This window comes from Phalacrocorax aristotelis, chromosome 3 (assembly GCF_949628215.1).
Source record: "Phalacrocorax aristotelis chromosome 3, bGulAri2.1, whole genome shotgun sequence".
Taxonomy (NCBI): domain Eukaryota; kingdom Metazoa; phylum Chordata; class Aves; order Suliformes; family Phalacrocoracidae; genus Phalacrocorax; species Phalacrocorax aristotelis.
The window spans coordinates 97899578-98043756 of NC_134278.1; the positions used below are offsets into that span (position 1 = coordinate 97899578).

The window sequence follows — 144179 nt, forward strand, 5'->3', positions numbered from 1 at the left end:
ACGTATGGAATTCTTTGTGAATAATTCATGCTCTTTAAGATCAGAAGCACTGAAACAATAAAAAGGTGGGGAATTCTTCTGGGATGTGCCAGTTTAGAAACAAAGCGGAATTCTTGCTACATGTAAATGCAGCTGAAACAGGATGGTTGTAACATTAGGGAAAAAAAAGTCTTCACTAAAAAGTCTGTAGCAATATAGATGATCTCTTCTTCAGAAAGTAAATTATTCATTTTGTCCTTGATCAATTCCAGTTAACATGTTTTTTTGGCTCACAACTCTTTCTCTACAACATAAAAGTGACTCACGGGGGAAAAGAAAAGTCACGCTTGGGGAAAAAAGCATCAAGAAAACCCTGCCACAATGTAGCATTCTCCATCTTATGCCCCTACCAGGCATCTCTGATTAAATAACCCTTTCAATGTCTTTGGCACTAACAAGTTATTTAAATTTTCCTTGCCTCTCTCAGTATATTGCTCTACTTACTTTTCTACCAGGTTAGACACAAAATTGAAATGAAAAAGGAAAAGGAATATTGGAATGTGCTTTTGATTTGGGGCAGTGGAACAGCAGCAGGTGTAGCGTGAGCTGTCCAGTAAAGCCTGGGAGGGATGGGTGACAGCTCTGTCACCTCATGCAAACTTCCGTATGCTCCCTTGTGTGAGCCTGCACCAGCGCACTAATGTAGGTATAGATAGAGTCTGTAGTCTTGCAGTCCAAACTGAAGTCAAAGGGAATCTGCTGGTGCTTAAAAATCGATTCTTCTTGTTTGAAGAACTGTGACTTTGTGGCACATAAGAATTGTCCCCTGCCTACTTACTGCAAGGTATGCTGAGCAGCTTGCCTCTACAGGGGAGCCCCCATCAATGGACAGCCTTACAGCTTTCTTCCATTTGTCACATTCTAGCAACACTTTCTGTTTTCTCCATTACAAGGAATGCATGAAGCAAAATGTTCTCCAGAATTGATATTTCTGGCTGTTTTTCATGGTGCTTTGGTGCATTCTGGATCATCTGTGGCTTCCTTTCATCTCACATTTTTAACTTCTCTGAAAATTAGATGCAAACTGTTTATGTTCAGTATCCAGTAAGTGAAATACTTTTGTAAATGTACAAGCTGAGTCCTGCTTCCCATACGTATGCTGGATATTAGCATACCGCCTATTGTTCCCAGGGATGAACAGGACAGGCCACCTTTGGCTGCACTGATGACTCACAGACAAAGCATGATGTGTCCAGTTACACCCTAATGCCAGGACACTTTCACTACCTAGGTTATAAAACGACACTTGGCTGAGAAGCCAAATGGAACAGAAATGTGTCAGTCTTTTAAAATATTGCTTTACCACCTGTTTGTTACTTTTTCCAAACATACATAAGTAAAAATATCGTTTGGCGGTGAGGTTCAGACAAATTAAACTCTCTGAACACTAAGCCATTTTTGGAACCACCGCAGCATGCCCTGCACCACTTTGTCTCCATTTTACATGCATGCAGAGAAGGTCAAGCAGTGAATTAGCAGACAGCTTTGATGGTGCCAAAGACAACAACCTGCTTCAATATATTATTGAATAATAGACTGTAAATTATGTAAGCACTGAAATGCCAAGCAGCAAACAACATTTCAACTGCTAAATAGAACCACCAAATTCATTAGAAACTGCTAACCCCAATGATGTATTTGAGGTGTCTTTACATTAACTCTTTGCCACCATCTTTCCTTTTCTTTCTACCTCTCTATCAAATGTGTTCAGATTTTTGATCACGTTCCCTCATTATGTGATTGTCCAACAAGCCCTGTCTTCAGCATGCAGAAACTGTGTTTTGATTCATGTTCAGACCAACTCCATAAGCTGACAGATGATTAAGGCAGCTCTGCAGGGGCACCACATTGGTGCAAAAATGTTGAGTATGCAAAGCTCAGGAGTAAAATGCCCCAAAATGGAGCTGGCAACATGGAGGTTTGGTCCTTTTTGTGCTGCTTAGCTCCAGACTTTGCATAAGCAGATGATGGAGAGGTGACAAAGCCAGAGGCTGTGCACACATCAGTGTACTACATTCAGAAACAGAGATCCTGCAGCCTCTGGGAGATGGGAACCTCAGCTGGACAGGGCTTTGAGCATCTGGGGTAGTGAGAGGGACTCAAAGGAGACGGAAACAAAAAAAACCTTGAAGATGTAAAAGGCAGATCTTGTTAGAAATTAAACTATGATTTTTTAATAGAGAAACATCAAAGTAAATAAGATAGAAATTTTAAAAGTTTTATAAACAGTTCTTCCATGCCCTATGCCCTTACCAATTGATCTGTATTTCTAGGTTTGGTTTCTGTCACATTATAAATGGCAGCAAACTCTGCCCAGCCTCTTCTGTCCCCTCTGGAGCTGGACTGGTTGCTTTGCATCTCCTGCTTCTGCCTCTGCATGTGCTGCAGGCCTCCAGCCCTGGGCTGTGCTGCTTCTCTGTTGCTGCTGCCAGACCCTGCATGGTCGTAGCCTCCTCTCCTGAAGATTTTCCCCAGGGAAGACATATCTCTCCTCCATTCAAAGGTCTCTTCAAGTCCTGTCTCCTTACAAGACCATAAAACATAATTGAAGTCTAGACAGATGCTCACCAACCAATGTGCTGTTTAGTCTGTACCAGCTTTTTGCTGATATCTCCCACCAGCAGTGACGTTGCTTGTGGTATCTGGCATGCTTTCATGTAAATGAGCCAGCTTGTGGCATTGGATATTATAGTCCTAGGAAAAATAAGTGTAATCCTATGCAACACAATTTAATGCGGTACCCTTAGGAGGATGTGCAGCTGTACTGTACTGTAATTTCTTATTCCCCGTGGCAGGTTTTGAGCACCTTGGTATTAGGGAGCAAAACTATCTCATTAGTAAGACCTTGATGTATCCACGTCAAAAGAGTCTTCTAGAAACTGAAGCACCCTTAGAAAGGGTATGATTTTAGATGCAAACTTGTTTTTTACAGAGTTTCCCAGAGACTGTGGCCAGATAGTGTTCTACTGATACAGTTGTTAGACACAAAGGCAAGGAGTGCCACATACGCAAAATACCATCATCATTTATTGACAAGATACCTCACAGACCCAATGGACTAAGTAAATTAGGCTAAAACAAAATAAAACAAAAAACACCCCAAAGTAGATATTAATGAACAGAAATCCATAGTCTAACACAGTAGTTGGTCCCTGTTTAGGCTTTGCAAATGGTCCATAGCAGGACCCAGGGGCTATTGCAGATCTCTATAAGGAAATGTAGTAGTTCATATACTGTTTTATACAGACTGCTATCAGTATATTATTTTGCAGAATAACTAAAATTCAGTGAACCATTATCAAAGGGTAAAAAACATAAAGTTAAATACATCAGAAGTCTGAATCAAGGCATTTGTCTCTGAACTTTTTACTTGCAAAGCCCTTTTCTTTCAGGGAATTCTGCTGTTCCTAAAAACATCTCTCCTTTTCATGACGCTATATAGGTTTTAGGACAAACTAGTTCTGCCAAAAAAAAAAAAAATCATACTTTTTACATTTTATATCGTTATCTCACTGAACAGAGAAATTTGTTGAAGCCTCCAAAGCAAAGACAATTAGCAAATCAATTTCTTTACTAGTCTGAAAAAAAAAGAAACCATCAAAAGAGCAGGCCATGTCCTGTGGTACTGTATTTCTGTAAGAGAATGTAGGGCAGGGGGCACATATAATGATGTATTTCATAGCTGGAATTTGCTCTGAAGATTTCTATGCTTGTGATAATTTGTTAGTAATATTCCTTAAGGCAGGGCTGTAGTTGTTCCACATCTTAGTTCAGGTGGTCTTGCTTCCTTCTTCTGCAAGCAAACTTGAAGTGAATGGTCAGAGAAACATCTTTTTTCCCGTGTTTACTCCATGCACCAAGAGACTAGAGGTGGTCTTTCAGCTGTAGGTGCTCAAAAGTAGATTAGCTTAACAAAGAAGGAGGAAAAAAAAAAATACTTTAATGTCCCTTGTCAGTAGAAGCCCCTAACCAAGGAATACTCTCAATCAAGTATCCAAGTTTAAGCAAGAGTTGTCATTTTGATATGCATGAAACAATTCAAATGCATAAAATTAGACATGTACTTGGCAAGCAATGACTTCAGCTCTTAGTAATGAACCACCGTCCTTACATGAATCAGGAGGCAGTAGGGATATATGACTCAAGAGCTAACTAGTAGAAAGTTTCTCCCATTTCTAGAATTATCAGTACTGGCATATTTCAGTGCTATAACTTCTATATTAGACAATGAGTATGTCAGGGAGAAAACATAAGAGATTAACGTAAATAAAGTATTCCATTTTATATAGCAGAAGGTTCTCAGCTATTGTAGAAAGCTAGTTCTCTTTAAGTTAGGATTGGCCATTTTAGGGTCTCATATGCCTGAAACTGGTGACAATGTTCATATCAAGGATCCACCATTCTGTATCCAGGAGTGGTCATAAATGGGCACCTAAAGAACAGGAAGAGCAGGCAAACTTTACATCATACCTTCCCCTAATATTCTCTCTATCTCCAACTTCATACAACTCTAGGGATTTCCTACATCTCATTCCTTATCCATTTAGCAAAACTAAATTGTCTCTTCCAGGTAATCACCCAATCTTTCCTTCAATCAGTGTCCACTTTTGCACCCACAATATGCTTTAAGAAGGAATTACACAGGTCTGTTATCTATTGTGTTAAAAACCAGCTCTCCTGGCTTCGTTTGATGCCCCTTAGTTCTTGGAATAAAAGAGATGGTAAAAAAGTTGATTCCCATCCATCACTTCCATGCCACTCCTTTTTTTGTAGACTTGTACCAAATTCTTCTAAAAGTCAATTCTTTTTTCAAGCCTCTTCACTTTGACCCCTGTGTTGTAGCTAGTTTTTTATCCGGGTCAGAATTGTCCTGTTTCTCCCACAGCTATTTGAATTCCTTAAAACCCTTTGATAAAGGACTTTACCAAAAGACTTTTGGAAATACAAATAGACTATACAACTGGATCCCCTTTTTTTCAAGGATCTGTAAGGCAGGATTTCCCTCGCAGTTCCTCACAGCTCTGGCATTTTTACATGCTCTGTAGCTGCATCCTTTATTACAGTTTCTGCTAATATGCCCAGTGTTGCCATCACGATTACAGGCCTGCAATTCCCCAGATCTCCCTGGGACCTTTTCTTAAGGGTTGACATTACACCCATTCTTTAGATTGGAGGATGTTTTAAGTGGTTAATACACTTATATTTTGCCATTAGTAACTCAACTTCTTGACTCCTGAGTTCTCTTAGCCCTCCTGGGTGACTGCCGTGTGGTTTTTGTAATAGGTTACTGCTCATCTGGAGCTGAGGTTAACCAGTGCAATTGTATTATTTGCACTCACTGCCTCTCTGATTTCTCTCAGCACAGAGCAGTCACTGTCACCATCCTCATAGGGCAGTCAGTAATAGAGATGCTTCCTCAGGGATATCCTTAGTACTAGAGGGTCCATGGATGTGGCCCAGAGTGACCATTTCCCCCTCTGCCTGTTCTAATGAAGTCTCTGGAGCTAGACATCCTCTACAAGTCTCTCCCTATCCTCTTCCTGGGAAGAAGTATTTAAACATGTATGGAAGGAAAGCTGAATGCTGGACATTCCTCTACATCAGGCCTGCCCCTGTGCCAAAGGTTCCCTTTGAAGGTGGCATCTGGCTTCAGAATTACACTGAGCTGAGAAGCCAAGTACTGTTGGGACTGTGGGATCTATTGTGTCAAGCTTTTTGCAGAATGGAGTGGATTCAGGGTTTTGTATCTGATAAATGTTTGAATTTTTTTTAAATGAATCTGGCGCTCTAATCTCATCATGAGATCTGAAGACTAAGTGGGAGCAAGCAGTGTTTACTCCTCTGCCTTGTCCTGCTGCCAGAAATGTGCCACATTGCCCTCCAACAGATCAGTTGGAGACAAAGAAGAAGAAAAGGGATGAAACAGCTATTTACAGACGCAAGGCTTAACTTTGGTGCTGTCACCTTCATACACGGCAGAAATGTCACCTTCTCTTACACACATTGGAGAATGCTCCCTACGACAGCTGTGGTCTGTCAGCGATGAAAGCCAGAGTTTGTAGTAGGATGTGAAAGTGTGAATATTGGCCGTGATGAGCCTTGGGAACTTTTTCCTGCTGGAGCTGGCGTGCTTTCTGCCCAGAAGCTGGATGACTTTCTGGTGCTCTGTCAGCTGATGCTAGCTTTAGATTTGGCCAGGTACCCTGTCTGAAGGGTACATTTGGGCTGGATTTCTGTTTCCCCCAAAACTGTGACTTTATAGACCTTTATAGTGGCTCATGTGTCTTGATAGTTATTAATAATTTTTCTTTAGGCATAGGCATGCCTCCTGTTACGCTGGTTCAGCAGGGTTGCATAACAACCGTGTAGAGGCTAAAGATTTTAATTTCTTAAAGAGTTTTTTCCCCCTGAGAGGCTTTTTTAGTCATTTTCTTCCTCATTCAAAATTCAATCCTCTTCCCACAGTTCAGCGTCACTGCTAACATTTGGTAAAATCACTCCTATAATGAATTTGAATTGAGATATATTAGGGTGACCAGTGGCTTAATGGCTCAACTGTAACTACTCCTTGAATCAGCTCCTGGGTAATAAGCAACGTAAGAATAGCTCCTCATCTTGTGTGCTGCACTACCTGAAGTTCCTGCAGGCAATCATTATTACGTGCTACTTCCATACACTGTTTGGCTAGATAATGCCTTGCAATTAGGCCTTAAGAGCAAGCAAGGGAAAGCTCTCCATAAAAGCTGATTATATTAGAGCCCAGCAGCACATCCACACCACCATTCTCCAAGATTTGTTGCCTTTTTGATGCCTCACTGTTGCTGCTCTGATCCAGAGGCAAGCTATTTATCCAGACTGCTGCAGGCCAAATCTTCAGCAGTGGTGCTCTGGCATAGCTGCACTGAAGTCAAGGGAAATATCTCCTGGCTCCTTCTCACTTATATCCCTTCATATTCCATAATGTTAGTTGTATCCTATTGGTATTTTTCTGTTTCTTTTACTGTCACATTCATCTTCAACGGGTACAAATAGCACATCAACATTAACTTAGTGGATCCATTGCTGGAGTCACGTCTGCTTTATGGTTTTTGCATAGATGATGAAATGTTTCCAGGGACCATGGGAGATAACACAAAAACAGAAAACCTTGAGAGTCTGGTGAACGTCAATACAGTTGGGTAATAAATCTTCCCTAACACTTATAGTTTCACTGCTATACATGGAAGGAATGGACAGCTCAAATTGGTCTGAACAGTAGCCCCACATCCTGAGTGCATGGAAACTGCTTTGCTCATGCAGAGCAGTAAACAAGTGTATCTGGTTCTTGAGGACAGGATTGCAAGCCCAGGTTTAGCAGATTATGCTGGGGTGGGCAACCTTTAACAACTGGGGAAGAAAGGAGATTTTCAGCCTTACTGCATTCTGTAAGAGGGCATCCATTTGTGGCCAGGAGCCTCCTTTTCAATTCCCAAAGTTGCTGTGGTTTGGAAAGGTACAAAGCAATTTTCTTTTGCTTTGCTTTCAAATGAGCAACAGTAATCTCCCTGAGGCTGGGAATGTGGCGCTCTCTCTTCAAGGGCACACCACACAGTATTTTGCAAGCAGGGCAAGGTCACTTTACCCACATGCCAGGCAAATCAGGAGTTATATGAGCAGGATTGGTTAGCATTGAGCGTGAACTAATGAGTCCTAACGAGGTTTCTGCTCAGCTTGGAGCACATGCAGAACAGGCTTGTAAAAGACCATGTAGATACTTCTTAAGAGACACAGTACAAAATATCACCTGTGAGCTCTTTGGTCTAGCAGCACTTTGGACTTCACCTGCGCTAGCAATAACTAGCCAAGGTGTGGCCTTCATCACTTGGTTTGGCAGGGTTTAATAGTTTGTGCTTTGTCTTTGCTGTCCATCTTAAAAACAGTAGACAAAGTTGATCATGAAGGGTAAAATAGTCTTACAGCCTTCCACAGGCAGTTTGGGTTATTATGCCTAAATTGTTGTCAGCTTATTCCAAAAGGTACCTATTTTTTCACAACAGACAAATGTAACACAATAGGATGTGTAATTTGTTGATAAATTATATCATGCTAAACCATGTCATGTGAGTCAAAAATATAAGGAAAATTCTAGTAGCAGTAAGAAAAATGAAATATATTGGTGGAGTATGGCTTTTCTTTCTGCTTTGACTTTACTGTGTTCAGTAGATTTAAACCTTTTTTGGATATCTTAGGTTTTTCTCCTCTAACCCATCAGTGAACCCTATTCCAGCATTGTCACAAGGGTGGTAGAAGCCAGAAAAGCCTTTATGAGTGGAAGACGTAATCTGTCAGGGTGTGCAAGTGGACAGGCTAACAGAAATCTGTTAGCATTTTTTTCCTCTACACAGGTCAGGTTCTTCTGGTACACTGACCAGGTTTCAATGTCAGTAGCTATACATCTGTTGGTACTTTAACTGTGGCTTGTAAAATTTGTTTGAAACCTTTGAATAACAAGTAAGTTCCATGTAAATATCAGGTGTGATAGAGTTTTAGAGACAAGGGGAAGTTGAGGTGTTGACTGGGATGTGAGGGGAAATGTCAGTGTATCTCTGTCCTTCCCCAGGCTTACCCTGATGGATGCCAGTGAGTTCCTCAGGGCACAGGCAGAAGCACTGCTTCTTCATTGCCAGGTCACAGCTGGATGTGCAGAGAATCACAGTGCAGATGACAAATGTGGCTCTGGGTGGGACAGGGGAGGTCTGGGTTTGCAGTGTGGAGCCCTGAAGAACAGCTTCCTGGCTTGAGCACATCCCTGTGGGGTCACACTTGTATTGTGCAGACCTGCGCCTCCCAGGGACATGCCTCTGGGGATCTCTGCTCTGCACCCTGGCGGATCAGTCCACCACCAGGCTGTGGATGTGCCAATAGTTTCCCTGATGCTTAACCAGCGGCATCTGTAAAATGATGCTAGAGGTCTTTGTGCTACAGAAGGGAGGAAAAAATATGTGTTAGAATTGCAAGGCACTTTGATAACATGGTAATGAGGATATAAAGTACCTGAGAGAGATGGAAAACCCTCCTTTTCATCATCTGCAGAATCTCATTAGTCTACCTGCCATTGCTTTCTTTGCCTTAAGAGCAATGGCAGGACCTTACTTTTCTCCTCCTTTTGGAGAGAGCTGTGACTGACTTGCTCCCTGTGTGCAGAGAGCACTTGCAGGCAGATCAAGAATCGAAGGCTCCTATCTGTCACCTTCCATGCAATAACCAGTTTCCTGGCAGAAAAAGTATCAAAAGAAAACTCTTCCAAGGAGGAATATATCACTGGACAGTCCTTTAGCACCAATCCAGCTTGCTGAAGCAACTAGAAGCTGCTCCTTTTTTATTTTGCCAAGACTCCAGTTGCATAAAGACTTAGACATGCTCAGCTTTGCTTTCAATGCTCATTTGCTTACATTAAGTATATGTGTAATTTTTCGTTATTTTGTATGCTGAGGTGCAGATTCTGGATTTTTTTAGTCATGTTTGGCAGAACCTTGTTCCATAAATAATCTTCTTAACTTAAGGGGATTTGTTTGTGGCAAATAGTCCTGTTCAGCAGCAGCTGAGGAGTCCCAGTGGGAAAAGCAGGGAAGAGTGAAAGGGGAAAATGTCTGTCTAAGATCAGGTCAATATTTAGGTTTTAATGTAGTTCTATATCAGTCACTGAATGCAGTAAAATAATTTTTTTAATTTGGTGTAAAAGCTTCAGCAAGAATAGGAAAAACCTTGGATGTCCTTCTAGGGATACTTTAAAACAAAGGTGCAATATTCTTTTTCAATGTATAGTGTTAAAAAAGGACTCAGTGACTCTTTGGTTCCTAATTATTACCTCAGGCATCTTATTTAGCCTACCTGTCATGAAGGTAAGAAGTATACAACACACTGTAACTCTTGCAAAGTAATTGGGTCAGTTTTTTAGACATCTTCTATCAATATTAATAACCTGCACTAATTGCACATTGCACTGCTTTCATTTTTTTCTCCTTTTTCTTCAACCTGCTACAGGGATTAGATAGCCATTTGCATCTTCTTTAGAGGCCTTAACAAATGTTAATTTGTCATTCTTACAGTTTTTAAAAATTATTTATTAAGTGTCAGAATGAAACTAATTTCCTAGAAGGATATTTAGTGTCTTTCATGTATCAATCAGGGCTAAGCTCTTCCTTTTCTCATGCAGAGATGGTTTCTCCTAAGCTGTATGAGGTCAAGAAAAGAGAAGATACAGTTTTACGCATTGCAGAGTACCCTGAAAATAAAGACATAAAAGTAGGAAGTTAAGTGACCTATGGTATGCACCTCTTTAATGTATTACAATGCCTGAAATGCTCATCCAATCTGAATTAATTTCAGCAAACTTAGTTGTTCTGGCCAATCAACAGGTTGTTAGCACCTTCTATGGGCAGTTTGTAAGTACTAGAGGAGTTAAGCAAGTCTTCCTTTTACAGATATCTCTGTACTTCAATTTTTGACATTCCTCATGTATGCTCTGCCAAGCTGCTCTCTTTCTTTAATAGGAGATACTAATTACGTGACATGTTGTGGAGGCATCATTAGAGTAAAGTTTCTTTAATTCATTTTATTTCATAATAAATTGTACTTGAAAGTATTAATGAACTCTTGAATTTCAATGAATACAAAGTTTAGGTTTGCTGCTAAACTGCATAGCTTCCTGGATGGCAGGCTCGTGAACTTGGAAATGGTAGACAAGAAGCATTGACAGCCTATTTTTTCATGCTGATGAACATTTCTCCTTTATTTATGGATTAAAGACTAATAGCTGAGTAGTATATTGTAACCATGCTCAAAAGCAACTGGCAGTGAAAGTTTGAGGAATAGCGTGAATAGTCAGACTCTATTTTAAACATCCTAGGGAGATTTTTTTCTGAGCCATCAGTAAAATGACAGAAGAATTCAGGTGGAAAAGGGACCTCAGGAGGTCTCTGGTCCCACCTCCTGCTCAAAGTGAGATCACCTCTGAGGTCAGATTGGGCTGCCTGGGGGTTTATTCAGTCTGGTCTTTTAAACCTCCATGGAGGGAGACAGCACCACCTCTCTAGCAACCTGTGCTACTGCTTGACTGTCCTCAAGGTGAAAAGTTGTCTCCTTGTAGCCAGCCTGAATGTCTCTTGTTACCACTCATGCCTGTTGTCGCTTGTTCCTCCACCCTCCACCTCTGCAATGAGCCTGGGTCCACATCTTGATACCTTCCTTATAGGCTCTGGGGGCTGCTCTTATGTCCCCACAGGCCATCCCTTCCCCAGGCTGAACAAGCCCTGGTCTCACAGCTTCACTTCACAGGGCAAGAGCTCCTGCCCTGACCATCTTGGTGGCCTTCCCTGAACTCCCCCCAGTTAAATGATGTCTTTATTTTACTGACAGTCACAGACTGGATGTAATACTGTCGATGTGGTCTAATAAGTGCTGAGTAAAGGGGTGTAATCGCTTCTCAATCTACTGGCAGAGCTTTTCCCGGCCAGGCAGTACCCAGCCTGTATCGCTCCAAGGGGTTTGTCCTCCCCAGGTCTGGGGCTTTGCATTTGTCCCTGTTAGATTTCATGAGGTTCTCCTCATGCTAATGTGAACAATGGATGGTTATTGTTGTCCATAGGCAGGTCTACCTGACGCTACAGTTAGGCAAGGTTTCTCTTGCTTCACATCTCTGGCCTTCAGATATGTTTTGCTGGCTGGGAAAGGCATCAGGGAAGAATATATGGTGCAAAGCACTGTTCTAGGCAGGCTTCAGTGTCTCTCATGCATTATTTTGGTCTAGTCAAACCCTCTCATGGACATTGCAAAGAAAAAGTACTTCTATAACTATGCTTCTACAGACATGTGACAGAAACCTAGCAGATGGGTTTCATCTTTTATTATCAACTGGGGATGAACAGACCCGAACCTGGGGAGAGGTACTAGATGGGGTGGCAAAGACTATCCTCTTGACTTCAGTGTTGTCTCCTGTATATGTTTCCCATGGCCCCAAAATGCATGAGGTGCTTATATCCTCAGATTGCCTCTGTAAAATCATATAGAGGAAGAGTTGGGTGGGACCTTGACAGCCATCAAAGACACAAAAATGTTGGGGCAGAGTGAAATAAAGTCAGTCATAATTCCCCTGCTCCCCTAGATTGTACACAAGCACATGTTTACTGCTGAGAAGTGTCAGCAAAAGCTTTAGAAGTGTCCGAGGCCCTTCCATGCCCAGCAGTGTCTTTCCCTAGTTAAACAGATAGGCAGGGCAATTTACATCAGATGCTAATCAGGTTTGAATGGGCGGGTGGGAAGCAAGAGAGACAGTGCAGTCAGCTATTGTTGCATTAAACACAATGCCATGCGGCATGCTGCTCTGTGGCCTGCAGAAGTGCTATTTAATAAGGGAACTAATCACAGCCAAGTTTTGAAGTCACAGAAAACCTGCGTGAGCATAATTCCATACAGTTTCTAATACTTTCCTTATACCAGTGTTTTCTCGAGTGAATGCACTCCCTCTAGTGGATAGTTTACTATCTCTGTTCCACTCTTTTTTTAGTTAAGGTTGCATGCAAGCAGCTGGCTAAAAGAACTGAGAGAGCAATAAGCTACTGCTTTTATTAGGCTACTTTAATGTTTTATGTTCTCAACACTGAGGGCACAGATGAAGTCTGGCCATTCAAATGTATTTAAAAATAATCCCCATTCATTGAAAAAAGCTGAAGCTAAAAACCAAAATCTGTTCAGAAAGACTATTTCTGGAAAGAAGCCTAAAACATTATCTTTTTATCTGGTAAATGGTCTATTGGCCTCAGTGATCTGCTGTTTTAAAACCCAAGCTGGTCATTCACAAAAGGTAAATCAATCATGTGTCAAACACTTTCTTATTAACCTCAGGTATCTGTGACGTCTCACAATGCAAACTTTTCTGGGTAGAATACACTTTCTGAGATCATGGCATGGTAGCCAGGCTGATAGATGCTATTGCTGCCTGTAAAGAACCTATGTGCTGGGAATCATCAAAAGAGTGAGAAATCTCCACTCTTTGAAGAATAAACTTCTTTTGGACGTCATCTGACATGGTTCATATGTCATCTGTTCATACAGGTGATTTATTTGCCTAGGTATTTTTATAGAATACTTATGGTTAAGCAAAGCCAGTGTTACAGTGATATTCAATAATTAGCACTATTCTGAGGCTGGGAAACGTCAACAGAAAGTATTTACTTAATTAGCTGTCATGTTGTGTTTCAAAAGAGAGAAACACAAGCAGAAACTGCTGCAAACTTTCTTGCCTGTAGGCTGATACACTCCAACACCTGGTAAGCTTCCTGCCTTATATAAAAGAGCTGTTCTCACATCTCCCTTTAGATGCTGAGCTGACCGTGTCTGCACTGTGGTAGAAGGACTTGGAGTCATTTCAGTATATTCGGAGCACGTTTAGTGAGGGCAAGAGGGAGAGAGCTGAGTGATTTCATTTTCCTTCCCACTGTATCCCCCTCAATCCAGGTGAGAGTGTGGCCCAGGACAGGTACCGTTGTTTGGTCAGAGGGTGGGATCTGAAAAACCGCTCAGTTCCTCCGGCTCAGTGCTTGCAGAATTAGACCAATGCTAATTTTAGAGGCCAATGGTAACTTTAGAGGCCAGTCCTATCAATGAGACTCCTTTACTACTGTCTTAAAAAAGATCCCTTCGTGACCATATAACCTTAAATTGTCTATCCCAGAAGCTGTCTAATTACATAATCTGTATTATCATCTTTGAGTTTCTGTCATAATTCACTTAATTGCATTTCTGTTGCTACAGTGCTTCAATTTGGGGAAGTTTCTGTTTCCTTACTAAGGAAAAGAGTTTACACTCTCAAGACCAATTTGCCAGCTGGATCATAGTTCTTCTGCAAAGGGATGCAAAGATAAGGCTCTTCTAAATATCTGAAAGCACCATCAGCTCTGCATTTATTCTTTCAACAGTACGTATCTCAGTGACAGTACATCATAGCCAGCCACCTCCATGAGACGGCTCCTTGCTCCTAGCACATGATGCTCTGAAGGTGGCAGAATGCAAAGCTGGGGCAGGTCTACGGAGGCATGAGTTTGTCCCCTGCATTGTTTTGAACCAGCTACTGAGGAAAAAGTGGGAAACCCTGTGATGGCACAAAGACGTGAGGCACATTTATGACTAGCTTTAAGTAGCTCTCACAGATCCCCTGCAACAGGTCCTTTGGGTTTTCAGGCATGGTGGTAGCTTCAACCTGGTGCTCAAGAAGGGTGCAACCTCCCAGAAAGAGACCAGGAGGTTTCTTGGTGTTTTTTTTTTCCCCTCCTTGACACAGATTTTCTTCCTGAGAGGAGACAGTTGTGCTCCTGAACTGGTGACGCAGAGGTTAAGAGAGGATCATCAGCTGATTAATCCATCCAGGGGACTGTAGTGATGTGGTTGTGTGTCATTTGGCAGTCATGAACAGCGATCAGGAGAGAGGTTCCCAGTTCACAGAATTAATAGACACCAGAGTCTATTCTTCAAGACCTTAGATCATATATATAAAACAACTTGGAAATCCTTTTGAATCTCCATCTATCTTCATAGTTTTAGTGTGGTCCTGAGTAAGTGTTTGCCCTAATATGAATGAAATGTCAGTTTTGTTTTACGTAATACTCTGATCTTATTGAATTTAATGATATTTCCCTAAAAGTTTTAACTCTATAGTATTTCAAGGGAATCTTGGGGCTTTTGTTTTTTCTATTATTTAATAATTGGCATCTCGCTCTTAACAGTTGTAAATGAAAGAGGAGGATGTACTGTGTACATGCACAGGAGGATGCACAGGTGTACTGTGCTGATAAAATGTCCTCACCAAACAAAAACAGGAAGGAGCCAACCTCCCTCCAATTTTTCTTCATTATGCTCATGGCTAGCTGCTAGGTCTGACCTGAGATTTTAAAACATCTATGTTTTACTAGTTGTGTTAAGAACTTGCTATAGTTTTGAAAGTCACTAATAATTGGAAAGATCTCTTGTAGTCTAAGAGATATTTTTTAATCTCCTGACCTTTGCGTATAGAAGAATTGTTACTATCATCTGAAACAAATTTTGTAGTTTGATAAATGAAACCCAGAGTTAATCAAATTGCAGTGTCTTCATATTTGTGCAAATTATTTTGACATTCAGAAAATGCTACTTCTTTTTAAACTATGTCACAAATATTACTATCCATTTCATCAGTATAACATGACAATTTATATTGATGTATTTCAGGATTAAGAGATATGATTTACATTCATTTGTAACCAAATGTTCTTGTGCCATATATATTCCTCAGGCTTTACTTCTTCCTTTTGAGGTGGTTTGGGTTTTTTTCAGCCTACTTTCTGTTTACAGCTGTAGAAACTAGAGACTTGCTATTGAAAAGACAAAAACAGAAAAGCCTCAAACGACTTGTCGTCTTAGTATTTGTTTAAATCCTGCAGCATCTAGTTAGTCCAACTTGCACTGGCCTAAAGCAATGTTTTACTGTATGGGAATTTCTTTGACCACAGGACTTATCTCTGCATTTTCGTCCCACTGAGTACAAAGGAAAGTAAAGTTGGAAGTCATTTCATAAAATCTTTTAGGTCTAAGATCTTTTAAAGTAAAGAAAAAAAAATATATATGTGAAAAAAGTCAGTAATATATTAGAAAACCTTTTTTCTGGCAGTCATTGTCATTCTCATTAAATTTAATCAACAACTTAGCAAAACGAACACTGTTTTACATATACAACTAAATGAATACTTTTACAATTCATTACAAGCCTACCATTGTTAGAAAGCAATTGTAATGATTTTTTTTAACCTTTTTAATGTAAATATCACTGTTCTCATCTTAAGTAGGTTTAAGTGAGTGGGGAAAAATAACAAATATTTGGTGAGATTTGGTAAAATTAGGGTAACTCTTAGGGTAATTTAAAGAATCAGTTGAATTAGTTTTGAAAATTATAATTAGCTCCTTGCAGAAAGGATGCCTATTTTAAAGGTGAGAATGGTAGAATCTTTCAGCCATCACACTTCAGAGAAAAGATGCTGTCTTGTGTCTCATTACATTTGTTTATGCTTTTTGATTATGGCAGAAGAAAAAAAATACAATTAAAAAAAAACCAACCCCAACCTAACATCTGCTTTTAACAAGATTAAAATCCCTCTGAACAATGTGAAAGATTGAACGTGAGTCAAGTTCAGCAGAATTACTCATGACAATCCAGCTCCAGTACTTAAAATGCACGACTTAAAAGATCTGTGTGTCTGAAACAGTTATTTACAGTGTAAAAGAAAAGAAAAAGAAAGAAACAAACAAAACAAAAAAAAAACCCACCAAATGAAAAACTCAAAACCAAAAAAACCCCCACCTTTGTAACTCAGAATTCTCATTTCAGGTGTCTTGTAGACAAACCCTGGTTCCAGACGGTAGCCTGGTGCAGCATGACTGAGTGCCAGGAAAGACTTAGCAAGGTCCCTTCCCCAGGGATTAATATTTGTAACAAGAAAGATATTTTAACTCAGTCAAAAAATAAACAAAACAAATAAGGATTCAAAGATGAGATTCAACATCCAGGCCTTATGATGGTATTCTTGAAGCTGTTTTCCACCTGTTGTGTCACAAATATCCATTCTGTAGATTTCTGGCTTTTTTTCCAGATGATAAAATCAGCTTACCTGTCCCCAGGAACTACTGGGATTGTGGCATTTTCTCCTGTTTGGGTTCCTATAAAGATGCCAAGGAAAAGAGATGAAGCAGCAAGAGCATGAAGGATAATCACAGCTGAAAATCAAGGTGTATTATTTAGCTCTGGCTTTAGGACTGTATAGCTTTTAACCTATCAAATAAATAATACACCCTATAAAATATAAAAATAACACATTTATTTTGGCTAGGAGCAACACAAAAGCAGGGACTTTTAAATCTATGAAGGGGAGCATAAATAGTGCCTCTCCTTCAGGGGCAAAAGCACGTGGGCTGTAGGAAGTAAAAATGCTTTGTTGTCCCTTGGTTTTACCAAACAAGACATGCAAAATAGAGTAGCTGAGAAAGAAGGACTCTTTCCCAGTACAGATACCCAGTGCATCAAAAGCACCCTGTTTAGTTCAGCTGGGGCCCATGATTTCAACACCACTTAAAATATAAAATACTTTTGTCATGCAAAATCATCATTGCTTCTTTCCAACCCTGCTCTAAGGTCATAAAGGATCTGGGGCCATGAACCAAAACTTGCTGAGAAGTCATTCCCCAAGAGCCACGTGGTTCCTCCCAGATTTTAGGGCGGATCTTCCATCCAGACAGTTGGGGTGGGAGGTCTCTGTGTTCCTCCCTTTGAGAGGAAGGAGACAGGCACAGATGTGAAGGCAGAGATGACTCCAGTCCTCACCTGTTTCCTGGTTTTCCTGGCAGGCTGCTTGGGATGCCAGCACCATGCCTGCCGCTGCGTGGGCAGGGTCTACATTTGTCAGGAGAGCAAGGTAGCCCAGGTTCCCCGGGACATCCCCATCAACACCACCGAACTGTAAGTAGGGAGAGGGAATGGTTGCAAGCAGCAGCCTTGTTGCCGGCTTTCAAAACAAAGTACTGCTTGGCAAGCCAAGGGTCGGGTTTGTAGGGAGTCGCTCAGGAGACTTTAAGCCAGCTGTTTGGAAAGCACAGCCCTTCCTCCAACACTCGCTTAATTACATCTTCAAGCTCCTCTCCATTACTCTGATCGTGCTCATTTTAAGATCTGTGTTAAGAAACTATATGGTATGTTGTAATGCAAAGTGCAGACTAAATTTTAAACAATCTTCTTTGGTGCTGTGACAGTAATTTGAAGCATAAAGCCTAAGCTTTCTTTACAGCTTGCTTTAGCGTTGTCGAAACATGTAGTGCAACTTGCCTGCCCCAAACAACTTGATGATAAGCTTTAGTGTTTGTACTGCGGGAGCTTTCCAAAGGTTTGTGCTTGTTTACCAAGAAGCAACTTAATGTTTTCTTTTTGAAATCACAAAGGCATTATAGAAAGGACTCTGACAAACATTCAGAAAGCAATCCTCCTCTATCAGAGGAGCAGCACGACTGCAGTTGGAGTGAGTGAACCACATAAAATACTGTACTGCTTTACTCAAGGAACAGTTTTATCTATCTTAAAGCTTCTCTTTGTTTTCCATAAAGTAATGTGAGCAATACTGTATGACAGCTGTTTTCTGTGTTAGTAGCACAGGCAAGCAAGAGAGCTTACGCAATGGTGAGTATGTAACTATGCAAATGACTGTTTTAATTTTAATATTTTCTTTAAGGAAGTTATATCATCCTTCCCTACACCTACAGCATCTGACATGGTTAGGACCTACAGCAAAAATTAAAGGAGTAGTTCTGGATAAACCCTTTGATTATTAGATGGAGTGGCAAGTTTGGAGGAAGGATACAAGGAAGAATGATATGTCACTAGTTGGAAAAATATACCCCTATGCCAATTTTACACACCACAATATACCTGTGGTTTCTATTCCACAGTTTTCCTAGGGCAAAAGTTATGTTTCATTCAGAAGGAGAAGATGTTATGTTCACTGAATAGGTAGACCACGGTGAAAACTTGAGAAAAATGCCTGAATTAACCACAGAAGGTCAGTAAAAGTTTAAATCATTCTCTCAACTAGAGGGAAATATAAGACACCTGTGACTTATGTCATCTAAATCCTAAATGAACCATGCTCCAGGCATACACCGGTAATTTTGTTTAATTTTGCTTTGATTCTTTCTTTAGATTACACAGTTACGGTCTGCCTTCTAGGGATTAAGCAAAAGCAGTTCATAATTATTTCTGCAAAGAAGTCAAGTTTTATATCACCAAAAAGCACCTGTTAGTAAAATGGGATTTGTTTGCAGCAGATCCTTGTTAACTTCTCAAGGGTTTGTTGAGGATCCCAATTTGTGGGTTCATCAGCATGAATGTGTATTCTCTGAATCAGGTTTACTACAATGTTCGTGTCACCAAAAACAGTGAGTGAAACCTTTCTTCTGGCAGCATCATAAAATACTGGAGTTAGAATGTCTCGACTCTCTTCTCTCTTACACCAGCTTTTAGTTCTGTGGGAGAGAATTCTGGTTCCATTAAATCAGTACAGACCTGGAATAGATTTCAGCATGGCTTGGGAATTTGTCCAAGAAAACCCGGTAGAGTTGCTTTGAATAAAGCCAGATACAATAGCTGAAGAGCTATTAAGTGACACATAAACCTTAGATTTTTCCTTCAAGGTCAAAGGCGGATTCTAGAAAGGTGCCTTCCTACGCATCTGTCTGCTGAGTGCCCAGTGGGGTGGTTCGGGTGACTAAAATAGACTTTGCTGCTCCAGCTGTTGTTGCCAATGCACTGTTGATAACAGAAAAAGCTTGCTTTATATTCCTTCAGAAAGCTTCTATGAGTCAAAAGAGTTTTGAAAACAGTGTAGCCACTTAAGTGTAGATGGCCATGGCGTCTAAGGACCCTGTATAGGACACAAGCATAGACTTCTTGCTAAGCACATCTCCAGCAAGGTGCCTTTTTCACTTAAGAGCTCATTCAGGGAGTGCTGGATGAAGTCTATTTTCATTTGATATAAAGGAGGAGGTTCTCTTCAGTACATTTGGAGCTTTTCACCTTCTTCTTCGTGGTCTTGATAGCTTTCCTAAGCTTTCCTAGTGTCCTTTCCTAGTGCCTTTTAGTTGTTGAATAACATGCTGGTGAAAGCTTTGGAGAGAGAGAACAGGAGCCTGATAAGCCTCAAGCACTTCTCCTGTTGCTGTGTGTTTCTATTACACTACAGCTGTTTCTTAAGCTGGGACACTGGTGTGTGGCAGCCAGCTCTGTTACTTGGTAAGAAAACTCAGGCAGGATAACAGTAAAAATATTGTCCTCTGCACATTGCCATGGCTGATTTTTTTAAATTATTATTTTTTAATTTTTTGAGAGATGGCCACTGTCACATGCTGAAGTGGTGGGTTTCTTTGTAGTTGGTTTCCAACAGTGTGAGCTTATGCTCCACAGTGAACATGAGCTCTGCAGCATGGTATGAGAGCTGGTGTTTTTCTCCTGGTTGGATTAGCATCCGCTTTAGCAAGGGTGTTGCAGAGGGGAAGGCTGGCAGTATCTTACAATGAGGGATTTCGGTTTGTACTGGCCATGTGGAGACAGCAGGGATCAGAAGCCACAGGTTTTCATTACTCTTCTCACTGCTGCATCTACTTTTTCACTTACAGGACAAAATCTCATGAGAAGACAGTTACAGCTTGGTTTGTGTGTTGCTCCTTTGCAAGCACTCTGCAGCTGGCGTGCTCCAGCTGTCTGCAGGGGAAGCTGTGGTTATTAGCTGTTTTGCTTTATAACCTTTGCCTGGAAGAGGAGTTGGATAGAAGTATTCTTGGCATTTTTTATACATACCAAAATACCTGTAAGAAATGTAAATGGCTATGCCTTACAACTCTGGAGGTAATTAATGAGAAATCAGTGGCTGAAAGTTCAGGTGGGAAACAGGTGTATTTGCATCAAAGTATTAACTATTAACTTCCCCGCAGAGTGAAAGAGGGGGAGCAACTCAGTAGTCACCTAAGGCAGTTTACTCCTTGCAGATTTAAAACAGTTTTAAAATCCAGTGTCAAGCTTTGTAATCCAGCCTTAGCATTCACTAAGATTTCATATATTCATTAGAGATCTTGCTTTGAGAAAGTAATGCAAACAAAAATAACTTGTTCTCAGAATAGAAGGGATCCTTTTTAACATTTAGCAAACTATTTTAAGCAGAAACATGTGAGTATCAATTAGAATACAACTAGGAAAGCCAGGAAAAGCTTATTCATTCTCTTAGATCACTCTTCCTTGCTTTTGGATTTCTCATCTTAACAGTGCTTGAAAACACTCTTGCAGCATCCCAGGGAAATAGAGAGCTCTACCTCAGCAGCTCGGTGCAACCATTTGGGCAGTAGACTACACCTCTGATTTAACAAAATAAAGCAATAGTACAAGTAAGCTTAAGAAGGGAGGTGAAAACGGCTCCTTGGTCCAATTCTACTTGCAGTCCTGCAGTTATGTGAAAGAAGTCGATATCAGCATTTTAGCTGCATCCTGTAACTAATGCTGTGATAAAAATGTATCAGGAAATCAAATTTGTTGTATTTGTTATAAAAAGAAACTGCCTCCAACTCAGTTTCTTTTCTAATTTTTTCCTGCTCCTAAACTTTGCTCCCCTGATGATTAGCCATCCTTAGCTGGCATACAAGTGAAGCAGCCCACAGCAGCATGTAGGTTCTCACCAGTTGGTACCTTCTGCCTGACTGTTTCTACACTGTGGAGATGACATAAGAAACATCTCTTGAGAATGAAAGCTCCTCAGTGAAAGCTTGCAAACTTGGATGTGTGACTCAGCTAATTAAAAGGAATTGTTTAACATGTTAGCATGCCAGAGGCTTCAGCAGGAGATTGGTGCCAGTTTTAGAAAGGAGCAACTGAGACAACTGAAATAATTTACAACAGAGGGGGTCCATCATTTGGCACCCATCTGTCAAAGTGTTATCTAAGAGAGAGGGAAACTGCAGGTAAAATAATTAAGGTCTAGGCTTGATCACATGGTGTTTTATATTTTAAAGTCCATTCTCTGGCTTCACTAACCAGTTTAGCCATTGTCAGAGCGGTTTAGAGGTAAGTTATGTAGAGTGTTTTCTCTCAAACATCTGCAAACAGTAGGGGTTTTTACTTGCTCTCTGCATAGCTGTTTTTGTACAATTGCTCAAGGATATTTATTTTAGACTATCAAGTCAAGGCTGAGTAGATGTCTGACCACTAAAACAGTGGCTGCCTTGAAATAGCAAGTTCTGTGTCATGTACTGAGTCAGATGATGTTCCCTGTGACAGAAGCTGCAAATTATGTGAACAGTAGCTGCCACACTGTTATTGACAGCTGCAATTAGGAATTTTTTATGCTTTCACACTTAAAGTTTAAACTACATTGAAACCTGCAAACAACTATACTTCTTGCTCTGGTGTTTATACTGGGGGACTGACCTTAATCTAAGAAAGGCAGGGTGTGGAGAGAATAAAATAAGCTAATAAAATGAGGACCCATGAAGATTTCAAGTCCCCGTGTTATGGTGGCTAATCATATAGTTAATCAATAAACCCACATATTAATAGAAGAGGATGAGAATATTTGCACATCCAAGCATACTGAAAGTATATTACCTGCTATTTAAAGCTTTTTCTTTTTTTCTTTCCCCTTTTTTTTATATTTAAACCAGCTTTGCTTCCATTAGGGTAGAAAGAAGTCTCCAGGTAGTGCTACATTGCTCTCTTCCCAAATTCATGATCAGTTCATACTTTGAAGCAGAAAGCACCTACAGAGGTTGCTGTACAACCACTGGCTCTATATGGTGGAGGGGACCAATGCTTATAGTGGACACTATATTTGACATTTTCATTGGGAAGATAAAAAGAAATAGGCAGACCATAAAAAAGAAAAAAGAAAAATAAGAAAGTGACACTAAAGAAGGATAATAAACCCTGCAGGGTAGATCCTCAGCTACTATAAATTGCCAAGTACATATCTATATAAAAACATCCAGTTTCCAAAGCTTCAGGAGCTTTTCAACGTGAGGAGGTATGCTGCACACAATAGGAGTTGCTTTGCAGTGCAGTACTCCCTGCTGGTTTACTTGTGATATTATGGTGATAAATACATAACGCTTGGCTTCCACCTGACTTAGAAGACTACAGCTTGGTGCATACATGAGAGACATATGATCCAGTCTAAAAATGTATAGATGTGTGCATATATATCTAATGTATCTTTGAAATGCATGTGCATTCACTTAAAATTTAATGGCAAGTGTACAACTTGTGAAATCACTAAGCTTTTTCCAGGAAGACACAGTGAAAGGCAACCCTGGATTCTGTTTGCCTGTGGCATTGCAAGGGTACCAAGGTCTATGCCAGCTGATGCCCTTCACTGGGGTCAGCTACCGAGAGATTCTCCCAACGTGTAAGTTCTGGCGCGTCCAGCAGCCTCTGTCTCTCAGACACACACACAAAAAAGAGGGCCCATGACACGTCTCCACACATCTGATATCAGGCAAAATGGGTTCCTGGGGATAGCCAGCTCCACATCCCAAAATAAAGCCTCTCTGTTAGACATTTTAGGTATATTCTGCTTCACTTCCTACAGAGAATCAAAGCTTGCCTATTGAATGAGATTATCATCTATGTTTTTTCTAAAGTGTTTCAGAGATTAAACTAGTCATTTGTAGGTGTTACATTTTCTTGTCTCAGATATGGTGTCTTCATTTTGGGTGTCTCCCTATTCAAATCTTGTTTCATATAATTATAACCTAGGAGAGTTTGACAGTAATGTTATTCATGAGATGCGAGGTGGTAAATACCAAGGTTTAGCATAGAGGCACAGCAAGAGAGAAAAGTCCTGGTAAGATCAGAAAGAAGTAGTTTTAAACTAAAATGTGATTAAAAATGGAGAAATTGGTAAGCCTAGGGACATTACAGAGTAGGATGGAGGTCTATCTTTTATTTCTCCAACAAGAACATGAATCACAAAACAGATTTGAGGAATCATGAATGCACTGGTGTCATGCAGCAGTTAATTTCCTTTGCTCTGAATGGTATGCGACCCTAAACTCTTCAACAGTAAGGATGATTTCCTAGCTTCATTTACTCCCCTTACTACAGCTTCTCACAACCCATCAGTTTTCACTGTACAGAATTAAAGTGCTCTATTATAGACTTTGTTGCATTCTCTTTTCTAATATTAAAATGTATTAGCTTCATCTCTCATCCCACCCAGGGAGGCCAAGATTCTTTGGCCCAGGGAATCCTATTGATACACAGATGTGACTATTGCTAGCTGGGAGAGCAGAGCATAGCCAGAACTCTAGGAGAAAGTTCTGAAGAGTGCTTTTACAAGTTTGAAAGACATTAAAGTGCTTTTGCATTTCTGTTGCAGTTGTTTAGCTTTGCTGAGTTGCCCTCCCATCCTTTACACAGGGATCTTAGGGTATTTATATATGAGGGATATGCAGAAAGGTATGTGTATATGTGTGCCCCTTATGCTCTGACTCAGCAGGGTACAAGCTGCTATACTTTAAGAGGCACAAAGCCAGGACAATTCATCTGTTATCCCTAGTTCTGCATTGGTCCATGCAATATACTTTCATCTCACTCAGGTTTATAAATGACAGCTTGGGAATTTGAGTCAATAATTTTCTGCATCTGGCCCTTAGCAAAGTCATATCAGGATTGCAGTCCTGAAGAATAAAGCTTATTTTCTCCCTCAAACCCAGGCTATGTTTTTTAAATAAAGAAATCTTAAAAATAAATTTAAAAAAAGGCTTCTCAGATCATTGCTCTTCCCAGCAGCATTTCTGAGATGTAATGGAGAAGAGATCTCCAGTGGAAGATGTCTTTAAAAGCTCCAAATTGAATTCTTCTAGAAGAATTCACTATCACACACCAAATGTGTTGCCTGATAAGCCAGCAGGAGAGTGTCTTCTGTGCAGCTCAAGGGTTTCCTTCACAGGTGCCGGGGGTGTTTCACTGGGCTGGTGTGTCACTGAAAATACTGGGTATGTGCTTAACACGGGTGAAGAAAAGAGGGTGGATAAGGAATACCACAAGAACAGAGAGAACAGTTGCATAGAAGAGAGATGCCAAGCAAATACAGATCCCAAAGGGGGATAGCTGCTCTAAGCGCCAGCAGTACGTATGCAGGAGGGAGTCCTGCAAAGCCAAACTGAATTATCTAGCATAGCAAAGAAAAATAAACAAACCTGTTAGACGCCAAGCTGAGGAGCAAAAGTAATCCATGCAAAGTTCAACATGCTTCACTCTCTTCTAACTTGACTGCTTTTTAGTTAGTTCTGCTTAACTTTCCTAAGTCTCCTTGTACAGGCAAGCAAAAAGATAATTGGGTTAGGTTCACAGTTTATTTAAATTGTCATAGCTTCATTAACTTCAGTGGAAAGAACTAAGTTCATTTTCACTGTCTGGCGGTGGGGACGCCACGGGTTGTTCATTTTGGCATCAGCTGACTGGTAATTAATATGTGTGTGTGTTTAGTAAACAAGATATTTTGGGCATAAAAGACAGGTATTATTTTTCATAGCAGTCTATTAGTTTTACACAGCAAGGGGCAAGCACTTTGGCAGAAAAAGTCACTTTTCTTTGTTTAAGATCTTGACCTTTTCAGACAAAACCTGTAAATTATTTCACACTCTTTGCCTGTAGTTTGATTTGACTGCTCTTATTAGCAGTGAAATTTAAGTCATTAAAATGAAGCTTATTTCAAATTATAGGTCTGAGTCAAGCCTGGATTTCATATAAGAGTATAGAGAATTATTTCTTCTAATTGTCTTGCATACACTGTCATAAGGAGTCTGATTTCTGGCTTTACTCAGGTACAGCTTCCTTCATTTTGGGAGTCTAGGGTCAGGAAAGCTTGTGATTTTTTTGCTTTTGCTTCATGTTTTCCCCCAGACACCCTTAGGTGTTCCAGGACCTCAGCCTGGAAGGTATGGATGCTTCTTATCTCCTATTACCTTATCAAGCCACTCAGATATATTTGTTCCTGGGTAGCTAGAGAATTTGCAGACTGTTATTGTATGCAGAGGGAGGTATGTTTCTGGGTGAAATGAAAACAGTCTTCAGCCCAACTCAGTATGAAACAGTCTTTGCTTTTCATAAGTATATTGAGCTTTCTGAGCCTTTTTGCCTGGATTAGCTAAATAATGCTATATCCTTGAATGTAACATATTCAGAACTTACTATAGACAAGACAACCTTGACTTGAAATATGTACCTACTGGGTGAGCCACGGGCTGAAGCTTTCACCTCTGTCCACTCCTTATCTACACAAGAATGCTGTTATTAGTCAGCATTTTAGCATATTTGCCTGAAAATCCTCTTTTGTGAACGCCTATGGAGCATTGCTCTTGTAATGGTCCTACTGACATAAAGCTTCCCCACAGCACACATGAGGATGCACTTTCTGATATGAATCCTTGTCCAAATACAGTCAGTTCTCTGGAATTAATTTTTAAGTATTTATTTGTAAGAAATCTATGAATCTTCCGTGGTTTTCCAAAACCGCTATGTGCATAAATATTCAGTGGGAAAAACTTCCAAGTTTTCAGTGTTTGATTAATCTTTTCTTTGAGAGCGGAGTGAGGAGGGGATATACTTTCAAACAATGGTCAGCAGGTTTTGGGTTTTTTTTATTTGAAATAGTAGTGTGCAATGAAGAACTGGATTGACTGTGTGAGAGTGGAAGAGAAAGTGATGCTTGTTTTCTCAGGAGAGTTTCCGGTGTCCTGTGTTTATGTTCTGAACATAAAAAAGCAGGATCCAGTGGCATGCTCATAAAGCAACCTCCCCTCACCCTTACTCTGAAGAACTGAAGGGAATAGCGTGCATGCACACACCTGCGCATATGCTTGGTGTGTCTGTGTGTTTAACCGCTTCCTCCACCGGTTTGACTCCAGGCAAACAAGAAGAGAGTGAAGAGCAGAAGCATGTGTATGTAGCGGTAACTGATAAAATGGCCATGGCTCAGCTGGGGGAGAATAGTGATGGAAGGAGGGACTGTCTGCCTGGCCCTTTTTCCAAAACCAGAAGCATGGAATGGCAAGAAACAATAAGTAGTTTTTTGGTTTTCTTCACTGAAAATGATTGTCAAGTGGGCAAGCTGAGGATTATAATGGGGTTTTGTACACAACTTCTGAAAGCCTTATAATGGTTTTATATTCTGTGCTATGCCTTGTGCTTAGAAATGACTCACTAGTGTAACACCCTTGTGTACCCTTGGGTTTGAGATGTTTGGATTTCAGTGCTAACTTCAGGGTAAGCATTGATTTCTTTTTTCACTTGTACCATCACATGATATAAACATATTAGGCTATGGACTTTAGTAGCCCAGTAAGTGTGTTTTTAGGACAGAGCCTTTGTCAAAGGGCACCCTATTCAATGGGAAACACTCCAGCAGTGGAAGCACTGCCTGTGCTTGTTTCTCTGGCATGTCCAGTCTCTTCCCTGCTGCAAAAAAGGAGCACAGATCAGCCAAATCCATTTTTTCCTTCTTGTTAACTACTGGGAAGCAATCAATTCTGAAGAGTCTTTCCTCGGAGTTCAGTCTCCCAGCAGGAATATTTATAGACATACAGAAATTTCTGAACAAGTAAGGTATAAAAAGAGGGGCTATAAACCCCCCTGCTATGGGAAGATAGTGCATTGATGCTAAAAAAACCTGCCATATCCCTGAAGTTTTCTTTGGCCAACAGAGCTGCTATGGAAATTTTAGCTTTTCTTTTTTTTTTTTGGCAGGTAGAGAGTCATAAAAGAAGTACAGACTGTGTCAGAAAATGACAGCAAAACAAGAAATGCCCTGGCAGAACAACAACTTTCTCTAGGTGGAATTACTGGTTTGGGGAAATACTCACTGTATCAGAATCCCAGGAGCTGTAATTTCCTATCTGCTGTATATTGTTGCCATGGCAGATTAAGCCCAGACCTCATTCTTCAGTACTTTGAAATCGGCATTAGTGGCCCCCATGAGGGAATATCCTACAAGAAAATCTAGGGTTTGATTCCACTGGTGTTCGTACACATCCTAATTGCTTGCCCAAGCAGCTCCGCTGCCTTCCAGTGGGACAAATCACAGGTGTGAAACTGCCCATCTGTACATATTTGCAGACTCAGGACTTTGTGCTATTGCAGTAGACAGGAAACCACTCTAGGGAAAAATGAAATGTGTGTTGAAAGCACAAATGAAATAGGTAGCCAGCTGTTTAAATTTATTTTAAATTATTAGGGGAGATTTTAATTGTTTTAATGGGCCATATGGAAGTGGTAAGATTTTCTTAGGGCTCACAAAGTTTTCTATAAATATTAACAGATTTCACCACATTCCTGGTAAGTATGTAAACATAATTTTACCCATTACATAAACAGCAAAGCTATAGGGTGCAAAGGACAAGCAATTTCCCAAGAGTAAAGGGTAGAAATCAGTGGTTTAGCTGGGACTATAGCCCCTTCAGGACCTTATTCACCAGACTGTACTCCTGTAGCAATATATTTCCTTGTTCAAAAAATAATAATAAAAATAATTAGCTTTTGCACATTAATATTCCTTCCTAATAATTATTTCTCATCACTAGAAGGCTTTATGCTCAGTGGCATGAAAAGCATGCCTGCTGCTTTCAATCTCCTAAATAAGGCAGTACAAAGTCATAGCTCTACTGTTTTTTAATGTTCAAGTGATGCATATACAGTTTCAGGGTTTTTTCTCTCAAATATATTTGTACTGACGTGGTACCTCTGCATCATCACCTTTTCCAGTTTCTTCATTTCCGTACTCTTCTTGTATCACTTTCTGTCACTGTATTTAGAAAAACAGATTTCACTGTAGTGTTACAGTCAGTAATTTAAAGACAGCTGAGGTGGAGATTTTTGTGGGCATTTCAATTACGGGTAACTGTTGGCTCTGTTATGGTCAGTAGGGCTGGCTATGGAGCACTAATTGGAAGGTTTTCACACTTTTGAGTTTAGCCGCTATCTATATGTCTCCTTAGCTAGAGCACTTCATTAATATAAGAATAATGCATCTAAAGGATTTTTTTTAAAAAAAACATATGGTATTTATGTAGCAAACAATATTACTTTGGCTTCATTCATTTCTGTACATGTTATTGATGTGTTACATTGGTGCAGCTCAGCATGGGCCCACACTCCAGAAATCAGGTTATTTTTTGAGCACTTTACCCTAAAAGGTGGAGCATGTCCATCCAGGGTTTTACGGGAGCACTGCACGGGCTAGACATGGAAATGTGGGTCCCCACAAAGTGCCTGTCGAGAAGTCTTGCCTTTGGACCTACAGATGCCCTGGTCTGGTGAGGACACCCCTGTAGCTTCAGGTCTGTGGACAGGGCAGGACAGGACAGCTAGGGCTTGCCAGTTTTTCTGTCCATCAGAGGTGCCAACACTGTCTGGAATAAACACTCTGGCAGCACTAAGAAACAGGGAGACTGGCTTTTTGTTCAAGGCCTTGAAAGACTATTTTTCCCCCTCTGCGTCAGGCTGCCAAGAGGTGGCCTTGGTCCTAGGTGTAGATTCATCTGTTTAACGTCCTCCAGGCTGAATGCACGTAGTGGTAGTTATCAGCTAAAATAGGGAATGAGGCAGGGAGTGCTTCAGAAGCTCCTGCTTGTGACTCCGTGAAGATTTTCTGCATTCCACAGAAAGCTTGTAAACCTCTGCTTTGGAGGGGTGGCAGGCTGCTATTTTTATTAGCAGTACCTGACTTGCCAGCTAGAGTACATTTTTACAATGTTCGTCGTATAAAGAAGTTTATACATTTTTGTAAAGCACCTACTATCCTACTTTTATGAACAACAGCTTTGGCCTTCAGCCTATGCTGCATGGAAATACTCAGAATTTTGCTAGTCTGAACTGAACTAATGCAGGTTAGCTCTCGATCCTAGAAGCCCCCAAGTCCCAGAAGCCTTAATCTTCAATATGATGTCAACTGCTTTTCTTAAAACTTAGAAAGTTTTCAAGAAGGAAAGACTTTTCCTTAAAAGGAAGAAAGTGCACCTAGGCTATATGGAGGTCTAAATTTCACCTTCACCATCAAGCATAGCATTGTTGTAGGAGTTTCCATGATGCTGAGTTCTACCAGCTGGAAAGTCCTTTTCCAGCATTACTATCTGTATTTCAGTAGCTGCTGTAACAGAACCAAATGACTACGCTTCCTCTGCTAGCCTGCCTAACAGCATGATTCCAGGTTATGCTTGGCTTGCACGGTCATCTGAATGTTCTTCCCTCTTGTTGATCTTATTGAAGGGGTGATGATGGAAAATACTTTCTGAAAATAAAAAAAAAAGGGTGTCAAACTGATCACTAGCTATTCCCTGCCATCTCAGTGCTGAAATAGCAATACTCACTATGTCAGAGGCTACTTCTGCCAGATAAACGGATGATCAGCTGAAATGTCTGTGTATTTCAGAGGTTACCCTTGAGTGAAGAAGGTAGAAAAATCAAAAAGCATGCACAAAGACAGACAGTAAGTTGGTTGTGTCTTTCCATACTTATGTTATTTGTTCTTTAACCCAATGTATTGGCCCTAATATTGTTTTGGTGAACAGCAGTAACAGTAGCACTTATACAAGCTGTGGCTTTTGCCAAAAGCAGCATAAAACAATCTTTTAAACCCAGCAGTCTTATAAACAAAGCCCTAAGAAATAAATCACCTTTACAACTGTCAAAATCAGAGCAAGTGTTCATTTTCTTATTGCCAAAAATGTGCCTCAATCTGAGAAAGTGAGAGAAAATGACCAGTATCATGTCTACTGTTTAAACAATATGTTTACAAAATATATAGAAGTTACATTTAAAAAAAGAAAGGAAAAGAGTCTTTGGGTAGTGAGATGAAATGATCAAAACCACTGAAACGCCAAGCACTACATCTACTCCAACAGCTCAAGCAGTATAAAGTAATGGTGCATTTTCTCAACGAATTAATCAACTACAAAATTAATGCATTCTCTCATTTTTTCCAAAGCCAACTCATCTTTAAAACTTAAGAGACTTTTTACCATGTGAAACAGAGCAAAGAGTAGGAGATCCTGCAAGGAAGCTGCAATCAGGGGAGATCTTAAAGTAATGATGCAGACCTTTGAAATAAATCTGAGGAAAAACTTAATGATTCTGGAAAAGTATGTGTGAAACTTGGCAATGGCATTTTAGGTTTGGTGGTGATGCTGACTGTCATTTTTATTGGCCCTAAAGCAAAACCAGACATGGTTAACCAAGCCTCTTGCAGTGAATTCTATCAGCTAGATAAGACCTGCAGCGCTTAATATACAGTACATTGGCTGATTGTGGAAGTCACCAGAAAAGAATGTGAGGCCAACTCATTTTTCTGTTACAAACTCTGATTGGGATGATTCCATCTCGACATAAAGAGATTATCATTACGTCACTGATTGGTTAACCTCTGTTCCCATTACTCAGGCTTATGCATGCAATAAAAGGTCCATCCAATACATGCTGAAAAATCAGTGGAAAAATTCCTATTGATTTCCATTAGATTGTGCCATAATACTGGGCCCAGTCTTTCACTGCATTTCTTTAGCACTTGGTCATCAGTACTAAAGTGTCAGCAAACAAAAGCCACGGAGCTGTGGCAACATTTTTCTCATATGGCTCGTGAATAGATGTGTATATAAAATGCGAGCATTAGACAAAGCCAAGCTCTTATAAAATGTATACCCCTTTAATTATCTTCTGTCATAGCAAGTTATCATTGTTTTTAATTAAACAAATGTCCTTAGACTGGCAAGATGTGCTGCTCCGTGCTTTATCCCTGCTGGAAATGTTTGTTTCTGTTTTGAAATTTTAATATGAAATATCAGGGAGATGGAAGGAGAGCAGAGGTTTCAAGCACCCTGACATCCAGTACGGTATATTGTGTTTCCCTAACCCTGTCCTCAAGGTGAGCAGTCAACATAAGCCAATGATATGCAGCCCATCTAATTTGTTTTTCCATCATTTTCTTAAGTTGTCTTACATGCAATAATCATTACAGTGTAAGTGACGCTGCTGGGAAAATCAGTTCTTCCTCACTGAATAGAAAATAACCTACACTACACTTGAATCACAATGGGTATTTCTTTTATTTTGTCAGACTTGCTGTTAACCGCTGACTGCTTTGGCCAAGAAAGTTCTGTGTCTTCTGGCAAAGGCACTGCTTGCTATAAAACATTACGAAATCTACTTCTGATTGAAATGTAATAAAAACCGCTTATGGATCTACACTGAATTTTCTGTCAGATGTTCAATATTATGTCCTTGAAGATTAAAAAGTCTCTGAATATTTATTAGCAAGATGGAAGGCTATTCCAGATAGGCTTTGAACCATGCTCATCACTGGAGCATGTGAATGATTTTCCACAGTACATCTGTCATATTCCATTATTATAAGATTATTACTCTCTTTTTGCTGTTTATCTATAATTCAACCACAACAATGAAAAAGACTCTTATGTGCTATATGTGGGGACAAAGCCCATGTAAGTGATGCCAGCTTTTCAACCTCAGGATGAATGAGAGTTAGCCGAGGTTATCAGCACCTTGCATTGTTCTCACACCTCTAGGGTGTCATGTGGTATGCCAAAAGCCTCTTCTGTTATGCTGTATTTGATGAAAAAAATTCAGGGCTGGTAGTTTGTACTTGGCTTAATTTTAATAAGAAAATTATACTGGAGGGAGTGAAAAACAAAAAAAGGGCATTTAAAGTGATTTAATTTCCTGTGCAGCACTTGTGCTCCAGAGCTGATGCTCAGGGTGTTTGGAATAAAACCCATGAGACGAAAGAGGAGGTCATGGTAATGTCCTGATGATGAAGTGTACCAGCACTTCACATGCAGACCCAGGACTTGAAAAGCTGTTTGGAGCTGCCAGAAGGCCAATGGCATCCTGGCTTGTATCAGGAGTAGTGTGGCCAGCAGGAGTAGGGAAGTGATCGTGCCACTGTACTGGGCACTGGTGAGGCCGCACCTCAAATCCTGTGTTCAGTTTTGGGCCTCTCACTGCAAGAAGGATGCTGAGGTGCTGGAGTGTGTCCAGAAGGACAACGAAGCTGGTGAAGGGTCTGGAGCACAAGTCTTATGAGAAGTAGCTGAGGGAGCTGGGGTTGTTTAGCCTGGAGAAGAGGAGGCTGAGGGGAGACCTTATTGCTCTCTACAACTACCTGAAAGGAGGTTGTAGTGAGGTGGGGGTTGGTCTCTTCTCCCAAGTTACTAGCAAATGGATGAGAGGAAATCGCCTTGAGCTGTGTCAGGGTGGTTTAGATTGGATATTAGGAGATTTTTCTTTACTGAAAGAGTGGTCAGACATTGGAACAGGCTGCCCAGAGAGGTGACGGAGTCACCATCCCCGGAGGTGTTAAAAAAATGTGTAGATGTGGCATTTCAGTGCACAGTTTAAGAAGCATGGTAGTGTTGGGTTGACGGTTGGACTTGATGATCCTAGAGGTCTTTTCCAACCTTTACGATTCCATGAGTCTACAATTCTAATATGGTTTTACCTGGTTTCATTATTAGGGCAGGAGGTCACTATTAATCAAAACAAGCTTATCTGAATTAGGGTCATCCCCCTATTATCCCAAGTAAAGATGCAGCTGGGTTTTTCCATTTTCTCCTAACCCTTGTAGGTGGTGTGTTGTGTAGCAGGAGTGTCTGTGTGCTGTACCCTGACATGGCCATGACAGACCTGAAGACTAACTCTTGCTGTGAGCACCCATGCAGCTGTGTGCCTAGGCAAAGGCACCCTGTGCAGAGCAGGTAACCCGCTGCTGGCACACTCCTGCTCTGCTTCTTGGTGACGTGGCCCCGTGTTAGAGCAGCTGACTCAGCAGTGAGACGCTGCAGCTTCCCCAGAGTAAAGTCCCTCTGGGAAAAACAAAACAAAACAAGCAGATAAACAACAAAAAAAAAAAACCACAAAGAGGAAAACAAGGTGCCTGTGTTGAAATTCTCCCTCCCATTGCCAAAAACGACATCCCCCTTGCTCCCCTCCAGTGGATCATCCTTGGCTGACTGTTTTGGGTAGAGAGAACTCCAGAACACTCTCCAGCTCCCCTTCCTGACCTAGTATGTGGAAAGCCACTTTTCCAGTGATTGGAACAAGAATCTCTTCACCTGAGCATTAAATCCCATGTATAATGAAGGATACTTTGTGCTTGTTTGTCTATTTAGTTCCATCCACCCTGTAAATTCCCGCATTTATCTTCAGGATATTGGATTCATTTCCTGATTTATTTTTTTTTTCCTGCTGGGGAAAAGAAAGAGAGGCTGTGTTTGTGTTTGGATAACCAGGAGCATTTTCAGGCTCTGTATCCAAGTCCACGTACAGCTGTTCTAGGAGAGATACTGAAAAACTGCAAGTGGATTCTTGTGCCACCTTATCTCATTCAGACAAGCGAAGACACCCCTTGGCTTATAATGATAAGCTACAGCCTTGATCGATTTGATCTGTGCTTTTGTCCTTCTTCATAATTTGAGCTATTGATTCTATTTATTAAAACTAATTTAAAAACACAAGCCCTGAGTGCTCTGCTGTTCCAGATCAGGCTGCTCCGGGCAGTCTGATCTGAAGCTAATCCATTCACTGCTGATTTATTTTCACTCTGTTTTCAAGCAGAGTTCTGCTCTGTGTTTCATTTTTTTTTTTGTCCTCTGTTGCTCTCTGAGAAAAAAGACATTTAATTTCACACCTTCAGTGAGTGCAGGGGGGTCTAGATTCCTTTTTCTGATATATGAAGTGAGCTCAGGAAAGTTTACCTGGCTCATATTCATGCAGGCTTTGCTCAGATAGTGGCCCACTGTGTATTGTTCTCTGTTGTCTTAAATCAAAGCACTACCTTTATTCTAGAAAAGAAATCTGAGTATTTGCTTAAATGCACTCATCTTGCCATACTGGAGTTAACAGGACTTACCGTGTTTCCGAATCAAGGGCCAGCAGACAAAATACTTTCCCCACTTCTTCCTGGGAAGCACAGGTTTGTCTAAGGGCTGGGGATAGTTCTGTATAAATAAATACCTTTATTCAGACTTAGAGAAATCAAATAAAGCACTTACTAATAAAAACAGATAAAAATTAAAACCTTAAGGAGCTAGGTGCCTTTTAGCACCAAGCTGGATTTGATCAACATTTAGTGACTTACTGTTATTTATTTACTATTGGTTCATTTTCCTGGTGATGCTATTTTAGCCTTCTTTCCCATAGTTTAGCACAATTGTTTAAATCTTCAACCTTCAAATTCTTCAGCTGGTTAAAAGCTCACTGGGTGTCCTGGTTGCACAGGGACTGCGTATGCCTACTGCATCTCTCTGTGTTTTGCTGCTGTAACATATTCTATCCTCAGTAAAAAAGCTCACAGTCTGTTCGTAATTTACACTGAGGTGTGCATCAATCACAAAAAACATAAGCCTAGATATTGTCATAAAGAAAACAGGAATAGGGTAATAGCCTCCAAAGCCTTGGTCTGCTTTTAAAAATGTTACACTTCAGAATCAATATGGACACAGAAAAATAAAAGTCAGTATTACTGAATATTTCTTTGTAGGTTAGAAATGCCTTATGTAGCGCATTAAGAAGATACCTATGTTTTGATTTGAGAGCTGCAGCTAGAGTATTGATTGGATACTTGCTACCACAAACATTTAGGCAGAACCACAGCTCTTCAGGTATGGTAAGAAAGTGAAGCCCCTCAGCTTGTTTATGATGTGATCATGCCCCAGAACTTCACAGAGATGTTATATAGCCTGGCAAGGATCTTCTGCGAGTGGTCAGCAGCTCAGGTTTGGCCCATCAGCACCAGCCAGGGGCATGTTAGATCCTCTTTCCACAGTCCCCTCCCTCGCTGCCAGGACTCCAGGCAGCCGTATAGCCCGGCAGAGGCAGATGACGATCAATTTTTCCTCTGTAGGAAGGGAGTCCCTCCTTTACCTGCTCTCTCCCTGCAATATAAGCTATGGCTATGGTAAGGCAGGTGAAGTATCCTGCATACAACAAGGAGTCTTAAGAGCTGCTAAGGGTAAAGTAAGAATAGGGTAAGTTTTTAAGATGTATTACCACAATACTCCTCCAGCCTCCAACTTATTCTAGCCCAGGGGATTGCCTGAAATTCTTGTGGTTTGTTTCATAGCCCCAGTTTATCTGTCCTCAAATTCCTTGTGTGTTCTGCCATGAGCCCACATCAGCTTCTTGCACCCAGGCAAGCTGCATGAAGGAGTTCTGGCAGTCCATGTGCACTGCGTGAAGAGCCAGGTCCTCTTGTTTGCTTTGAATCTAGCTGCCTCTGGCCTCACCTCTAAGATTTTGTAATGGAAGAGCTGATAAAGCATCAGTCCTTGCCCACCTTCTCTGAGATATTTTGTAGACCTTTATCATCCCTTCAAGCTTTCTACACTGTAAAGTCCCAGACAAATTGGTTATTCCTCTTATGGAAACTATATCATGTCTTCGATCAGCCTTGTTGCCCTCCTTTCCCAATACTCACATACCTTTTTTGAGATTAAAGGGATCAGAACGGCAGCCTCTGTTCAAAAGCTATGTGAACCACTGGTTTTTTACATTAGAGAAGGGGGAAGATGGTTTTAGGAAAAGAGGGCACCAAACAAGTGACATAAAACCCTTAAGCATTTAGAGTATTATGAGACTGAGTCTGCTTTATAGTCTACCTCCTGAAGTGGGGGTGGGGAAGACAGTAAGGGACAACTTGAGATTTTGCAGTGGCAGTGCATTTCCCCTGATTTTACAAAGATTATCAAAATGACCTAGCAAAAGAATCCATGGAAACCTGAAACTTTTAAAATATTTTTATTATTAAAGAATGCTGAAATGTTCTTGCCACATTTATATTTGGAAATGTCGTGTACAGCCAATTCCACACAATTAAATAGAGTCTGAATGCAGCACTGAAAACATTAGCCCTGATTCAGTTCTACTTTTTGATCTTCTGGCAAAGGGAGGGGACTAATCCTTGAATTGTTTTAACCCATGAGAAACTCTTTCTTCTGCAATATACAAAAACTTGCACTAGCTGTAAATATTGCCGAATACTTCAACACTTAAATCTAGACAGAGATCACCTGTTTCAGAGAGTGCCAGAATAGGAGATGTTTGCTTGTGTTGATCCGGGTATGTCTCCCCATTTTGGCAGAGCTGTCCTAGGCTGGCTGCAGTGCAGGATCTTGGCTGGCTGCAGTGCAGGATCTTGGCTGCTCTGATGTATACATCTCTCAGCAGAGACATTCATACCTTTCCACCTCTGCCTGGCTCAGGGACATATTGAGTAGAATGATATCTTGGTAGTCAACCTTCTTCATGTATTTTGCTTTCATGTATTTATCCATTCCTTCTTGAATGTCTACTATCCACAGTGTCCTGTAGCAAGGCATTTCATCATTGAACTACATGTTGTGTGAAGACTGAACTTCTGCTTTGCAAATCATCTCAACCAGCTCGTGTCTTACTACCCTGGTCATCGTACATGTTTGTCACCTTGATCCTCACTCCCTTTCCAGATTGCTTGTGGCTGTGGTATCCAGGCCCTGTACAGGTCTCCGTGGGATGCCATTAATTACCTTCCTTCTACTCAGACGACTGTTATATTTATCCTTGTTTCTTCCAGTCAGGTTTTATCCAATTTTACGCAAGAAGATGCCTATCACAATCATTTAGACAGCTGATGACAGAGTCAAGTCAAGGGAGCTGATGGAAAGGTGTGTAGGAAGGGAGCAGAAGTCTAGGTTTTATCCACCAAGGTTAGATGTTGCAAAGGATATGTTTTCCTAGGCATAATGTTAAGCTCTTTCTTAGAGGTCTTTCATAACCTGCAGCTGTGCCATGAGCAGGTCAAGTTTTCCCTGTCTCTATTTCACTGTTCTGTCACCTGTTTTAAGTGGACCATGTATGTTTATTATTTTTAAGTGCTCCATAGAGGATTCATGTTCGAGAAGCACTCTGAAGGTGAAAGCACTAAGCACATCTTTATTCTGAATGTAAGCTAGTGTTTCAGTTGCCAGTGTGATCAAGCTGGCATCTTTCTGAAACAATAATACTCACTTTCAAATGCATTAAACATTTATGCTTGACACCAGTGCAAGCTTTGCCCTATGTGTAACTGGGGAGAGACCTGTCAACCTTAAAGGAAATAGTAGTTAGTATATTTAAGGATACTGGTACACTAGCTGCTGTGCTGTATGTAGTCAGGAACTTCATTTTAACATGTGAAAGTAAATCCATGGCTAGTGGAAGGTAGATAGATAAACTCAGCATTTGCAGTGGCAAGCTAATTCTTGCTAAAATATGAAAATATATTTAATTTTTTTAGTACAAGGAGAAGTTATGGGGATTCCTTACTTTGTCATTCCCTTTCTATCAGATTGGTGATGCCTATGGGGAAGAGATCTCAATAACAGAGAAAGAATGTGAGGGAGAAGAGATGCTCCCAGGAGAATGCAGGATGAAATTGAAAGAGTCCATCCACCTGGCATTCATATCCTTGTGAATGTTTCCCTCAGCAATCGCTAATAGATGAGCTGAGAAAAGTTCTTGACAGGGAAACCGTGTGGCTAGGAAGAGCACCAATGACATGAGAAAGGGTGGTGAGCAATGGCAATAAACAGGAATGTTTACAGGACTTGAACAAAATGTGCGAAGTGCATTACAGCGTGAGGACTACGAGCTCCCTTACGGACGCAGGAGCCTGTTGCTCACTTTAATCTTGTGGGTGCACCCATTCTCAACGTGCTGTGTGGTTCATCCCCTTGCACAGGCAGCAACAATTCCAGAAGCCAGCTTCTGTCCCACTGGAAATAGCCAGCAGAGGCATCCAGATTAGAAGGTGGCATGACCAAAGGGGATGAATAGGAGGTTTTGTCTCTTCACATGGTGCTAGAGCAACAAAAGGCAGGGATCTTTCACCTTTGTCACTTTTAGTGTCATTTCAAAACGTAAGTATTTAAAATTTAAATTTACACTTCAGTGTGTAAAATGAAGGAAATGCTCCACTCACCACAGTGGGAGAGAAGCGAAAGCATACAGCATAGGCCTAGCTTATTTCTGTATTTCAGTATTTCAGTACAGTTACATCAGCACAAGTCTAGCTGGTACCCTGAGAACAGCGGAGTACGTGCCGTTTGCATCCAGGACACCTCCTTGGGGAGATGCTCTTTTCCCAAGACTGCCAGTTGAGTGTTTGGCACTCATGCTGCTTTTTGAAAAATACAGCGTGTATTAGATAGCAGAAAGAATATTTACCTTTACAAAGCTCATACTCAGATCCAGAGGAAAAGAGTACGATCGAGCCTCCAAGTGCTATTCCTTATATGGTTTCTGACTACTCTGGCATCAAGGAGTATCAGATATCACATTACAACTTCAAACAAGCCTTTGGATGTATACAAATTAATCCAAATTTTTGGTGGGGACTCTGTTGCTTATTAGGCTGTGTGTGCTAATTAGGGAATGTAATAGTGAGTACCTTTATTTTATTAATATTCTGTGATATTTCAACTGTGCCCCATTAAACAATGTAGGTATAGTGCCTGTGAGGGTATGGATAAGAAAGGAGGTAAAAAGCATGCTAGCTTTTCTAAATAATTTGTTAAAGAAGATAAAACGACAGAGGTAAGTTATTTGGTGTTTTGCTAAACAGCGATGATTCAGCAGGACATTTTGCAGAAAAGCGTTCTCTTTCTCTGTTACTTTCACTAAGGCATCCAACGTAGAACTGAAGGAATTTTATCCCTGGACAATTTGTCTCTGTCAATAAAAATAGCATCGTGTATGGAGGGCCTGCCAACGTAAAGTCCTGAGGTCTTAGAGGTAGAAACACTTCACACAAAGAACACTTGTCACTTTTCTGCTTTGACCTCAGCCAATGAACAAACCACTGTTCTCTCCCTGCTGTGGAATAAGGTCTTTTTTGACACATTCTTGGGACAGGAAAAGAGTTGAAGTAACTAGCTGTATGTAAGCAAGGTTGTTATTGTTGCTCTGAATCAAAAGAGGGGAAGAAAGTTTTGAAAGCAATACCTAAATAATACCTTTTGCTCCTGGGTCACGGCAACCCTGGATGTACTTACGGACTGGGGAACAAGAGGCTGAAGAGCAGCTCCACAGAGAGGGACCTGGGGGTTCTGGTTGACAGGAAGTTGAACATGAGCCAACAGCGTGCCCTGGCAGCCAAGGGGGCCAACTGTGTCCTGGGGTGCATCAAGCACCGCATTGCTGCCGGTCAAGGGAGGTGATTGTCCTGCTCTGCTCTGCGCTGGTGCGGCCTCACCTCGAGTGCTGTGTGCAGTTTTGGGAGCCACAGTTCATTAAGGATATAAAGCTACTAGAGAGTGTCCAGAGGAGGGTCACGAAGTTGGTGAAGGGTTTTCAGGGGAAACTGTATGATGGGCAGCTAAAGTAATTTAGTTTGTTCAGCCTGGAGAAGGGGAGACTAAGGAGAGACCTCATCATAGTCTACAGCTTCTTCACAGGGAAGGAGGAGGGGCAGGTGCTGATCTTTTCTCTCTGGTGACCAACAATAGGACCTGAGGGAATGGTAGGAAGGTGTGCCAGGGGAGGTTTAGGAAAAGGTTCTTCAACCAGAGGGTGGTGGAGCACTGAAACAGGCTCCCCAGGGAGGCAGTCACGGTGCTAAGCTTGATGCTATTCAAGAAGCACTTGGACAATGCCCTCAGAGATATGGTGTGAATTTTGGGGTTGTCCTGTGCAGGGACAGGAGTTGGGCTTGATGATCCTTGTGGGTCCCTTCCAACCCAGGACATTCTGTGTTTCTATTTTTATAGAATCCCCCTATCTGGCTGGACTGTGGCCATTTTCCATAACCCTATTTGCCTTGACAAGTTGCCCATGGGAAAGAACACAAAGTAAAATGCTCTTTGTGCAAGAGCAAAATATCCAGTACTTGTACAATGCTCCTTTTGTTAGGAAAGTATGCAGAGATATTAGTATAAATAGATGCAACACTGAAAGTGTGCTCAGAGTGAATGAATTTTTAATGGCTCCTCACCATAGAAATGGTTGCAGATATCTAGGTCAGATTTTAAGGAAGTTGCACATTTACTCTATGTTGTACATTTCTCAAAGACCCATTCGAATAAGGTGGGAGGAACAAGGAAGTGCTCTTCTAAAAGTAGTGTAGTGTCTTACAAGATAATTGATACTAATAAAGTACAGCTATTTGTAAAAATAAAGCAATCACTATTTTCTAGCTTTCTGTAACCAAGACGGGATAACTTCATTCACTTCTGTTATTTAGCTTACAAAAACACTTTTCACAGCATGCCTTTTACATTAGTAGAAGCAATTTAAACTATACTTTCCAGCTTACTGCTGGCCTTTTCTGTGGGTAACTCATTCCTAGCAGTTAAACTCTTCCCAGATGCAAACATGATAACTGTGATTCTGCTCATAGGCCTAAAGGGGACTTTGTTGTTGTAATTTGTGCTCGGTGGCAAACCTTTTTTCTCTGTGTGTACGTACTGTAGAGGAACCCAGAGCTCCAGGTTTGCTTTGCTTTGCTCAAGCTCTGGGCAAGCTTAAAGACAGGAGGAGATGCTTCCTGCCAAGGCGGCATTGCTTTGCTGTCTGCTTTATCTGCTGCAAGGGTGCAGGAAGTAAACTTTGTCCTTCGTCTTGCAGCCACCCAGATCCACTGAAGGGACCAACATCCTTGTGTCAGAGGGTGCTCTGCAGTAAATCTGCTCAGGGCAGATGTCATTGGTGTTTGTTACATATCTTGTGCGTTACTGTTATTTGCACCTAAATCTTCAACAAAATTCTTTGTCAGACACTTTGCAATTGAGTTAATGCACGCAGGCAACTGGTCTGAATAGTTACAACTGTTCCTCTCCAGGTTTATCTCAGCATAAAGAAACCCAGCCTAAGTACAGTGAAGTAATTGTACTAAGTATAGATCATTAAACTTCTCAGATGGAATGAAAGTCCTGGTGTTGCATCTCTTTATCTGACTGGGAGTTTTGCAATCTTCTCTTTTTTTTAATCCACCTTGGTTTGTTTGGTTTTTTTTAATCCCCCATCTCCAGATTCATTCCACCCTATTCAAGCAGAAGTATTTAAAAGCATCTTTGAGCTTTATTTTTAAGTGCCTGCATATTTGACCTCGGAAAGAAGCTATCTGCAAGCGTTGTGGGGGATGTACAGTGCTGCTGAGGTCAGTGTATGCTTTGTCCAGAAATGAAAAGGGTATCAGTGCTGAGACGAAACACACCGTGGTTTTGGAAAACTAAGGTGGGGGGCAGAGGGAAAGTAAGTTTTACAAGCATGTTGCTTGACCACTTTTACAGACTTTCAGATGCTTTTTTTTTTTTTCCTCACAACAATTTTCTGTCCTTCCTTATCTCTCCTTATCAGCTGTTAGCTGCTGTGGGGCACTGTGTGCAACTTATTAGCTGACCTAAGCAAGGTCCTGGGGGAAAAACAAATCCCACGGCAACTTTGCTGTGTGCCTATGCGAGCAGCATCACAGCTCTGCTGGGGAAATGGGCATTTTGTTATCCATGTTATGGTATTGTGGGCACTCTACAAGCGAAACGCCAATGGGACATCAGCTGCGTGATCTTAAAATTGCTTCCCTTCAGCTTTTTGTGGCTGGATGACATCATTAAGCCGAGAAAGTATTCACTAAATTTAGAATAGGAATGCCATCGGTGCTGTTCATTATCCTTTTAATCTAATTCAAAAAGAAAAGGAAATTGATTTTTAAGGGGGGCTACTGGTAAAGATTAAGGAGTGATTTTTTTCATGAGCTACTGCACATATTGCCTTTTAGATTGAGACCTGCAAAGAAGACAGGCATCGCTAATAACTTTATCATCGCAGTTCTAATGGTATTTACGTTGCCTGTGCATTGCTTTATTTAACAGCACACAAACCAAAATATTTTCTTTCTCAGAGATGCCCTTTACATCACTACCTGAAGAGATTCCCAAGTAGCATACCTGAAAGGAGGACGTGTGTCCTCCCAGAGTTAGCCTGCATTTTTCAGTCAGATAGAAAAATGGTTTTCCCTTGTATTGCTGAGCATGACAATATATGGTATGGAATATCTCCCTGGTTAGTTTGGGTCACCTGCCTGGTTGTGTCCCCCAAGCCTATAGCCTACCCCTCAGGCTGTTCACCGTAGGGGGCAAAGTGAGAAACAGAGGTGTCCTTGATGCTGCGCAAACCCTGTTCAGCAAAAGCTAGAAGATTAGTGTTTATCAGTATGGTTTTGGTCAAAAACCTAAACCACAGCACCATATGAGTGGCCATGAAGAAAATTAACTCTTTTCTAGCCAGACCCAGTACAGCCTGAAACTCAGGAGGGGATCTTTGCTATCTGTCTTCTCCATTAAATGTATATTGCCTAATCTTTCCTTGGAATACTCACCTTTACCTGCTTTTATTATCCCACAAAAGGAATAAACCAGCTGCACAGTCTAGATAACTTGTCTTTTCACAAGCATTTGAAGGGGATAAGCAGCTGATTTAAGCACATTAGTTGAACGCAGTGATTAGATGCTTCAAGCCAGATTGTGCATATTAGCAAGCGATTATGGGCGCTCTCTCTCATAAGTCAATTTGCATGTGTGTATAGTAGGGACTTTCAGATTCTGAAATGCATGGATCATGTCTTGGTTCGAAAAAGGAACTGCAAAGCTCTTCCTCCGTTACGCAAGCATGTCTGTGCCATCAGGGTTACCTTTTTGAAATGTATCTGTAGTTACATGAATAGTCATTATTGGAAAAATATTCTCCTTGGCTTTGGATTTCCCTTAAGACGATGGCATAGCTCTCCATAAAGATGAGCCAGTAGGATGGTGGGAACAGTGCTTTGTCACTGCCAGCGTCATTCCTCATGATCCTGTCAGCCTTATGAGTCCCAACCTCAGCACCTCCTGGAACTGAGGCAACTAAAATAAATCTTTCTCTGTTTTTAAATTAAAGCCTTGTGAGTATTGAAAATAGCTTTGCAACATGTTATCAATGCACCCTAAAGACTTTAAAACCAGAAAGCAAATAAAGCCAATTTTGCTGTATTTAGCTTGATGGTTTTGAAGCCTGATGTTTCAGCATGCAGTTTATGAGTTTGGACTCCTCTCCACCTGCTGTTGGGAAGGGGAAACCATAGCTATGTCTGAAAGCAGCTACAAACTACTTAACAGACTCCAGAGATCTTCCACCTAGGCAGCTGATGAGGAAAAATGCTTTGAGGTTCATATATATCTGCATTTTCCCCTTCCCAGTGAGATGTTTACTAGAACCAGACCCTAGTCATAGCAAAGTCATATTGCAATGTGAACCCATTTCAATCAGCTGGAGGCTTACAAACGTTCTTGATACATTTAAATTAAATCACATTTAGATCAAAGGAATCTTGTGATTCACTCCAGTGAGAATTAGGACAAAAGTTTAGGGCCAAAATGACACAACTCAATTGATTTACAGCATCTGGGACACTCCAGTACCAGTACTGGACAGTCTCCGCTACCTATTTGTCTGCTATTATAGCATGAAAAGCAAAATAGTCCCTTCACTGTTGCATTGACTAATCAAGAAAAAGCAGGAGAAAAAAAAGAACAGGGGGTGGGGTTTTGTTGATTTTTGCATTTAATCAAACAGGTCATGGCATTGTTTTGTCTTCTCCTGATGTAAAGGCTCATCTGTTGCTTGTGCTAGAACCTCCATCACACCTCCAGAGCAAGATGCAAAAATAAAGGAACAACCAAAAAAGTTACGATGACTAAATTAAATTTCACTTAAATCTTTTTTTGACAAAATACACATTGCTGCAGAGGATTAGGTGATAATATCATCCTATTAGCTCAGAGATTAAAGTAAAATATTCTTCAAAATCCTATCACATTTATTTCTTTAGAACTGAATTTGGTGATTTAGCATTATGGTCACCAAATCTTTTTTGGCTTTTTATTTTATTTTCCTTCGGTTCTTAAGTTATAAAGTTTATAGTATCTGCTTGATATAGTTCATTTTAACATCATGAATTTGCAATTTACATGAGCTAGGGAAAATAATTCTACAATGCACACACTTTCTGATTAACCGTGTGTGACTTAAGTAGATCTGAGAAATTAGTTTTAAACAGTGTTTTGAAAGATCTAAGTTCAGCCATGCTTTATGAGGCAGAAATTTTTCTTTTTTCTTAACTAGTGTAATTTCTGATAATCAGTGCAGTCCTTTGTTGTGCAAGGTTATTGCCGGTGGTGTGGTGGTGGGTGTTTGCCAAGGAAGGGGGCTGGGAGGAGGGGCACCAGCAGGAGTAAGTGCAGGAGTAAGTTCTGGTGGAGAATTTACACCAAAGAGCATCTTCATAGTTGTTCAAGAAAAAGCTTCTGGGATCAGGGTCTGACAACTCATTTGATGAGTATGCAAAATACATCATTTTGCACATAAATGGCTAACCTCACAATGCAGTGTCTTTACATTGATTTGCTTAATGTGCACACTTCATGTGTTTCCTATGCACTTTTTTAAGAGACATTTGCAGAAATTACCTGTATAGATCCACTTTTTTTATCTTGTAATCTACCAAGTCTTTTTAATCGCCCATACCTTGGGGATCACATACCTGCATAATGATATCCAGTCCTCCATCCCTTCGTGATGAGGTTGGTCTGATTTCTGTCACTGGATTCGTGTGGAGCTGGATGGAAAGATATTAAATTTTTGGAGAGTTTTTTGCCCTTCATGTCATATGTTCTGTCTGTCTGAACTATTCAGCTGCAGAAAGCTCTATTTTAGGAGAAGTTCAATAAACCTCTTAATAACTGGAAATGTTAGAGGGTTATTCAAGAATATTTTATCAGTACCTGCTAGTTTCTGTTGTTTGCGTCATGTCTTCTGTAGGCTTTGAGATTAAGTTGGCACTATGATATTTCTCTTATACTAGACACAGCCATAGAGAAGTAAGAGGTGTTTGGGTTGCTTGCTTTTCATGGTGATATAAAGTGACGTAAGTCACCTCTGTCAGTGGCTTTGTATTAATTGAGACCCCATTGTTTTAAATAACCAGGTTTAGATGTCTCTGTATAAATAAACAAATCAGGAGGAGATAGTTCTGCCCTAGTCCTGACAGGTCTAGCCTTAATGAGCAAAAGGTCTTTAGTAGTTTTGTAATAGAAGAATTTACTCGCACCCATTCATGAGACCAACTAAAATTATACAATAAACGGGCATATAAAACACCTTAAAATTGAAAAATGGAAAAACCTGTGGGAATTGTGCAGGTACAGTCCAGAGGAATATAGTCTGATCATAAGCTTACCTGTCCTTCCAGATGTAAAAGAATGTTACTGCACAACAGAAAGCATTTACTCTCACTGGTCAGAAAAACAGAAGTAGGTAAAAATCAGTTAAATATTAAGCAATATTATATATAGTAAATATGTTATAATTCATAATATATAAAAATATATAAAATATAATTGTACAGCTGCAGCAGACAGCTTCAGTTCTGACCAATAAACTCTCCAAGAATCACTTTAACAGACGTATTTTAATCAGGATTTAGAGGCCTTTCCTGGATATCAGAGTGTGTATAGGAACAATGAGTGAGGCTTAAATCTAGCATATAATTCTATATGTAGGCAATAACAGTAGTAAATATTGCCATTCTTCTATTTCCAGCCATGTATATTGACTTCTCATGATGCAAGATAACCGTGTTACCATCTGGGGCTTGTTTTCTTTCCTGTACTTGTTTCTGTTCCCTCATTTCTTAAGTTTTTGGTGGCTCCAACACTGGAGTCCTTGCTAGGACTTCTGGGACCTGCTGTAGGCCAAATAACAGTAGCATCACCGAACTTGGGACTTAAAAAATAATATTTTTTTAATCCATCCCAGGGAAATCAGCTGTAACTTTAATGCCTCTAGAGAGGATGGTGGGGTTAAGTTCCTTCTCGTCCTCTTTGGCGGCACAAGCAGCGTAGCCCTGGCTGCATGGTACTTGAGCCTAGACAGGGAGAGGTCCCTTGGCCTTGCCCAAGGAGCATCCTTCTGGGGCATGAAAGATGGAAGTTTGCACCACTCAGGGGGAGCAGGGACTTGAAGCCAGGACCCCTGTCCCCTGTGTTTGTGCTTTAGCTGCCATTGCTGTGTTGAGAGACCACGATGCCTTCCTCCCTCCTGGCAAAGCCTGCTGTGAGTAGGAGATCCCTCTGTGACTTGAGGCTAGTGCCACACCTGCAGCTCTGATGCAGAGCTGAAAGCTCTGTGAGATGAGATTTAGTGTTTCCAGGGGGCTAGCTCTGCATACAGATTTTTGGATCACCTAACCTTCAGTCTAACCTTTCCCACACCTTATGTCGGGCACCTGGCTCTGGGTTTTCATTTCCACAACATGCACTGAGTTTTTAGGCTTTTCAGGGCTTTCCTTGCTGGTGGTTAAGTGCTAACATAATTTTTTAGGACCTAACACTGCATTTGTCCATTAAGGACATGTTTTTTAAAAGATGCTTTTGTTTACTTGTTTGTCTCAACATGAAACATGCTTGAATGAAGGTGGGCTGTATTAATTTCTTTGACCCTAAAATAATGCCAGCAACAAAACCAAGGAAATGCTTTTCAATTATTTCCCCCATGTACCTCAGAAAGAATTGGTACTGAACAGCCAGTATCTCAAGTTAAGTACAGATTGATTCTTGGAGCCTAATTGGTGAGATTTATTGACAATACAGAATTTGACTGGTTATAATAAACTCCTATTCATTATACAGTTGATAATTCAACAAGTAGCTGATTCTAATTTTCAGTGTTCGTTATACCATTAAGGCTGACTTTATTAGCCTACCCAGGGATGTTTAAAAACAATTAACCTTAATTTTTTAAAGTGGAATGTGAGACTTCAGCTATTAAACTTCAATTCTACTTTAACTGCTCCAGGGCATTACACACGTGGCTTCTGAATTCTGGCACCTTATTAATGCAGGATAGCAGGGTATTCAACAAAGAAACTCAAAGTTTGATTTTTACCTCTATGCACATGTGGCTTTCCTCATACAGGTAACCTCACCTATGAATGAGGTTCCCTTCTTTTAATTTGTTTTTGGATCGGGCTGTAAATTCTTGTTGTGGTAAAGAATGGTGTAGGCCAGTGTTTAATTAAGAAATGCAAACCTCCTGATGATCTGCGCCTGCAGAGAGAATTCGTTTTATAATATTGCAATAAGTATATTATAGTTGGCTTTTGAGACAAAGCCTGCTTTCTAGGGCTCCAAAATTAGCTGTGCATTTCTACAATGGAGAGTTTAGGAAAGGTTTCAAAGCAGATCAAAGTTAAAGAGTCTCCTGATGGTTCAGCTTTGTAGCACTAAGCCTGCTGGTTGTTCTGCAAGGATCCGTTGTACCTAGCTGCACTCCGAAAGCACAGCCATAGTTTTGCGTGCTTTACACCGGCCATGATTTTAGTAGGGTTTTACAAATTGCCTAATCCAGGTTAGGCCTTTTCTGGAAGCTCTTTAATCCTTCTAACATTTGCATAGTGATCTCAATACTGTAATTCTTGTGTGACAGTGTGTTGAAGCTCTTCCTGACTTACATTGATGATAGTACAAGAGTAATGGAATACCAAATTGACTTTATCATCCTCCAGGACTGAGATTTCAGTGTTTAAAAAAGCATGGGGCCAAGTTCACAGTGTGTAATCACAGTGACATCTCTAGAGTTAGGTGAGGCATGCATTGACTTTGTCCTGCTTTAGTAAATATTAACTCATATTTGGGAATCTAAATGAGGGGGTAGATTCTACTAAAGACCTACAGTTTAAAAAAATGAACATTTCACAATGGTATTCTATCTAGATAATACTTTTTTCCCTATGACTTTGATTAACACATGATAATCTCCCATGAAAATTCTAAACTAATCAGCTGTAATAAAAAATAGATGAGGATTATATGAATACTTTATTGAATGGTAAGAAAGTAGGTCTCTAGTTTTAAGGTATTGTGTTAAAATTTTCAGGACTGCACAGCAGGTAATACCGGTCTGACTTCCCATTTCTGCAGACCTTACAATAAAGCAGCACAGACATGAGCTGAAAGGCAACCCCAAGCAGCCATGCAACACCATTTCTGAGATTATAAAAATGAGGCATGGTCTAGCAGGCATGCTCACTGAAAAAAAAGTCTTCCAAAGTAATTCAGAAAACAATTAATTTCCATTTCCATGGGAAAATAGACTAAGAAACTGAATCACAGTTCACATTGTGCCCAACGACAGGCCAAGGGGCAACGGGCACAAGTGGGAACACAGGAAGTTCCACTTAAACAGGAGAAAAAAATTCTTTACTGTGAGGGTGACAGAGCAGTGGCACAGGTTGCCCAGAGAGATCGTGGAGTCTCCTTCCCTGGAGACATTCAAAACCTGCCTGGATGCATTCCTGTGCCCCCTGTTCTGGGTGTCCCTGCTTAAGCAGAGGGGCTGGACAAGATGATCTCCAGAGGTCCCTTCCAACCCCTACCATTTGCTGATTCTGTGATTCATGTATGTAACACAGGTGGTTTTTTTAAATAAAACACCATTTTTATTTAACAGCTATCATTCAATACAACTGGTATTATCTGATGTCTTGCTTATTTTATCTGCTTCATGTTTAATACCTGAGAGTTTGAATGTGACTTTTATTCTTAGCAGGAAATACAAAATTACAATATTTCTCCCTGCAAAATCTCTGTGGGCTTTCTCACGTCTCAGCTAGGCTTTCTTGACCTGACTTCTAGTCATAAGCATGTCATGGGAAGCATGTATCTTGATGAGCAGGTCATGTTAATATATGCAGTTGTTTGTGCTTGCTACCTATGAATGATTAAATGCGTGAAAGAAAACAATTACCCAGATAACATTTTATTTCTCCAAGGAGTAGTCGATACCCTACCTTTCATTTGCTGGGTGCCATCAGAAGTTCCGTCATCCTCTTTGTTTGTTGTGATAAAAGAGATGAGTGCAGGTTAACAAAAAGATTTATATGATATTTTAAATATTTTTTCTTCATAAAGCATATTCTGTGACCTTTAAAAAATTATTAAATTGTTGTCTTCATTTGTGATCGAGTTGTGTATTCCAAAGCCCTAATTTTGTTGCACATTATGAACTAATTTGAAGAGAGACTGAGAAGCAATAAAGGGTATTAATGTTGCACTGACAGGAGATAGTAGCTGACTCCTTAAATTATCCATTCAGTAGGTTAAGGTTTATCTTGCATGAGCATGCATGTGCCACCGTATAGCCTTGTGTAAGCAACTCACTCCAGTCTGGCTCCACAGGGCTCCTTCATCCTGTGCTTGAGCATCTCTCAAAGGAGAGGTTGAGATGAAAAAGATGCCATCTCCTCCAAGCACACAGCAAAGCTGCGATGACCAGGTCTGGATTTCTTGTTGAAGCAAACAGGGAAACTGCAACTACTGGCAGATGCTATTTCCCCTCCAGATCCCGAGCTGCCCGACACTGTTCTGTATGTCTGGTCTGGGCAGGCAGTTGGAGTCCCATGAAGCCTTTGAACATTACAGGTGTATGTAGGCGCTGAAGCCTTCAGCCTGGAGGCTATCCTTGTACCAGTGATAAAGGCCTCTCCTGTGCTGACAAGGCTGTCACATAGTCCCATGTTGTGAATAGTGAATAATCACACCATTTTCTTTATTTTCAGGAGATTTGTCCTCACCAAGATGAGAGTCATTCCAAAAGGAGCTTTCGCAGGACTTGGTGACCTAGAGAAAATGTATGTATTGTGTCAATATTTATTAGGAAGCAACTGTTTTACTCAGAAGAGCAGTTTCTGGTTGCAGCTCCTTTTACTGACTGTGAGCAAGCCCCTATCGCTGAGCTTCATCTAGATTCATCTTTCTGTTTAAAAATCTTAGCAACATTTTTTTGAAGACCATGTTACAAAACATGATTGTCATAAATGCATTTTTATATCAGCAAGCAGGCAGTCCTTTGTCAAAGGGTTGGTTCAGCATGGAGTGTCATTCCAATTAATAAATAAAGCACCATAGCAGAACATAATGGGAAACTTATTATTCTGAGAACTTTGTAATAGATTGTAATAAACCAGTGGAAGATTAGGGAGGAAAGCACTCCTGTTCATAACAGGGCAACCAATTCTATTTTCACTAAAGAATAAATAGGATTGTTTTGTTCATGTTCAGAGTGAGCTAGCAGGATGTATGAGAGAAGTTTCTTATGGGTGATAGATCCAAAAATCTTAGCACATAAAGAGTGCAAGCATCTAATATCTGTGAATTTTAGTGATAAACCTGGAGATATAATTATGAGCACCTTTGATGAACAGATGTATCGTACATTCATTGCAGCCCTCAACCACTAGAAGGAAAAATCCTTAGTAAAGTGTCTCCTACCTTTCTTTAACAACAGAAAATCTCTGGGTTAACTGGTGCTAGCACCAGAAATGATAACTGTCACTGTCCAACACGAACTATTCAGGGCATGTACGGCTTTTCTGAATTATTTCATATATGAGCAAACCACAACATTTTGTTTAGCTCTTGCACCCTGATGGGAGGGGGTCACAAACAGGCTGTTTGCCCAAGAGGATTCTGAGTGAGAGTGGAGAAATGAACTTCAAAGTCAGTGCTGTTTTCAGTGCTGTGAGTGTAATGGCAAACCTAAAAAGGAATCAATTGCTGACACTTCTCTGTCTCATTTCTACCCTTTTCCCTCATACTTTTGCATAAGTAAGGGATTTAGCAAGAAGGTGAATAAATCAGAAGTTATGGCAAGGAAAGGGGAAGGATTTTGAACCTAGAGAAGTACGGATGGATGAAGAATGAGCAGGCAACGTGCAAGGAGGATTGAAGAGCTGCTGGTAAGCAGCAAGTGGTAAAGCTCACACAGCACCTGGCCTTTCCTGAAGCATGTGATCCATTTCAGGGCATCACTGTAGGTTCAGGAGTCTTCTGCTGGCATGTGGTACATGCTAAAAAGCCTCCAGTTGCTGCATCCCACTCATGCATCCAGACCCTCATAACCCCATCAAACACCACTGTAAACAGTCATTCTTCTTGAGAAAACAAAAAGAAGGTGGAGGTGTTTTTGTGGCCAAGACTTACCAGTTAGGAATAAGATCAGCTCTGCGTCACCAATTTTGTTGGCACTTGTTTCTCCCCAGTCCTGCAGGGTTCCTTTTAGTCTAGTCCTTGTGGAAAATCATTGAGCGTTCTGGACTATGAAGTGGGTTGCAAAGTGCATTGTAAACTGCTCCCGTTATCTTTAATTACTCAGAAACCATATGTCAGATATGTATGAAGGTAGCAATTGCATTGAATAGGATGTCTCTAAGTGGTGATTTATTGTTAACCAAAAAAATTATACATGGAAATGAGCTTGGTTTGAAAATATATCTATGTACTATTAGTACATGGAGGAGAAATTGGGGCAGACAGTTTACAGCAAAACATCCTTGAAAATAAAAGTGTGATAAATATGTAAATGAGACCAATCAACATCACAAAGATGTGGTATTTGCAGATGATATGGCAAACAGATAAAATTTGAAATAGCTCACAAATCCTGAACCTAACCCATAAAACATTCATCAGAAATATTCATGATAATGTAGGGACAAAAAAGTGTGTAATCAAATGATAGATTTGCATATAAAAACACAGCCTTTGTATGAAAGCCTTTTTACTCTTACAGGATCATGCACAGAAAGGAAGATTAAAGCAAACTGTAGTCTATTAAAGGAAAATAGCTATTAATAATGTGATACCTCCATATGGTACAATGTGGATAGCCTGATGTATACAAATGAGATGCTTCGATGTCGTATACATATGTGCTCACCTAGAACTAAATAGACTAAAAATTAAGAGAGTGAGAGTATTTCCTGTGTTTATTACTGAAAAAAAAACCACTATCTTATACAGTCCAATATATCTGTATGCATGATTTTTATCATTACTAGATCATTTCCGTGTTTCTGAGAATGGGGTAGGCTTTAAAGCCCAAAAGTTGCAGGGAAGAGTGGTCTTTGGCATCATCCATTTTGTGTGAGCTGGTTGAATACAAGTTAAATCAAAGATGAGTCCTCCATGAGAATCTTAACTCTGTTGTATTTATGTTAAAGTGAATGAAGGCTTCTCAATACAGTGACCAAAAATTTCTGGTTTTCAAAGAAAAATCATTCAAGAACATTTTTCAGTGTTCCTGCTTTCTATAGGCATTTTAGTTTCTTACTGAAAACCTGAACAGCGGAGAGCTTTGAACAATGTACTTTGCCACAAAAAGTCAAATACTTCCAGTCAGATTCTGGTCATAGTACCCAGGAAAGATCTTGTTTCTCTCCATTTGGACTGTCCAAGGGCTTTCCAGATGGACACTAGTGACCATGACTCATAATGGAAAAAAGTAGCGTGACCTGGAAATGTCAAGTGCATGGAGCACTTGATGTATCCTCCCTTGTGAAGTTCCAGTTTTAGTCACCAAGACAAAATCTTTTGGTTTTCATTGATTTTGGCAAAATACAGACATTGGGAGAAGAATAAAATTGTCCCTGGAATACTTTATCCATTTTGAAGTTTTCTGAAAGAATGAGAGCCCAATTGAACCATTTCTAGCCTTTCATTTTCTTCTCACCCATTTAAATTACTTCAGTTACTGAAAAAACATGGAATGTCCATTCTACAGACTGTCATATAGAGAATAACTTCCCTAAGTGTGTTCTAGGATAAAGATCTTATTTTCTATCAGACAAAATGTTTAAAGTTATAAATAAACTGACAGGCTCTAATTGTCCAAGATTTCTCTTACTAAAGACGCAACTTGAATTTTCTTATTGAAAACTACCTCAGAAACACACACATCTGAGCAACAGCCCAACCAGCCCAACAGCCCAACTAGCTGCCTATTCCTAGCAGCTCTCCAACTTCTGCCCAGGTCTGGCTTCAAGTTTATTTAGCAAATAGATGTTCAGGGAAGCAGATTAGTTATTCTCAAAACATGATTAGCCAACTGAAATGTGGCAGCTCATCTGGACTCCTGCTTAACCAACCCATTTACACTCCCAGAACTAATTAACCCTCCAGTTACTAAAGCAAAAAGCAGCCCCATGCAGGGACATACCTGGCAAAATAAATTCAACGTGCTCTGCAGTTGCTATGTCATTTTCAACCTGCACTCGAAGTGGTTGATGTGGAGGAGAGACAGTCTGAAGCAATATTAAGTCTCCCTTTTTCTTTTGCTAAGTTTCCTTCTGTTACTACAATGTGGCAAAGTAGATTTGTGAATGTTGGCCTAACAAGGCCTGATTCGAGCATTTTATTTATAGGAAGTTTGATCTAACTGCCTTACCTTATGCGAGCCAAAGAGCCTTCACATTTGTATCCTAAGGCACAATCCCCTTGAAATTTCATCATAAGTTAGTTATTCTTTTGAAGGGTTTAAGCTAAAACATAATGCTCTGTTTCATCATTCACTCTCAAATCCAACCTGTGTGCGGCCCAAATAAATTCAGTGATGTGGATGAAATGCTTCTTGAACTAGATGTCACAGACAAAAAAAAACCCGCCATTGTATTGGCCCTGTTTTGTATTTTGAAGTAACAGAAGGGCATTTCTTTAACAGATTTTGGCAAAGACGCATTTTAAGAACATGAACCATGCTATAGTTAATAGAGCTTGATGAGCTAAATCATTGATGTGCTCTGAAAATCCTGGAAAGTTTAAACTTTTAGGGTTGAGGGAATCTGCCAGAGTTAGAACTCCTGGAAATTGAAGTCGTCTTTCTATGGAAGACAGCAGGAATATATGCACCAGCTGTCTACAGATTCCTCATGAATTTCTAAAGAAAATAGCTCTGAATCATGTATTTACTTAATCACTTGGTGCATTTAAACTTTTATGGCTTTTTGCTGAGACTGTTGACCCAGAGATGGTTCATATGAAGAAATGCTGCTGGTCTGTGACCTAGATACATGAGCACCAGCTTATTTTGTATACAACAACTAAACTGATATATGATGCTAAAATCTCTCCTGTCTGCTTCCACAGGCTATAAAGCAGGTCACACCTTCCTTTGATTTAATTAGATCAGACTGAGTTACATTTTTTGTTTTCTCTAATCTGAGGTGAGGTACTTGAGGACAGTGGAGACCACTCAATAGAGTATTCTGGGGCGAGCACTAAAGTACATTGCTGAATCAAGGTGTATCTCTCTTCCTGTGAGTGAGGAAGGAGCAAAGTTCTTGGCTTGATTGTGAAAGTCTCATCAGGAGAATTTGGCATAGTGGGAAGCCTCCACTTTATTTAGCAAGTTTTAACCACCTGGCAAATTGGTGCATTCACCATCCGGACCTTCTTCAGCAGTAGCCATCAAATCTGCCTGGGCTATCAAATGGCTAAGGGATGTCCAACATCCCACGTGCTCTTGAAATCAGTTTCATTCAGCCCCAGCATGTGATTCTGTTACACTTGGCAGCATACAGCCCAAAAGGATGAGAAGGAAGTGGGGGAGGCAGAAATAGCATGATGACCTGAGAGTGAGCAGTTTATGTCGTCTTCTACCAAAAAAGATGGTCAGTATTTTGCAGCTTCTCCAATTTTTCTTGCACAGTGTATCGTGTACTGCCTCATTTGGTACGCAAAAGGCTGTGATTAAATAAGATCATTAAAGCTGTTTTGAGAAAATGGTTAGGATTCAGTGTAACCAAGACATTTGGAAATTGGTTCTAGACAGAAGCTCTTTTCTAGCCTTTGTTGCCTCATTTGGATAAATCTGCTATTTATTTTTTTTTTGCAAGAAGCAAAATATAGATTTGCAGGCTCTGCTGTGATATATAAGTTAAATAGTGCCTGTTTACAAAAATATTTATTTACATCCCTAAGGTGAAAGGGGGACATGGTGCATATTGTGTACCAAAATATGTACTGAATCAGGTACCTATCATACTTTGGTAATAAGTACTCCAGGGTATATTTTCAAGGTGCAACTCCATGGATATTAAATTCTAATTTACATTATAGGAAGTTATGTGTAACATTCTGCATCTTAAGGGCAGGGCATGAAAATAAGTATGCTACTTAATGCATTTAAATTAGTCTAAATATGCATTTTCTCTCAGGGAACAGAGGACTTCAGTTCAAAAACATTAAGGCGAGTAACCAGCATAAACAAAGAAATGCAAAGTTCAGGCTGACATCCCAAAGAATAAATGTTTTAATGGGGCCACTGTTGTGATACGGAGCTTTCCCCGCTGTGTGCTTGGTCTAATCCTGCACGAGCCAGCAGGCACTAAAGGCTGCCCAGCCACCGCAGGCTGGTGGCCAGGCAGTAAGAAATCACAGGAGGATTCCTGGTTCCTGCAGGTGGACTTGCAAATCCCAGATGCCCTTGTCCCAGCTGACTGTCCATGTTTGACAGTGATCAGTGGTTTTGAACTGGCTCTTTTCTATACTGGAGGGGTTACTTGAACTTCAGGCCTCTGGTTCAACAGCAAAATCCTGTAAGAAAGTTTATCCTCTGCTATGCATGTCGTACGTGTTCCTTAACCCGACAGCATCCAGGGGGTCAATCTTCGTTTGCCCATAGCTACACTCTGCCTTTTGAAACTGGTTCCCACAAGTGGGATTTGAAAGGCAAAGAGCTATGCGAGCCTCTCCCAGGGGCCCTGTAACACATCGTTGCCGGGGGAGGAACTGGGAAAAGCCCTGCCTTGTGCCGCTGCCTCTCAGTATGGCCGTGAGCGGCTTGGGTACGTTTTCTTCTGAAGGAATGCCATTACTTCAGATGACCCTTTGGCAGCCTTTGCAAATATCACCCCTTGGATAGCAAACTTAAGTGTTTGGTATGAATACATAGGAAGCCTGGTGTGTTCTTTATTCAGTTTATTTCCTGAAAGTAGAAACTATGCCCTGTGTTCTAAACATGTTAAGTAATGAATGAAGAGTTTTGTTACAATCTATAAATATTTTGCTGCATCATCACCTGGCATTCTGCTTTTCCCTGCCAAAACTTATCTGTGGAAGAGATCTTACGTTTGCTGTTATTGTTGTCATCCCTTGCACAATTATAAAAATGTGAAGTTGACATTTATTATCCATGTCAGCAACTCACTGCTGATGTCAAACAGCAGAGATTTTAATTACAGCTTTGTGATATTTCACTAAATGCATAACCTGATCTCAATCTTTTGCTAATGCTTGGGCAGAACAAAAACATAAAAAAAGTAAAATCCCTTAAAAGACGCATCTAGGAAATGTAAAATCAGTTCATAGTGTCCATATCGATATTTTCTGTTCTATTTAGAAGTCCCAGAAAAGCATGCTAATATTTGCATATTTTAATTGAAACATGTTAGATTACAAGAAAGGAAGTATTCCATAATTCTTTCTGTGTGGTTTGGTATCTTGATGCTTTCTTTCTTTGATAAAATAGATTTAGAAAGAAAAAAGAAAATACATTCTGCCATTACTTCCTTTTGTTGAGCACGAATGAGTTTGTGGTAATGAACTGTTAGTAGAATCTTTCTTTGTTAACTGCATTGGTATGAAGCCAGCATTAGAGACTGAAGTATTTAATGGAAGAATCATTTTGGACATAATTTCTGGTCCCGGCTTTACAGCTGTCTAGACACAGAGACAGGTAAAGCAGAAAGGGGAAATCCACTTGCCTGAATGTATTCTAAATGCTTTAATGAATCTCCCCAGTGACATACTGTTCCCATTACCTGAAGTTATAAAAGATGAAATGTGGGCAAATGCTTGTGTAAGTTCCCAATCTTTAGAAGGAAACTTCAACCCAAAGTTCTTCTGCCTCCCTCTATACAAACAAATCAAAACTAAGTACAGGCTAAATGGAAATAGCTCTTTTGCATATCTAAATAAGGGCTCTGAATTAGCCTCATTCATTCAAAATTAGATTTGAGGGTGAAATGAACATTTCTTAAAGAAGTGTCTCAGCCCCGTGGTCAAAAATCTCTCAGAATGGAAATGTTAGGAATTATTAAGAAAAGGATAGAGAACAAACCAGGAAATAACTCACCAAGATGAACACTCTCATGGATGCTTTCCACCTGAGGAATAATGGAGCAGGACAAGACTCCTCTGTCTGGTAGGAAGAGCTTTGACAGGGGATATTGGAGTGGTGTCTACAGTCAGGTTTGGTACAGGGAAGGTGGACAGGAATGATTATTCCTGCCCTTTCTAATACTATAGCTGGAGAACAGATCTCAAATAAGTCATTCAGTTTTAGAAGGCAGAGTCACTCTATGTCCTAACATCAGAGGCATGAAGCTGATTATTGCAACTGATAAACATAGCAAGGAGCCTCAGAACTGACAGTCATTCCGTGGTGCAGAATTAATACTATAATCTTTCTTCTTTTCTCCTGCAGGAAATACATACTGAAGATGCTGATATGTTTGCTTACTGGCCAACTTTCTGAGATTCATCTCAGGGGCTTTTGGGTGGTTTTTTTGTTTCAAGAGGAGCTGGTGTTGAAAAATGTAAGATAGCTGCCAGCAAAGTAAAACTTTTTTCCCCAAAAAAGTGTCAATTCTTCAGGTTCCACCTCTTCCTTCCAAGAGCTTCACTCTAATTTGAAGTAAAGGAAGCTTCAAGATGTGCTTTGTTATGAGATTCTTTTACTTTCAGAATAGAATCAGTCACCTTCTAAATGACTTTGTAAATATAAAAATACATATTTGCTAAGAAACAAAATAATTCTCATGCTGGCTGAGCAATACCTTTATTAAACTTACATAGGTATATCAGAAAATGAAATGAGAACTCAGAATTGTTAGTTCTAATTACGCTTTACGTTTCCAAATATAATTCATATCTCATACATGGCAGAAGGTGGTTCTTCTCATATGATGTTTCAGAATACTGCTCTGATTTAAATAATTGCCTTTCTCTTGTTAAAATAAGTATATTCAGTTCTAATATCCCTAAATAATTTGTTTAAAAATATATTTTGTATACTAATTACGTAATAACTCTGAAAATTCTGGAAAGAATTCAGAATAAAATATATTGACTTGAAAGCAAAGAGAATTGTAAACACAAGATTGAAACAAGAGTCATACAAGTAAGCAGTATTGAAATCAACAAACATTTTTTAAACCGTTGTAAGAGGATTATTATAAAAGGGCTTCTCTCTAACAAAAAAAAACAAACCCCCAAACAAAAAACCTACATTGTTGTGTGAAATTGAAAAACAAAGCAATTCTGAGGGGAAACACATGCATTCAGAATTACAGCAGTTGCACCTCACGTGGCTGTACAGCTCAGAGATGTAGCACCTCCACCTCCTCCGCCTGACAGACAGGCTGCTGAGGATCTGTTGCTCCTGATGCACCACGGTGCTGTGCTGGTGCAAGTCTGTGGGAATTCAGGTGATGGCATATCCCAAGAGGCATTGTAGTGCCATCTCCTTCCGGACATATCCAGCTTCTGGGTTTGCTATAAAAAGTGCTGCTATTAAATATATATATACACATTTTTTTTAAAAAAAATTAATTAGAGAGGAAAGTTCTTTTTTCATGAGAAAACAGGTATTTATAGTATTTTTTTCTATTAATCTTGTGTGCGTATCTAATTGTACCAGTGAGTGAATGTAAAAGGCATGACCTACTTGGAATTGTGCCCAATTTGCTTTAAACGGGATTTTCTTCAATATTCATTGCTGCTGCTGCTGCTAAATATTCTTTGTTAGAAGGAGGAAGGCTGGAATCAGATTGGAAATGGTAATCCAATTTCAGGAGGATTTCGGAAGCAGTTTCCCATATTAATTTTATCTAGCTTTTCTCTTTATTTTAGAAATAACGTTAGTGGAATTGGCTTGCTGCAATGAAGGATTGTTTCCCATTGCTATACAAATGCTGATACAAACCTCAGCTTTTATGTAAAACAAATGTTGAGGTGAAGTCAAGACATTTCTAAGCAAGAGATGTTGATTCTCTGACAACGTTATACTGCACAGCCTTTATTTCTACTATGCCAAATGATTGATGTGAATTTGATCATTAGTTTGATGGCTGCTTTGCTCAGTGGAGAGGCAGCTGAGCATTTTATCATTATTAGTAAGCTGCATTTTTATTTTTCTATCAAAGACACTGCTGGCCCCAATTCATCCCAGGTGTAAAACCAGAGATTCATTGTGCGCATTGGTTTCTTTGTGACCATGCCAATAACTATTTGCATGCAAAATACTATGAATATTTATTTTGATTTCTCAAGCAGGAACATATTTTTTGATGAAGAGTTCCAGATATGTGCTTGATTCTTTAAAAATAACTAAGAGTGCTGTACCTTTCATGAGTAAACTGCTTACTGCATGGTAGAACAGATAAGTATATATATACTTGCATGCATGCATATGTGTATATTACACATAGAGTAGTCTGGAAACGATTTAAATTGCTGGGATTTAGAATGGAAGACAGACACTAAGCCATAAAATGTTTTGAATGCTTAGGGAGCCAACACCACAGATGGAAATTACAAACAGTTGTGAGAGAAATGCAGACTGCTGAAAAACAGTTACTGTCTGTGCATTTTCCAATGCAGTCAGCAGATTAGGGATGGGGAATAGGGTCAGGCCAGTGACTTTCCTGATTCAGAACCTCATCCCTGAGAGCTGCTGATGCCAACTGCTGGAGGAATACATTCACGAGAACTTTTCTGGAACAATTATGGAATACCTCATCCATATGGAGAATTTATTTTGTCCACCTCTGAGGAGGAGAAATGCACCTAATAAATAATGAGCTATTCAGTGCAGACTCTTGGAATGGTCTCCCCATGTTGCCTTTGAGCTGTGAAATTTGTCCACTAAAACAAGGAATAATGCAGTATTTCACTCATGGACTGATGGACTGAATTAAACTAGTCTTTGTTTTTTGGAAGCATCATTTACTTCCGTCTTGCTTGTCTGCTCAAGAGCACAAAGATTTACATCTTTATCTGGAAATGTTTATCCTTTCTAGTGTGATTATGAAGTGAAGGTGTTCATTAGACATGTCTAATCCTTTTGTCAATCTTATCTTTTATTTTGAATGAGATTTTATGATGATATATTTCTCAGCTTTATTTTCCATATTTTTAAGACTTCTTGTACTGGATTTTTAAGATTTTGCCTTTTCCCATCTGTGCTGTGAGAAGGGGCAAGCGCGATACAGTGAAACGGATTTGCTTATTTATTATTTCTGTTCCTAATTAGATAATGCTATTTAGGAAAACTGGCAGTGGCAGAGCTCCCTGGAGAAAGGGGTGTTCGGTGTTCCCTTTGTGGGCTAATGGGCATGTTTGGAGGGAAGCAACCTTGAGGTACTGCAAGTGGCAGGAGGTTTACAGGCCAGAGGTGGGCATGTGCCGCTCAAAGACTGTGTTAAGGAACAGGGAGCAGCCCCAGAGGTGATGAATGGGACGTCACAGGAGATCTGGCCAGAGCTTACTGCCACTTGCAATAAGACATTGAGGAACTCCAAGCCTTCTCCAAAGGCATTGGATGCCAGGGGAGAGGGGGTATAAACCATTCTCCATTCTCTCCCATCTAGCCAATTTCCTTTGCATTTTTTCTGCTTTAAAGTTAATTATCCTAGTTTATCTTCTAATTCTGAAAGTGCCTTTTCTGAGTTTAAAATCATTTTGTTCTTCTTTGGGGCATTCTGTACAGAGGAAGGTCAAGACACATTGCCTCAAAGCTCATGGCTTGAAGTGCCATCATATGGCGCTATCCAGACTGTCATCATTTTCACTGTGTGCCGCATCTTGACTTCTCCATTCCCCAAGCCTCACCCCCTCTTTGGGGTCCCAGCACTGTGAGCTAGGATGGGCTGAGGCTGAAGGCACAGCCGCAGCAGAGAGGTAACCGCCGGCAGGGAAGAGAGGAGAGAGCCAAGAGGCAGCACATTTTTACAGAGGCAAGTAAATAGATCACAGTTCATCTGTGACAGCCGCGTGCCTAGGCATAATTGACAACACACACAGTTTATTTAAAATTAATCTTGTTTTTGCCTGTGTTTCTTGGTAGCAGACTTAAACATGCTAACAAGTGAAGTGGCTTTTCATGAGCCTTCATCTGTCAGTACCAGGGAGCCTGTTTTGTATTCCCAGGACCCAGAGTACCTCTGAATAGCACATTATGTTTTCATCCTACTGTGCTGCCAGGCACTGTGCTTTCAGGCTAAGAGATAACATGTTAAAGACTGAAACAGGCTGTAAAAATGAGGGGGAAATTGTGTTGCTGATGGGCAATTGCTCAGGTCACTGGAGGGAGGAATTCCTAATGGGACCTCAGTTAAGCACTGCACACACTTAAATCCTGGGGAGCATATTCCTGTAAACTGGTTGGTCTCACCTTATTCCAGGTTTCAGGGATTCTTCCAACACAGGGAGATTGATATCTGATGTAATTACATTGATAAAAATCTATGACATATTTATTCTTGATTTTGATGGTGTGCAGTCAGCATCAGTCCCAGCAATGTGAGTATGGTCTTTTTATCTGCAGGTCTAAGGATGCTTCTATTCTCCATATTTTGTGAATTTATTGACAGGTTAAAACCTTCCTGCAATCTGGGTGAGTGGTAAAGCTCTCATTTGCCACAGCTCCTTTTGTTCATAGGAGAGTGAATAATGGCAGAACAGTGACCATCCTTTGGGGGAGATCGTCCAGGAGCCCACTTCTCCTTTTCTTGCTATTACTGACTCTCAGTAGCCTTTTAAAAAAATCTATAGAGCTTACTCCAGCACTGACCTTGTCTAATCATATTGATTGTTGGTAACTGAAGGCTAATTAGGAAGCAAGCTGTTATGCTAATTCTTGAGTCATACGTATAAAGAGAAAATACTGCTAAAACCACTAGTGCATGGTGACTATAAGCACAGTTAAACAAATTAAAAAATATAATTCATTCGGGCTTATTCTGGAATTCAAATGAAGATAAAATATGCAACAAGGAATTTTTTCCCTTGCTACCACATTTTCCTCTTTCATAGTCATTTTGTTCTTTTATTTGTCTGTTGAGTGAGTTATGCATTATTTTAGTACTAAGTACAAAGTAAGCTTTGGGTTGTTCTCCACCCCCCCACCCCGCAGCCCACACAAAATATGTCACAACAAGCTTCATGTAACAGGAGAATGACTGAGGCAGAGGGTAATAGGACTTGGAACGCCCCAAATTTCTAGGTCAGTTGTTCATATCCAGTCCGCATGTGTGATGAATGATTTATTTTCACATGGGTAGTTTGATGGCTTGCATACCATAAGACCGTGATCTCAACCTGTGCCCTCAGGAGATGGTGATACATTGCAAGCTAGGGCTGCTGCAGCTGGCTTTCAGCAGCAGCCTCTTTTGGCCAGACTTTGAAATGGCTCTGCCGCAGAGCTGGTGTCTCAGTGGGTGACCATGCTCCGTTGTGGGGCACTGTGGGAAGGTTGGATTGCTTTGGTTGTGCTGAGCCTCATCTGTGGATAAATGGAAGATTTTGCTAGTCACGCCTAATAGAGCCTTTTCACCTTATTTTTAACTAAATGTGACCCAAAGGAAAATCAAGGACATTCATTCCCATTTAAGGTTGGTCTTCCTTCTCCTTTGGCACCTTACTAACTAGTCATATTGCGCACAAATCTTAGCTCTCCTAACAAGGCTCTGTCTGCACGTCTTTATGGAGGAGGAGGATATAAGAGCATGCATCCTGTTGCTACCCTTCTGGACAGTTTGAATGATTACGCAAAATGTGTCTAGGAGAGTCACAGGCCTGGATGGGAGACAGGAGTGTACTGAGTTCAGGTCATATCCAAGTGAACATGAGTTTCTCTGCCCCTCTCAGTCTTCACTGGATAAATGTCATTAAGTTTAGCAGCACATAAAGAAAAAAGTGAGCAGAAATGCAGTCACTCTGTAGCACGAGTATCTTTTAATAGATCTCCTAAATAAATGGAGTATCCTCTCTGTGGCTTCTTGGGACTTGTACGCTCACAGGGTTGATTTGTTTAATTGAATATAAGATATAAAATTGATTCTAAGAAGTGTATGTGACTTAAAAGAAAAAAAAAAAGAAGTGTGTTTAAATTTATTAGGATCAACTAAATGAGAATAAAATTACACTAACAATGAAGGAGATACATCTGGTTTTGGGATTTGCATGGTCCTTAAGTTAAACAGGTGCCCCTGATGAGACAAGTCCTGAGCCTACCATTTTGAAGTACCCACTGCATGTTATCAGTAATTTAGCCCTCAATGAAAACAAAAATAAAAATTCCTTGTACTTAGCTGCTGCCTAATCTGTCCTCACTGAAGGCTCCCAGCTCGACATGGGGCACAAGGGACTCACCTGGGGATTCTCTTCCCTTACATGTCTCTTAACCAGAGCCAGCCTGCAAAGCCATCTTCTAACTAATAGAAAGAATATAAGGAAACCCTATTACCTTTGTGTAGAAAAATGAGGTGTGTGCTGGTACTGCTGGTTTCTTTCTGTTTGCTGTAAGAAAAATGTAAGAAAAATGCATTCCTGTCCAGGGATCCAGCGCACATCCTTGGGGATTTGCGTACTTCAGGAGAGAATATCTTTCAGAGGGAGCTCTGATAATGGTCTTTAGTATGTGTTATATCTGTATCTTCATTTTCCTCTTAAAATAACCCCAAAATAAATTTTGGGTTCAGTCTGATGGAAGAAACTATGTAGCAGTTGCCTTTTATTTTTTAATTCGGTATGTAACATACACAAAACATTCCTTTAAATCTGAAAACTAAATTGCTCTCACAGGATTGCCTTTGAGTGGGTGTACTTTTGTGTCCTTTTGTGTATTGAGCTATATGCTTTCTAGAGACAATTCTTACTGAAAATAAGAAAACAAGAAAATAAGAAAACAAGAAAATATTAACTCCTCTAAAATGCAGAGTGTTAATGTAAATACAGATCTGATATATTAAAATCAATGGATTTCCATGTCTTCTGCTGCAGAGTCTGAAATCCCCTTCAGTCTCAACAAAGCAATGAGCATAATCAGAAATTATGGATTTCATTTCTTTCTTTACCTTTTACGTGCATTTCATCAACATGACTTTTCCAATGGTAAATTTTGTGGTTTGGGATCTCTTCAGAAGGTAGTTGGTTTGGTGTTTTTTTTTTCTCCCCCTCATAGGTAGTATTTTTTCAAAGTGTTTTACTGGAAACCAAAAAGGTTTTGCCAGGCTTGTGTGCTGTGAAAACACTGTAAGTTGCGGTTTGTTTACATCAATACAGGAAGCCAGACAGAAAAAATGTTGTAAGTATATGCAGTGCAGTACAGCAAAGGAATAGGCACAGCAACTTCTAAGGAAACCATCATTTTTTCATTCAAACCACGTTTCTTGTTCAGCCTCCTTCTTTAAGTGCTGTGGCTGGGGAGAAAGACTCCTCTTACTTTTCCCTTGATAAAGAAGGAAGAAGTACTTCCGATAAAGTTTTTTGCATCATCTCTAGCTCCAGTTAGATATGACCCAGGACACTGTGGAGGAGAAGGGCTCCCAGGGAGATCAGGCAGGAGAAAAAGGTCATTCCCAAGCGGCCAGGAACTGCCTTTGGGTTCTCAAGGGGTATGCCTCACTCTTACAGAGACTCCTCTCGGGGAATCGGTACTGAGGGCTCCCCATCCAAGCGTTGAGTCCAGTCTGAGGACTTTCTTGTTAAAGTACTACCACAGCAGATGATAGCAGAAAGTCTGTTTGTCTTGTGTTTCTGCAAGCCCGAGTTACACAGCATAGCTGCAGCAAAGACCCTTCATGGCGTACATAAACAACTTCCTTGTAAGTGTGGTTAGATGTGCAGAAAGGCTGCTGCTGACTGATTTTAGTGAGTAAGCACCATCATGTGGCTATGGGTCTATTATTTTTATTGCTTTTATTGGAATATTGTGTGTATACACACACAAACACAGAAAAATGTTATTATATTGGATGAATTTTGGCCCAAGTTTTATGACATGTTCTAGCAATAAGACGAGAGGAAGCAGCCTCAGGTTGCATCAGGGGAGGTTTAGATTGTATATTAAGAGAAATTTCTTTACTGAAAGAGTGGTCAGGCATTGGAACAGGCTGCCCAGAGAGGTGGTGGAGTCACCATCCCTGGGGATGTGCAAAATCATATAGACGTGGCACTTCAGGACGTGGTTTAGGAGGCATGGGCATGTTGGGTTGATGGTTGGACTTGATGATCTCAGAGGTCTTCTCCAATCTTTATGATTCTATGTTCCCTTCCCCTTATTAAGACTATCATACCTGTGTGCAGTCTTGCAGTGTTTGCTGATGAAGAAGGTTATTTTTGTCTGGGAAACACAGGTGGAAGCATGTAATTTTCCAAGGTTTCATAGTGGACACCTGTGCAGTTATTTGTCAAATAACACTCTAGATGTATTGAATCAGGCTCCTCTTTGCTGCCATCAGCCACTTAGCAAAAGGGTTAGGTATTGTATGTAATTCCCATGTTTGTATGGTATGTTATCTCTGCTTCCTCCAATACAGAACCTGCAGATTTGGGCTTAATGGTAATTTTTTCTGCTTATGATAGCACAGTATCACAATCAGGTAAATAAACCTCATTGCACACTTGCTTTATAAAGCTTTTGACTTAGTAGCTTCTTGCCAGTGCTTGTGTTTATTCTGGCAGTCTGTTACAAGGCAGGTTTGGATTTAACTTTGGAAGTATAAAAGAATATCCTTTTCCCAGGTAGGTCATATCTGAGGGCCCCAATCATGTAAATATTTATGCAGTAGGGTCTTGGCTGAGCTTGGAGCCAAAGCTCAGGGACAAGCATTTGTAGGATCAAGGCCTCAGTTAGACACAAGCCACAAAAATAAGAAGTACTTTTTATGGAAGGGAAGAATGAATTCAAATAGAAAAGACAGGTAAATCTCTGTGCTGGAAAAAGGTATTTCACAGGGAGGTTGTAGCAATGAATAAGAGAAATATAAATCCCTTCAGGAGGAGATTTGAAAGATGTAGTGGATGGTGTTAGCAGCTGTGAGATAATGTCTATATTTGTAATTGTGTTTAACATTAGCCAATGCTATATTTTTTCTCATGATGGGTCAAGTCATGGAGATGTAACATACTGCATGATTTGCTCTAGAGTCCTCTCATAAGCCTGGGAAGACTTTTAATACCAGAACTGAGCAGTAAGAGGGATTCTTTTACAGTTTTGCCTCTTAGCTAAAAAGTTTAATTGTGCATATCTGAGGCACTTGTTATTCTGGATCTTTCTGTTTCTGTAATGCATTGGAGTTAGTAATGAACTGTACTCCAGAGACCTCTTGTGCATGTGTTCTTCCCTAAAGCATGAAGCTTGTGTCAGCATCTCTGAATGAGGAAGTCCCTTCCTCAGCTGAACAACTATCTTTGTCTGCCAGCATGGGCTCAAGAGCCTCTGGAGCCCATCGTGTCTGAGAAAAAGGCACCATTGCCAGGGTGAGTGGTTTTATTTTAGAGGCATGTTTCTGCCTTCCCAAGATTTCATAGTCAAAGGTAAAATTCAGTGATGCTGGAATGCAGGGGGGAGCAGGTATGTCTCCTCAGCGGCTGGAGGGGACCGAGATATAAACCCTGTCTGCGTGAGGCCAGAATTTCTGCAGAAAGCTGCTGTTTCTTCCAAAGACCCAGTCCTTGCTCGTTTGACTCTACAAAGCTTCACACGTTTGCAGCTTTGCTGGTAATAAACTAAAACTAGCACAATACATCCCCTTAGTGCTAGAGTATGAGGAGATATCTGTCCTCCCAAACTGTACTGATTATAAAATCAATTCTTATAATGATGTGGCTTCTCCTGTTGGAGCCAGTCATTATCAGTTCCAATTCTGCAGACTAATCGCATGCTTTTTCAGATTAGAGAGACCAATTTAAAACTGTTACATGGACAATTAATTTGATGCAACCAAACTCTCAACAGACTTTCATCTGGATTGCTGGCATGGTGCTAAAGCACTGATAGAAATAAAATCCCCTTTGCTTCCGTCTGCTGTATGGAAATTTGCATTTTATTTTTCCCGTGCCTGCATTGATTTATTTGAGAATTTGGTGTCATGGCCTTTGGAGAAGGCAGGAAGACACAGTATTGGTGTCTCCTCGTAATCTCTTCCAAAGACTTACATATACATTATTTTGCTCTAAGTGTGATATCACTATTAATACTCGGTTAAATGAGTATCCCACTTATTTAGTCAGGTTGGTACAATATGTGTGTATATCTTCAGCAAAGTAAAGAGATGATGAGAAGAGTCAGTGCTTGAATTCATTTTTGAAATGTCAATAACTGCTAAGATATATTAGCCTGTAACTCTGTGGTGTTCAATAAATCATGGTAGGGAGACAAGTTTTTCATGTTCACAAGGAAAGTAGCAGGAAAAAGTGTCAACTATCTATTTTTAAAAGGTCAAAAGTCTCTAATACTTTTAAGAAAAATAGCTTTTATTTTGTAACCTGTTTAAATCAATGTAGTAGCATTTTGCTGTCACTTCAGAGGGAAGTTTTCAAAAGGAGATTTCAGGGTAGCTTGTTTCTGATCAGACTGAAAGAAATAAGACCTCCTCCATCTACACTATGGAGACAGAGGTAGCCAGGTGTTTAGTTTTTCAGTTCAGACACATTGCAGGCTGTTCCCATGGGTCCTCACCCAAAGAATGCCTGGCAGGATTGCCTGTGTGACACCACACTACTGCTAATTCCTTCTTAAGGTTGACATAAATTGTGGCATCAGTCAACCACCAAGTAAAACTGACCTGGCAAATTGCTCTGAAGAGTATTTATATTTAAAGAGAGGGTGGAAAGGATAAAAGCTGTTGGCCTTTCTTTCTCTTTCCTTTTCCCTTAAATCAATGCAAAGCGATTGATTTGTTGTAGTGCCGAGAGCCCAGTGAGGACACCTGCTCTGGAAATCAGTACCTGATACCTCCAGTATCACTGCTAATCGCAGGTGCATACAGAGTGAAAAAGAATCGTTCACAGGAATCCACAGGATATCTGTTCCACAAAAGAATTCTTCAAAGGCTGAGGATAAAAGGCCAAAAGGGCCAATTATGATGTATTGCAGGAAATATAAGGTGAACAGAACAAGTGTATAGCCCTTGTACATACCTGCTCTGGAAGGGAATTTAAGGAAAGCTGCAGGATTTTGCAGGGAGTGAGTTGCCCCAGCACTACAGAGGAGGGCAGTGTGGCTGGAGAGTGGGTAAATCCCCCCTTCACACCACATGTTATGTCTGTGGGCAAGGTGCATGCACCAGACAAGTGCTTGAGAAACCTCCACACAGAGGGAAGCCCCCTCAGCTAGTCTGTCATAGGGAGATGAGATACAGAAATCCATAAACTCCCACATTTACTGTGGTCATCTTACAGCCAATCTCACCAGTTGGGCACCAGTATATTTATGTCATTCCTGCTGCTGGTATTACATGGCCTGTGTGCTCAAAAGCATATGTCCCTGGGCACTGTGTAAGGGACTGATGCTGGGATCTGCCCCTAAGATGGTCTTCTGACATGTGTGTACGCTGATATTCTTTTGACACATTTCTACTTCTCTATGTTAAACTTCTGTATCTGTATATATACACCCATACACGCACATTTGTTTTAAATAGGCACATTTCCTAGCAGGGGTAAAAATGACCCTGTCCCTGTCTGTGTGCCCTGCTCTGATCCTGAAAGGAATTCTTATCATTAAAAACATGTAAATGTCCAGACTTCTATTCTTTCATTATTTTGAAATTTGAGACCACTTGGCTGCAAGACCATTAGTTTGTGAATTTAATACCACAGTCTTGATTTTGCTTACCAGTGTCTTGATTTTTCTGCAGGACTTTAATTAGTTAAAGAGACTTCTTCTTTAAAGACCTACAAAAAATTGCAATGAACTATAAATTCCTTGCTAATACAATTGTTTAAAAGGCAGTTTCAATGTATCTTGATTTTTATGGGTCACGCTTTGAGAGCAGCTGGCTTGAAGAGGAATACTTCCTATGCCTCATGCTGGGCTCTGTCACAGATGTCATCACGATGTACATATGTCATGAAGCCCTGACTAAGGGCAGCTTTACATGCAGGTTAAACCAAACTAAGACTGTACTGCCACTAGGCTGCACCTTCCTCCTCCTCTTCATTTTCCATCTCTCTCCCTACTGTCACTGGCTCTGGTTATTGCACATGGAAATGCTACACCACAGTCAGTTGCTTATGAATAGGTGATAACAATTACAGTTTGCTATGTTAGTGGCAAATAAGAGGAAATTCCTTAGTCATGTGATGTAGTCACATCTTAAAGTTTCCCGTTCTCTTTGAAGAAAAATAAAACTCATTATCCTTTGTGCCTTTGTAAAACATTTTTACCAAATAGCTTTTCCTCTTTGGGGCTGTGTTTGAGTAAATAATTTATACTTTTGAGGATCACTGTTGATTTCAGTAGAGCTGTGCATGCATTGGAAACTAAGCTTAGCAGACACCTAAGCACTTTGCAACCACTGGGTGGACTGGGGCTCTGGAGGTTTGAGATTTTTTAAGAAATAGCCCCTGATTGTTTTGCAAACCATCTATTCAAAGGCCTGCATGCATCAGAAATGATGCTCAAATTGCCATCTGGATTTGCTGCGATAGCTAGAAGTGGAGCTAATACTATTATTCATTACAAACAAACAACGTAATAACAGTCCCATCTTCTCTTGTGATGACATATAATGAGATATGCATTATGAGCAATCATCTGTTTGTGTGTATTTATACTGCAAGGCAAATCACTTGCACAAACACTAGCCAGCAATCCCCTTTTTCTGTTTGTAGCTGCTGCTGCAGGTATTATTTGCTCTCTTCTACAGAGGATCTGAGTCTGCTGAGCCAGTTGTTTGATGTGAGCGGCAGTGGTTTGTACTTTTAATGCCAGAGATACCTGTATCCAAAATAGCATTGTTTCAGTTTTTCATGAGCAGGGTGTGGGGTTTTTTTTTGCCAGGTACAAATAAATTGTTCACACACATTATGCAATCAAAACCCAGACTTGTGCTGCCGGTTGTTCACATTGTGTGACTGATCTAAACTGAATGTTTTTTTTTAATTAATCCTTCTTACCTGAATGACAGCCTGTGACAGGTATGTGGACACCACAAAGCACAAGAACAGCAATGGTCTTCTGTCAGAAAACAGTACTTTAGGGCTGTAAACTAGGATTCATCTGCAAAGAACAATGATGAGTAAGGTCATCATGAACAGGATTTCCTGGAGAGAGTGTAGCAGAGGATGCACAATCCATTCCAGAGGACAGAGGGTCTTGTCCTTTTCCCTCACCCCCACAATCCCGTGAACACAGAGAATGAAGCCCAACACCAGAAAGGTTACTTCTTCTAAAGGTTCTGCCATTGACAAGTTTCCCTTTTGTTCCCTTTAGTTGTCTTGAGGGGGTTGTAACCACAATGGCTGCAGCAGGTGTTTGCTTGAGCTGGAAGACAAAAAAAATAATTTTAAATTGACATACTTTCACTACCTGTTAAAAAAAATAAAAATGACTGTTGCCTTTGTGCATGTGAATGGGAACATTAGAATGAAAGCCAAGTCATTCCCCAAATCTCTGAAACACACCCCCCTCATACAAATGTTATTTAATTCTTTCAAAAACTTAATATTCTGAAAACATAATCTTGTAAAAACAGTTTAGCGATTCCTATCTTCCTACCTCTTTTTCATTCCTTCCTTAATGATGCATTCTCCAAGCCTTCCAAAACGTCGTGGGCTGCTCATGCCCTACTTAAATTAGATCTGTATATTTGATTTCTTGAACTGAAACAAAGTCCATAACCCATCCCACTCTTAGGAAGGTAAAACACTCTCCTGATGCAGAAACATTTGGTTTTAAGCATTCCATTAAAAGAAGTACATCATCCAAGTTGTTCCAAAGTTAGATAGCAGATTGGATCATAAAGAATTATTACTCTTGACAGCCCTATCTGTCAGTTGAGGTCACTACTGTATTGTGGTTTCTTAATAAACATTTTTTTGCCTGTATAAGGCCAACAAATCTGCAAAAATTTTCCCTGAGCTGTTTAGTGGTATGAAATCTCTCCTGGCTAAATGGATTTGTTGGTATTAAATGTTCTGCTTTTTCTGTGAACTTTTTTTCTGAGACAACTGATTTTTAGATTGTGGGGAATGGCAAATGAACTGCTGACTGCCCAAAAAGAGCATGAGCAAAACCAAACAGTATCTTAAAAGTCTGAGACACTTCCCATGTTGTCAATCTTCTAGACAGTATTTAAGCAAGTGAATTGTATTGTCATACAAATATAGTATAGGGGGTGATCGCTTCTACCATGTATCTTATAATGCATTATTTTTAAAGAAAACAGGAAGATAACGAAAGGTCTTTGAAACATCCCTTGCAATGGCTGTGTACCTTGCATGGCGTGAAGGAATCCCAGTCTCAGTGGAAGCATTTTGTTGCTGCTGAAACCTGAAGAATAAAGACGAACATGTTCACATGTGGGCTGGTGGTTCAGCATTGCTAAACAAACCCGGTTCACATCGCACCCTACCGAGCACCTATTGACAGTCCTCATGTACTTTTATTTTCTTGCTCTCCTGTCAGTATAGAGCTCCCAAAGCAGAAGAGAGCTGGGTTTCTTCTGTAAAAATGCTGAGGGAACGAGAGGGAGAGCTTCTTATTAAAATAAAAAATATCAAACCACTGAGGCGTTTTTTAAAGCAGAAAAGGTCAGATGAGCAACTTATCTTCTTTTGCAAGGCTTTTGTTTGTCTTAGATGTGCAGGTAATTTGTCAGGTATGGTTCAGTTGTTAGCCAGAAGGAAGTGGAATACTTTTTATATTATTTGTAATAATTTTTGTGATTATTTTTGTGACTCTGTACCTATCATTACAATCTATTGTTTTACCTTAGGCCTGTTCGAATCTATTTGCAACCAGTATAATTCAAAAGAACAAGATATCCAGGAACAAGTGCCAGCCAGTTTGCAATCTGACTATTTATCCAAGGCTTCATTCCAAAGATATGCACAGTTACCTTGCCATTAAAATCCAATAGACCCTCACACTATCACCAAGTTATATCTGTATTACACATTTTACTTCCTACAGCTGACCTCAGCCTGGAAAATAGCATTTTTGCACCACTTCCAAAAATGACAGTGGCAAATCTTTTGGCATAGCTGTCTTTACCTCAACTTTCCTGGTCACTGCCAGCATAAGGGACGTAATCAGGATAGGTTGCACTGCAGTAATTACCCCTTAATTCACCAGGACAACTCCTGAGCTCTAAATTATACCAGAGCCTGAGCCATTTCATTGCCATCCCACAGATTAAGAAAGAAAAATAAAATGTATTCTGGACCAGCAGGAGATGCATTCTGGTATGTTGCTAACAGAAAACTGGCCATTTTTTTTCTGCGGTTCTGTGGCTGGAAGTGGACTTTAACTGTATACAGAAGAGATGAAACAGGATTTTCTCCAAGGCATGGAAGAATTCTTCACCTCTGTGGTTTCCAGCTCCTATAAATACAGATGTGTCTGCTGGTGGCTTAATTTTAATCTGTGTAAATTTTGTCAGGTCAGAAGAGCATCATGTCCTACTGCTGAAGTTGTGTCATATTTCCTGAGAACTTTTTAGCTCCATTATGTTAATAGAGTTCCTTTCTATTTCAGTCACCTTTCAAATCCTTTTTTCTTCACTGAGATAAAAGATTTCATTAAATCTTTGTCAGTAATTAGTGATGTCAGAGATCCAGTAGCCAATGATGGGTGTGCCCTGCCTTCTAATACACAGGGAATGGAGATAGCAGGAAGTGCAGGACTGCTGTTACAGATACAAACTTCAGCCTCAGAAGATGTCTGCTCCTGACTGTTGTCGTTTGGCTTGGTGGCAGCTCATTGGTGGTTTTGGTATCTGTTTTATCTGATATCCACCTTATTTTTAAAACTCATCAGTAATCTAGGAAGAATTTCATTGTGAATTTTTCACTTGCCATGGCTTGAAATATCTTGACTTATAAATTATTTTTCAGAGAGATCTCACAGAATGATGCCTTGGAGGTCATAGAAGCAAATGTGTTTTCCAAACTTCCCAAACTACATGAAATGTAAGTAATGAGCAATCTAAATTCAAGGGACACAATTATAAAGATTGATTATAGGCAAGTATCAAAGGTTTCGCAGTTTGTTTTGGGTAAGCTCGGAAGAACTCATAGCGATAAAGAAACATTTGAAATCTTCCTTTAACTTTTCCATCTTCTTATCTAACTGTCCCTTTCTTTCCCTGGTCAGCCTGAGACTTATCCTCAAACCACTGCTGATATCAAAAGGTGGTGGGGTCTACTGGTCTGTAGTAGGCTGTTCTTTGAAATCCTGCAGATCTTCTGCTGTCAAAAAGAAAATATCAGCATATAGTGCCACTACATCATGGGATAACCACAGATATTTTAAGATCAATATATTGACGTATTTCTTCTCATGTTTCATTTTCTTTTGCAGAAGAATTGAGAAAGCCAACAACCTCGTGTACATTGATCAAGATGCCTTCCAACACCTTCCGAGCCTCAGATATTTGTAAGATCTTTCACTCTTTGCAAGTACTATAGTAATTTTGAATGATACAGATGTGTTTCTGTTCAACTTGTGCTGCGCATTTTTGGTAATAAGACAGGATAATGCCCTCTTTCCCCCTGCTAGTTGCACATTGTCAGTCCACGTTTTCATACCCAGGCCTGCACACAGTCCTCAGAAAAGCTGAATATTATACCCTCCATGAAGTATTCACACACATAAGATCCCTGAGCCTTTCTAAGCAACATGTTGAAACTGAGTCATGAGAAAAGGCACTGAGCCTTTTTTCTGTCTAGCAAAAACAACTTTAGGTTGAAATTCCTCTCAAGAGCTTTGGGACAAAATCTCTCTCACCTGTCTTTGCTATGGCTCTGCCTTCTATTACACTTCATACACATGGTATTAAGCAGTCAAATTGTCTTTTCTTTAGCAATGTCAGTGCTGTAGCAATGGTTTTCATTAACGCTTGATGTGAGATGATTAAAACCTTAGAATGCAAACGTATTGGCGTATGGTATAACTTTTATTTCATTAGCCAGCCTCAATAAGAACGGCGCTTGTACAAGTGTTCTTGCCACATCTGGTCCCATGGGTATGTCATCACAATTCAGTGATAATTGAATTCATCCTTAAAATAAACTGTTACGCAAAAATATTTTCACAGCTTTTAGCATGATCTTAACGTGACTAATAATCTCTCCGCTGCATGAAACCCCAAAGAAGTCCAATGACCTCCATTTAACAGTAATTGTTTTTAATGGCTGTAGCTTAAATAAGCTGCCATGGTGTTCTTTGCTGACCTTGGGCATATACACCCAACAGGATATTAGCTTAACTTTTCCATGTCCATCCACCTGAGTACATATACCTAACCTTTCTTTCCTTACACAAGAAGCCTTACTCATCCAAGAAGCCTGATCATGATTTCTACATTTGAGTACACAAGAGTAAGTGCTTAATAGTCTGGTTAGGTATTTCTTAAAGATGGGATGAAATCAGGTCAGTGGTCTAATAAGCATAGCTCCTAATAAGCTAATGAGTGTTTAAGGTCTCTGAAAATCACTAGCATCTGACAGGTTCTGAGCTCAAAAATGCCAAGAGGCATTGGTTTGAATTTGAACTGTAGGATCTGAGATTTAAGCTTTGGACTTTAAGAGATAAGGGGTATTTAGTGCTATACAAACCATTATAGTTTAAACCCTTATTGTATTGGAATATGTGGTTAATGTTGTGGTATGATTGTCGTTCTCCCCAATATTTTCACCTGAAATGCAGATTTTTCTCTTGGCAGTAGCGAAATAAAGCTTTAAATTTGCATTGTCATGAGGAGAAATCATATGCCTTTTTCCTTTGTTTTCAAGTCTGAGTCATTCAGCGGTGACTGCTGTATTTGAGTAATTCGGGCTACCTATGAACGAAAACACAACATTTGTTTATCAGATGTAAAATCCCTAGAACAAGCTGTTACAGGTAGTAGAGTTGCCAGGCATACAGATGATTAGAAACAATGGGAGCACATTTATCTCATACAAAATTAAAGAATAAGAAGAAATGTGAACATAGTAATGAACGCACTAATTTCAGTGTTTTTTTTAAATGAGTCACACAAAGTGTAGTTTGTGAGGAAAAGTTAAGTCCCCAGTTTAAATATCTGCAGTAGTGGAAGTTTTTCTCTTGACTTTAGTGGATGCTGCCTCTTTTGAACATTTGTCATCCCACGTTCCCATACACGTTGGCTTAAACATTCAGACATGCTACCTGTATAAAAATTCAGCTGCAGCAGTTTTACTATGACCTGTAGAAGCAACAGATTAAAAATATAGAGGATTGTTTGCCTAACTAACCATTTCTCACTCCTCTTTAGCTAGTTCTACTCACTGGCTGAAATCAGAGAAGATATATTTTGGGTGCTTTTTAAGGTATTCTCTCTTGTGGGCACACAGCACTGGAAGAGACTCCCCAGACTACTGTATCCCATTTCTTACTGACTCCACCCCATGTATCCCATTAACTAATTAAGTGCTTTATTGGCATTTGTCATGCTCCCCATTTTCCCCTGCTTGGTCTTTTCTTTCCAGAGGAGGCTTTTCCAGAAATTCAGTTGCTTGGTGGCTAGAAAATTCTCTCTAATTTATTCATGGCCACTTCATTCGCATTCATTCTTGTGCCAAAGCTTTCCTCTAATTTAAATCAATAAAATCCATCTTTGGTGTTGACTCCACTAATGGATTTATGCTGCATCCCCTCTGTGCCTTTGTTTTAGGAGGGCAAAAAATTAAAATCACAACCTCTTGTATGACTGTAAATAGTACAAAAGGTGAGAATTAAAGGCTCTGAGAGTCTGCACAGATAATTGTGTCTCTTGTGCTAATGACAAGGTTTGAGGTAGCTGTGCTGGAGATATAAATCAGCACAACACCTTTGGCTTCAGTGGAGCTACACCAACTCACACCACAGGGGTCGGGAGCAGGACTCAAAGTCCCTGTAGGAGCCTTCCATGTAGCAGTGAGCTGGGTGTGATGTCAAGTTACATCATGCCCAGGTCACTCTCTCGTGGTACAATCATACTTTCATGCTCTCTCTTGGCACATTTCTGTAGGAAAGACTGATGTTTTCTCCATCCCCTTGTTTCATTCACTGATGCTTGCCCTTTTGGAAACCTCCCCTTGAAAAGGCAGAGAGTTCTACTGTTTGAAAGGGTAGGACAGTTAATTTAATGAGAAAGCAGAAACCTTGCTGGAAAGCTGCAAAATGGCAGTTGGGAAAGGCACCCCAGTCCTGGTATTCACCTTCCAGTGACATATAAGGAAGGGTCAACTAGTGAAAATATAAGGCAAGATGCTGAGGGAAGATCATGTGGGACTGGAGTTTAACGTTATTCAGAAAAGGGTTAGGTATCTGTGCACATAAAAGCGCTATCAACAGCTATTCTAGAAACGATAAAAATTTTAAGGCCATGAAGGGAAACTGACAAAGCTTTGTATATCACAGCCTAATTCAGCCTTTAACTGCTGGAAGTTAGGAAGGAGTAACAGGTGATTTCATAAATATCTTGTCACAAAACGGATTAGAAGATTCTGTCTTACCATACACAGAGTTATATGTGAATGGAAAGGCAAACCTGATGCTGGTCCCACTGGAATGTATTCCAGTTGCCCATGTGGTGTATCTTCTCCCCAGCTGGGGTCCATGCCAGTTTCTCAAATAGTTCACATTGAGGCAGGAGAGCTGGAGATGGAGGTCTGTACTTATAGAGGTCCTTGGCCCAACATTCTGCTGCAGACCCTGCCATAGACCTCTGTAACCCTTCCTGGTCTGGACCCACTAGTCAGAACAGCTGGCACAGGCACCCCGATATCTCAGTGTAAAGAGGTATAGCAAGAGCCAGCTGCAACCAACATGCCAAAGCAGGGAGACTCAGGTACCTGTCCATTGCTGTGCTCATTGTGGTTCTTCTGAAGTTTCCAGCCATGGTGGCAGTCTGTCAGGGTACAATACGTGTGGTCTGATTCCTCAAAACAGTGCCATGACTGTGACAGAACTGCTAAAATGCAATTCAGAAAAATATATATTTACTGGCAGCTTTCATTTAAAAAAAGAGAAAAATTAATCAGTGTTAATGCCTGAGACTGACCCTAGGCACCACAGCCCATCAGTTTAATCACCTTTGCAACACATTGCTTGCAAGGCATTCTCTGTCCTGCTTCAAAAATAGTCGTATTGCCCCTAGGTTTTATTTATGGGCAGGCAAGAAGCTCTGGCTAGTGTTGTCATTACAGCCACTAGCTGTTGAGCATTAATGTGCTTTTATCTCTGTCAACTTAGGTACAGATACATTTCCCACTCACCCCACCCCCTTTGTCCCCTGCATCATCATTACTTGTATGGCAAAAACACTAAGGAGAGAAAACTGCTAAAAATTGCAATGCTGATATACTCTAAACCTTCTAGAAAAATGCAACCTTAACTTTCTTACCAGTCTTTTAGAAGCAGTGAAGAGAATTGTTAATTAGTCTTCTTGGATATGTGCCAAAGAGACAGACTGCTTCAAGATGGTAACTTATTGACCTTTTCATGGGTACAAGATTATTTATCAGGCTCTCATTAGGGAGAGCTGTGGCATTGTCTATTTAATAATGCAGTGATGGCTTTTCAAACCTATTTTCTTTCCAAAATTAGTTCTCATGTGTAATCCATGTCTTTTGGTTCTTTTTTACAGAGGATTTGTTGACATCCTGTATTAAGTAATATCATCTTAAAATAGAAAAATTTAAATGTAATACTCCTTTCAGATAAATTTTGAGGGCATACAGCTGGATTCTTGGAGAGGAGGGGATACATAGGTCTCAAAAGCATGAGTTTTATCTGCAAAATAGTTTGCATTGTGGAGAGCAGAGCCCAGCTCCGAAGTCTTGCAGCTGCTTGTACCTGTCTGGTCTTATTTTGTGGACTACCCGGAATGCTTCCTAAACCCAAACCTGTATTTGCTGTAGATGCAGCAAAGTCCACAGAATCTCTGACCCTTTGCATGGAGTTGGCTCTTCAGTAAAAAGAAGTGATGGTCCCTTCCTTCTTCTTACATGGCAGCCTCATGGTTAACCTTGCTCCAGAAGTGGATGCCATGGATTATAGGCTCAGCTGTGCCTGCAAGGCTGGGACACAGGAGTCAGAGGAATATCTTGCTGGAGTCAGGCTCATGTGCAGTATAAAGTAACCAGCATGATTAAGAGTCATAAAAACAATGCTTCCTGAGTAAAGTTGTATTTATCTCTGCCTACGTTGAGTTTGCAATTTAGCAAGTACCCACAATAAATTGATGAGATAAACTGTGTTCCCAGTTTTGTCAGAGTAGCTCCTACCAATCTGGTGTAAAAAAAGAGCAGGCGTGTTGCTATATCTGGAGATAAGCAGCCAGAATCTTCCAGGAATTAGTTTCGACAAGATTTTTTTTCCTCTGCTGGTCATGGTGCTGTGTTTTCTTAAGTGCTGACTCCAGTAAGCCTTTTCAGAAAGACAATTAATGCTTTGGAAAGCAGCCATCAGCCATCTGAAAAAAAGGTTCTTACCGAGCTGTTTATGCATGGCAAGGGGGGACTCAGTTATAACACAGATTAAAGAGGACACTTGTTTAAAGTGAGGCTGCTAAGGATGTATACGTTGTATGGTAAATATATTGACAAAACTGTCCTGCAGGAAAGATATTCAGTAAATTGGATTATCTACATTCTAACAAGATTATCCACTTAAAGGCCTCTGGAGATTTGCTGGTTGAATAAAAAGAGAGGGAAGATAGGGCTTCAGTCTAGCTAAATATTTCTTTTTAGTTCTTTTTCTGCAATTAATTAAATGAACATCTTCTCCTTCTCCTAATCACCATTCTGTGCCTCTGTGCAATCAGTGCTTTGTGCCACATGTAGATTTACTTCAATATGTAATGATTTGTCAAAGATGCTTTCCTCCTCATCTCATGCTGCTCAGTTGACAGCAGTACAAATTGAGCCCTGAACACTTTGGGATTACTGGAAAGATCAGGACTATGGCATCACCCAAGGCCTTGACTGTGTTTTTTCACACATGTATGGTGAAAGCTCTGCTAACAAGTATGGCATTTTCATACATTGGGAGTAAGTTTCCATTGGGAGCAGTGTTTGAATAGCATATGAGTGCCATCGCCTCTCATTACTGCCACATGAGGATTGAGATATTTTTTGGGAAAGTATTTGGGAAAGCTTCTCATGTCTTCTCCTCCATCCCGCAGTAGGCACACACTACTTGGCACAGCAGTTCGCTTCTTCATTTACCTATTAAAGCAAATGCATGCCATATCTTATATTTAACAAGTGCCTCATAAAAAGAATTGCATGCATTTTTAGCATATGACTCATTTAAAATTAAAGGCAGCTTTCAACTAAAACACTGTACATCTCCAGTAATTTAGAGAGTGTACTTTAAAATACTGTAAGGAGGGAGTTACAGGTTCTTCTTCTATTGCTTCTAATTTTTTTTGCTAACTCCTTTTACAAAGTATAAGTGCAGAAGTACTTTAAATAATAAGGGCCTTGTGAAATCCACCTGCTTCATTAATCATGCTTTCTGTTTAACTATGTGTAATAGTTTTTCAAAGGCATTTTTGTAAAGCTTTCTTGGTCACATGTGACAGCTGTTATTTTTAAGCTAATGCAATGTCAGTCCACTCTGACTCCTGAGATGAAACAGTCATGACATTTCAGCAACTTTCCCAAATTGGCTTCTTGAATATTCACTATAATTCTTGAATTTTTCCTACATATAATGTATTGCTTTTTGTTATGAGACAGACAACAAGCCGGCTTTTCAACGTCTGAGGATATCCAGATACCACCTCAGGGAGCTCAGAGCCGTACTTATGCAAATGAATGATTTATGCACCTATGTGTCACCCTGAGTGCCCAAATGTAGGATTTGGTTGTCACATGGAGGTGTTCAGATTATGAAACCTGGAAGGCTGCAACTCTCCTAAAATAATCTAGTTCATACTAAACATTAAATTAACGTTGTTACTTTTTTCCAGTCCCAACCTGTGCTTTTTATCACCATTCAACTATTCAGGAATGAATCTGCAAAAAAAAAAAAAGAATCACATCCAGTAATGAGAGAATATTGTTCTGTTTAAGCACCAGGATAAAAAATTCCTTCATACATACCCCCATATACTACTAATATGTTCCTTAAGGAACCAATATTCTCAGTGAAAGGTTACCTTCTCTATCATCACACATATTAAAGGTATAACTAAACTTTCAAGAGCCAAAATTTTCTCTTTGTTTGGTAGAGTCAAAATTAGACACTTGGTGACTGGGGAAAAACTCCCAGCCGATCAGTGGTAAGCCCAGTCCAGCTCCTCTTCCCTCCTGCACTCAGCCTTCCTTCCAGCCATCAGCAGGCACCAGCCATCTCCTGCTGCATGGCAATATCATGTTTGTCCTGCCCTCTGGATAATAAAATCTGTTTCAATTAGACATGGAGCAGCTCTGCGGATACCTGTGAGCACCATGTTTCCTCTCTGGCTGTGGGCACAGGGTTGTCCTTCAGAGTCAGCTTTCGTGGGATATTGTTTCATGGACAGGAACCATAATGCAGAGGCCAGTAATGCTCAACATGGTGGGAGGGCAGCTAAATACAGAGGTTTAGGCCCATTTCCAGTCACACAAACTGCTGAACTGTTCCCATGTGTTCAGTTCCTTACTATTGGAGGTGCTGGCGAATAAAGCATCCTAGTTCCTTCTTACTTTCATGAAATAATGTTATTTCCAGTGGAATTAATGTGTCCTCTGTTAGAGTAGAAGGTTAAAATTGTGGTGAATTGATACTTTGTCTTAAAAGAGCTACTATGAAAATAATTATCCTGTATCAGTGCAGTTGATTTCTTAGAATATAGCTGGGAAAATAATGTCAACAGTTTCCTGAGATCATCAGGAGGGACTGTGTAATTATCCGAGATAGGGTTTCTCCCTTAACTTCAGTGGGGCAGAATTCAGCTTGTGCTTTGAAGAAAAATGTTTTTATGTTACAACGTCAAGTTTCCTATGGGCAAACCTCCCATTTCTGGCTAAACTCTGCAGTTTGTGGCTGCCATTTTAAGTCCAATGTTCTTTCTTCCTTGTTAATTATTGATTCATTCCTGGGGCAGAGTGAATAATCTTCATCTGTTCTCTCCCCTTTAGGTTAATATCAAACACTGGCCTTCGGTTTTTACCTGCTGTCCATAAGGTGCACTCTTTCCAGAAAGTTTTACTGTAAGTTTGAATGTCTGCTTTTCAGTTTTTAAAAGCTCCCTTTGAATGTTCTCCTGCTCCAACAAAACTTTTCAAGATGCGACTCCCCTTGTGTTCACCTATTAGCTTCATGGTAGCATTTTTGTTTGTAGTTTTGGAGGCATTGATGATAATGTGGCCCAAAAGGTTTCCATTCTCTCTAGGTCTCCCTTCTACAGTGTGTTATAACTTGCACTTTATAGACTGCTCTTCCTTTAACTTTGTTATGAGTGTGTGCCTAGATGGCCCAGGGGACATATAACAGCCTTTTACTCCTCTTTCACCAGCTGAAATCTAAACCAGGCAGGTGGCAGTGGAAATTTGTTGCCACCTGGTGACAGGTCTCTGGTCTGCATGGGAAGAGTTGTTGATCTCAAAGCTGTTTTCTGCACGTTCTAATCTTTGATTAGAAGATTTCAAGCTGCAGAGACATTAATCGTGCAATTGTCTTAGTAATGGCCATTAATAGAAATAAAAATGCATAGAAAACACAGAGGGGGATGCTTGAATATAGTATACTCACATACAAGACAATAAAAGAATTCTGTAATACAGCTGACATGCGTAATTCTGAGACCTGCACTTCTGGGATTCCTGAAACCATCAAGCAAATGCAACAGATACGGAGCTACAGAGCCTTCCTCCAGTGTACCTTTATGTCTATCAACAGTCTTAACTAGACTTGAATTACTGTGTCCTGCTGAGCAAGGGTTAATATTTTTTCAGGTGAAACTCCTCACTTTCCTGTAAGAATAGGTAGACCTTGGTACTGCTTTAGTCCCAAACTAGGCCTTGGTTCAAACTCTGGCCCCACTGAGGTCAGTAAGAAAATTCCCATTGGCTTCTGTTGTACCAATATTTAAGTCCCAAAGAAGGTCTTTGCGGGTCATTGATGTTTATAAAGGGCTCTTGCAGATCCTTAGCAGCGGGTACACTTCACATGTATGGGTGCCATGCTCCATCCCTAATCCTTCCTCTGCTGACCTCAGTTTGCAGAATGAGGCCTCTGAGTAAGTGTCATTTAATGCAGAGTTGTGGCTGTATTCAACTGTCAGCATGAGATAATTTTGGAACTGTGCTTAATTTCAAGCTTTGCAGATAATTCATTTTGTTCTGTGCTTTCCAACAGAAACAGCATGAAAACAACCATATCCCCAGTCTAAATTATGAGTAATATTGTTTAAGTTCTTTGAGGCCTATTTTGAGCAAGAAACAGAATATCTGCCATTCCTTTTTTCATATCAGTCAAAACTGCTGAAAGATTGAAATGACTACTTGTCAGTTCAACCAACTGCATTGACAGGGGTCCTATGTCTTAAGTTCTTAAGCACATACAAGGCTTATAAGCAACCCGATTGACATCAGCAGGAGAATTATTCTTGGGCTGGTAGGTACCCTGCTGAATCAGGCCAAAAAGGCTAATGACTTTTCTTTCTTCTGGCTGGGAGGCTGCAAGAAGTGGTGGCCTCACAGACCCTCAGCTTGCATTTTCTGGGCAGTATGTTTGCTGGAGGAACTATTTCATCCACCTCAGGTTTATAAGACCCGAGCTTTTATGCAGTTTAATGGCTTCAGCCCATTTGGGAGGAAATATGGGTGTGTTGGAAATGTCTTGCTCCAGCCTTTTATACCAAGAAGGTTTGTGCTCTGCAGACAAAATGTCTTAAAAACTTAAGTTGTCACCCTCCGCCTATAATAGTTCCTCAGATTGACTATGAGGAAAAATACTGTGTTTGAAATAGATTATCATATTGAAAGGTTCACAGAGGTACAAAAAGGTGTTGTTTCTGTTGTATTTTATTTTTCAGAGATATTCAAGACAATATCAATATACGTACAATTGAAAGAAATTCATTCATGGGCCTGAGTTCTGAAAGTGTGATTCTGTGAGTAAGACATAGCAAATCCATTATTCTCCTTGTTAGCAAATTCCTTCTCCAGAATAGGGTAAAGGGAAACAGAAGACGGGCACTATTTTATGCAGTTCCAAATTCAGTTTGAGATTTTAGACTTCTCCCCTACCCCTGAAATCTTTGTATTCTGTTTTCCTGTAATGAAAAACTAATGTTTTTGTGGTTTTATTGTTGTATCCTAATCCTGCTCTTTATTTTAGAAGCACAGCATAGAGCGAACTTAGTAATTACTGATGCCAAGGTTAAACATATTCCACCTACAATAACAGTTCCATGTGATACAAATTGTGTTCAAAAGAATGGCATGACTCAAATATTTACAGTCAGACACATCATTCAAAGACATTACTCGGGCAAAATGTATATAGACGTTGTGGAAATCCGGTATATTTGTACACAATGTTAATGCATTGATACAGGATGGTTCACAATGCAGTTTCAAGCTGTGTGGTTAGATTAGTCCACATTTGACTTGAATAGTCATGTTTTTTAATGAGCTATCTGGCTTCTTTGATCCTTTCTGTTGGTATGTCAAAATGTACTGTTTGCTTGCTAACAAGCTGCCTTCATTTCACCTAGCCAGTGGCCAGACTGGAAAAATTTCCCACTGTGTGTGTGGAGTTTACCTCGTATACTGAAGCAGACAACCAAGATCTCATTGACTGATTAGGCTCATGTTGATTTTGGTGGGACCACGGTCAGACCATCAATATTTCAAGAGAGGCCAGTAACGAGTCACTTAGCTGTTATCTCTCCTTTTTCCCCATCAGTTATGCACAACCTCTGTCTATGTCAAGTTCCCTGAAGTTTTAAACACACACAGTTTTCTCAAATATATATGTTCAAGTCATGATACCCTAAATGTACTAGTTTATCTTTTCTTCTGTGATGATAATATTTACTAGTCCAGTGGGACTTTGTATTTTCAGAGCACTGTGCAATAAGTACTGTATTTGTTTCCTTAATACCACTAAGAGGTGAGATAAATATCCCAGATTTTTACTGTGATTTGACTTCTCTGTGCCACTTGAGCAGCATGAAGTTGGCTTCCCTCTTTCCCTAGGATGTCCCATTGCTTATATGATTACTGCCTGGGTATTAAAGGATATTCTTCTCTGAGGACTTAAGGCTGCTGGTTTGCTAGAAAAATTGGCCTGGTTGGGGACTGTGTCCTTTTCCAGCTGTTTTGCCCTGTCTTCTGCGACAGCCCCGTTGCCACAGGCTTCCCACGCCCGCCACTGTGTGTAGCAGCAGCAGCAAGATCTGGGCAAGCAGACCTGGCCACCACCCGCCTGGTCAGATGATGCCCTGACTCTGCTTCTCCCTTGGGACGGGGGCCCTGCATGTACTCTTTAAGAGTGCCTGTTTAGGCTTTCCTTGTGCTGCAATGAACTTGCCTCATTTTAGACCCAAATTTGCTAGTTTTTATATAAAATTGAAGTTGCTATGCAATGCAATAGAAAGTTATTGTTACAGAAACATAATTTTGTGAAATCTGGCATGTCAAGATGGCATTAAAAATACCCAGGACCCATTGAACCCCCACATTCTGGGAAAACACAATTTTAGCAGATTTAGCTCTGGCAGGCTCCAAGCATGTTTAAGCCAGTAATTTGGATTGCATCTGATCTTACACTATGAATGGGATCTGCACAGACTGGGAACTGTGGATACATTTGGTAAAGAAGTGCTATAAATTTATGGAAGAAATTCACCTTTCTTCCAGGTGAATTTTAGAATGTATTTTAAAAATACTGCTGTAGCTTTGCAACAGTGAGTAAAGCCCATATGTCCAAGCACAGGATCTCTGCCTCCATTGTCACTTGTTGCTAACTTAAGAGCAGTGGAGTCAGTAAGGATGCTTGTTGAAGTGAGCAGAGAATTTGTCTCAATAGAAACTTGTCTATATAAAATATAATGAGGTCTTGGGATTTAGGTAAAATTTTGTCTCTCTTTTCACTACCTGAATGTGATTAGCCAGGTGACAGTACTGTATAGTCCACCCTGTATTGCAACAGTGAGTCTGATTTTACGACCTTAGTATCTCATTGTGTTAGCATTATGTTCAGTGAGGGAACACAGGAAGTGCTAATACGGTTATTAAAAGCATATATATCAGCCCGGCAGCTACGAATGGATAAGATCAATGTAATATAATAAATGTTTTAAATTATATAAGCAGGGGCATCTCTCATCTGTGCCTGCTCATTCATGTCTAATAATGCTTGCAAGTGAAGGGGACGGTGACAGTTCTCCTGATCTGACCTGACAGACACTATAGACATGGAGCTATGTAGATCTGCTTGTTATGGTCAAAAGGGTAACTCTTTCAGCCATACCCATAACTGATTTTCATGCTGACCTTAGCTTACCACCTCAGACCTTAGATAAGTGGGTCACTTGCATGCTCAGCTTTCAGTGTGAATTAGAAACAAAGCATCCAGGTTTGCTGACAGTTTAATTGAATCAGGCCATTTTTGCCGTCCGTCAGACCTGTCATGACTTTTGGAGAGGACGTGAGTTGCAAAGTGATGTTTAAAGTGAGGTGAAATATTGCACTGTAAAATGATAAATATAATTGACCCAAATGTAAAATTTTAGGACCGTGAAGGGAAGAGAGGGAAGGACGTTAAACGTTAATTAGTTAATGCACTACCATAAAAACTTGGCGGAAAGCCCCAGGAGCTTTGATTCCCAGGTTCATTACCTGTATCTCCTCTTGGGGGAAGGAGCCCAGGGAGGTGGGACTGGGACAACAGAGTAGACAGGGAGCTTAATTTGTCGAGGCAGCAGACTAGCCAGGATGAGCCGCTTCCTGGGCAGTTTGGCACCACCACCGCCTCCCTCCTGCCCTCCTGCCTGCCTCAGTAATGGTCAGCCTCCCTCCTCCACCTGCCCCGCTAAGAACGTGAGACTGACCACCACAGGCAGTGGTCATTTTTTCTAACAACTGGCAAAGGTTAAGCTGTAGCCCAGTGTTTCAAAAGCACCTTGAAAAAAGTAAAATTAAGTGGCACCGACAGCACCATCAGCAAAGATCCTGGTCTCATCCCTCCTGCGATTAACTCGGAACAGCCTTACCCACTCTGCTGCAGCCTCCCCAGGGGAGCCGTGAGCAGTGTCAGAGTCTTCATCAGCCCTGCCCTTGCTTCGGAAACTTACTCTAGCTATCATTGCTGATGGTAGAGCTCATCTGCCCTATTCGTGTGTGCACTCTCCAAAGCCACCTACTGGGATCTTCCAAGCTAGTATTCATAGAAATTTCATCATTTGAATATCCATTTAATAATTTTATTTGTTTGATATCCCTTTCACTGATTTGAATTACATACGTGTCAGTTATGAAGCACGAATAAGAACCCAAGGCTTTTTTTTTTTTCTCTATTGCAGATGGCTAAATAAAAATGGGATTCGGGAAATTGAGAATCATGCATTTAATGGAACCTACCTGGATGAGCTGTAACTATTTCTGTTTTTTACTATTCTGAACAGCAATTATTAGAAAGTAGTAACTGCTGCAAGCTATTTTATTAAATCTCAGATTGTTTTAGCATCAATATTTTTATGTTTTCCAGAAATCTAAGTGATAATCACAACCTAGAAAAATTACCAAATGACATCTTCCAAGGAGCCAATGGGCCTGTTGTTTTGTAAGTAATATTCAATTTTATTTTTTTTTGCATTATTAACTCCCCAGAAAAGAACAGAGAAGAACATGTAAATGCCAGTCTGGATTTCAATATCTCACAAATCTTGGAGTTCAGAACTGGAGGTGTAGTTCTGAATATTAAAAAATGGATGCTGTATCTGAAATTTTAGTCTAGATCCATGTTTTCACATTCTCTTCAAGTTTCTGGTGGCATTTGGATCCAAGGATTTAGATCCAGATTCCTCTCCACAGTTGAATAAGCTGTGTAGGAGAGTAGTTCTGCTTAACTTTTTCCAGAGAAAAATGCTGTTAGTTTTTCGATTGAGCAAAATCAAGAATAGGTGAGCGGGTCCTCAGTGCTTAAATCCTAGTTGCTTACCACTGAAGATGTGCCCCTGCAACTCTGAAGCTTAATTCTAAAGATAAAATCCCTACCCTACAGAGATAAGGATTGGGATGTCCCATCCCGTGAAGGGATAGGTATGAGATATATCTCATGCAGTTACAGCAGGATGTCTTTGGTGGGTGATCAGCTGAAACGCAAGATCTCCGCAGTCAAGAATTCAGCAGTAGGATGCTCATGGATCTCGGTCACCATTACCGCAAGCCATGATTTGCCATGGGGTCTGAAAAGGCCTTTGAGTGTGCACAACTGTGTGTGTTTCTGAGCACAAGCCACAACACGTAAGAGCTGCAACAAAGACATGGGAGTCTTTTTTTGTCTTGCCAATTCAGCCTTTCTCTCTTCCCATCTACCCTGGATGTCCAGAGAGGGCTAGGAGTCACCCATAAAGGGTGAAAAGGGGTCATTCGAGCAGTTGGAAGATTTTACACAGAGGATAGAATGGTTAGAAAATGAGGGAGAAAAATATCCGGTTAACTTTGAGTTCAGATCAGAGCTCTTCTGAGGACCTTTTTTCCACATTGTGATGGTCAGAGCACCTATGATATAAAGAGCAGTGGTATGGGTTCCTGCATTCTGCTCCACTTCCATCACTCCCTCAAAGTGTCTTCCTTCTTTGGAAAAGGCTGACAGGGGAGCATCTTTTCAGCAGTAATATCATTGATGTTTCTTTGGAAAAGCATTGTTTCCTATAGCGAAAAGTAAATGCATTTTCTTTGCAAGCTGTAGCTGATACAATCATATTCTGCAGGTTTATCAAATTGATTTGATAGTTCAAATTCTAACAGAGTTATTTGTGCAAGAAGTTTTCTGTTCCATTACCACTATTCTATGGATGGGAAATCACCTTTTTATCCTGACTGAGATCATGAAAGAAGAGCCTTCTCACTCATCCACCACTGTAGCGTACACCAGGAATGTGCCTTCACTTGTGGAAATGATTGACCCATAATCATATCTTTGCTGGGACAACTAGTGTTGGTACAATCAAATCTGTCTTGGAGACTGCAGCGCTTTACTAGAATGAACATTAGGATGTTTGAACTCTTGATCTTCCTGAACCAGTGTTTTGCAATCAATTAATACCAACTTCTATTTTATAATTCAACATATTAAAGAAACTTGAAAGAGACACAAACACAGATAGTAATGTCAGAAAGCACCAATCTTAGCCCCTGTACAGGCTACACATGTTCACAAATCAATTCCTCTATATCAGGCTTACAGCTCTTGGCTGAATTAGAATATCTGTTTTGGAAAGACATCAAGTTTTGAGTTGAAGGATTTCAGCACTGACAGTAGGCAAGTAAAGCAAATGGCTAATTACTCCCCCACCTTTACACATTCCTTCTATACAGAAATACACTGTATTTCCAACTTGGAGTTTCATAACTTCAATTTTCAGCGAGATTGTTTCATTTAATCATCTTCTGGTGCTCACAATGCTGCAGTGGCTTACACCAGTTTTTACTGAAGTCCTTAGTTCTCTGGCTGTGTCCTGACTCAGATGCAGGGCAAGGTATGGCTGTGGTCCATCCTATTCTTTCAATTTGTCTTCAAGGGAAAACCCACATATGGGGGCCACAGGACAGCTCCAGGAGATCCCCAGCTTGACAGCTGAGTCCCTGAAGCACAGCCAGAGATCAGTTTAGATGCAAGCACAGAGGAAATTGTGCTCACCAGTCTACCCCTCTCTGATTTCTGCTCCACCGGCCATTTCTTGCTATTTCTATATGTTCCTTTCACACCTCATCAGCTGGTCAGTATTTTTGCTAATCCAACAGAAACTCCCAGTAGGAAAGGGAAGGGATTGGAAGAGAAGTCAGATTCATTTTGCTGTTCCTGCACTGGCTGCTGTCAAGGCTGATGACTAGCAGCCAAGCAACAGCAATACAAGAACAGGTATTCTGATTTGATTTCCTACTGTCACTTTACCATCTTGTTTATCATGCTTATTTAATTTATCAAGCTTCTAACTAGACAGAAGCATCCCAAAGAACCTCTGCACTGAGGTCTGCTTGTGCTAACTCAGTAGAATAAGTTACTAAACCACCTGCACGATGTCTGTGGTTCAGGGGTCAGCAGTGTATCAATAACTATCCCTAGCAGATATACCAACAAACCCTGAAGTAGTGTGCAAAGCACTTCCTCTAACACACTTCTGTTTATGTGCAATAATGAGCATAAAAAGAAAGATTTTTAAAAGAAGAATAAAGTATTTTCATGGAAAAATACTTAATATTTGTGAAATTATTTAGATATGCCCAGAGACCCAGTAACATTTTAGCTATTTTTAAGTCTAGGTGATATTCCTATTTATATTAACTTGTTATTTCCACCCAGTGTAATAGCAGTTTGGACTCAGTAAAGGTTTTTATCTAACAAGCCAAAGAAAACATTTTCCATGCTTGTGTTCAGAATTATGAGCCCTTGTGAAGTTTCGTATGTTCCTAATGATGCCATAAGTGATGCTGTCTGTGGATTTAGGCAGAAAACTGCTGTTTAGTTGTTGAGTCATGAGCATATACTGTAGGTGACAGTTTTCATTAGGCAGCATACTAAGGGCAATAGTCAGTCCATGAAAAATCAAGGTTGCTCGTTGCAACCTAATTACCTCTTCAGGTGTCTAAGTCAGAAATCGAAAGCCTAAAATTTCTCTTCAGCTGCAGCTTTTAGCTTCTGTGAGAAACAGGTCAGTCCCAGAACAACCTCAGGACCACAGTGTGGCTTCTCTCAGTCTGACCTGCACAAGTTCAAAGTATTTCTGACACCACAGGTCCATCTCACCCTTCCAGAAAAAGTCCTGGCACCAGATCAGGGTAGCAGAGTGGGGTATGTGTTTGCTCCTCTGCTGCCACAATTCATGGTCCAGCTGTTGAAGGTTCTGCCTACCTTCAGAGCCTGGATGCAAAGCCTCCAGCTGTGGGCACAGCATGGACACAAAGATCATCTTTGCCCACCACCAGTCATTAGCTGCATATGAATTTCTTAGACTTGGCCACCCTAAGCTAAAGACCATGAGTTCAGAGCCATTTCCTGGTATTAATTTTGCTTCTTAGAAAAGAGAACAGAGGTGCAAATGTGCATGTGGTACGTAGCAACTGCCTAAAGTTTATTACATGCTGGTAAAACCTGGTCTCCCCCTCACATGGCACCACTTTACTGTATTAATATCATATAAAAACAATTTGTGTATGTTGGGTAATAGAGGTCAAATAACATGTTGTCCTGACATTGTACTGTTACGGATTAATTGGAAACTGTATCTTGGAGGGGGCTTGGAGAAAATTACATATATTGTCGGTCCAATTATTTGATGAGGAAAAATTCTTTTTTTTTTGTCATAGAATAAAGAAAAGAGCAGCCTCAGCAAACACTGATCTATCTCATGCCATAAGAGCACATGGGCTAAGGGAGGACAGGGTAATTTTGCATCATCCATTTTACTGTTTCTCTAAGAGAAAAGAGTTTGTTGTCACAAGCTGAAGGGGACATTTTGTGCCCTAGTGAGGGAAATGTGAGGATGTTTTGCCCCAGCTGTTACGCCCTGGAACGATGGGGATGGGTTCCCATTTATCTCTTAGCCTGGAGATGGAGCAACCTTGGTCCTCCTTCCCTTTCCCCACCTGTGTGGCACAAGTCAAGATTTAGTGTGTGCATAGTGTTTTTTCCTTCTAAAAGCCTCACTAATGCTCTCTTTACTGCATTCAGAGCTGCTGCTTCCATCACTGCCTTTGATAGCCTGTCCCACACAGTAATTGCCTTCCACATAAATACATCTCTCCCAACCTTGTGTAATCTTGCCCCTTTCTTCACTTCAGTCTGTGCTCTCTTTTTTTTTTAAACCTCTGGAAATGTTTTGTTATTTTTGTTCCTCACAGTTTGAACCATGTCACCCCTGTCTCTCTTTAATCTCTTTTTCTTCCTAATGAGTACAAAACCTGCTATCCCCAACCTCTCCTCACATCTGTACCCCCCTGTGAGCTTCTCTCTTTGCGTTTATTGCCTTTTCCACAGCAGCCTTCCCATGATGTTTGTGTAACAAACTTCTGTTGTGATTTCATCAGCCTTTTTTATCTTGTAACAGTAATCTGGGGTCATTGGTGTATTTACTGGGCATTTACTAAACCCAGAATCATATGGCACTAATGGTTAATGTCCCTGCTAATTCTTTTGCGGAGGGTTTGGGGATGTTTTTTTTCTATTTTCTCAAACCAGACTAGCATCACTTGATTGTTGTTTGCAATATTAGTTCAGGTTTCCTGCAGGAACACCTAACTCCTCCCTGGATCCTGTTTTCCAAATGGATTTCCAGCTCCTGTCTTTCCAGTCACTAGTCTGAGAATGAGTAGGACAGTCTAAAACACATATCCACTGTCGAGCAGAAGTAAATTTGCTTTTTACCAAGATTTTCATATGTTTTCTTAAAGGGATATTTCAAGGACGAGAATCAGTTTCCTGCCAAGTCATGGATTAGAACTCATTAAGAAGCTGAGAGCAAAGTCTACATATAATTTAAAAAAGCTTCCTGATTTAAGCAAATTTAGATCTTTGATTGAGGCAAACTTCACCTATCCTAGCCATTGCTGTGCATTTACAAACTGGAAAAGGCAAAAGTAAGTTATTTCATTTGTTTTTCTTTTTGGTGCTTCTCAGCAGCTGATAGTAAATTAAATAACCTTCCTCAAAATCTGGATAGGAAAGGTCTCTTCAGTGCAGGTAAGTAAATGGATAGAAAAAAATATACAAAACATACATGTTTATGAATGCTACACAGTGCTCTGCCCCCGATTCCAGGGGGATAATGAATTTTGATAGCTGTGTTAGCATCAGCATTTTCCCCAGCTGCGGCTGTAGCCGCCACCTGTCATAGGTCCATCTTTCATTGGGACCTCCTATCCTGGATCAGCCTCAAGCCATGCTGAAGACATGCTGAAGAGTTTGATAACTTTTCAGGAGGTAGCTGGAGGGAAAGCTGTGTTTGCAGAGAAGTTGATCAATACTTGGCCATCAGTTCAGGAGGGTAACAGGACACTGAATGATCTTAAACTCTTCCCTCAGCCACACTGATGTTGGAACATTGCCCAGCCTAATGCCACAGGTATGTTATCTGTCAAGTCTACATACACAAAATTTTTGGACATGATTTCTGAAACAGTTAACCCAGATCAGACCCCTTATAATCAAATCAACAGAGGAGAGTGGCAGGATGGGGTGTCTTTTTAGACTCCCAAAGTAATTTTCCATGCTTATTTTAATTTTAATGCAAGTTGCAGTGAGACTTCAAGTATCAATGGTTCTCATTGAGTATTTTGGGCTGTTCATATAGACTTTAAATGTACATGTTAACTAGCTAATGAACCTCCTGAATTTGTGCCACTGGAAAACATGAGGAACTGGTACCTATGGAAACCCCTGTTACTATTCGAAGTTCTTCCTTTACTGGATGTTCTCAAAGACTTGGAATTTGTCACGGCAGAAAAGAAAAATGTGGATCATTGTTACAATTCAAGACATTGTCTTCAAAGGTTGCCTAAAACGTCAGAGAAATGTAACACCATGCAGAGAAAGCATAAACTATTAGCAGCTTTTATTTTAATTCTTATATCAGCCATTTATTTTACTTTTAACATTGTATTGTCACCAGGCAATGAAAGATAACTGACCTTGCTTGTGCTGATAGCTAATAAATATCACCTACGTGTGTTTGCAAAACTGCCTGTGTAAAGAGTGCAAGTCTGATGGTGGAGACTGCAGTGATAAGGGAACTATCTGACAGAATACATCCCCCATTGCCCACTTTTGATCCAAAATGCTAAACTTTTCGCTCGGACAGTTTATCAGCAGGAGACATTTTCACATATTTTTGCACGCTTATGCAGGCACAGTGCTTGGTATCTTGTTGCGTAGAAATGGGTCGAGTCCTTCCAGCCCTGGTGGCAAAATGGTATTTGCCAAAAAGTCCAATGAAAACATGTTTAGTCCTGAATTTGCAAAGGGACCTTGATATCACTATGATTCATATTTTTGAAGGTACCTGGCTTCTGGGATGTTTAGGCCAAATCAGGACACAAAACCCAGAATCCACCCCTTAAATTAGGCAACTGGACTATTCAAAACCAGAACAAGAGTTACTACTGAAGGAAAGCTACAGGAGGAAATGGTCCTAACCTTTGGTAAGCTCTCAGTATCTAGTCCCCTCATTTGGGCTTTAAATAACTTCCATGTGAAAGGGTTATCAAGCATTGGAACAGGCTGCCCAGGGAAGTGGTTGAGTCACCATCCCTGGAGGTATTTATAAGATGTGTAGGAGTGGCACCTAGGGACATGATTTAGTGGTGGACCTGGCAGTGTTAGGTTTATGGTTGGACTTGATGATCTTAAAGGTCTTTTCCAACCTAAACGATTCTATGATTCTATGTCACACTTGCCGCAGAGAATTGAAGCCCACAGCACTCACTTCCCCCTTAGTACAGCACCACTTTTGGAAGCCTTTGCCCTGGCAGGTAAGAAGCCCAGGAGAACACAGATAACCCTTCCCACAGCCTGGGCAAGTGTAATTTTGCAAACAAATGCCAATGAACTGTGCAGAACTTAAGTAAACCAAGTGCGGATGGCCAGCGACCTGGGTGGAACACCACGCAGCAGTGTGGCTGCTTCTGGAGCAAGTCTGGTCATGACTTCACGGTCTCCTATAATAGTATCATGCGTAATGTAATGGTGAGACATAGTTGGAGATGCTCTTCTTTATAAGAGGTATTGTTACTTGAATAAATTTGCACATGAACTGTATCACACCAGTCAACAGAAAAAAGTTGAATATATTTATATGTTTTTAATAGTTACCAGACATATCTTTTAGAAAATACTAAACATAAATGCAAAATTATTGGAACCAATTATTTAGATCAATCCTTCCTGTTAACTGCTTTAAAATATAATTAAAAGTGGTCATTTATTTCACACAGTCATGTGTCTTGTACTGAAATTGGTGGGAGACTGATATCCTCTCTCCAGCTTAAAAAGAGAAAACTGATGCATTTTAGTTCAGTTTGAATACCAAAGGTATTAACATACACTTGAGAACAGATTAGTCACACATACAGTAGCTACACCTGCTTTCATTTCAAAACAGTTTTCTTGACAGCTGGCACAAGCTTCATGTGCATTAAAGACTGCTCAGGTTGTTTAAGAGTTATTAATAGTTTGCAGCACTTGATCACACAGTGTGTATTATCTCTTTGGCAAGAGCTGTGCTTGGTTGAGTGCAGCAGGCCTTACTTGTGGTGGTGCTAACAGTGATGTGACCTGACTTGCCATGCACCTTCACAGGAGACGGTCATTCTCCTGTGGCCATTTGGGTCTCAGAATACTTCCAGGTAGTCCAGGGAGGATAAAAAGGATGCCTTGTCACCCCCAGAAGTGTATTTATAAGGATCATGGCAGCAGTTGCTGAGTTGGTGTTTACGTGGGTAATTTAGGATGGAATTAAGACAGGGGTATGTGGCCCCTTTCTGGCTGCCCCGTTTATGTAAGATTTCCTCTCTTTGAGACATTTGCAGTACTCAGAAACCTTAGATAAAATAAGTTGCCATAGTGGATCATGCTCAGTCATCTCTCCCAAATCTGCCTGCACTGGTGAACAGACTTTGTTGTGATAACAGAAAGCTTAAACCTGTTACAGTGGCAGTGCTTTCTAAATTTTGAAGGATATTGCATCAAGCACAGCTCCAACAGTCTGAAACACAAATTAAAACATAGGCAATTTTGATTTTTTTTTTTCCTATTCCAAGAAGGATTATATGATAAATATTGATCTGTAGATTTATCACACTGGAATATGGTGATGCTGGCATAACAGAAGGTAAACCACTTTCTCAGGACAAGCCCAGTGCAGTATGTTGAACTCACCTCACGTTTTCCTGTGACTGGAAAATAATATCCTTGAAGTGTGGATAGGGCAGAGGCTGGGTGTTAAAACCCTCAACTTGACATAGACCATTATGAACTTCAGCAAGCTTTTGGCTTTCTTTGACATAAAGATCACCCTCTGCCTGCAAGAATGACATTGATATGACTCTGTCCTTACACTTGATCATTATTCTTTGGAGGAGCTGTCACTTGAAATCCTATTTTTTTAAAAAAGGTGGCAGCATCAGGAGTTGTGTTTGGGCCTCATCTCATGAGAACATAATATCAGTTGCTCACAACTCACTTGATGTCCCTACTCAGTGAGGATGATTGGTTTGAGATAAGGCTTAATACAGAACCCAGGTCGGGACTGTTTATTCTGCTGAGCATGTTTCTCAGCACACAAGATCCTGCTGTCACTGGATCCAGATGAAGCACATAAAATAACCACTAGTACAAAGGTAGTAATTTTTGTCTATTTTTGTTGGAGCACTCTACCAATTTTAATGTTATTCTTTAAGTTGTCCTTTCTTCAGTTTGCTTTTCAGAGGGCTTACTTGAGCAAAGCAATATTAAACAGTAACAGAGATGTGAACTGTGTTACAATATCTACTGTCTCAAAAGGAAGCAAGCATCCCTTGTCAAAAAATGCTTTAACTTGCTGCCCAAAGGGCAAATATCCCAGGGCAAAGAATCAGTAAGCAGTCAGTACCAGCAGATGGCTCTTCTTTCCCTCTGGAGTTTGCAACTGCCCATCTTATCTGCTCAAGGTACAGGTAACCAGCCGGGAGACTCCTTGCCACCCATTGGAGCAAACAGAGCAGCTAACTCGGTGGAAACCTGATTTTATTTGGGACTGCTGGCTATAAAATAATTCAAGAATGAATAAACTGTAATAATTAGAAATATTTAATTGGCCTTACTTAGCACTCTTATCAGGGGACAGATTTAGCGCCAGGCAATGCCTCCATAATTTGGGAAAAGGTTTATTTTTACCTCATAGCTGAGAAATGACTGGATAAAAACATTTCCCTGAGTTCATTTACAAGGAACCATCAACTGCAGTAGCTTTCAGGGCCCCCGACTGCCTGTTGCACTCAAAATTGAGGGACTTTCTCTCCCATTATTGCTCCTTGGAAGCATATATTCCCTTTCAGCTAGAGAACTGTTGATATATGGATCAATACACTGGACCCCTCACTCATCCTTATGCGAACAGAACACAGGGGAGCAAAATGTAATGCCTTGTTATTGCTATTGTGACCTCCATAGTGCATATTTGACCTCACAGAAATTCGGTTTTCTGCCTCAATTGACAGGCAAGATAAAAAATATTAATAATAGTAGAGGATGTTCAGAACCTCATAGGAAATGTCCCTCACCTTCTGGTGCTGGGCCTTCATTAGTTTTCCTTTCTTGCAGACCTTTTAAACTCAATTTTTGGAAGATGTAGTGAGTGCACAAAGTCAAAGGGTAAAATTAGGTTACAAAAAAGAATTCTGCCTTTTAAGTTGCTCCCAATTGTTTAACAATTTCAGCCTAATTTGCATAGAAAGCTTTTCTCACAACTGTAGTGGAAGTTAGGGTGGAAGATAAGCTGGGGTCCTGTCCTAGAAATTATACATCTGAATAGCTGTCTAGGCTGTAGATGAAAGCAGGCAGAGCTGAACTGTGTTGGTTTTGTAACATGTTGTCAGCTGGTTTATTCCCTAACTCAGATTAGGTCTGGATCCATTTTATGCAAAGCTATGGATGCAAGTTCCTGGGACACCAAACATCAAAGGCAGCCTCAGAGAAGCAGTTGATAAAGTCTGACCCTTTGTTTCTGGTTAACACACCTTGATATTTCTTAGCTTGATGGAGTTGATCATCTTTCTATCATCTCAGCCAAAACATTCGTTTCTTCCTTTGGTCTAGGCATGGAGAAGGGCATTGAGTTAATCCCCTAGGAAATAAAGCCAAACACAAAACTGTCAAAAATACTTTTTTTACCTTCAAAGGCATTTTTTTCTTGAAACCCGTTCCCTTTATTTCCTTTACCTGCCTTTTCTAAAATACACAAAATTTTTAAAAATACTTTTTGACAGAAACAAAAGCAACTACTTTTTCTACAGAAGTATTGGGTTGGTTTGATGTAGCATGGTTTCATTTGATTTGGCTTGGCTTGGCTTTGCTTCACTTCTTTTGGTTTCATATCCATTTCCTTTTAAACAGAGTTTTTAAGCAAAATGTTCCACCATGTCTTGTGTTTGTGTCTGTGTTGGCATCTGTCTTCTAGAGATTATCTGGAAGACTACATGAATTTACTTATGCTATTTATTTGTGTTAATGGCCAGTTACCAATATGATATGAGATACTTGAAAAGAATGGCACAAACTGGAGTTGTTCTGTGCCCTGAAGGAGTTACAACATTAAATATGGAACACTGACTGCCAAAAACTTTAGGAAGAATGGAATTTGAGAGTAACAGTAAGGGATAGTAGCATTATTGTGATTATACAAATTCCTTACGGGCACAGCTAAATTGACCCATTCTTCAAAGTCCAGTCTTATGTCAGAATTCATCATCATGTGTTTCCCCATGCAAGAATCAGCTTATCAATGACAGGTTATGTGAGAAGTTCGGTTGAAATAAGGTCAGCTTTTTACAAAACATGCCTGTCCAGGTGGATAACTGGGTCGTGATTGTCAGTAAAGCAAACATTGGGCTTTCCTTTCCCTTATATTTTATGATGTTTCCAAATAAGTTACATTTTCATGTAATATTTTATAAATAGAGACCACCCAGCCTACTAATTTCAAGCTCCAGGGTAGTCTATATAATCAGCTAACCAACAAAACTGAGCTGTTAATGGAAACTGGATGATTTCATGTTTGTTGTATGCCCTGTGCTGTGTCTTTTAGTTTCCAACTCTATTCTTTTTACAATTTCAGCACTGATTTACATCCAATATGTAGCATATCTCAGGCCAAGCAAGACCTTGATGAGCAGCCTGGTGATAAGATACTTAGGCGATCTGCAGCTGAAGATTACATTTCCAACTATGGCATAGGATTTGACCCAGCAGAGAATGAATTTGACTATGGTTTATGCAATGAAGTAGTTAACGTAGCTTGCTCACCTAAACCTGATGCTTTCAATCCATGTGAAGATATCATGGGATACAACATTCTAAGAGTCCTAATATGGTTTATCAACATATTAGCTATCACAGGGAACATTGTTGTCCTCATTATTTTAATAAGCAGTCAATACAAACTCACTGTACCTCGTTTTCTGATGTGCAATCTTGCATTTGCGGATCTCTGCATCGGTATCTATCTGTTGTTTATTGCTTCTGTAGATATCCAGACCAAAAGTCAGTATTACAACTATGCCATAGACTGGCAAACTGGGGCAGGATGCAATGCTGCAGGATTTTTTACAGTGTTCGCAAGTGAACTCTCAGTCTACACGCTGACCGTGATAACCCTGGAAAGGTGGCATACCATCACCTATGCCATGCAACTGGACCGTAAGGTTCGATTTCGTCATGCTGTGATTATAATGATTTTTGGCTGGATGTTTGCTTTCACAGTGGCACTTCTTCCCATATTTGGAGTCAGCAGCTACATGAAGGTCAGCATCTGTTTGCCCATGGATATAGAAACACCGTTTTCTCAGGCTTATGTTATGTTTCTTTTAGTGTTGAATGTACTTGCATTTGTGATCATATGTGCCTGCTACATCTCCATCTACTTCACTGTGAGAAACCCTAATGTCATCTCTTCAAACAGTGACACCAAGATTGCCAAGCGCATGGCCATACTGATCTTCACGGACTTCCTCTGCATGGCACCAATATCATTTTTTGCAATATCAGCCTCACTCAAGGTTCCTCTTATCACAGTATCCAAATCCAAGATCCTTTTGGTTTTGTTTTACCCCATCAATTCCTGTGCTAACCCTTTCCTCTATGCCATTTTCACAAAGACATTCCGCAGGGATTTCTTCATTCTGTTGAGCAAGTTTGGTTGCTGTGAAATGCAAGCCCAGATTTACAGAACAGAGACCTCCTCATCTGCTCATACTTTCCACACCAGAAATGGCCATTGCTCTCCTGCACCAAAAAGCATTGATGGGACTATGTATTCATTGGTTCCTATGAATCACTTGAACTGAAATGCTTGCATGAATTTGGGTCTGAGGCAGTGCGATAATAACTTTCAAATGTGAATTTGAATAATGACCTCAGCATAGCATGTAAACTTGTTTTTTATGGAAAAACATTTTTATTTCCATTTTGCTATTTTTGCTCAATGAGTAGCCATCACAGATGACACATCGTCTTCATCAGCTTTTGAAGGAAAGAGAGCAAAACTTTGGTATGTGCCAAAGTGCCCTTGTGGAATTTTCTCAAAAAATAAATGAGTTTATAAACTGATATCTCCCACCATACAGGCAGAGATTTGCTTCATTCTAGGAAAAATCTAGCTGCTTACTGAGCATTAAGTCATGGTTATATACAGTTGAAAGCAAAAAATGTGTAGAATTAATATTTTTGTCTGTGAAGCATATTATAACAATGACAGATAATGAGCTCTTTTCATTAATCAGATCTCCTATGGTTACAGGAGATAGAAGGCCAACTTAAAGCCCTTCTTTGGCACAAACTTATTAGGAATGGAAATATCTTGTGTTGTTCCCATTTCTGTTCACCACAGCAGAGGGGCAGAAGGCATCTCCAGCTAAGCTGGTGTTAGCTGTTCCACACTGCATGGACCTGCCTTATTCTGCACAAAAGTGTCACTTTAGGTAAGATTTCTGTTGATCTAGACTGGCAGGCTCAGAGAACCAGATTTCACACAAGTTTGGATTAAGGAGTTTGGTTTGGGATTTGTTTTCAAGAGGAGAAAGAGCAAGGACAAAAGCAGGAGAAACCCGTCATAATAAGGAGGATATTTTCTCAAGTTGGTCTCACAAAGTTGGGTTGAAATCATTTTTGTGTGGCTGGACCCCTTGGGTGTGGCAAGATGGGCCAACAAGCTGCTTTAACCTGATACCTGAGGCAGGTTTGCCATACAGCGGTATTAGTGCATTGCACTGCCTGGCTTATGTAAAGGATGATGGATCCAATATGGCTTTTGAAAACCTGAACAAAAGTTTTTGTGAAATCCTACAAGTTCTCTTTCCCCTCTCCTTCTAAAACAATCCTTCATGTACACATTATCAGATCATGGTCCAGATTTAAAGACCTGAAAGAAACCGTATGCTGCCTATGTTGAAATAACAAAAAACAAAAAGCTCTTAATCAAGAATTCCTGATTTTACAGAGGTTTTGAATAATATCTCAATGAGCATCCAGCTTTTTTACATTATTTGAATATCAAACCTTTTGAGGGTTAACCATTCTGTGAAATTCCAAATTGCACCAAAGATTTAGGGTTGGGTAGGGTTTTCTCATGCTGGTTTTGTGGCTATGTGTGGGTACGGGGGCATAAAGAAAACACCAGGACAGGAATTTGGGCTTCATTCTCACCTCACACTCAAGTCACGGCTTTGCTCCATGGGACTGTAAATCATTGGAGTCTTCATGGTTAAATGTGATGAGCTTTGAATATTCCCTGCCTACAACTCTTAAAATTTTAGTAGCTATTCTTGATGCCTCTATCCATAATTTCCCCTGTTATCAGCTTCACATTTCAGCATCTGAACCTGATGTGAATAACTAGAGGAGATGATTATTCATTCAGTCCTAGCCAGGGAAGGAAGTATCAGCTCCCTAGTGCATTTAACAGGAGATCAAAGGTGGTGTGTTTTGGGGGGGGGAAATTCCATTACTCAACACAAGTAACACTCCCTCCAAGATCCAGGAGAAGGAAGAATGAAAGAGTAAAACAGGAAAGACAGTTCATCTCTTGGAAAACTTTCTAACTACCCAGAGTAACAATTTCTTCACAAATGCTTTATGTCATATACAATGTACTGGTGTGCAGCCATTAAAACCCATCCCAATGGAAGTGTCTGGATGATGTTCCAAAATTACAAATATTCTAGTTGCATTAAAAAAAGGCTTCTGAATCTCTTCTTGGGCCAAAAATGAGGGATGTTCTTTGTCAGGTACTAGCCCATTTTTGCTGATAAATGGGGTAAATCCTTGTAGTGCATCACAATTTTTTGCCTAGGCCCTGACCATTTGCAAAGGCAATAGGCTGAGACATGGCAATTCAAGAAAGCACAGCCATAGTCTAGGTGCCAGTTTTGCAAATACTCTCACACCTATGTCAGGCATGTGAGCTTGGTACAGTTCACCTGCACAGTTCACATGCAAACCCATTGTCCAGACATTTGCAGAATCAGGACCCAGTTAAATATGCTTTACAAATAAACAGCCCTGAAAACAGACCTTGCAGGGTTGTGTCTTGTAGCCAGAGTCAGATCAGGGCCCAAGGGATGAAGCCATCTAGCCGATGGGTGATACTTGAAAGCAAACGGAACCTGCATAACCAGATATCTTTCCTTGTCCCTAGCGATAAGGCAGCACAGAAACGGTTAAGGGCTATGTCATCCTGCCCACATGTGCTGTGCAGGAGCTCAAGTGGAAGCTCAGGCTGTGGCAGTAACTCCAAAGCTGGGAAGCTGACCGTGTGGTTGTCAAAACAAAAACCTCCTTCTCAGATGTCCCTGGCTTTCACTATTCTTCAGATTTTAATTTTAAACATCTTCCAAACTGTGAGGAGCATCATAGGACCTGTATCTTTTCCTCTGTGGGACATTGGTCCTGTTATAGCAGATTTTTAAAACAATGTTTTTCTTTGAAGACAGTAGTGTAAGAAAAAAAAATGCAAGATACATTTTATTAATGCTTGTAATGTGAAAAAAAAACCTGCTGGTGTCTGGTGTGGATTTTCTCAGCACTGAACATGTTTATGTGTGTAATCGTTACATTATTTTACATTTCCCTTTCTGAAATCTATTTTAATAAAACCAATATCAAAACGAAGTGCCTTGAGAACACATATACAGCCAGAGACATGCTGACAAAGTATGCAATCAATGTTACTGCTTATCTGGAGAGCTCCATTTATGCGGCACAGCTTCTACAGTCAGGTCACAGTGACCTGCAGCTGAAACTCGGCTGATGAGAGACTCTGCAAAGAAAACCCTCCTGTAGCCTCCTGGAGCGTCAACAAAGCACAGAAAGGTATGTTTGAAACCTCTTAAACAAATAACTTAGCAGTGCTGACCTGTCTTCTTTTTAACCAATCTCTTCTATTAATTCAAATTTCTTATGAAATAAGATATAAACCATTTACAGAACTTTCTGACAGGCATTTTTCTCCTTTTTGGTATATGTGAATGGCTCTTCTTATGTGATGGCCTCTAATTTTCTTTCCCTCTTTTTTATAACGAAGGCTTGCAGCTCTGTTTTGCTGAGCCTTTTGTTCAGACAAATAAGCGTGTGTCTGTGTGCGCACATGTGTGCACAAGCATGTAGGAAAGGCAGGCCCCAGGTAAGAAGGAAACTGAGTCAAAGCCTAGGTTTGACTCACAGGAAAAACCCTGGAGTAGTTCTAAATTGGAGCCCATTGCTAGCTCACTCCAAAGACCATATAACAGTCAACAATATTGTAATGCCTTCTGGTTTTCCTCCATACCCTTACATGGCCCCTGCATTTCCATCTCCACCAAGCCCCAGAAAATGCCCAGTTAAAAAGTCATGGTTGCCTTTGCCCTTATGGTGCCATTGTCAGAATGACATAAAGAGACTGTGCTGGCATCGAATTTGCTGCCTTTGCGGACACGATAAACAACTCCTTCATCTGCTTGATAGAAGCACCACTCCTTCAGGCATGTACCTTGTGGGGAACCCGTATCAGACCTCCTCAAGAAACACATATCTGATGTTGTGAGAGGAAGTGAGAAATGGGACCACTTCGGCTTGGCAGACTAAGGGCTGCATCATGAACACTGCCACCACAGGTAAAGGTAATGGGAGCAGCTGTCGAAAGCATCAATAAAAGCAAAAACCTGACTCAGTAGAGAAAATGAACCATGAGCCATTTTCTTTACAACATTGCTCTGGGGGTTGCATGGATATGCCAAGCAGAGGTTGCTCATTAGAAGGAAGGTCTATGTCTGAGCTTGTTAAGAATGCAAGATGAAGATTTGCATCCCATTTAGCTAGTCTTCAAAACATTTGACCACATTTTTTTCCTGTAGATTCCCTCCTAATCATTCCACTGAGGACACAGCAGTTAATCTTACATTTAATTTATGCAGCTTTGTTGTTAAGAGTTAATAATGCAAAATGATTTATCCTCAAGGAATAATTTAACTATCCCTCCCCCTCCCTGAACGAAAGAACAGACAAGAAAGGTGGGTCTGGTTCAAACAGTCAAGTAAGCACATGCAAACCTCCTCACAGATTTGCATCTTTAATATGGGCATGTGTAATCTCCCATTGTGTATGCAAATGTGAATTGCACGTACACACTCTTCTTCAGAGTGAGTTTTTGGTCTAAATACCTGGTTACAAGCACATATTTGAAAATCTGGGCCTTGTTACTTTAAAATATTCAAGCACAGGAGTAGGGTTTTACAGCTGTCATCTGGATAATTAAACTCTTCATTAAGAGTTGTTCTCGAACCAGTGGGTGACCTTTAATTAGGGATGAAAGTTCTCAGGAATGGATTTCAAGCATTAAGAAATTGCAGAGGGCCCTTTGCCCCCCCCAACCCCAAGTCCATTGAAAAACCTTTTGTAAAGCATTGGTTTTCCAAAAGAAATGATGCTGGGTGAGACAAAAATACGTTTCCAGGTCCAACATATCAGATTAATGCATCACTTAACCTTGTTGTAACCAAAATATTGTATTTTCTTTTTTCTGTCTCCTGACTTTGCCATGTGCTACCTGGATCTTTGTTACCCTAACCTGGACACCCACACCAAGTTGTACCCACACCAAAAAAAGAACAGGAAAAATTAGCAAGGTTGCAATGAGAGCAGTGCACAAATGGGAACGTGCTGTCTTTATGAGTGGGTGGAAGATTGCAAGGCAAGGTTGAGCAATATGGCCTTCTCTTTTGAGTTATTGGAATATCTTGTGCTAAAATTCTACATTAAAGGGGTTATTTTGGCTGAAGTGTAGTTCCCAGGGAAAAAGCAATAGAAATTTGCATGGGAAAATCCTAGGGAGAGATGAACTTAAAAGGGAGGTCATGTCATGGGTTTTTATTTCATTGTTAAAGAATAGCGTAAAAGGAAAAAAGCAGAAGATTGATATAAATACCATGTATATGTTGTCTCCAGGAAAAGGGATAGTAGCTCCTTTAGGGACTATCCAGGTTCCACACTGCACCATCAACAGTCACTGTTCTTTGCATTGCTTCTGAGCTACAAATGCCTAATTAGCTTTAAATACTCCCACTTTCTTCTTCTCTTGCCTATGTTGTATGAACAGGCATGTGCCCCTTGGACGTCTGTACTCTTGCCTCTTCACTGCCTCAGCTTTACCCCATCTTGGTCCTTTCCATTACGATGGTTTGTGCATCCTGTGCTTAGAATTGCTCTGCTTTTACCTGTAGTCGTGCATGAACAGAATTCATGTACCTCAGAAATATTTCTTCAGAAATCAGCAGTTGGAAGATCAGAAGTCGGCTCTTTGCTCTCTGTGTACTGGGGTGCACGTGTCTTCTTATGCTGCTTTCCAGCTTCTATCTCTCATTTTGCTTATTTGAGTGACTGTTGTGAGGATAACTGGCCCTCTCCCAAGCTTAAAACATTCTGCTTTGAAGCAGTCACTCTTTGAGCCAGCCAACTTCAATAGATCAGGGTGAAACGAACAGATCCCTCTCCCTACCTTCTGCACATTCCCTGGACTTTGTTGGGACAAAAGAAACCTTATTTTTAGATAGGCGATTCAGAGTTTTCCTTCCCCACATTGCCAGCTGCATCTTTGCTTTGTCCCACAGATGTCATGGTGGCATAAGCCATCCCTAAGTGCCCTGGGGGAACGCTGGGGAAGAAGGAGGGAGGAAAGGGTCTGCAGAAAGTGGGGCCATCAAAAGTTGGAAAAGTACAGCCAAATTAGGGCAGCCTTTAAACAGTCCCCACATGCTCCAAGGACTGTCTGAACTCACATCAAGGAAAAGCCCAACGCCTTTCTTTTTTTCTTTTTTTTTTTTTTTTTGTCACTTCTGCACCAAGGTCTGCACTAAGACAGGATTCACTCTACCGTGGCGTCTCTGCATATGTCTATATGGCATGAGGCCATGCCAAAATGCCGAGTTAGGAAGGGCACCAGAAACAGTGGTTTTGCTCAAGCTGTACCTGTGCTAATATATTCTGTTTGTCAGCAGAGCTAATTTGCCTGGACTAGGCAAAAATTGAGTAGAACTAGACGTTTTTTCTAGAGGTAGCATATCCACATCACTACATTTTCACCATGTTGACTTTATCAAGGTTTGGGGTTTTTTTTCCAGTGACTTCAGCTTCTCCTGCTACCCACCATTACCTTTCTCCTGGACTACTTGTTCTGCCTTCCTTCAACGACTGCCACTGCCCACACCACCACTTTTAGTATCAGTTTTCCTTCCTCCCGTGGACCATGGCATCTTTTCGCATGAGTCCACCAGAGTCACAACTGAAACATTCATTAGTCACCAAAAAAGCTCTCAAGGCAACAGTATTCTATTTTTTCACATAAAGGTGTTGTTTACCTCATGGTAACACTCTGCCTACAGAATTCTTTCCATGCATTTAACACCATCATAACTAGTGCTCAGCTTCAGCACCTGTCTTGCAGTATGCCGCTAATGAAGGCATCAGCTCGGTGGTGCTTTTGGTATAGGTTTTGCTGTCCCTTGTGCACCTGTGTTAACTAGGCAAGCATCATCTTTCTTAGCTCCTCAAAAGTGACCTCCCATTTTGACTGCCCTGACTGTAGGTGCTAGTCCTGTTCTGATGTTCATCAGTGCCAGCAGAAGAGATCTGCTTTTGCCCATGATGAGGGCCATCTGTGAAGTTGTGTGAAACTGGGGAGAAAGCAGGAGACCTGTGTTCAGAACAGCCTCACTGGTGCTCAAAGACCTTGAAGGGCACTTGAAGAGCAGCTCTCAAAGCTCTCCTTGTTGCTTTTGTAAACCTCCACACATCAGGTAGCATCACAGGGCAACATCACCATTGCTAAGCTGTGTCCCAGAACACACCACGTCAGCGCTGCCATCTGTAAAGCACTGTGGGACCTCTGCTGTGAAACATACATGCATGCATTTATCATCACAAGTGAAAAAAGGTCACTAACAGTTAACTAGTTAGGTAATTAGGCAACTACTTATGCAACTAATTAGGCAACTAATTATGCAACCTAATTTCTGGAAAATAATGGTCCAGGAATCCTGTAGTTTGTTTCCTCTTTAGGAATAATTCATTAACAAATACATTTATTTTCTTTCTGCTAAGGGTCCCATGTGAGTCATAGCCCAAGAGGCTTCTGGTTACTTCTTTCATAATTAAAGAGCCCATGTCACTTTTTCAATGGGTGAGAGACAACACCGGTGCTCTGTCTGGCGTCCTCTTGCCTAGCAGACACAGATGGCAATGCCTAAGGCTGTGAGCGAGCTGAGGCTGTTTGCACAATACTTGCTTCTTTTGCTCATCAAGTTATTGCAATCTCCACACTTCCCTCACTCTGTTTAGCAGTTGCATGTAGACAATAGTGACAAAGTGAAGAGGTCTTCAGAGGGACCTGAGGAATTGGGTAAGCAGGATTCATGGACGATCATGGGGATGCCTCCTTTGAAGACTTGAGTTTTTAGCATCCCTTTAGTCTCAGAAAACTGTCTGGGGGAAGGGGTTATGTTTTTGCATGAGACAAGATGATCATCAGCCCTATTTTAATTAATACTTACTTAAAGGCTAGTCCCCAGCAATACCCTTCTTACCCTCATGGTTTTCTCCCCCTCCCAAAAGACCACAAGAATAAAAAACTTTTGAGGGGTAAACCTGAAGAAACATTCGTTGCTAGCAGGGTGAGGAGACTCACAAATGAGGGAGGGAGGTAGAGAGGGAAGGAGGGAGGGAGGCATAGCGTCCAGGAAAACAAGATGTAATAAAACACTTAACAGGAGCTTTTGCCATATGTCAGAAGTAGAACGATTTTCTTAAGGTTGCACCCAGAAACCGGTGGCCAGATGGTATTGCGGCAAAATCTTCAGTGTCCTGTGCTCTTCAGCCAGCAAAAAGAAGATGGCTGTCTGAGGAGAGAGTCCTAGTGAGGCTTTCAAAGGCTTTATTCCTTTTTTAATGTTGGCAAACTCTGAAGAAATGGTGTTGAGGAAGGAGGGAGTGGGAAGACAGGGAGAATGAAATTTCTCTTACTTAAAATAAGACTATCCAAATAATTCTTATGAAGGGAGTGAGAAGAATTGCACTGAGGAGTCTCATAAAAAAACAATGTTGAATTTTTCTAAGCTGGGCCTCCTGCAAGCAATGCTCTGCACCAAGACTAATATTCATCCCTGTTCAGAGAACCAGCACAAGAACTATTTCCAGAATAAATGACCTTTAAATTGGGGCTGACATGATATGTAAGTTTTGTGCTGGCCCTCTGCACTGCAGTGAATTGCATGTTGAGGAGGGAATGCTTGCTTTTCGCCTATGAAAAATCGCTCACGCCTGCCCCGTCACCCCACAGCCACTCCTAACACATATTTGTTTATGTGCCCTTTTGGGTCTGAGGCTATGCATCATGAAATAGCACCAGAGAAACATACTATTAAAAAAAAAAAAAGTGCGGTAAATCATAGAATCATAGAATAGTTTGGGTTGGAAAGGAGCTTTAAGGGTCATCTAGTCCAACACCCCTGCAATGAGCAGGGTCACCTTCAAGTAGATCAGGTTGCTCAGAGCCCCATCCAACCTGACCTTGAAAGTTTTCAGGGGCATCTACAACCTCTCTCTATGCAACTCCTGAGTCCTGGGATCAGGACAGTCTTTTCTGAGGTGAAAGTCCCAGAAAGGAGGGAAACAGGCTACAGGAGCACCTGAAATCCTGTCTGCTCTAGCTGTGTGGAAGAAAACAGAGGGAAGAAAGCCTGAGCAAAGAGAAGGTGTGTTGGAGCTGGGTGTCCTGGCTCCCAGCCTCTCCAATCAAGCATCCTCCCCTCTGCAGAAGGTGGGTGAAAGGCTAAGAAGGTGATGAAAGAGCAGGAGAGAGTCCACAGAAATCTTCTGTCCTCTCAACAGCCAAGCAGCTGGACTGACCATTGCTTCTGGCAGGGATTTATATGTATTCTTACTTAGAAAGAAACCAAATGAGCTCCTTTGTTGAATTACAGCTGAATTCACGCACATACACAAAAAAAAATTTGTTTCATCACCAAGCACCTCTTTTATGACTGCAGAATGCAAGTACCTCACTGCCTCATCCCCTTCAGGCTTTATCTCCACCTCTTCCTTCAGTTTTCATTAAACCAATCCATTTCTAACCAAGTCCTTCACATTTGCCACTCTCACAGTCTTCCCCTCCCTGCGTAGCGTCTAATGCCTTCACTAGCAACAGAGTTATCTCTCTTCCCACCTCATGTCTACATGGTGACAGGCATGTTCAGACCCCATCCCGCGCTGGTCCTTGGGCGATAATGCCAAAATCAACAATCACGGCTGTGTCTGTGGACTGACTTGAGTCTCTTCTTCATTCTTCAGAGGTCATGGGAGGTGCACGGCCTGACAAACTTACACATGTATATGCAAGGTATACTTTCCCCAGGCAGCATGTTAGGTACGGCAAAATGAGAGCAAGCCTCCAGTGCTTTTGCAAAATTGCTTTTGATCACACACCACATGAGAGTAACTTGCAGAGGAAAGCATGTGAAATAATTGAGCATATATTGTCCCACCTACTGTGTGGGTGTTAAAGCAAAACAGTGGGGGCTGCATGGAGGAGAGCAGACAGCGGGCTGGGGGGTCCCTACCCTCCTCTTCATTTCACAAAGCTGCTTTGTCCTAGCACAAAAATTTTTGATGCAAATGTGTATGATGAGCAAGGGAGCAAGAACGGAGCTGGGGAAATGAGTGTTGTGCTTTGCTACCATATTGTTCTTGCTACATGTTAAGAGCCAGGACACAAAAATAAGATGCTGCTTGAACTACTCAATGGCATGATCTGTAGGCTCTGTGGGAGCAAGTTAAGCCTGACAGCTACTTGAGGGCTGGCCCTGGATTTTTAGGGGGTTGGAGAGTTAGACCCTCTGCTTCCCCCCCAGACCTACATATTCTCCATGTGTAGCATTTTAAAAGCTAAAGCATCCACTTGTTCAGAGCAGGAAAAAGCAGCCAGTCCAGCTGGTTATGAGGAGCAGGCAGCACTTGCAGTGCGCCCAGCTCTGCCATCCTTACAGCTCATTCTTGTTGTGCCTCCTTCCTTATTCACCAAACCGCACCACATTTCTCTTCTGTAATCCAGTTCCCTGTTTTTCTGCACCACCGCTCAAGGCATACATGTTCCCTTATCTGCTTTTCTTCGTCTGCCCTTTCCCTCCCTATTATATCCCTTTGAACCAATGCTTTCACATCTCTCTCTTCCCTCAGCACTTGCCCTGCCTGTAAGGGACACCAGTTACGGAGTTACAAAGTAATATCTGAAAGAGAAAAATATTAAAATCAAGAAAACTCTCTAAAAACTAAGAATATATTTTTCCTTTTATTTTTTTGGTCTTTTTTCCTTCACAACATCCTTAGGAAACACAAAAAGCACTGTGAAAGGGATACTGACAGTTTTCATTCACATCAGAGATGACTTTTCATCACAGGAAGCGTTTCAGTGGTGGCTTCCTCATCTTTACACAGGCATTTTCCTCTCCTCTTCCTCTGCACACCCAAGCACACTCTGGTTTTCTTTCCCTTTCTGTTTTCCACTCTGTACCTACAAGCATAGACAAAGCATACGGCTCTGGGGCAGATGTTTTACTTCTGATGGGAATAGCCTGCACTCCTCAAGCACACAAATAACTTTGAGGGGCTCAAGGCAGGAAGCCTGAGCTTGGTCAGTGTTCCTCATGGTAAGGAAAAGGCCTTTGGGTGGGACAATTTGTTTGAGACAATTAAAAGAAGAAATGGAAGGAGAAGCCTTGTCCAAGCCTAAAGGATCTCTGAAAGCATTTGTGTCCTAATTTTGGGTGGACTTTTGCAAACAAAGACTAAATCCTGCAGAAGAGTTAGGTTTAAAGAGAGTGAGATGGAGAGGTAGAGATGCTAGCAATTACGAAAACTGATCGTCACATTATTTACAGGATATTGGCTGGCATTTACCAGCTAATAAGAGCAATAGCAGAGTAAAGAAAGATGCTGTGCTTTAAAAGCCCTGCCAGAAAAAAAAAAAAAAAGCACTGCTAAGCAGCCTCCAGCCACAAAAATCAGGCTGGCGGGATGTGTGTGCCCCATGCTCCACGAGTGGCCCAGCCAAGCTGCTAGCATGGAGCAGCTGCTCCAGAAAGCCAAAATGCCAATTGCTGGGCAATTGCTGTGAACATGCATTTTTCCCCTCTTCACATTCCCTAGCTCTTTGCACATTTTCTTTCTGCCTGGTAAGCCCTGCAGGCAGACAGGAAGAGCCCAGCCTCTGCAGATGAGGACCTGGCGGTGGGCTGTCCCCGCTGCTCGCTGGCTCTTGCCAGCTGGGCCTGGTGGGGCCAGAGGACAACACAAGCTTGTGCAATGCACCCCCACACTCCCAGCACCAGGGTTATGTGACCACCTGCTATTTTTGTACTTGTGATGCTTCATCACGGTTTCCTAGCCATTCCTTTTAATGGGATTAACTCACAGTTGCATAGAATATCTGCTGTCAACCCATCCATATTAATAATTCAGAAGCTTCCCTTACCTCTTAAAGTAGAAAGCAGCTGTCCTGGATTTCTACAGCATCCAGTGCTTAGCATATGAATGGGATGGCATTAGCTACCAGTGCTGCTCAATAGCTGTTTCTGTCATATCCTTCAGCATTATTTAAAACCCAATTGCTCTGCTTTCTAGACTCAACCTATGCATCTGCCAGGAATGGACTTCAGGCTTTCTTCTCGGAGCAGTGAGTATTGCTTTCTCCTTTCTCACACCTGCAGCCTCACCAAGCTTTTCTGGACAGCTCTGTTAACCCTTTCCCTTGCCTTGACTGAGGATGCAGAAATTGTTATCCTGTTCCTCCAAGCTTCTTCTTTTACGGGAATTGGACCAAAATTATTCCACCCATAGCTTTTTCAGGTTTATCTAGTAGAGGAATGTGAGGCGTTACTGTAGTATAATGAAAATGTGCCCGATGATACAAAAAAAAAAAAGGCAAACAGGGCTGACTTGGTGCTTTCTGTTTAGAGAGCAATGGTCTTCACATTGCAACATACACTCTATAAGTTCAGTCAAGCTTCTCTTGACTTCTGAGCCATTTTGGACAAATGATATAAATTTTTCTCCAGCGGCTCAAGATCCTGACATGTCAGAAACTGTTGTGAGGTAAAACCTAGTGGGTTATGCAGCTGCTCAGGCCAGAGATCCTTTTTGACCTCTAATTTATTTTTCCTTCTTGAAAAGTAAAGTACCATGGGCCTGCAGGGAAGTTTTTGTTTACTAACCAGTTCAACTGGAAAAAATAGTATGGATTAGCAAATCCCATGCTTTCACACCTCAGGAAAATGTGCTCATTATGCCAGAAAACTTCTGACCTTGCAAAGCCTTTAGGTATGGCATTTTAAAAAAAAAACACACCACACAAAAAAAAACCAGCACAAACCCTTTTCCATAGTAACGCCCACATGCTGGCTGCTGTCAGGACACTGCTAGGCACCTCTTATTCTCCTCCACATCTGTCTGCGGGGACACTGGCACTCCTGGCACCTGTGCACCGGCTGGAAGCACTCACTCACCACTCTGCTTCCTTAATGTCTTTGATCAGGTTAAGGCCATCATGTCCCGAAGTAATTTATCGTGATGGGCTTTCACTGTAGTCACTTTATGCTAGTGAAATAATAAAAATACTGATAAATTTTGGTCTTGCTTTGTTGCAGTAAAGTAAGTTTTATGCTGGGGACTCGGGCTCAGAGGAGGACACGAAAACCAGGGCTGGGCAGCAAGAGCTGACAGAAGTTTCTGAGTGACTGAAAACTTTTGAGAGGTCTCCAGATCAGATGTTTTGCCTATGGGAATACAGAAGATCTTGGGGCCGGGGAAGCTGGTGTACAAACGTTGGGCATGCCCCTCCCAGGGCAACTCCAGGCTCTTGGGGCAATCCATGCATCAATGGCAGAGGTGCACAGGCCCACTACAGCAGTCCCAAAGAAGTGGGTGAGCAGCACCCTGAAGAGCATGTCCAACAGGGTGCATAGGCAGCATACCCATACCCTGCTCTGCAGGAAATGTGCCACTGACACCAATAAGAGTGTTTCAAGCTGCTGAACATCAAGAGAAAATTTACCTTATCAGAGATGCCTGTTGCCCAGAGAGATGCCAATGTTTCCACCCCATGTCTTATGCACCTCAGGCTTGCGAGGTAGTAGAAAGAGACACCCTCTACCATGATGCAACCCCCTTCATCCTTGGCAAATGTCCAAGGGAACAAACTGCAGGGGAAAGCATCTCCCTCCTGTTGCAGCTTCTGGCCCAGAAGAGAGCCATGGAGCCAAAGGCAAGAGGATCAAGCCGTGTGAGGACAGGGCCATCGTAGGGAGCCATGGCCATGATGCTCTGCTCTGTCTCAGTTCACAGTATGCTTTGGTGGGAGGTTTTGCATGGATCAGCCATCACTCCCAGATGGCAAACAGCGGGCAAAGCAGCCTCCGGCACAGTGCTGTCTCTTGGCTGCTTCCCCCATCCAAGGTCAGCTCTGTGCCAGGGAGCCTTCTCCTCAGTGCTGCTATGCTGAAAAATGAGTTACTCCAAGACTGACATTACAGTGTGCTCCCACACACAGCTGCAGCGTGAGTTATTTAACTGCATAGATATTACTGAAGTACTGACTGTAATGCCTGTTTTCTTTCCAAAGTGAAAAAAGAAGCATTACATCATGCCTATACTGAGAAACACTCCATCCTTAAGGACAACAGCAGAAAGCTTATCTCAAAAAGCATGATCAAAATGTAAGGGTGCTGGCAGCTATGGACAGGAGAGGCCAACTCCAGTGCTTGTGACCTTGCCCATGTTGTTCCTCTGCTCCCCTCCCGTGGGACATAACTCATTAAAGAGAGGATGGGGGGTGTGAGGAAAGTTTTGTGGTCCTACCTGTGTAAAAGCACAGAGGTGTCCAGCAAGAAAAGGACTACGAGGGTCCCCACAGTGCATGGGCGGGTGAAAGGGGAACTAAGAGGACGCTCACATGGCTGGCCCTGACCCATGGCCAGCCCTGCTAACCCATCAGAGGGACTCAGCACAGACAAGTGATACTGAAATTACCCCATCTGCAAGCACTCTGCAAGTGCTCAGCATTTGCTTCTCTCTGCATATCAACAGCATCTGAAAAGTGCATAGGAAAAAAAAAAGGCTGTAACCTGGCTGAGTCAGATCACTGTCTGTGACTAGAGTCGAGGTTTCCTCTGTGCTATGTAAAGGAACCGCAGATTTCATTTCTACTCTCTGTGCTGTTGAAGCTGACAAGAGTTAGGATGCATTTAATACCAGGTGAGAAGCTGGAGCAGTGCTGCACAAGAGTGAACCCTTATAGGAGTCTGACAGAAGAGATTCACTCACAGCAAAAAGGCAGGCATTCATCTTGATATTTCTTCTGTCACATACTGCTGCAAATATGTCATTTTGTTGCTTTTTCTCCTCTCTTTAAGCATTTCACCTAGAAGGACATTCAGAAAAATAAATCAGTTTATTTCCAGCCCTACAATAGATGTACATTCACCTTAGGATTTCTCTCTCTGTGCATTGGTAAAGATTTACACTATTCTTTCAGGGGATTTTTAAAATGCATTTCCAGGTTTTTCCATATATAGAACAAAAGACTAATTATATCAATAAAAAGATAATGTCATCTGGGAGTGAAGTCCATTATACTGAGGTTACAGCTCCTGTATAGGAGACAGCTCTCTGAGGTTCTCAGTGACTCCTACAAAATGCTCCACATGCTCAGGAAGAAGAAGATCCTCAGAGTTGCCTTGGGAAGTATTTTCCGTATGTGCTTGGTCAAAAGATGATACCCAGGTTATGGTTTTTGAAAACAGACAGTTTAAAAGGGCTGCAGTGGTGGTGCTCACTGAAGATTTACCCTTCATCGATTGAATGGTATCAGATACTGTATGGTGATTACACTGAGAAGCTGGTATTAAATATTCTTTAATAAGAAAACTTATTTTGAATTTTTCTGAATTGTTAGCTGTACCACTGATATCTAGTAAAATACCAATAATTTAAGCATCATATGTTGGCCTAGTATGTTCACACTTTATTTATGAATGATAATGAGATAAGAGATGCTTTCTTTGAAAAATCTGAGAAAAGTCTGAAAATTAAAACAGCAGCAGCAAAACCCCCACAAATGAAACTTTAAACACCACCATGTTCCCAGAGCTATTCTTGGAAAGTTTGTCATATTTGTGTGAAATCTCAGAGATGGAATGTATGCAAGCATTCTGCTCAGCAAGAACCCCAAACACCCACCACACTGCTAGATTAAATGTAATAATATGTTCCAAAAGGGAGATACACTGCAAAGGAAATTACACAACCCTTCAGTGCATTTCGACACCCAGAAGGGAAAGGTGCCAGGAGAACGGGTTTTTTTCCCACCAAACACACCAGATCCACGAAAAACATATAGACAGGTTGCCAGCAGTAGCAAAATATGACCATGGAAGGGAGACATCAGTCTCTGAAGAAGAAGGGGCTCTCGGTGAGCAGGTGGTTCCCGTCAGAGCTGTAGCTATCACCTCCAGGACCGCAGGCAGAGGCTCTGCCCTGGGAAATATTTATTTCTTCTTAGAAGCAGTGTTATTGAGCATACATGTTTGCTGAGGAATGAACTTATGTTTTTGTGTAATAGGAAAATCTGGATGTAAAATGGAATTACTGCGGTTTGCTGCCATGGTAGACTGGAGGCTCATTCCAATGGGAGTGCCTGAATTTCATTAAACAATGAGCAAAGGAATATCTGCAACATAAAGTTTGTTTTGTTCATGTGCTCTTACCATATGTGGGTTTATTCCTTAATATTTCCTTCCTGTCATTGTTCTTGTAAGAGTAATGAAGTTTTGAAAATAAAAAACATCCTACTTCACATCCTCCATCACTGAAGCTTTCATGATATATACAATTTGCTGTATGAACATACAGGCTATCACATTATCAACACAGAGTACAAAGTTAATTTTAACGCCACATAGGAACTGAACTATGCAACTCATTGCCTAAATCATGGTGTAAGTCTGGACAACACAGTCCAGTTCTCCATTAGGTATGCACATAGTGTTTTCCAGGTTGCTAGAAGACTATATTCTCAGAGCTACCTCAAGGTTCCTCATCTGTTTTGCTGCCTCAAAGACGAGGACAAAAATAATTAATGCAGGCACAAGGCAATATTGCAGTGAGAGCCATCCAGTTCCACCCAGCACTGTTTCCCCTGGCTAAACCAAGCCTGACCAATTTTGAAAAACAAACAAAAAATCTCCTTTTCATCATCTGCTTGATTGGAGGGTCACAGGAAAAATTATTCTTTTTTAAAAATATTGTTACACATCACATTATTACTTTTTTTCTAGAATCTGAAGTGACTGGCCTGTCTTTATTGGAACAGATGGTCTATGGCATCAAATCTTGTGTTAATTAATTGTGTCCCTCCGATTAATTGGTGTGTTCATTCCTGTAGGCAGGTTGGGGAATTGAGGTTTACAGACCTGGACAGCTTTTTACATTCAGCTCACTGGGGGGTCTAAAAACTGCAAGGAAATAAATAATCTGATACATAACAAATATCTAACAGGGACTGGCATCAAGACTATTTCTACCAACTCCTGCATGTGAGCTCAGACAAATGAAGGCACAGAATACTCGCCATGTGGTTTTTATTAATGAGCTTGAAACAAATCAATGGGATTCTGACACGAGAAATTTGTGCAGCTCTGGAGGCAGCTAAATTATTCTATTTGCAATTTCTGCTGAAGATTTGCAGTCTCTAATAGATCTCAAAGAAAATCCTGCTGGAGCTAGTCAGGAACCAGAAACCAGTTGAATATCACATGACTTCTGAGTATGATAGAAAGTCTTTCTCACTTCTGGGTAGAAGGGAGTTACTGAATTTAATTATTTCAAGCTGCAATCAAAAGAAGAAAAAATTTCAGATATATTTGTCTGCTTCACAATGCAGGGATCGAGCAAAAAGAAAGGAAATGGCTTAATTTGGAACCATTGTCAAACTGTGCTAAAAGGGTTCATTATCGTTGTTAACTGTGTCTAAGTCGGTGTAAAGAGAAATGTTTTAAATGTGTGAATATACTCAATGCATCTGCGTATGAGACCCTGTTGTTTATGGTGACTGCCCTGTCAGGACAGATACTCACCCGAGCAAGGGCTGCATTAAGCTGCAAATCCTTCTTCCCAGAGGGTGCACGTCTCGTTGTCTCAAGCAGAGCTGCTCTGCCAGCTCAGAGGCAAAGGCAGACACATTAATGATGTATTAGCGCACCAAAGACTGCTGTTCTAGGAGTCAAAGCTGCGCTCCGGTGATGTAGTGTAACCACGGGAGGCTTGCACTGAATATGCAAGGATTTTTCTTTTAAAAGTAATGTCACTCTCAGTTTATTTTGCTTGTATTCAGTGTTTTGTCGGATAGCTCGGGAGGTAACAAATTTTTTTTTTTCTTCTCAATTTCATGATTCATCTGAAAACTTATAAGAAATTTTTTCAGGTCAGATCAGAATATTTACACTTTTAGCTGAAAAATTACCCAGAAAAACTCTAGAAAAGATATATTCTGGATGAAGTAAAAAAATATCATATTTGACCTAAAAAATCAAATGCTTCAGATATAGTTTTCTGTTATGTATAAGTAAACTCAGGTCTTATATTTTAAAACAAAATTTGTATAATTTTAAATTAAAAATAGCATGCCTTGTGGAAATATTAAGAAGTAATGTAAAATATCAAAACAAAACCTTTCATTTCAAAAATAGTCAATAAATTCAAACCAAACATTTAAGTGGCTTTATTTCTTAAAAATCATGGTTTTTTTTCAGTAAAATCATAGCTATTTTTTTTCTTTGCTCAGTTCGTTACTAACTAACAGCAATGGGAAATTTCTGGTGCCACAAAAAGAGGTTATAAAACTTTCTGTGATTATTTTTGTAAGCACACAGCACACGTCACCAATAATTCTAATGATCTCAAGAAAAAAAAGGAAAAAAAACCCCACAAGGTAGGCCTGTCTTACAGATGGCAAACACGGGGCACAGATCCTTGAAACCACTTTCTGTGGTCATGCAGGACACCTAAGGCTTATCAGGTAGCACAGCCCAGGAGGAGTGGAGCTGTAGGAAGGAACATCTGAAGACCAGAGGTCCATGATTTTTGTGTGTGTCTCACAGCACCCACGTGGTTAGTCCTTGCTATTTATTTTTGTCTAGGCTGGGCCCGTACACCTGAACCCACATTCATAGACAGTGCATTAGGTGCATGTCTCTAGTTTGCTCTGAAAAAGCCATGTGGTCCAAGACTACTCCACAGTGGGAACCAAAAATGAGGAGGGATGGTCAGGAAATTAATTTCAAAACACACTATGGTTCTGCTCAAAAATGCTAATGCAGATGCTGCATTGTGTGTACTAAGAGAGCCTGGGTCTCTGAAATGCTAATCCTGTCCCTGTTTTATACCATCTTCTCTCTTCTAACTTGCAAGAGGCCTATTGTGAGATGGTTTGAGTATTTCAGCAGTACTAGCTAAAACAACATAAGTTCCAGAAGTAGTCACAGTCACAGTCAGTCAACAGTTACTACTCATTGCCAGAAGACGTGGGCTGTCCCAATTCCATTTTTCAAACATACGGTTTTCTTGGTGACATCACCATTATCATGAGTATTTATTTATACATGGATTTGAAAGTGCATACAAAGGTAAGAATAATTGTGTACGTTAAGATTAATACTGATATAAAATCAGATAGATATGAGTGAATCAAGAACAAATTCAGACTGGAAATTGGAAAACTGGTTCTGATTAACTGAAAATGAAACTGTGAAGCAGGCTACATACAAGATAGTGGGAGCTTGAACCTCCCACTGTTTTAAAATGAGGATGATAAATTTATGGAAGGGATCATATAAAGAAGGGATTAAAACAAAAGACAGCTTTATCAGCCCTGAGACCTCCGATTTCTCAGTATCTGCAGGGCAGGGAGTTGATCAGAGCTTGCTTGTTAATTGTGCTTGTTGACACTTTATTCTGCACTTACGCATGCCTCAAATCTCTCAGATTACTAGGACAGGGCATGTAGAGGTTTCTTTTGCTTTTTTCTTCCTCCTTACACGTACATAACATGGCTTCTGAAGGGCTGGGCTTTTTCTACCTTCTTCTGAATCACAAAAGCTTGTCCACAGGAGACAGTATAGTGTGTGCTCAGTGATATTAAACCCCCCAAGGTACCCAGCTGGCACATTTCCCTCATTTGATCAGGGTTAAACTCATCATCTGGTTTGGAGTTGAAACCATTTTTCTCCAGATCAGTTCGCAATGACCATTGTTTCCTGGCTGACTGCTTTTAGTTTCTTTGCTTTCCATCTTTTTCTGTTGCTTAGTATGGTCTAATTCATGACAGCCTGTGAGTTTTGCAACTAAAGCCTCACTTTTGCAAGTCTTGGGACACTGGAAACGTCCTCAGTTGTCCTGTGGCACACTGTATTTGGAGGTTTTGGTCTTTTACCACATTTCTTCAGTTTGTTTTGTAGCTGGTGAGAAAAGGAATGGTACATGCAAGAGGTGTTCAGTGTTTCTTTATAATAAAGTGCTTAAAACAGTTGTCTCTGCTGGGGAGTGACTGGTCATGAAGACACAGCTGGTTCCTTGCAGTCCCACCTTCCTGTATGGCAGCACTGACTCACTACACGCTACTTCAGGCTAAATAAGCAATAAATGTAAAAGAGAAAGGAGATGTAAGAGCTGAAGGAGGTGTTGGGACAATCACTCATAGTTTCAACCTTGACTCTGTCTGTGGTGAGAAGAAATAAACCCCAAGATCCAAACAGTACTGAACTCTGGCCAAAACCAGAGTCTGACAGCAGATCTGTGATAAAGGGCAAGTTTTTTAATTTCTAGTTACACCTACAGTTTATTCTTTGTGCACCACTGCGTGGACTGAAAGATACTTGTAAAATTTGAGGGCAAAGCCAATGAGGAATACAGACTATGAGTATTGTTACGGGTTGATGCTACCTGAGTGAAAGGGACCTTCTCTTCTTTACATTTCTCGCAGATTCTGCCAGTGGTGGATAATGTCAAAATGTCACCAAGCACTTTGTGCACATGCATTATTCAGGACATACACTTTTACATGGAGGAAGCAGGGGCTGGTAAGAAGTACTATGTAAACAATATGCAGTATCAGTATGTACACAGTGATAATATTAGGCAATAAAGGTGCTACCAAAACTGATTGATATGCCTTAATAATGCCTTTCCACTTTCCTAAGGGAGGAAGAACAAAATGGAACTGAGACTTTCCTGTGTTGGAGATGATATTTTGTAAGTTCATACTTCTATTCAATCACTTTCTAGAAAAGGATTTTGCACCGAGAGTGTAATCTTCTCTTAAAGAACTCTCCTAGTGTGCTTCCCTTTATGAACTGACATTAAATGTTATTAAAATACATATTTATTTACATGGAATTGAAAACACTTGTTTCATTTGGCTTCTACAAGTATATGATAATAGTAAATGTATCGGGTCACTGCGCTTTTTGCATGATATTATCTTCTTTTAGATTCTTTTGCAAATATAGGAATAGATTAGAGCAAAATATATTTTAATACATAGCAAAACGCAAAGTACTTCAAAATAAAATCATTCTTTCCAACAGCTTTTTTTTTATGAGTTTTGCCTAAGGGTTTGATTTCATAAAAGCTAGACGGGTGTTCTGCAGTTTTTGCCATCTAGAGACTTTTATTGCAGGGATGGAGATTGTAAAGGTGGTTTGAGACTTCCAAGCTGAGCACTTGTGTTCATAAGAACCACTTTCCCATAATGGCAAAGTTAAATCTGTACAGAATCATTAAAATTCTGGTGGAGGAAAAAAACAATTAATGCATTTCTGTCAGTGTAAACAGCCATACAAATGAGCTGCTTTGCCAGAAGAGCCCAACCCTTCACTGTACAGACACCCACAACTACCCTTAAACCCAGCCTTTCCAGTGGATTCCCACCACTTTGCCAACCAAGCTTACTCACCTCTTCAGGCTGAAGCCCGTGCTCATTTAAACCAATGAGACATTCCTCACTTCTAAGATTTTAAGGCCAGGAAGGCAATTCTGACAGTGGTACCTGCATGGCACAAGCCAAACTCGCTGCACCATCTGCAGCAAACCTGTAGCTTTGGTGCACTTGTGCCAAGTCCCCTGGAAAAGTAACTGAGAGTGGTTAGAAATCTAAGTGGCATACTGACCCCAACATAAGATGCATATGTGGATGATTATTTCTCTGCTTTTAAAAAAAGAAAAAAAAAAAAGCATGCATTTTTATATTTAAGTCCACCCTGAATCTCTCTCCCACCTCTGTTCTCAGTCTTTTTTCCTGCTGCATTACAGAGCTGGCTTTTACCAGCATCTTCTTCTCATCTAGGTAGACATATACAATGAACAGCTCACCTCTTTACCTTGGATAAACTAGACACACCCTAGTAAAAAACTCAACCTTAATAACCTGCAGGACAGGGTGCGGTGGAGTGTTAACCACATTGCTGCTGTTCCACAGAGAGCTACTGCTGCATCCAGTCCTAACAGCCTCTACCCTGTACACCTAAGCACTGTGTCCACCCGCTCTGCCTCAACAGCCTGGCTGGCACATGTGGTCAACACACCTTCCACTACAATCCCTGGGCAGATTTCAGCATTATTGCATTGGAAGATACAATGCTGTTAATGAGACGCCCATCATGCTTCCTTCCTAGACACATCACCTTGCATGCCTGCTGGTCTTCCCTCCAAGTTTTTGACCACTCCACCAGTTTCACCACCGCTGCAAGCTCTACAGATGACAATTATTCTAAATCATTCATAAAACTGCTAAATAACAAATAAAAGTTGCTGAATAGTACTTAACTGGTAGTTGTTAAAGTGTTAAACCAGCACTGGCATGAGTTCTTGTGGAGACCTGACATACATACCCTCCTTTGGGTAACAGTTTTCCATTCACCGTTACATTTTGCGATTTAGAGGATTAATTGGTATATGATCCACCTAGTAAAGGCCCACCATGATATTTGCAGACTACAAATATTTTCATCAAGATGGCAGATTTCAATTGTTTTACAGAAATCAAAATATACTTCATTGACATCATTAAGCTGAGCAAATTGATGCTTCATAAACCTGCAGAAATACTTCTGCTATTATTTTTAATTCATTACTTACAGATCTTCTTCTATTTTTACATGATGTCTCCTCCAGAGATTTGCTAGATTAATCGGTATATAATTTGCTGGGTCATTCAATTTACCCTTTTAAATTGTGGCATAATATTAGCTCTGGCATCCCTAAGCCCTTATGCTCCAAGACTTGCTAGAAATCAGTGCAAGCAGTTCATAAATCTCCTCAGGCAATCCTTTCAATGCTTCTGGATACAAGCACTAGAGTCCTGAGATTTTAAAATGTTTAACTTCAATAGTTGCTGTTTAACATCCTCCCTAATTAGGAATAGATGAGGAAGTGTTCATTAGCACGCTGAGACATGAAACCATCATTCTACTTCTTTCTGACCACAGAACAAACAATTATTGAATGATCCTGAGGCAAAGCTTTCAGGGAGAGGTAATATCTTTATTAGACTAATGGATCGTTTTGATCCTACTGTCTAATAAGTCTAATAAACTATTTTATCACTCCATGCAAAACTGGCCTTACTTAAATCTTTAACCTATCATCCCTCCAAAAGCACCATTAGGAGAAAAATTCTGGTTTTCAGTATCAAGACTGATAATATTATCATCCTTGTGCATGACTCTCCATGGACTAATGCTAAGGTTTCATCTGTTCCTCATACATTTAAGGAATCCCTTTAAAACAAAGAGGTTTAGGCTATTCAGCATTGTCTTTAGCCTCTTGTATTATTTTTCCAAATTTTCTGTTAAATTTAACATCCTCACATTCCAATTTGCTGTATGGGAATGTGCATGAATCTGTATACGTGTATTTGGTTTCACATATAATTGCTGTTCTCACTTCTAATCTGCAGCAGGCTGTAGCCTGGTCTTCCCTGAGTGCTGAATTGCAAGGGCTTGAAATTTAATAAACCTTTCTTGAAGCATTTTCTATTATCGTTTGTACTCTGGTGTTTCAATTTTTCTCATTATGATTTTGTCTTTTGAGAATTATCCCTTTTTAGAGAAGAGAGGAAGCAAGTGAGAGAGATTGCTGGATATATCTGCCTTCCAGTTAGGATTAGTAAATGCAAGTGGGTTTGATCACTCACATTTCAACAACGTTTATTACTTTCTTCTGCAGTAACCAAGTTGCCTTATCCAGCAGAATATATGTAATACAGGGTTTTCTTAGTGATATGTAAAATGAGTTTTTATTTTATTCTTAGAAAACGACCTACCATTTTTAGAAACTCTAAGATTATGTTGAGTGGAAAAATGTACATGTGCTCCAAAATTTGACTTCATCTGCTTATTCCCTCCACTTACCTCACTTAGATTATACAGGGACGCTCTTGGTGACCCACAAAGGTCTTTCTCCTTCACTCTTTCTCCTCCATTCAACGACCACCTCTCTGCCCTTCTGTATGTAGCCCTGTGACTGTCAGCATATAAGAGCTCATAGTCTTTTAGCAATAAATCACTCTGGGGTACAAATGGCATCTTTGATGCAGAGAGTTCCTCACAGTTTACCATAAGCACAGAAAATATACACACACCCCTGCTGCCCAATTTAATGTTCCTGCAGAGGCTGTGGCCAGTATTTGAGCAGCCCAGCTATCTTGGTCTTCCAACCAACTCTCACTATTCCTGATAATATCCAATTTATTTTCACAAATTAGAATGCGTAATTTCTTTTGTTTGTTGCCTGAGCTTCTCTTGTTGGTAGGAAAACTCTTTAAAAAGAAAGGCTTTAGTTCTTTGCATTGCTGTAACCTTGAGCTTAAGTAATATGACTTAAGCAAATGTACAGTATTAGTGTCCCTTAATTTATTCTCATTTGTATGCTGGTTGAAAATCTTTGGGGTCACTTTAGTCAGGTAACTCCCCAGAACATGGACAGCTGTCTTAGTCCCAAGGCAACTCACGTGTCTTCCAGTCCTCCTGCTGCGTGCACTCTCCTGCCACCTGCTCCGGTGTGCTGTCACCCACAGCTCTGCACACAGGTATATACCACACACAGGTATAAAACGTTCCCTCTCTCACTTAAGGGACACTTGCAAAAAATGATGTGGAGAATCATGCCCAAAACCCTTCTTAAATGTACTTCCTCCTGTATCTTCATGTCTCCAGTCTACATCCTACGATGCTTAAGACCAGAGGTCCCCTCCTCCTCCCAAGTACATTCACTGCAAAAACCTTTCTGTATGTCTATACAGCATGGTGACATATACTTATTACACCAAAATTGTTAATCATGCTGGTTTTGCTGACTACTATTTGCACAATTCACTGCTGCAGCACATATGAAGTACCTCCAGCCCCATTAATCACATCATTTCCCTAGGATGTTAGGCATTACAACCACCAGAATACGACCCATGGCTCCTTTAATATCTGCGGGTTATAAGCAAGCCACCTTATCATGATGCAAACTTGCAGTATCAACAGAGGCCTGAAAGACTAAATATTCATTCTGTAATGTACAACCCCACACTGAGAGCTCCACCCTCCCCCAAGCACTGTTCCTCTGGGTCTCACTGCTGTTATAAATAAACTGCGTGCTGGCTGTTTTGCTTTCACAAACTGGTGTCCCTCAGGCGGTTCTGCACAGCCTTGAGATGAGCTGTAAAGATTAGCTCTGGGCGTGCAACCCTCAGGGATGTATTGTTGTCAACTTCTCTCATTTTTTTCTGCAAGGGAGAGGAAATTTGACAAGTGCATCTAGTCCTGATAACAAAGCCATTGTGGGAAATCAAGTGAGAGCAGTGCCAGTTGCTGTGTTGTGTCTCCCTCTGTTCCCTTGGCACTTATGAGTCTATTTAAATTCTTTCTCGTGTCCATAGACCAAATGTGGGACACGTCATACTTGCAAAAACCAGCCTCCTCATCTTCACATGGTAAAACATGAGCTAGTCATTGCAGAATATTAGCTGGGCTAGAGAGCCTGGCTCTCTGACTGAAGGGAATGGCATCTTGCATGTTTTAGCACAGCAACCTGGAAAAAGTATTTGCATTTTAAGGCAGCAGCGGGATAAATCCTCCCTTGGCTCTCTACAGTAAACAAACATTATCTTCAGCAGGACAGATTTGCAGATAATCAGTTCAGCATGAGTTCTTAGTACAGCACTGTGGCCCTGGACAAATGTAGTCATTAGGTGCATAATTAAAGAGTATTGATAGAAGTAGGGAGCTTAGATTTTCTCTGCATATAAGACTTACCCATCTGTGATGGAAATGTATCTGTCACTCAAAAAAACTGGGAAAAATTAGAAAACATTCCAAGAAATTTGCTGAGAATGACTGGGGGATTTGAAAGCACATTTAGGAATAACCAATTCCAGGGGCTCAAGCTGTTTATCCCATCAGGTCTGAGGAGTTACTCAGATCGGTCCTAAAAATTTCTACCTGGGGAAAAAGAATTTGAGCAGATATCAGTCTGTTACCTTGCAGTCAAATGCATCAGAGATCAAATGGCTAGAACCTGAAGCTAGAAAAAATGATACTCGAAACCCAGTGTAGTTCTTAAACAATGTTTGTACTTAATCACTGGACCAATTGACCAAGGGTAAATTGGATTCTCCATCACAGGAAAGTGTTGCATTAAAAAGGGAGGGTTTGGTTTCACGAATAATTCAAATAAGAATTAACACAGGCTGTCTTGTGACCTTGATGATTGCTTTTAACTTTTCGGTCTCTTGCTTTCCTGTTCCTGACCTGCAGAAGAGGCAGAGAGCTGTCCTGCTCAGCTCTCCTGCCATGGCCAGCGCAGGGACCTCCATGGGAAACCTCAGCAAGCACAGAAAGGGACCGCAGCCACAGCATCCCCTTCGCCAGCCCTGCAGGCAGGGGTGCCACTGGAGATCATCACATGTACAAATCTGTTCTTGCCCTTACTCCCTTTTATTTCATTTCCTTCAATACACAGTGCTCAGCCACTTCTGGACTTACATCCCTGTGGGGTTCAGCTCCTTCTACACCTAGCTCATGCTGGCATATTTTTCTTCAGGTGGGTAGTACAGACCTTTTGTGACTCAGCACCCCTGCCTATAGCAACAGTCTCAAGCTTATGGCTTCAGTAAGAAAACCAGGCAATGTAAGGAGGTAAACAACAAAAGTGCCTTACAATTCCCACGTGACTATTCCTGGGGTAATCCCATGTGGCAGGAACATTCAGCCATCCTCCCTCTCCTGTTAGCCTCAGTAGGGCAGAAGCCCCTTTTTAGGGGCCTGTTTACACACAGACGTACTCAGGAAGGTCAAGGGAAACCTGCTGCAGGCAGGAGGCGATGCACATAATTCAAAGCACATTCAGACTGCAAGAAGATGCTAAGTTAGCTTCAGGGTCCTAACACATATGCTTTGCAAGATTTAGCTGGTGTGACAGAGGACACTGCTTTTTCAGCCTGCCTGTCCTCCCTGCTTATTCCTGTTACCAAAGCAAGAGTGCAGGAAATGTGGAAGGTCTAATTCCTAGTGCCACAGTTCATCGACTCGAGAGTTAATCCAAACTGCAATTGATTGTGCAAGCAATTAATAAGAGAGAGTGAGACCTGCAACACTGCAGAGAGGCGGAAGATAGGCCAAGTTATGACCCTGCTGGAAGAAGTCTCCAGCTAGAGGATTGAACAGACTGCTAATTGGTTAAATCTTCCCAACATGAATCACCTCAGTTTGTGCAGCAGAGTCTTTAATTCACTGTAAGTTAATTCTCCCAGGCATAAACTACAGAGATCTACAGCCACTTAAAACTCCTGAGTGAGAGCATCCAGGCATGCTATGAATTTTTCTGTGTCTTCACACCTTCAGTTCAATTCCTACCTCTCATGCAGACGTGGACCAAGAGGCATATGAATGCTTTTCAGGCTCAGCCTTGTGCAATCTCCCAAGAAGCGGTCTGACTGCACAGTGTCTCAACACTTTGACCAGAAATAGGGTTTTGAAAAGCTGTATATGTGACTCCTGCCCTGCCTCACTGATTATATCTCTTACCAATCCTGCCGTAGAAGGGGTATTTTCCACTAAACACTGTTTTTGTGATTAGGTGTGAAGTGTCTACCAGTCTCATTTTTTTTTTATATTGTCTTCTCCAGAGATTTTTTTACTTGGTGTGGGTATATAGCAGAGTTCCAGCTGACACGAGAACTCCAACTCCTTGCATCTGAGAAGTGTATAAATTTTGAATGCATAAGGTCTCAAACATTTAGTGTCCTTAATGAAGTATGGGACATAAGCACTTCTGCTATTTCTCAGTATCACTAAAAACTGCTGTAAAGATTAAGGCAGCAAGGTTCAGAAATGTATTTTAATCATTACGGGTAGTTTATATATGAATTGTTTTTTTAGCTCTGTGCTGCTGAATACATACCTGAAACGCGGCTGAGTTTTAAGAATAATATGTCTTTTGATTTGTCTTTTATTGAAAGCCAATTAATATTTATATTTTTATAGAAAGCTAAAATTAGGCTTTGAGATCAATGAAATGTTTTATATTTAAAATTATAACTGCTAAAGTTATCCTTACCTTGTCCCAGAATGTTGCTTCTTTTAAACTGTAAGGACAGTGCTTCCCTATACAAACATTTATAGAGAGATGGTAGGGAAATGTTTAGTAGAATTTCATCAAGCTTATGAACATTACTATGCTTTTTTATTTACTTCAGACATTTGGGTTGGGTATTGGGCTGTTTATTTTTAAGAAAATAATTTTTTCTCATACATCACTAGGATACCACTCTGAGTTTGTAGAAATTACCACAGCTCTAAAGTGGCTGATCTGTACCAGTCAGGACTTTACACTCGTCTGTGTAAACCAGCTCCTGCATTAATGTAATGAGCAATTCTGTCTGTTCTTATCTGATCCTTTATGGAAGAGGAAGTGTTGAACGTGAACCAGATATATCACATTAGTAATGTCAGATGCAACTGTAAGGCAATCAGCAGACCAGACTAATCAACTATTTCCAAATTCCCTCAACTGACATTTCTTCTGCAAAAATTTAGTGGTGGCGTCCAGGAAGAGGGAAGACAATTTGACCCATAATCCCGGCAACAGCTGATGAGCCTAGATGCTCCAACACTTTGTAGTAGCTTTGTTGGCCATCAGCTTCCACCTTTTCCATTGCAAACCTGTAGTACAGCTGTCCAAGCCACTGTAGAGAGCTAGAGAAAGGATCCATACCGCATAAGCACTTCTGCAGCATCCACCCCTGTCCATGCTTTTGCCACTTGCCTCTCTATAGCCGAGGACCCACAACCTCACGTTTTCTATAGAGTGGGAGAATGGGTGCAGCAGTTACCAAGTACAAGCTAGAGGAGCATAGGCTTTGCCCTTCCTCTCCTGGCATTTGTCTAGTTCTGCTGTTAATAAGCCTTTGTTGCTCAAGAAACAAACATCTTTGGAAACAAAGACTTAGGCTTTGTCCTGATTTCACTCTAGTTCCCTGCTGACAGATACTGTGAACAAGCTCTTACAACTTGTATCACTTTTCTGATTAAAAGCATTATCTTTATGTGAGGCTAGAATTTAATGCATCAGATTGGACTCCAGCCGTAGCTAAGTGACAGTGTTTGCTAGATAAGTATCCTGAAAGCTTTGCAGAGGTTTTGCTCTTCTGAAACAAACTGTAATGATACCATAAATAAAGACTGGCACACAGGAGGGCTCAAATTGGATTTTAGCCTTAGTCGAGTGATAAAAGGGCAGCACCTTTTAACTAGGATACAAAAAACCTTTCTGTAAGGGGTCCTCCAGAAATGAAATCCAATAAACACACACAATTAAAAGACAGAGAGAAAAGCAAAGGGTCATGCAAGGACAGTCAATTTTCCCAGGTAAAGTGGAAAATATGCAAAGTAACCAGTCCTAAGAAAACACATATGAGTGCATCGATCACTTTAAACCATAATCCTCAAGCAAATACTAGTCTTTTTCTTACCTCTAAAAATAGAACTGGATCTTTAACCATGTCAGAGGAGTAGATAATAACCATCAGGAACCCGCAGAGACTTGACTACCAGCATGAAGATTTTCCTCTCTATGAGAAACAGCACAATTTTAGCTTTCCAAACATAAATGGTAAATGTCATAGGGGAAATCATAGTCTGCTGAAGGGAATATTTTTTTCTGGGTAGGATAATAATGGTTTTTTCAGCCTACGTCACACACGTAATTGGTTCTCTTTTTTCATTAACAAATTTCTATCTCTGGCTTTACACTGAAATAGGCCTCATGAGCAAAGGTGACCTAGCAAAAAATAATATACTTTACAGTAGTAAAATCATCCATTTGAATGGACAGGTGGGAGAAGAAAAGCAGACCTGTGGAAGAAAAATCTCCTCTCTCATATATCCATATAAATTAATGTTTTTACTAATGTAAAGAGAGGTCTACCACTGTTAAGCCTTGTCAATGAGATCAGAGACAGGGCCCCACTGTCTGCTCCTTAAAGTATATTATTTTTTTTTAGATCACCTTTGTTCATAACATGGCCATTGAAAATTTAATGTCCTTACATATATCACTGTCAGATTTTATTGCACATTCACGAAAGAAAGTAATTTCTTCAAGTGATAGACTATGAAGGCTACTAAATATAGATTTATTGGAAATTCCTGTTGAAGGTAAGTGAATCCTTTTTGCCAGGTGGAATGGAGAGCTACAGTCTAGCTATTTTCTTACCTGTCTATCATTATCAGCGTAGAGAAAATGATGACTGCTGAGTTCTAAAATCAGATTATCACTGCAGTGGCTATAAGCTTATTTTTAAGTACCCAGTGTTTGTCTTACCTCTGGAAGGAAAGTAGTTTTAGTCTCTAGACTAAACATTTGGCCAAAACCTACTGATTAAAACAAATCAATAAAAAAAAAAAAAATAGAAGAAAATCCCTTTCTCAACAAAAGTCCAGTTCCTTCCACCTAGATTCAGCACATAATTCCCAAGCCTGAACCCAAGCACTGGTAATCAGCAAGGTGGTGGAGGGCATGTGAAGGTTATTGTAGCTCTGCACCATTAGAGGCCAGGCAAGCAAACCCCCTGCCAGCAAAGGCAGCTCAAAATGCAGTCTGGGCAGCTGTGGGAGCAATGGGGTGGCACACAGGCATGCAGTGCCATTCTTTGACAGGAAGGCATGCACCCACTGACCAGAATAAAACTACCAATAACCCAACTGGGGCGTCACAAGTTGCTTTTGTCTCGATTTCTCAATGCGAACCAGAAAGACCAGAGCGGGGTACATGGAGGCTGCAGCAGGCGGTGGCAGGCCAAAGCAGACCTGCCGGTGGGAGCCAGCAGTCAGAGGAAGGGTTGCTGTCACAGGCTGATCACCCTGTTCCTCCTGGAGCCAGATTTTTTGTCAAAAAGGGAAGGGTCTATAGCGATATCCTTGTTGGGGATCAAGGTGCCTGCTGCTGGCTGTGTAGCTGATGGTTGTATCTTTTGCAGATAGCTCAGCACTCACTGAAGGTTGCTTTAGGCAGCATTTACAATGGGGCCAGGATGCACTTGAGTAGGTTAGAACCAAGATTTGGTAAATTTAATTATTTCTGTCTAATATACCATAGGTTTCCTTTTAAAAAATCACCAGCATATTTTATTTCTTAATTTTTCTGCTGCTACTTTCTTGTTACATGGACTGGCTCACAGCTGATGCCATACAGCCTCAGGTGTTTGCATCCATGATCTGCAGGTTTAGTCTCCACGGGCTACTCCTGTAACAAGACGCAGTTACATATGCTGCACTGTAACCAGTGGCACATCTGTGACTCCCAGGGCTTGAATAAAGAAACAAAGTGTTTCATAGGGTTCTGAGAAAGAGTTAAGCAACCCAAAAGCACAGTATCACGTGCCTCTTCCTCTCTATCTGACCACAGGGCTGACCCATCGCTGCTAGGGCTAGGGCTGATCAGCCCTGAGCAGGGGGACTGAGCACATCCGTGCCCAGAACTAAGGCTGCTGAAGGGGAAAGTCTGTCTTGCAAGCAAGCACGAGCTAGAGGGAGACTGAGCTTAGATGTTTGGAATCAGATGAGAGGGTTGTGTTATTCATTTTGCTTTTTCCTTTTCTATTATTTCTTTGTGGGCAGGCAGAATTGTCCTTCTAGAGCTGCAAGACTCAGCCATCCACATGAAACTTTGCTTGTATGTCTGTGCCTGTAAATGCTTGTGCAAATCTCCAGGATGTGAAATTTGACCCTTTCTGCCACTGAGGAAGAAGTGACATGATTCACCGAAAGCTCAAGACCCCTCCAGTGGAGAGGGTGCCCTTGCCTGAGTGCTCTCGACAGCACAGCTCTATTGCCTGCTAGCAGGCAACCCAGAGCTGGCCTTGCTAGGACTGACCAAAGGACCATCAGCTCATTACGCCTGACAGTGGCCAAGAGCAAATACTTACAGAATACAGAAACAGAGGAGCAGACAGCACTGCTTCCCAGGCTCCAGGGATGTCCTGAGGAAAGCTTTCTGAGCTGGCTTCCTCCTGGACACCCTGTCTGCCCATTTCCATCCCACCAGAGTAGCTGGTCAACTGACCGGCAAGAAAAGGATGTATGCCCCTATTTCCTCTAATACATTCCCCTGAGACCCTCATTTAGAAGAGGAAAGGGAGGTGGTGGCTGATGTCTGTTACTGTCCTGTGGAAGAGAAGGTGGAGAATCACAAGCAAACAGATGTTCTGTGGAAAGGAGTAGGTGGTCTAGAATTAAGCTACAGGGAACAAAGGTAATGAAATGGTATGTGGGACAACCAAAAAAGAGCTGTAAATAAAAAAAAAAATGAAGATGAGCAAAAGAAAAAAGAAAATAAGAATGAGAAATGAGGCATGAGGGGAGAAGTGGGATGAAGAGAAGAAAGATGGTATAGATTTAAAAGAACAGGTTAAAATAATAAAAAATAAATTGACCCACAGGTGGAGAGAGAAGGCAGTGAAAGAGGAAAGGCTGGGAACAACTTTATTTCAATTGAAGAAGAATTGTTACCCTTAAACTGTCTGTGAAGTGGTACTCCTAAGCAATTCCACTCAGTGCACGCTTATTGGGTGCTGGCTTTAATTTCAGTGTTTTTTCAAATCTGTAGTGAACACACAAAATAATGGAGAGCAGCAGACATCCAGCCTTTTCCCACACTCATGCACATCCAGCACTGAAAGTTGGGCTCTGCCCTGAAACACAACCCACAGGTACCAATTTTCTCCCACTGAGGTTGCAGGGATCTGAAGGTGCTTCTATTCCTCGGGATAAAACTAGCCAATGTGATGACATGATGACGTTATTTAATCCGGAGCTGAAGGCTCCAACTAGCTGTAGAAGAAAGACTACCTCACTGTCAGCAATATCACACTCACAGATTTTGGTCTCAAATTTATGTCCTTCATTGATAATTACTCAGATCAAGATCATGAAACTGAGGTTATAAACTGATATGTATAAATAGGGAATTCATTTTAGAGCATTTTAAGTTTGCTCAGGAATATGATTCTTTGTCTCCCCTATCCTGCACCTCAGTTATGCACAGTCCTTGCACACTGATAGGTTTGAAAAAGAAACTTGCTACTTCTGACATGCAGACAAGGAGGTTTTGGCTTGTGATTTTGGGTTTTATTGATGACATTCATTACCAAGTCCGCTGTCCCATAACTCTGATTTTCTTTGTTCGAAAAAGCTATAAAGTAAGATTTATTTTGCTTAACTTGTAAGAGCTAAAATAATTAAGGTTTTTATTGCATTCCATTTTCATCAACAGTCAGGAATATTGTCTGAGTGCAACTACCTCAGATTTTATCGTTTCACTTAATTGACTTAATTTGAACTAACTTAACACATTGGTAAAGGGCTGGGTGTAGTCTCTAAATACTCTTTCTAGACCAGTAAGGCTAGTGGTTTATCCTAAGGCTCTGCCTTGGGTAACAGATGTCCCCACCCAACTGCACCTTTTAAAGAACGAACTCTAGTGCCGTTGCTGTTGGCTCCAGATACCCATTGATGAGTCAGTGTTACCTGCCCATTTCACTCCACTCCACCAACTTTAGCTTTATCATGAGCTGCTATCTTTCCATGGGAGTGGTAAATCCATCCCAAAGTCAGTCCCGTTATTTCAAACACAGCAAACTCAGTGAAAAGGTCTCCAGAAGCTCACTTGTCCTAACACAGCTCACTGACTAAGCCTAACTGGTATCACTATTGCAAAACACTAGCTAAAAGAGACAGGCAAGATGCATTAACCAGGTTAAGGGGGACAACCTCTTCCATTTATACGTCAGTATTCAGAGTGCTCAGGTTTTACCTGGGGGCTGTACAAGGAAGGGTTTGAGCTTCATCTGGAGATGTCAGAGCACAGCTGAAAGGAGTGACAGGCTGACAGACCACCACACTGTCCAGCTAATACTCACCCAAGTCTCAAAAGAGTTTGCGATAATGCCATAAATGGCCTGGTTGCTCAGCGGTATACAGCCATCCTTTAATCACAGGCCTAAGAATAATATTTAGCATGCAAGAACAGGTAGATACAGGTATAGATGTAGACGGTTTAGATATCATATAAGTGTCATAGGTAGAATAGGATAAGAATAAATATCAGTTTAGCATACAGTAACACAGCAGTCAGACTGTGCCAGTGAAGCATTAGATAGGCTAATTGGAGCTTAGATGCCCAGGAAATGCTAGAAAATCCAAGCCGAGATAAGCTGGGGGTTTTAGACCAGCAAATGAGAAAAAATCTGGCTGCCCTTTGCACAGTAGTCAACCGAAATAATTTTTGCCTTATTTAGAATTATTTAAAATGGTAAGATAGTATCTGGTTACTTTAAGGTTAAGATACTTTTAGAGCTGTATTCAAGAAACTTAAGGAAGGGCCAGGGAATAGCATTCACCTTCCCCTGGGCCACAGTTTATCTAGAGGCTTCTATGTGAAGATGCCCAAATTCTTCTCAAGACATAATTGCTGCATTTGTTAAGATTGCCAGCCTACCAGGGGAATATTAGTGTTCTTCAGGATAATCATTCCTATGGATTTTAAGTATCTATCCCCCACCCCTTTACATGTATGTTCCTTCGCGTTTAGTGCCCCCAGCATCACTCACTGCAGATGTTCCTTGTCACAGCAGCATGGGACGGTGCCGTGTTGTGCAGTACAGCACTGTTTGTTACTTACCCCATGCACTGCATGACTAGGCAGTCAAACACCATCTTTTCCATCTGTTACCATGACAGCCCAATCATCTTGGGGAGGCTTCCTTGAACTCTCACACTTACCACACAATGGGGTCAAATAACAATTACCTCAGTTAATGGCATCTACAATACACCTGGAGACAGCAACATTTCCAACAGCATCCAGTGAAGAGTTAAGCGCCGCAGAGAGATAAAGATAGAGCCTAATGCTCATAGACCAAACAAATTGCATAGTGCATGTGTAGGCCAAGTAGCTGAAAGGCTGTCTAGCCTGCCAGATTTCATATCCACTGGGTAGCTAGGGGGGACATGCAGTAGCCACCAAATCTAACCTGCACCCAGTCAGTGTCAGCTCAGATTGGAAAGCTGGCAGGAGCCTGGAAAAGAAAAATGAATGTTGTTGCTGCCTGACTCTGTCAAAAGGCGTTTTATTATAGAATTTTTATCTCAGGGAGATGTGATCTGAGAAGAACAGAAGATGCATAGAAGTATTTCAAAGAAAAAGTGACAGACACATGCAAATGCTTGCAGGGAGGCACAGGGAAGGGGAAGGGGAAGGGGATGGGGACAGGGAGGAAATGGGATGTGTGAGAGGGAGAGATCAGAGGGCTCACATAAAGGACAGAGGGGCAGATAAGGCTAATAAGAAGTTAAAATAATGTGAGGGCAGGTAGCAATCCAGGTAGGAAGAATAATGGCATAGAAACTTTCATGCTCTATTTTCCTCTAACAGATGAGCTAAAGGATGGGGTTTTCTTGCCTGATCTGGGACCTCAGTGTCCTTGAATTTCAGGAAGTTTCTGTTCCCTTTTGTGAGCTGGACTTGGAGAAGCACGGCCACGTGATGTGGCTTTTCCTATGTCCTGCAAGTGTGCTGTACATGGTGTGTTCCCACCCTTGGAAGGTCCCTGAGCCCCTTCCTTGCACCTCCACAGACTAAGACATAGAAAAGCCTTTCCCATTTGTGCAGCATCTGAGTTGCAGTCTGAAGCTTCCACCAATTCCAGCAGCTTGAAATGAGATAAATGTTAGAGAAACACAAATATCACAGCTGTCACAGCCCCAGGCTGTGGTTAGAGGAGGAGGAGGAGGCTGTGAGAGGGCTCAGAGACCCTCTGAGATGAGATGCAGTTGCATCAGTTGCAGCAGTTGCATCAGGTGACATGGGCTTTTCTCGCTCAGCTCACTACCTCACATGGAGTCAAATGTGGCACACCACATACCTCAAAAAAACCCTGTTCTGTTTAAAGGCCAGATACTGTATACCACAAGGGGTAGAGCTTACCCAACACCAGAGCTGCTGAAAGCAGAAGTACTGAGCATACAACCCCTACCCACACTCCTCCAGGGAAGAATACTTATTTTCTTCCTATGCACATGATCAACTAAACCACATTTCTAATTAAAGCCTTAATCACCCAGCATTTACCCTAGCTATTGCACATCCGTGTTAGAAAGGAAAAGGGAATGCTGCTCTCAGCACCAGCTGAACTCCCCTAGCCAGGGGTAAGCTGGCTTTCGGGGTAGGGCAGTAGTGTGCGGAAAGGGGCTGCAAAAGGTGGGCAGGGAGGGATCTGCATTGAGTACTCAGAGAGTTACCATTACCTCCTTATAGTAAAATATGCAGGACTTTCCAACACTGCAATGGAGAAACCAGTCTGTGGGGCATTGTGGCACCTGTTTCACCACCACTAGAGTATAAACAGAAAAGGGTGGAAAATACTTGGAAATGACATGGATCTCTCATCCATGCCATAAAGTGAACTGAAAATATGGATGGCAATTACAGCTCCCTATATAATCCTAACTCTTACAAATAATGTTTTCACTCCCGCCAGAGGGAAGGAGGGATTGAATTGCAAAGTGAAGAGCTAAGGTTGGTTGATGGAACTTTCCAATTCAGGAAAAGCCGCGTCTTGAAAACCAGAAATTGGTAAATGAATGTAAATCCACATAAAACCTTAATTCCACTCTGTCTGAATGATGCCTCTGCATTCCCTTATAACTTTACTGCGACTCTGCTTTTGAGCTGAACCTATCAGGAGCCAACAGCTCTGGTCCTGTAGGCTACCACTTAACTTTCTGCACAAAGAGAGCAGCACAGCTGTTAAACTGTATAGCCCTCCACCTCTCTTACAGCCCTGCAGCCTTTTGCTCGCAAGGCCACTTGCTGCTGCACTTTCATCTGCTGTAATTACACCAGCAGCCCATGATCACCTCCCACCAAACTGCTGGCAGTCCCTCGGCCAGAAAAGCACTGTGGCCTTCTATTGACAAAACCCATACGGTGCATGGTGAAATCAGAAAAGGCACACCAGTTCTCTCCAGGGACACAATGGCATCTTTATTCACAAAAGGGCAGAGGGCTGTGGCCTTCCTGGATTATTTCAAATGGGGCTGCTCCAAAGTATCTACTCGCTATGCGATGCAACTGCCTCTGATGCTGCGAATGCAGCTGGTATGCTTGCTCCTGCCAGGTCCTGGGAGGCCAACTCACATTTGCAAGTCTATGTGCTTTAATATTTTGCTACTGGGCTTACAGAAATGTGGTATTTGCAGGAATGGACCTTCTGGGAGGACCCAAGCTTGCTGAGACATTGGGCAGTGTCAGTGGAGTTTCTTATTGTTAGCTCTAATTTGAAACCTGCTGTAAAAGAGCATAATGAAAAGTTTTATTCACATGTTAAGTTCTGTGCATTTGTAGTCTGTGCAGGACCTAATATATGGGGGAAAAGGAGTAGGGAAGGGAAAAGCAAGACAAATTATAATGAGGTGTGAAATGCAGTTAGATATTTCATACACAAAGAAGGCCGTTGTGCCAAACTAACTTTCTGGGCATGGTCTTTCCTGACACAGCACATGCAGTCCATGTGCTGCCACAAGGTAAGCAAGGGATTTGGTCATTGAACACCCCACTGTCCCAAGCATCATCAATGGTGGAGGATGGTAGTGGTGGTAGTTTTTACATTAGAAGCACATCACCAATTTCCTGAGGATATGAAGTGGAATCAGGGCCAAATACCTCCATCCTGAGCTTTTGTGAATAAAGACTCCTCTTCTCCTATAGAAACTTTAATAAGTATTTCTAGCCCCGGGATCACCTCTTTCTCTCTTCAGATGCACTCCTTGATGTTTTGTGTTGTGATGCACAACATTGGATACTGTCTGTCTGGTCATGTTAAGCTAAAAGAGTGGCCCGCAGCAGAGACTCAGCACAATTCCCAGTAAATTGTGAAGAGAGTGGAAAGCAATAGTTGCCCATAATTTGAATTTCATGCCAACTCATCATGGAAATCTTATGTGACAGTTTGATGTGCCCAAGAGCTTGCTCAAATAGATGCCTGCATCCTTAGAAAGTCTGTCCGCTGGTCTGTGTTGCCCACAGAGCTTGCTGGACACTTGTCACAAGGCTTAACGTTGCTCTACCAGCATCACAAATGCTTAAAATGAAAGCTGCATCAGTAGTTTAGAGGGCCCAGGTCCTAATTGTAACAGCTGTGTAGAAATGGAAAGCTGGAAGCCACTGAAATTGAGTTTTAACTTGGCAACAGAAAAAAACAAATTTAGACACTTTTGTCCTGGCTCAAACAAGGCATACACGCGCCATCCTTCTGGGCTGCTACTCTATTTTAGGCTCTTGTGCAGCCCAGGAGAGCTTCCTCTGGCCTCTCCTTGAGGCAAATACTTCTGCAGGAGATAATGCAGCATCTCCTCAAGGTCTGCAGAAGCTCTGCCCAATGCTGGCAATATCAAAATTCCACCGTTCACACAGGAAAAGAAATGAAGGATGAAGGCAAAACAAAACTATGTCACCTGATGAGAGAAAACTCTGCGGTGCTCTCAGTTATTGCAAGGAGCAGTGGCCTCTACACCCAGTGGACTGTTATCAAGGGGTTTCTTGTGGATATCATAGCCTAGGAGAATTTTTAAAACGAATTTGAAAGAAGATAATGAGGGGTTTTGTGAATTTGTACAGGAAGTTTACTCAAGCATGAAAGGCAGCATGGGAGAAGGCAGGGAAGTGTTTGCAGCATTAATAAGGCAAAAGTATTGGAGGCTGCTGCCTTGGGCAGGAAAGAAGCAGGAGCAACATCTTAATGAGAGATAATACATAAGGGTAAGATTGAGAACGAATAACAAGTATATTTACTGCTTGACAGAAAAAGGATGGCTGTGGAGAAGTACAAAATAAGACACATAGTCGAAAGGATTGGTTAGGAAAATTCTCTCTGCAACAGCATTTGGAACTGATACCTGTAAGTTATCAATAAAAGGCAGTGCTTGCCCATCTCACATACTTTGCATGGATGTGAATGAAACTGAAGATCTTTCACTCAGAAAAAATCCCTGATTAATTCTATCCCTCTCACAGCATTTCACAGGACACCTATAAAATCTCCAGGACACTCTGATATGTTCTCCAGACTTTTAGACCAGTATCTGCTGAAGATTTTAATTCTAGCATTAGAAAATTCTATGTTTCCCACAGGAGCATTTGCTATAAATGAGGTACTAATGGCTCATTCCAGCCAACATTTGTAGTGCTAGGGTGTGCACCCAGCCTGAACTCCTCCTTTGGCCACCAGTTGCTCAGCTATTTGAGGGAGAAAGCACATCTCCAAAACACCAAGAACCCATGCTCAAAACACTCACAGATTCTTCAAGCTTTTTATCAATACCTCCATAGATGTGATTCACAAGCCAAGGTAAATAATGAGGAACTCCCTAACCTTAGCTGGCACCTTTCCTGAAGTTTTATTTATGGGAAAATCCAGCAGCCTCATGAGCAGATCTGAGACTGGGCTTCCATACACAAATACAGCACTTCTGTGATGATTGCTTCTACTAATAATTGTTCATAAAATATGAGACATCATATGCATCTAAGGGTGAGAGTGCATCTGAAATAAATGGCAATCTCCGATCTCTACTGCTGATACAAGCCGGAAAGTACATGCCAGCTCTTTGCTTATCATAATAAGCAGAGGGCAAGTGGCACCTCTACATTTTGCCAGGGAATACAGAAGGTGTTTTTCTCTCACATTGCCAATGAACAGGTTGAATCTGTTTATAAAGCCTGGTAGAAGGCAGGTAGTATCTGCTTGGGGTGCCAGGGAACAGGTAAGTGGCATCTGCTCATCATGCCACACAATTCTGAGTCAATTAACATTAGGGTTGATGATTAAAATGCTTTAAAACTACAAAATCGTTAATTATTTTTTTAAAAAATCACTACATTTTTATCCCCAATTTTTTATGTCTAACAGTTTGGAAACCACCTCAGACTCTCCTCAACTTCTTGCAGGTAACTGTCTAAACAAAATTCCTTCAGGGTCACCTCCTGCAAAGTTTTGTTCACACAATTGCACTGATGCACCCAAGAAATTGAACAATGGAGCAGTATCTGTGGAAGCAAAATATTGCAGGACTTGCACAGAGTAAGACAGCACTCAAGGAAGGAGTCATAGAATCATAGAATCATTAAGGTTGGAAAAGACCCTTAAGATCATCGAGTCCAACTGCTAACCTATCACTGCCAAGTCCACCACTAAACCATATCCTCAAGCACCACATCTACCCTTCTTTTAAATACCTCCAGGGATGGAGACTCAACCACCTCCCTGGACAGCCTGTCCCAATATTTGACAACCCTTTCGGTGAAGACATCTTTTCTAATGTCTAACCTAAACTTCACCTGGCACAGCTTGAGGCCATTTCCTCTCGTCCTGTCGCTTGTTACTAGTGAGAAGAGACCGACCTCCCGCCTTGCTACAACCTCCTTTCAGGTAGTTGTAGAGAGCAATAAGGTCTCCCCTCGGCCTCCTCTTCTCCAGGCTAAACAACCCCAGCTCCCTCAGCTGCTCCTCATAAGACTTGTTCTCTAGACCCTTCACCAACTTCTTTGCCCTTCTTTGGACATGCTCCAGCACCTCGATGTCCTTCTTGTAGTGAGGGGCCCAAAACTGAACACAGTACTCGAGGTGTGGCCTCACCAGTGCCGAGTACAGGGGCACTGTCACCTCCCTGATAGTCAGCATGGTCTGGCTCCTCTCTGCATTCCACTTTTTTTCCTAGTTCTGATAAATGAAAACACCAAATGCTAATTGCATTTCATGCCTTTCCTTCTTTGTAGTAAAAGGCTGTAGTCCATAAAGAGGGAACTCAGTACACTCCTAGCCACACGCCCTCACATTAAGTGGCTTTCTGACAAGCTCATACCTTAGGACAGAACCTAGTTTTCCCACTTACCCTCTTCCAAGAGCAGAAACAGCATGAGAAAACTTCAAACAAATTTATACTGAATAACACATTATTTTTAAAAAAAAAATTTAATATTTCACTTTGTAGCCAAAGCTGCAGGTCTAGGTTATGTCATTCTTTCCTAGCTGGACTAGTTCCCTTCACCAGCTTCCCATGTTGTTTTCAAGAGGCAAACAGGCAAACATACGTTGATTCAGCCTGTCTCCTGGAAAATGATAGGTGTTGTGGACACCTTTCAATGCCCACCAGATCTTCTCCCCAAGTGTTTCAACTGTGACAAGGGTTCACCCAAACACATCCCAGGGCTCATTTAGGAAGGGGCTCCTTGTCCCAGTCCCAGTCCCAACTGGCTCATAATAGGATAAGACATTTCAATGGGCAGGGTATTTAAATACAGGCCGAAAAAGAGTTGCACAAATAGCATGTGGTGATTCAGGTAGTCAGCCATTATCTCTTCACAGACCAGTAGCCCCTTTGGAAGGGGCAGGAGGCTTCAACCAATGCTGACAGATACTGGTGGATGAATGAATATTAATCCCAGTCATAAAGCCATTGCTCTTAAAAGCTCACCCAAACTCAGTGCCAAGACCATATAGGAGCCCAGCCAATTTCTGAGCCTCTAGAACAACAACCTAGGATAAATATCTATTACAGTGAAAATAAAACCCATGGACTCTCGTGTTACTACTTCATTAACATGATTAAAAACTAGAAGCAGTCTCACTATTTGAGGGATGTATAAACCCTCAACTTTTTAATTAAATGTTTTAGGTGTTAGGAAAACCACAATTATTGCAGGAGATGGGTAAAGCCCTGACTTGTAATATTAGTTCAGATCTTTTCAGGTCTGTAAGTACAGGCAAAAAGCATAGATGGCTCAAATTTGATAAAACCTAAAAATAAATTAATCTAGCCTAAACATTCAGGTTCTGAGACAGCTTCCTGCCTGGCCTGTTCTCACACCTCTGCCTCAAGCCAAACCACATCTACATTTAATAAGGAAACACATGTTAAATTATACAGGTTCAGTCCACTATGAGATAGACATTCAATATAAGGCTGCATATAGCTAATAAGATCAAGCAGAAATAGCATTAGCAGATCCTTTTCCTGAAACATCAGTATGCACAAGCTATGGTAGTCATGATTTACAGTGCAGCTGAACATTACCTGTATTTGACAAATATGCATTCAAGTCCAGCAGCTCAAATGAATTTCAGTGCCTTGAGAGGAACAACTCCATTTATTGTTCTTTTAATCTTTGAATATACATGTTCTCATAAAGTGAACTACACTGAGTGTTCTTGAATATGCTGTTTCCTCATGATTGTATAGCAATAATTATTGCTATGGAGTGGAAGCATTTCTGAAAGATGTTTTGAAGTTTTAAGGTGTCGATTATAATTGTGTTCCCAGCAGTTTAGCTAGAAAACGGGTACTTCAGCCTGCCTTTGTCTCCATTCACCCCCTGCTCCCAGCCCCAATTCTCTAAGCACGCACAGACACACTCGAATAAGCAGGAAACAAATCTTATTATGCTAGCAGGAGGTCTAGGGTGTTCTGATTTTTAGAGCTCTAAGATGCTATTTAGGGACTGAAGCGATATGTGAGGAGAATTGCAAGTTGGAGTAGTAGTAAAAACTCCCAAAGGCATTTAAAGTCACTGTTATGAGATCGGCTCTTTGAGCAAGGGCGGCATATTTCTTCCCTTTTTGAGGTTTGCTCGTTTGTTTTACTGCAAGGTATGCTGCACATTTCAGTAGAGTGGAGCGCAACCTGAGCTCTTCCTCTGGGGCCATTCAGAGCTATCATTGCCTCCCTTCAGTGGGGCTGCCAGTAACATTGCCAGGATCACAGGGTATGAGAAAGTCCTTGGCCTCCCTGCCCCATTCATACAATATGCTTCTTGCATTCTGCCTTTTTCAGGGGTGAGTGGAGAGAACAGGATACCAGAGGCTGTGTCACGGTTCAAGCTCCGAGGCAGAAATCACAGCATGAGTCAAGCTCTCCCACCACTCCCAGAATTACATGTCTGCTTGTAAAGATATGGCCAATAATATGCTTCCACCTCTCTCATATACCAGAAAATATACTTGAGGAATCCAAAGCTAAATAGAAATAAAATGCAGGCTTTGTGAACACAGTGAATTATTTATTTAAAAAATCATTCTTTGAGGGTTGCTGCTGCATTCAGCTTCAAATTCAGATAACCTAAGAATTTTTAAGTACACTCATTTGTATTCTTAACAGCTATTCATTGCAGCCATGTTAATTTCCCACGATGTTTAATATTGGCTGCAACAAAGTTTGGTCTGCACAGATTTGTGCAAAAAGATTGTTCTCCATGTAAGCATCCATTTATCTCCACAGAGAAAAATTCAGCCTGCAAACAAGAGTATATGTGATTAATTATTTAGCAAATGCTATCTCCCAATCTCCCACTTAAGAATTTTAAATTACCCAACCAAATGCCAGAAACAACACCATTTAAGGTAGCTATTCTGTTACACAGAGGTAACAGGAAACTGAGGCTGAACTGTCTGAAATCAACACAAAATCTACAGACTGTTAACTCAGACCGGCAAATATGTGTAAAAGAAGAATACATTCACAGGAAAACCCATTCATTTCAGTGGTGTCATGGCTACAAAAATCCAGGGATGCTAATGCCATATAATTTGTTCCAACAATATGGGCACAACACACTTTTCAGCAATTCTTGGTGATAGAAGAGGATTGTCACCCAAACATTTCCGCACCTATCTCTACCAAAGGCACCATGTCTCGTGTTTTCATATGCATATCCCCTGGCACCAACTGTGGCTTGAAATGCACAAGGAGCCACTTGACAAGTCCATCTGGAACACAAGACATGTATTTGCCCAGCACAGAGGTGGGCTGGAATAACACAAGAAGAACCACCTCTCTGCCACCGGTCTCCAGGAGCTGCCAGCTGGGTACATTTCCAGACACTGCCTGCACTCACCACACTAGGAGGGCAGGTTGTTTTAACAGTCTGTACTACATCTATACTAAAATCTGTATTACAGGATGAACCCACTTTACCACGTCCTGCAGAAGATGGCTCTTGCTGCCCCAAGGCTGAAACTCAAGGGGATTTTCTTGGTGATGGACTAGCCCTCAAATGCATCCCAGATTGAACCACCTGTCAGAGCTGATCCTCACTAGTATTCCTCCCCTTACCTTAATCGAAACAATCTTTCTGGGTTGTAACTAGCTAAATAAGTCATAAAAGATGAAAATCCTCCACAGTGGGTCCATATTATTGCTGTGTAACTGTGTATAAGTGCCCAGTTTTTACCTTTGTGATAGTAACCACCTCTAGCTCTGAAAAATGAAGAAGAGGAATTAGGTGCTGAACC

The 144179-nt window shown here is 40.9% G+C and overlaps 1 protein-coding gene across 1 annotated transcript; it reads left to right on the forward strand.

Annotated features, from left to right (window-relative positions):
• The first annotated feature begins 17345 nt into the window (after positions 1 to 17345).
• FSHR (follicle stimulating hormone receptor) lies at positions 17346 to 101646 on the forward strand. Its single transcript, XM_075088643.1, has 10 exons — positions 17346 to 17557; positions 50295 to 50366; positions 73639 to 73713; positions 74105 to 74179; positions 81880 to 81951; positions 83778 to 83855; positions 87273 to 87341; positions 87458 to 87532; positions 92365 to 92550; positions 98781 to 101646. The coding sequence occupies exons 1-10, from the start codon at positions 17406 to 17408 to the stop codon at positions 100006 to 100008; spliced, it is 2082 nt and encodes a 693-aa protein (XP_074944744.1). The 5' UTR covers positions 17346 to 17405; the 3' UTR covers positions 100009 to 101646.
• The last annotated feature ends 42533 nt before the right edge of the window (positions 101647 to 144179 follow it).

What these genes read in the sequence shown, in the direction of transcription:
- FSHR (XM_075088643.1), top strand. Translation starts at nt 17,406, where the DNA reads ATGACTCCAGTCCTCACCTGTTTCCTGGTTTTCCTGGCAGGCTGCTTG. An exon ending in TCTTTCCAGAAAGTTTTACT is followed by an intron (nt 81,952 to 83,777) that starts GTAAGTTTGAAT and finishes TTTATTTTTCAG; the next exon opens with AGATATTCAAGACAATATCA. An exon ending in AGTTCTGAAAGTGTGATTCT is followed by an intron (nt 83,856 to 87,272) that starts GTGAGTAAGACA and finishes TCTCTATTGCAG; the next exon opens with ATGGCTAAATAAAAATGGGA.